We start from the raw sequence: 121,896 nt of genomic DNA, 5'->3' as shown, positions 1-121,896 counted from the left end.
ACGCTAAATATTAGTGCGTGAAATGCTAATGTGCCCATTATATTACATTACATTACATTAGAGACTTCTATTCCGCCTATACCTTGCAGTTCAAGGCGGATTCCAAAAGAGCTAACTGGACATTTCCAGTGAAGTTACAACAGTTTTGGTTTTTTGGGGTTTTTTTTTTTTTGGTTACAAGGGAGGAGAGGTACCTGGATTAATTCCGGAAGAACTTGCAAATTGGATATTAAATTGACTGTACATTACTGTGTGATATAACAAATAGATTACAGTTAGAGTACAAATAAGATTACATAACATTTCAGGGATCTGAATACTTGGTTGGTGTTTTGGGGAGGAAGAGATTATTTAAGTGGAGGTTTTGGGGGAGAATTTATCTAGGAGGAGGGGGAAGAGTTGGGTTAAGATATCTGGATACATTTTTTGAAAAGTAGGGTTTTGATTTCTTTTCGAAAAGTTTTGAAGTCGCCCGTTGCCGTCAACAGGTTGGAGATGGAGTGGTTAAGTTTTGCTGCTTGCGTCGCCAGAAGGTTATCAAACATCTTTTTGCGCTGAGTGCCCTTGAGTGGAGGGAAGGCAAAAGGGTTCGGAGTTCTTCTTTGTCTTGAGGTGAGGATCTGGTTTAGGCGGTTGTTTAGATAGGGGGGGCGGAGCCATTTAATGCTTTGAATAATAGACAGTAGAATTTGAATATTCTATGGATGCATTAGCATTTAGCGCGCGCCTTAGTAAAAGACCCCCACAGATTTCCTCGCGATAAATTTCATGAACAGCTGGGACCACCAGGGCATTACTGTCCAAGGAATGTGTTGATCGATAAGTACAAAGGGCGTCTAAGAAAACTGGAGATTTTCTACCAGCCAAAGTTTGAAAAACAAGTAGCAACAATTTACAATGAATAAGATATTCAATTGGCAACCAATTCTTTAAGAACAGGAGTGATGTGTTCAGATCTAGAAGTTCCAGTTATTAACCTTGCCACGGTGTTCTGAACAGCCTGTAAAGATCCCAAATATTTCTTTGGAATACCCATTAGCAAGGAATTCCAATAGTGGAAAAATCAAACTTTGAATAACTAAACAAAAATTAGAACTGATTAACACTGACTTCAAAGGGCATAAAAGCCTCAGTTTAAAAAAGATTATTTTTTATGGAAGAAAATACAAACTGAAAAAATTTCAAAAGCAAAAATATCACACATAACCATCGACTGTACATAAACAGTAATAGAGTGAGACAGGTCTAACATCCAAAACTACATGTCGTATATGTGCAATAACATTATAGAAAGATATAAAACAAAAACCAAATAAATCTTATTGAACTTAAAAAAAAAAAAAGATTATTTTTTAACAATGTAAGAAACATGGTCTTTCGTTTTCAAAAAAACATCCAAATATGTTCCTAAAGTTTTAAGTGTTCTTACAAATGAAATAGTCGCTTCCTTAAATAATAATAATAATAACTTTATTTTTCTATACCGCTATAGTCGAAAGACTTCTAAGTGGTTCACATTGAGAGAAGGCTGGACAATCAGCGAATTACAGAATGCAAGTGGAAAAATGTAACATAAGAAATAGGAGTTACATAAGAAATTATATCAAGGTTGGCAAAGGGGAAATATCATAGTGAGTGAAGGGCATCTGTTTAGGAGATGAATTTGTCAAATAGAACGGTTTTAATTGATTTTCGGAATGCGCTGTAGGTCTGCCTGGCTCTATTTATGTAGTTTCCCTGCCAGGATTGCTGTTTGCTTGCTTGGAACATGAAGGTTCTGTCCAGGAAGGATTTGTATTTGCAGCCTGTGATCTTTGGGTATGTAAAGATGTTTCGGTTTCTGGTTGTTCGTGTGGGGTTGTGTAGCGTGAAGTGTGGTAGCAGGTAGGAAGGTGCTAGTCCCCAGACCTGTTTGAAACAGATACATGCAAACTTGAACAATATTTGCGCCTCCATTGGCAACCAGTGCAATTTTTTGTAACCAGTGTTGGAAAATCATGAATAACATGACTTGAAGGCAAAATGATTTTGGTCTTCTCCACATTCAATCGGAGACTGTTATCATACAGCCAATTACTGATCTTATCTAAAGAGAAATTCAAGGAATCTAGGGTTTCAGCATGATTTGTGCATATCTTCCTCGCAGGCTAAGGCCATTTTTCACCAGTCAATAAAAATGGCTTTTTTTTTTTCTAAAAAGAGGACATGTCTGGTTAAATCCGGATGTCTAGTAACCCTAGTAGATGAACTAACCGGTTAGAACAGGAGCACCAACTCTGCCCCCGACATGCTCCCTTAAAAAATACAACTTATTTTGAGGAATTGGAAGAACTGGGATAGGTTAAATTACACTTTCTGGTGGGAATCTCTTTGTCATACTTTTAAAATGGAACGTCTGATGGCTATACAGCAGGGAAGGTACAGGAAATTTATAGATGTTTGGGAGCCATTTACTAAGGGCTCCTTTAATCAAGCCACGCTAGCGGTTTAATGAGCGTAATAGCGCACGTTAAACCGCCGGCCGTGCTAGCCGCTAACGCCTCTCTTGAGCAGGCGGTAATTTTTAGGCCAGCGCGGGGGTTAACGCGTGATGAAACGTCACGCGCGTTAACCCCGCTAGCGCAGCTTGATAAAAGGAGCCCTAAATTCTGTAAGGAATGATAACTGACTTTATTTTACTGACCTTTAAACAGGGTGGGAGGGAGGGGGGAGGGGTTTGTATTGGAATTTTTAGTTTCTTGTAGGTATTTATTTTCTTGATTACTAGGTGGGAGGTTGGGGGAAAATAATTGCTCATTAATGTCTGTAAGTTTAATGTGCTTTTCTTGCAATATTATATGTACATGAATTATTTGTTTGCACAATTGTAGTTTGGAAGTTTAATAAAGATTCTCAGATTACCTGGTGGTGCTGTAGCACAGTGTTTCTCAACTCAGTCCTGGAGTACCCCCTTGCCAGTCAGGTTTTCAGGATATCCACATTGAATTTGCATAAACTTGATTTGCATGCACTGCCTCCATTATATGCAAATGTCTTTCATGCACAGTCATTGTGGATATCCTGAAAACCTGACTGGCAAAATGTGTCCACATTTGTACATATATTGAGAACAATCACTTATCCATATAGGACTAGATTCAGTAAATGACACTGAAAAAAAAATCCACATGAAACGCTATTCTATAGTCAGTGTTCCAAGTTGTTTGCCATTTATAGAATGGCACTTGGAGCCAATTTCCACACCAAACTTTGGGCGTGAGGATTTACACCCAACTGGTAAGTTCCCTTCTATCTGTGCCCTTCTCTTCCTCTGCCAACTCCAGACTCCATCCCTTCTGCCTTGCTGCGCCTTATGCTTGGAACAAGCTGCCCGAATCCCCAAGGCGGGCTCCGTCTCTGGCAGTGTTCAAGGCCCAGTTAAAAGCCCACCTCTTTGAGAGTGCTTTCAACTCCTAACTCCTCTCACCTTGGGTTCTGCATCCCCAACCCTGTCCAAGTTAGATTGTAAGCTCTTGCAAGCAGGGACTGTCTAGAAATGTCAAAATGTATAGTGCCGTGTATGTCTGTCAGCGCTATATAAGTGATAAGTAGTAAGTGAAACCTGGCGTAAATCCTAGTTTTTAACTTAGGCATGAATCCTGGGTATTCAATATTCCTGCACATATCTGAAATGGAAGCCCCTGACAACCCCCCCCCCCCTCCTAACATGCCCCTCGGATGGACATGCCCCATTTTGAGTTGTATGCTATTTGCGCCAGATAAAATTTAGGCGTTGTTTAGACGTCCAGCAGTAGAATGCTGAGCGCGATTTTTAAATGCATAGACGCACCATAGAGCGTCGCGCTCAGCGGTGCTGGGTGAATCTAAGCATGTCTATATTGTTAGACGTCCTTTAAAGAATCACCTTTTAGGTGTTGCATAGACATCCTCAAAGCGTCTATAACGTTATCTTGTGTTAGCGTTAGGCCATCATTAGAATGGCGATTTTATGCTGGGGGTTTTTTTTTACATTAAAATTGTATGCAGAAAAAGGCTGTCACCACTATTATATTTAATTTATTTATCTTTTAATTATTTATATACCACTTATATCCTATGTGGTATTTAAAATTGGCTCCTTTATCATATTTCTCGTCTGTTCTGGTTGCCCAGGGTCACAAGAAGCAGTGGGGGATTTGAACCAACAACGTCTCAACAACAACTCAGTAAACCTCCTGTCGGTTCCAAAACTAAGCTTATATCCTCTTGATTTACAAGCAGTCATTTCTTTAGGATAAATATCAAACACGTACCTTGAACACTTGTCCAATTCCTCTTTTGGCCTCTAGGTTTCTCAAAGTACATGAAGTTGCGGCCACTGAGGAGGCTGCGTGATTACATATCAGATGACAACTTTCGTACAGTTGTTACGTTATTGACAACACCGTTGTTGGATTACTGCAACTCTATTTATGTAGGGTTGCCTAAATGTGTTTTGCGTGCCTTACGGATGGCACAGAATGCCGCCGCTGCTCGCCTTATTGATCATGTGTCCAAATTTGACCATATCACCCCAATATTACGAGCGCTTCATTGGCTGCCCATTGAGATACGGGTATAACTTAAGATCTTTTGCTTGATGTTCAAAGTGCTTCAAAGCAATTGTCCTCTAGCTGTTCGCTCACTCTTTCGATGGTACTCTCCTGCCCGTGAGTTGCGGTCTGCTTACAGTTTGAGATTGAGAATTCCATCCTTAGCAACTGTGAAACTTGCTGGCAATCGGAATTCCATGTTATCGGTTTGGGGCCTGGTTCTGTGGAATGCCCTGTTGGTTTCTATGCGTCAATTGACCATGCTTTGTCAGTTTAGAAAAGAGGTAAAAACTGTATTATTTGCATGTTCCTTTGGCACCAGCTGAGTCGGTGTATGAGATTCTATCTTTCAGTGTTAGGCTGTAGTTGGTACCAGCTTTGAACTGTCTTTTTGAAGATATATTTTATGATTGTGTAAAGGTGTTCTGATGTTTTATGATTTTTTTTTTGTGTGTGTATTGCTATTGCATTTTGTTGTTTGTCATTTGCTGATTTTTGTATATTTACATTGTTCCCCACCTAGATTTGTAGATAGGCGGGCTACAAATAATTTTAAATAAATAAATCATGCCACAGAAAGGCTCAGAGGATTGGAGACCTATTCTGGATCTAAAGTTGGTCCACCGCTTCTTGCAGTTACCTCTTTTCTGCATGGCAACAGAGCACAGTGATAGCTACTGTCTCTGAAAGCGAGTTTCTGGCATCCTTGGATCTCACAGAGGCTTTCCTCCATCTTTCGATCTACCTGGAGCATCGCCAGTTTCTGCATTTTCCATGTTCTGCATCAGCATTTTCAGTTCGCAGTTCTGCCTTTAGCAACAGCGCCCCGCACGTTCGCCAAGGTGATGGTAGCTGTGGTGGCTTTCTCCGCCGGCAGGGGATCCAAGTCCATCCTTTCTTGGACAACTGGTTGAGCCAGGCTTCATCTCATCAGGAGTGCGAAAGTACAGTGGAGACGGTAGTGTTTCTGCTGCAGGCATTGGCAAGTTCAGGAAGAACAGCTTGATGCCCTCCCAGTCCCTGGAGTATCTGGTCCTTCTCTTCAACTCCAGATAGGGTCATGTCTTTCTTCCTGAGGCATGCAGTCAGAAACTTCAACAACAGATCAGAGATCTCCTGGACTGTCCAGCTCCCACAGCCTGGCATTGTCTGCAGATTCTGGGGTCTATGGCAGCCTTCTTGGAGGTGGTCTCCAGGGCCAGAGTGCCATTTACAGAAGTCCCTCCACTCTCAGTGGTCTCCGTGGTGTCATCCCCTTCAGATGCCACTCCCCTGGACGGTTTGCAGCAGTTTGAGGGGGCGGCCCTCTGCCAGGGCTGGCTTCTTCGGATTTCCAAGTGAATGAATCTTATGATGTTGGGTTGGGGTGCTCACTGCAGGGGGGCAGTGGTTTCCTCGTCAGAAATGTTGGTCGATCAATAGTCTGGAGTTTCAGACAATTTGGCTTGCATTACTCACTTTCCAGCCCTTCTGGAAGGAAAAGCAGTGCGAGTATTCTCTGACAATGCCACAGTGGTAGCGTACATACATCGGCAAGGGGACATAGGAAGCCCTTGGACCAGGAGGCTCACATACTGTTCCGCTGGGTGGAAGCGCATCTTCTTTCTCTCTCGGCGGCCCATGTGGCCTGAGTCGATAATGTTCAGGCAGCCTTCCTCGGCCCACGGATCCTGGACCCAGGAGCAGGGTCTCTCTTGCAGAAGGCATTCCGTCTGCTCGCTCAGTTCTGGGCTCAGCTCCAGATGTACTTATTAGCTTCAGCAGAGAACTTAAAGGTCAGCACTTTTTCAGTCAATTCACAGCGAGGAAGCTAGTCTCTGGTTGATTGTATCCTCAAATGGATAGCTTCAGACTGGCCTCATCACCCATGGTATAAGGGTCTCATCCGTCTTCACTGGGACGAGATACTCCAACTTCCTCTTCATCGATATCTTCTCAGTCAGGGACCGGTGCCCATGGATAACCCACAGTGCTTTGGTCTTAAGGAATGGCTCTTGAGTGCTCAGCTTTGATGAAGCATGGTTTTTCAGATGTAGTTCTCTCGACTCTCTTGCGCTTGACGAAACCTTCTACTATGACTTTTGATGCGAAAGCCTGGAAGGCTTTCCAACAGTGGTGTGCTAAGGATCATGTGGAGCCTGAGAGGGCTCCCATTTCGGCGGTCCTGGTTTTTCTTTAGGCAGGTCTAGAACAAGGTTTAGCAGTAGCCTCTATTAAAGTTCAGGTTGCAGGCCTTTCCTGTTTTAGAGTGCACAGAGCCACTAGTTTGCTTACTGCTCATCCAGCTGTGTCCAGGTTTATGGGAGGGGCACTTTGTGTTGACCTCCCTTACGTCTTCCTTTCCCTTTGTGGAATATTAACATCGTTCGGCAGGGCCTTGGAGATGCCCCATTCAATCCACTGAAGGATGCTTCTCTTCTGGATCTCCAATCAAGACTGTCTTTCTGGGTGCCATGGTCTCCGCATAGCGTATTTTGGAGCTTCAGGCTCTTTTGTGCAGGGAGTCCTTTATTCGGATTCCAGATGCGTCAGTTATTCTCCATACTGAAGCATCCTTCCTTTCTACCAAAGGTGGTTTTTGCCTTCCATGTCAACCAGGAAGTTTGTCTGCATTTCCTTCCACAGGCTTAGAGCAGAAGAAGTGGATCTTACACAAGTTGGATGTCAGGAGAGGCTTGCTCCACTGTTTGGAGCAGACTAATGATTTCCGGCTGTTTGGTCACCTATTGTCCTGACTGCTTCATTTGCCCAATGACTTCGAATGGCCATTTCTGGGATTTACTTTGCCCATGGCAAGCAGCCATCAGTTTTTCTTAAGGCCCACTCAACTGTTGCTGCATCATGGGCAGAGTCTCGCGTGATTCATCCAGATGAAATTTGCAGGGGAGCTATTTTGTCCTCTCTTCATACTTTTACCTGTTTTTTTCTGTGTGGCTGTGGTAGCTCACTTTGATGCTGTTTTTGGGACCTCAGTGTTGAGGGCAGGCTCTTCTGTCCCTCCCTAGCTTCTACCTTTGCTTTGGTACATCACCTAGTGTATGGAATCTGAAAGAGACGTAACAGAATGGAAGATTAGATGTATACCTTCGATAATCTTCTTTTTGTTAATCCCTGTAGGATTCCATACAACTGCCTTCTTTGTGTACACTCAGTAGTTTGGAATAGCCTACCTCTTTCTACCTTGATTATTCTCCTTACAGGCTTGCACACTTTCCAGCCACTTGACAGATATTATGGGGAGTTTTCTGTGAATATGCACATTGCCGAAGGCTTTTCTAGGGGTGCTCCTTGCACAAAGCAGGTTAGTTCTACATTGTTCTTCAATGTTTTTCTGAGTTACTTTTGTGCCTATTTTTTACTTTTTCATGTTTTGCAGAGCACACCAGTTCAGACTTTGTTTGTGTTGCTGGGGATCTTCCCCCTTACTCCATTGTCATGGATTTGTTCAGGTATGTTGCTTGGCTTTGGGACTTAACTGGATATGTTTGCCAGCTCTCAGGCTAAGGGGGTGGAGCATTTGCTCAGAAAAGTGTTTGGATTTCTGCAACTTCCGGACTGCGGGTTGGGATTGAACACCTAGCATATGGAAGCCTACAGGGACTAACAGAAGATTATCAAAGGTATAAACTTAATCGTCCAATAGTAGCAGCATTCCATGTTGCCGATCCAAGGCAAGCATGGTTTACCCCATGTCTGTCTCAACAGCAGACTATGGACTTTTCCTCCAGGAACTTGTCCAGATTTTTTTTTTTTTTAACCAGCTACATTAACCGCTCTTACCACATCCTCTGGCAACGCGTTCCAGAGCTTAACTATTCTCTGTGCAAATGTCAATGTTATGGTAGCAAAGTGATGCGCTTTTAGCCTGCATTTCAGTACAAAGCCTATTAAAAAAAAAACTATGGTATGATGAATTCCCTGACCCTTACTTAGGCTCTTATTAGCTGCCTTCAAAAGAATGAAAGACTGCGTTGACCATACATTGACTTCAGCTTAGAAAGCCTGGGTTTACACAGCTGTTACAGGCTGATGTCTTAAGCAGCAGAACTGACCCTCTGGCTAAACTGTGGTACATAACTCATGTTACAGTACCTACAGCCCCTGTCATGCCATCGCACTTAATAGTAATTGCATTTCTTATTTATAAAGGGCTGTCAGCACTCACATTGCTGCCCTAGATAAATCAAATGGAACACAGGCTGGTTCTGCCTTTCAAGGAGTCTACTGTATAGCCTAGACAGGATTAACAGTACACAACTGTTCCTGGATGACTGTACAATGTTTATTTGTTTAGATTTCTATCCCGTTCTCCCGGGAGCGTAGAACGGGTTACAATTGACATTCACAATAAAGTTACAGGACAATAAAGTTATAGGCAATCGAAGAAGAGACAGGTGAGAAGACGTAGAGAGAGAAGGGGAATGTGGGAAGGGAGGAGGGAAGAGGAGGGGAGAGAAGGAGGAGCGGAAGGGGAGCAAAGAGTTAAAGAAAGGGGAGCAGTCAGGGAATGATGCTGAAAGGTTCATGGTCCAGGCCCACGTAAATGTCTAAGCGTATGGCTTCTACTATAAGTGTAGTCCCATGCCATTCTGAATGCTTATATATTCATCAATGAGATCGTGTGATGTTTATTTAGGACCATTTTCTGATGCAGTTTATGAAACATGGCCCATGTTGGTCTGTGGTTCGGATAATCTTACTATCAGATAAGTCTGTATCAAGCGTCCCTCCCCTTGGTACGCCATTGCCGGGTTTTAAAAAGCTGTCTGGACTCCCGGACATGGCCTCAAAAAGGGGGACATGTCCGGGGAAACCCTAATGGCTTATAAACACCTGAATGGTCCATCCAGTCTGCCCTGTAATTATAATTTCATGATTCAATTAAAATGTCTTTTTTCTTTGTTATTTCTGGGCCATAGACCTTAGAAGTCTACTGAACTTAGGGCTAGATTCACTAAGCCCACCGATCGTGTCCCGATCAATTTGCGACCTCTTTGCAACCCCGACCCGATTCACTAACCTTCCTCCCGATCCGATCCGCACCCTATCCGATCTGCCCTTGCAAATGAGGGGAAACAGCATGCAAAGTAGGAGGGGCCTCGATTCACTAAAGAGAAGCAGGAACACCAATTGGGCTGGCTGATCCATACTTCAGCGACTGCTGAGGACCAGTCGCTCACGTCCATGCCGACTGTCCCGCTCTCTGCGAGCCAGTGTTTTTAACCTGCGGTTTTAACCTGCGGGTTAAAAGCGGGGCTGCACTATGGCATTGTTCCAGGCTGGGGAATGGGACGGGAATGCAGCCCAGCTCCAGCTGCATTTTTTTCCAGCCCCAGGACCAAGGTCAAACAGCTGCCAAAAAGAGAAATTGGGGTGAAATTGATTTCAGCCACCCCCTCCCCTTTTGTTTTGACTTCAAGCTTTGCGGAGAGAAAGCGCATGCGCGGATCGCCTCTCCAGGCAGAGAGGATGGTCTGCGCATGCGTCTGGATCGCTCTGCAGCGATCCGTGTGATCGCTTGTGGGCGTGTGTCCGATCAGGTCATTTACATGGGGACTGTTTCGTGAGTCGATCGCACGGCAAGACTCGGCCACGGATAGCCCACGGATCGGATGGAAAGGTGAGTATTAGTGACTCTAGGCCTTAGTTTCCAACTGCTGGAGTTGCCGTTGAAGCTCACTCCAGCCTATCCAACACCATCTCATTTGCGGGATTCCGAGTGTGAAAGGGAGGCCCATTCGTATTCTAATTAGTGATCTTCCGTGTTCACCCGCACGCTTTTATGAATTCCATCACCGTGTTCCTCTCCACCGCCTCCTTCGGGACAGCGTTCCAGGCATCCACCTTCTAATTCTTCTATATTTTTTTGAGGTGCACTGACCAGAATTGCGCACAATTTTCAAGGTGCTCTCGTACCATTGAGTGAAACAACGGCATTATACAGTAATATTTTTTTTTCTTTTTCTAATGATTCCTAACTTCTTATCTGATTTCTTAGCTGCCACTGTACACTGGATTCTTCGATGCTGTGTTGCTCATTTCCTTGGTTCCTGTTCCGTTTGTTTATTTTAAAAAAATGTATATCCCGCAATATTAAAATTTCTATACATAATTTATAACAGACAAATACATCAAAACAGCAACATCACCAGGTCCTCACAATTGCTCGGGTACATTTCCCCCTCGGCATTCGCAATGGCTGGGAGGGTGTAGACCAGTGGTCTCAAACATGCGGCCCGCCAGGTACTATTTTGAGGCCCTCGGTATGTTTATCATAATCACAAAAGTAAAATAAAACAGAGTCTTGATCGTGTGTCTCTTTAGCTATAAATTACAATATTATTATTAAGACTTAGCCAAAAGGAAAGATTTATAAACTATAAAGAGTTCTACCGCATGCAAAATTGTCATTTCTTTAATAAGACATTAACTATTTTTTCTGCAGCCCTTCAAGTACCTACAAATCCAAAATGTGGCCCTGCAAAGGGTATGAGTTTGAGACCACTGGTGTAGACGGACTGGAGTGAGCTTTGACCGAGACTTCATAGTTGGAATCTAAAAACAGTACCGGGGAGAGCTTTGGATTCTTGCCCAGAAATAGCTAAGAAGAACAAAAAAAAACAACAACAACAACAAATTTACAGATTGAATCAGGTTCGGCTGACTAGATGAACTATTCGGGTCTTTATCTACCGTCATCTACTGTGTTACTATGGGCTCCTTTTACAAAGGTGCGCCAGCACAAGATTGGCGCGCGCTGTAGTGTGCGCTAGCTGAAAAATTACCGCCTGCTTAAAAGGAGGCGGTAGCGGCTAGCGTGTGCGGCATTTTACCATGCGCTAAAATCGCTAGCACGCTTTTTGTAAAAGGAGCCCTATGTTTCTATGATAGGGGAACGGCAAGGCAGCGAATAGAGAAAAACCGCAAATAACTTTTCATGTTATTCATGGTTTTTCTGTAAAAAAAAAAACAAAAAAGACACAAAAACGCAAATAACCTGAACTGTTCCAGTGAAAAATGCAGCTGGGAGCAGAAATTTTCTCTGTGCAACGCCGGGCCTTCGATCAAAAAACCGCAAATAACCGAAACCCTGGACCGAAAACCATAAATGCGGAGGGGGAAGTGTAATTGGTTCCATAATTGTGGTCCTTACACGTAGAATATAGATTTCCTCACAGCTGATATGTGTATTCCATTTAGACACTGCTAAACTGTTCTAAAATGATCTTCTTAGTATTTCTCATAAACTTCATAGAACTCCAAATTTTAATATACAGTAGACTTTCTGTTAACTGGAACTCAAGCAACCAGTAAAAAAAAATAAATATCAAAGAAATAATGTAATACTTACATAGAAATGAAAATAAAATCCATGACATGATAGAAACCTTCAAAATCATGAAGGGTATAGAGAAGGTAGATAGGGACAAATTCTTCAGGCTGTGTGGAGCCACAAGTACAAGGGGGCACTCGGAGAAATTGAAAAAGGACAGGTTTAGAACAAATGCTAGGAAGTTCTTTTTCACTCAGAGGGTGGTGGACACATGGAACGCGCTCCCGGAGGCTGTGATAGGCCAGAGCACGCTACAGGGGTCCAAGGAGGGTCTAGATAGGTTCCTAAAAGAAAAGGGGATTGAGGGGTACAGATAGAAGCAGAGGTAGATTATAGGATTAGTCAGAAACCACTTCACAGGTCATGGGCGGGAGCGGACCGCTGGGCGCGATGGATCTCTGGTCTGACCGAGTGGAGGCAACTTCTTATGTTCTTATGTTCTGATGGAAATTTAAGTGTAAACTTGGCATATCACAACCTAAGTATGCCCACGCTTTGCCTACTGGTAGTTTAGCTGGAACAGTTTAAGGCAGGGGTGTCCAACCTGCGGCCCCGGTCGAGGGCGATGCAGTGTTTTCCTCTGCTGCCCCCGTTTGTTTACTGTTTTGCCAGCTCCCTCCTGTGTCTTGCTGCAGCGTTTGCCTGTTTGTGCGGCCCCAGAAACATATTTTTCGCCCAATGCAGCCCAGTGAAGCCAGAAGGTTGGACACCCCTGGTTTAAGGTATGGCCTGTTTTTAACAGAAACTCTCAAGCAACCAGAAACTACATTTATCTGGCATCTATCAAGCCCCATGGGTGACGGTTAACTGAGAGTCTACTGTATAAAGGAAAAGCTTTCCTTGTGTCACAGAAAGCTTGAAGGAGTAGCCTAATGGTTACAGCAGTGAGCTGAGGACCAGTGGAGCCTGGTTCAAAATCCCACTGCAGCCCCTTGTGATCTTAGGCAAGTCAATTAGCTCTCCATTGACTCAGGTACACACTCAGGTTGTAATCCCTCCGGGGGCAGAAAAATTTCAATTGTAACTAAATATACACAGGTACAGAACTTACCCTCTCTTTTACTAAGGTGGGCCAACTGATTAGCGCGCGCTAATCGAATTAGCACGCGCTAAACGCTAACACATCCGCAGACTAACATGCACGCGTTAGCATTTAGCGCCCGCTAATCGGTTAGTGCACCTTCGTAAAAGAGGGCCTTAGATTGTGAACCCACTTGGGACAGAAAAAAGTACCTGCATACGGTATGTAAATTAACTGTATTTTACATACCCCCCTGTTTTACTAAGGTGCGCTAACGTGTTTTAGCGTGTGTTTAGCGTGCGCTAAATCTACGTGCGTGCTAAACACTAATGCGTCCATAGACTAACATGCACGCGTTAGTATTTAGCGCCTGTTTAGCACGCACTGTAAAGCATAACGCACCTTAGTAAAAGGAGCCCTTCGTATTAATGTAATTTTAACTGTACCTTTTCCTTGAATTGAGGACTTTTGCTTTGTAATTCACATTGAATCAGAAACGTCATAAAAATGACGTCATAGAATCTATGAAGAAATTTCTGGAATACCAGAAATAATATACCCCTCTCTTTTATTAAACTGTGGTAGAGGTTTCTACTGTGGCCCGGAGCACTAAATTGTCCGATGCTGCTCCGACGTGTGTAGAAATTCTAGGAGCGTCGGAGCAGCGTCAGAGCATTCAGCGCTCCAGGCCGTGGTAGAAACCTGTACCGTGGCTTAGTAAAAGTGGGGGAGGATAGTAGAGTAGAGAGATAGATGTGGAGGCAGAATGGAAGGTGAGACTGGGAAGGACAGGAAGGATTCCAAGCTGTGGGGGAGGGTCTAAGCGCCTACTCAGGTTAACTCTAGGCCCATTCAAAATAGCAGGTGTGGCTATGCCACCGGAGCATAAGAAAATAAATAAAAATTAAAAAGATAAACATTAATGGCCTCTTTTACAAAGCCGTACCAGCGGATGCCGTGTGGCAACAGCCCCGAAACCCTTTAAATCTCTATGGGCTTCGGGGCCGTTAGCACAGCGCAGCCACTAGTGTTGCTTTGTAAGAGGCCGCCACTGGTGACCAAATCTTAGGGCTTCTTCTATGAAACTGCTCTAGCAGTTTTTAGCGCAGAGAGCCGCGCTGAATGGCCTGCGCTGCTCCCGACGCTCATAGCAACTCTGTGAGCGTCGGGAGCAGCGCGGGCCATTCAGCGCGGCTCTCTGCGCTAAAAACTGCTAGCGCAGTTTCATAGATGAGGGGGTTAGAAAGTTTTATTTTGTCTGAATATTTTGGAGGTTATAAAAATCAGTTTTTGTGTTCTGATGTACAGGTCAAGGAAAGAAGCCAAGGCAGCTTTGCTGGATGGCTAGAAATTTTTTTAAAATACTGTCAAAGCTTCTAATAACACAAATTTACAGTTTTAACAGAGAAGGTCTAGCAGAGGGAGGGGGGGTTAAGATAAAATTTATTGATTTTATAAGATAAATTAACAATCTGTACAAATCATGGAAATATATACATATGAATATATAATAACATATATGAAGTAGTACATAGCAGAATCAGTACATACATTATCAGCGGGAGAAATACATGTGAACATGGAGAAGAACACTCAGCGAGCATCACCTACTAACATTAAACCAACAGAAAGTGATCAATATATGTTCTGAGCGATATATTCCAAATTACTATTTGTCAGTGGTCTAAAACACAGCAATTTTGAACAGGGCTCCAGACTTTAAGAAATGCGCCAGTGGAATGATGTTTTTCTGCAATTACCCTTTCGAATTTGGTAGTGATGCACCAGACCATAAATTCTACATTGGATAAGTTCTTCCAGTAATGCAGTATATTTTTGATAGCCAAAGCAATAATAATATATTGAGGAGGCGAGCATTTGATTCTGAGAGAGGTTGCGTGAGGCCCTGTTGACCAAGGACAATAATTTTGAGATGTAGCGGTTCGTGAATCTTTAATATGGATGAGATAGTGTTCCAAACCTTATCCCGGTATACCGTGAGGTGAGAGCATTGAAATATCATGTGAGGCAACGTTCCAACTGACAGCCCACTGACAACAGTATTTTTTTAATACAAATATTTATCTAAATGAAGGCCAAGAATGAGTCTTTGCGCACGGATCCATGTTTCATACAGGTGACCCCCGTCTAGAGTAGATGATGGTAGATAAGGGCCAATTGGACTATGCATTCTGTTCTGCTAGGAGCCTGTGACCTGGATTGGCCACCTGTATAGTAATGCTTATGTTCTTTTATTCAGTTGTTTCCGCCTACACAGTTCTGGTTAAAGATAAATTCCAGTTGCCTTAAGCTTTTTTTGGCCAGCAATCAAGTGGGGGTAGGGTGATGGACTTGTATTGAAAAGCACAAGAAAACCACAAATGTGATCTCAACTCTGTAACTGAAAACTCTGTGTTTTGGGTCTATACAAAAAGACATAAAAATAAATGAATAAAAAAGTGAAAGCGTAAAACATACAAAAAAGTGTGCCATTAGATTTAAAAAAAAAATATTTAAAAAAATGAAAAAAAGTAAAACCGTATATCTTGAAACTGAAAAATAGGCATACAAATATTTGAAGATAACAAATACAATTCCATATTAACATTAATGTATTAGACAATCTATAAGATATATCAACATAAAATGTATGCATTATTATAGAACATGCATAGAGAAGATACCTCTAAAAACAATGTGTAACCCATTGCAATCTGCAAATTATTTGTTAACTTTGAGAAAACGGAATAAAATCAGCATCACAAAAAAAAAAAAGTTTAATATATTCTAATGTAACCAACCTGTAAAACAAATATGCCCTTAGCTTTTTATCAAGTAGAATATTTGATTTGTCAGTGCAGATAACTCTAAATGAAGAACAAAGGAAGGTCTTCAACGAAAAAAGAAAGACATAGGGCTCCTTTTACAAAGGTGCACTAGGGCATTAACGCATGCAATAGCGCGCATTAAATTCCCGAGCGCGCTAGCCACTACTGCCTCCTTTTTAGGAGGCGGTAGATTTTCGGCTCTTTGTGCGTGCGCTATGAACCCTAGCTCACCTTCGTAAAAGGAGCCTATCATTTTTTTTTTCCCCCCGGAAAGGTTTACAATTCAATAGTACCTTGTGTAAGCTCATGGCCCTCTAGTTCTTTGATCGACTGAACTGCTCTTCCTACATATTTAAAACTGAGTTAATTGCATTTGTCTCATGCTATATTTATTGACTACAAGATGAGGTGGGGGGGAATGTTACCTTTAGATAATACACAGGTGCTGTTTGGTCCTCTGTTTTCTCCTGTACAGTTGGTGACGCACATTAGAACACATTTCCTCCCGTTCATTGGCTCGTTTTATTTAAGACCTTCCTTTGTTCTTCATTTATAGCGATCTGCACCGAAGAATCGAATATTCTACTTGGTAAACAGCTAAGGGCATATTTGTCTTACAGGTTGGTTACATTAGCATATATTATACTTTTTTAGTGGTACTGATTTGATTCTATTTTAGGACAGCTTTTTGTAGCTATGATATTTAACTGATGTGTATTTTTTTGCCGACTGTTGCTGTTTTTATTATGACTGTTGTGTGGAATGAATACAATCTATTGTAAACCATTTTGGAACCGTGGCTTTAAGTGGCATGTCAAATGTATTAAACCAAAACAACGGAGTTGAAATTGCATTCGCGGTTTTCCTCTTGTCTTCAATTCAAGTCCATCGCCCTACCCCGCTTGATTGTTGTTCTACTCATCTTTGTGTTCTCTGGTTCATCATCTTGCCTTTTCTGGTCCATAACTAATCCAACACCTCGGTTCACTATGGGCTCCTTTGACTCAGGTGCGCTAGCGGTTTTTAGCAAGTGCTAAAGATTAGCGCGCGCTAACCCCCGCGCTATGCGTAAAAACGAATGCCAGCTCAATTGGTGGCCTTAGCGTCTAGCGCGTTTGGCAATTTAGCGCGCGCTTAGCGTGCGCTAAAACCACTAGCGCAGCTTAGTAAAAGGAGCCCTATATCCCCAATAACCTTTACCCAAATCTGCTTTTACCAGTCCTAAACATGCTTAAATTCAGTATCAGTCCTGGTTTCCATAATCTCCGCAGGCATTTGCCACCCTCAGTAAATAAGAATTTCCTCATATTTCCTCTGAATCTTGCTTCCTCCAGCTTCATCTCATGATCTTTTATCCTTCTCATCTTTTCTATGGAAAATTACAACTTCTTGTAATGTATTAACGCCTGTTAAAAATGATCAAAAATATTAACATGTTTATCATAAATGTCCTTCTTTTCTCAAGTGAATACACTTTCAGGGCCAGATTCTGTAAATAGCGCCATAAATTAGGCAGTGGTAGGCATCCTATTACCGCCTAGCTTAATTCTTTTAATTGGCTTTAATCGGCGTAGTGATGGACTGTGCTGTTAAAAAAACAATTTAAAAGTTGCTTTAAAAAGTAGGGCCCATAAGTGCATCCATAGCAAGCAGTCTAATGTCAAAGTTGGCATGGTTAGGGGTCGAGTTGACCTTAGGTGCTGGTAGACAAAGTAGGCAATGTAGGCCACTATAACCCTGGCCTATAGTACATTGCAGATGCCCAACCCCCTCTTTTACAAAGGTGCGCTATGCTTTATAGCGCATGCTCAATATTAGCACGCGCTAAACATGCTCTAAACGCGAATGCATGCATGTTATCCTATGGGCGTGTAGCGTTTAGAGCACGCGCTGCTTTAGCCCCTTAGGCCCTCTTTTACAAAGGTGCACTAAGCGTTTTATTTAGCACGATTAGCGCGTGCTAAATCAACACGCACGCTATACGCTAATGCGTCCATAGGATAACATGCATGCATTAGCATTTAGCGCGTGTTTAGCTCACCTTTGTAAAACAGTGGGGAAAGTTTTGTGACGGGGCATCTTTAGCCAAGATTCTTCAATTGGCTCCTAAGCACGACTGACACACTTCTGATACCACTTTGGTGGACGGCTGCTGATTTAGACGCCATTTACGGAATCTGGCCCTCACTATCTTAAATAAAGAATGGACATTAAGATAAGTGCACCAATAAGCTGATCGTCGTAATAATGATTCACGTATATAATTCACTAGATTTTAAATATCTTTTCGATCAGCTACAAGAGGTTTTTGACCGATGATAGAAATCCTATTGACAACTTTTTGAATTCATATTCTATGTGGCGCAGGCATCTGAGGTCTTTTCCTCTTGATTATAAAGCATACGATCGCAGTTGTGTGCAGAAACCTGTTTTTCTATTTATTATGCTCCTCACTATCTTAAGCCTATCTGTGTAAGAATTGTGCTGCAAGCTACATAACATTTAAGTAACTCATTCTTGACCTGCATCCATCCTTTCAATGTCCTCACAAAAGTACAACTTCTAGGCATGTAGACAGGACTAAAAGTTTTTTTAGAGAGGAAAATTTTGGTCTTTTTTTCTGTTTCAGATATTCACATGAATAAAATTTTTGAAATGTGCATGAAAATGTTTACTACCTGCGAACTGACTTTCTATAGGTTCATTTTTATGTTATACACACTCAGTATATTAATTACAGGTGAATATCACAATCTCTATGGAACTTCACCTTCCTCAAACAAACTTACCCCCTCTTTGACAAAGGTGCGCTAAGCTTTTTAGCGCACGCTAAACGCTAACGCGTGCATGTCATCCTATGGACGTGTTAGCGGTTAGCGCACGTGTTAATTCAGCGTTTGCTAAATCTGCGCTAAAACGCTTAGCACGCCTTTGTAAAAGAGGGCCGTAGTCATAGAAAGCAATCTGAATGGATTCATTTAAAGACCTCAGCGGCTGCCTCTCAAAATCCAAAATAATTTCATTTTGAGATTATTGTAACTGGCCTCCTCATTGGTCTTTATAATAACTTGCCCTCCTCCTTTACAAGGCCGCACTAGTGTTTTTAGTGCCGGCCGCAACGGTAACAGCGCCGAAGCTCATAGAATTCCTATGATTGCTGTCACCGCCACAGCCGGCGCTAAAAAACGTGCTATGGTTATGCAAAAGAGGGGGTTATATTTAGGTTAGGACCGTTCTTCTCTATGCCATTTATAGTTACATCTTTTTTTAAAAAAACCTTTATTTATTTTTAAAACTACAGTTGCGCACAATAATTAATACATTTACATAGAATAATTGATATTAAAGCACAATAACTTACAGGATTTGATGACAGAAAATGATTTCCCCCACCCCTCACTCAAATAATCAAAGAATAAATAAATATCTATAAACAACCTAACATACCCCCAAATCATTCTAAAACATACCCCCCTCCCCATCTAAAAGGTCAATCCTTACAATACTCAGTTAATAGTTCCCCAAACATCCATGAATTTTTTTGGAATTTCCTTTCTGAATTCGTCTTAAAAAGTATAAACGATATCGCTGAAGGGCTGTTGGGTAAGAGTTGCCTCTTTACGGATGATACCAAAATCTGCAATAGAGTAGACACCCGGGATGGTGGGACCCGGAAGTGACGTCAGAGAATGCCAACACCGCCACGGGCAGCACGTTCATGATGCTGCTTGCACCAGGAAAAGCAAAAAACGTAAGAGGGAAAGGAAGGGGCGCATGCGCACAGCAGGGGGAGTCAGGAAGGACCGGGGGCAGAGAGGAGAATGGGTGCCGGCGCCCCCCACCATGACGGCACCTGGTGCGTAACCGCCCCACACCCCCCCTTGCTACACCACTGGCTGTACAAAAGAGATTGTATTAGATGCTTATCTCTTTAACAAGGGAGAAAATACAGGAAATGACAGCGGAACGGTGAACCGACCAAAATAAAAGGCCTTGGAAGATAGTAACATAGAAACATAGCAGATGACGGCAGATAAAGACTCGAATGGCCCATCTAGTCTGCCCAACCTGATTCAATTTAAAAAAAAAAAATTTTTTTTTCTTCTTAGCTATTTCTGGGCAAGAATCCAAAGCTCTGCCCGGTCCTGTGCATAGGTCCCAACTGCTGAAGTCTCCGTCAAAGCTCAATCCAGCCCATCTACACCCACCCAGCCATCGAAGCCCTCCCCAGCCCATCCTCAACCAAAAGGCCATATACAGACACAGACCGTACAAGTCTGCCCAGTACGCTCAAGGCCTAAAATGGAGTCAAAGTACAGTAAACAATGGGAGCTGGCAAGGCAAGGCGGTGAGCAAGTGGCATTAGGAAGTAGAAGTGAGGGGGATGGGATGAGTGAGCAAGAGAGGATAGCAGCTGTCCTCGTTGCCATCCAATTTTCCTTTGTGGGGGGTGGGGTGAAGATGTAGTGGTTAGAGCTACATCCTTGGCACCCTGAGGCTGTAGGTTCAAACCCCACGCTACTCCCTCTGACCCTGGGCAAGTCACTTAATCCTCCACTGCCCCAGGTACATTAGATTGTGAGACCACCAGGACAGATAGGGAAAATGCTTGAAGTACCTGTATGTAAACCGCTTTCAGTATGGTTGTAAAACTACAGAAACGCAGTAGACAATTCCCAATCCCTTTCCCTGATGTCATAATGCCTCATTCCACCAATGCCCAAGAGCCAACTTCATCAGTGATGTCACAATGGCTTCATTGTTCTATACTTGGCTCACTTCTGATACCGCATTGGAGGAGAGTGTGGCATAGTGGTTAGAGCTACAGCCTCAGCACCCTGGTCTTGTGGGCTCAAACCCCACACTGCTCCATGAGACCCTGGGCAAGTCACTTAATCCTCCACTACCCCAGGTACATTAGATAGATTGTGAGACCACCCGGACAGATAGGGGACATTCTTGAAGTACCCGCATGTAAGCCGCTTTCAGTGTGGTTGTCAAAGTACAAAAGGCGGTATACCTTCCCCTTTCCCGTCATGTAGATTGCCATTCTCCCTAAAGCAAGTTCACTTTGCAGGATTGCAAAAATGATATATCCCTTAGGTTGCTCAAAGCGTATTATTACACATGTCCCAGATATCAGCTGTGAGAAAAATGAGCCCGTGAAATCCGGCGAGGAGCTTTGGGCTTTGTTCTTTAAGTACACCGGTGCATTTCTCAAAAAGGCCTCTGTTATTTGCTGGTTTAAAAGGATAAATATTAACCATAGATTATCCAAGACATATCACTGTATCTAAACTCTCGAGAGCATCAAATCAAACCAAAACGGGGGAAATCCTTCCATCAAAAAAGAATGACCTTCAGCTGTGTTACTACAAGAGCTAGGAGGGTTACCATCCTCTGGATCTTAAACTAAATATAAGTCTTGGCACAGGACCCGCAAAGGCTGGGGTTCTTTGACTGTCAAGCCCTGCATGTCAAAGCTGGTATTTGCTTAATGGTGAGCAGCCACTAAACCATTGATGACGATTTGGCAGCTTGCCTCGGTAGCTTTTTCTCTCTCTCCCGAAGGAAGTCATTACTGTTACTGTAATAAGCATCGCGTTAGTGTTTTATTAGAATGTAAACACATTCGTAGGCACCTGTTAAGTTTTAACTTGTGATAGTCTATCAAATCACAGTTCTTCTGTTTTTGATTGCTTCATGTAACTGCCACACAACCCATAAATGTTCCTCAGTCGCAACAGTAAACAAATTTGTGGTGTAGTTTAATATGTCTTTATAATGACTAATGTACACATGGAGCCTGTCCTGTATTTGCTCACCAAGATTCCTATTTAGATTGAACTCTGTTAGAGATAGGACATTTTATAGTAAGAACATAAGAATAGCCTTACTGGGTCAGACCAATGGTCCATCAAGCCCAGTAGCCCGTTCTCACGGTGGCCAACCCAGGTCACTAGTACCTGGCCAAAACCCAAAGAGTAGCAACATTCCATGCTACCGATCCAGGGCAAGCAGTGGCTTCCCCCGTGTCTTTCTCAATAACAGACTATGGACTTTTCCTCCAGGAACTTCTCCAAACCTTTCTTAAAACCAGCTACGCTATCTGCTCTCTACCAATAATAAGGTCCAGTGATTTTGTTTTAATATGAACCATGTCAAATGTGAAAACATGAAGTAACTGTTGAGGAAGCCTGACAATAAGGTAAAACGGGCCTGTATCTTTTATGTTACGCAAGCAGCATTATTTAAAAAAAAAAAAAAAGATTTGTGTGGGTTTTTTTAAGGATTAATGAATGACAAGAGACCCATTAACAAGCAGATCAAATCGCTAATATCTGCATTGGCATGGTTACTGAGGTCCTTTTTCATCTATAGATAAAAATTTGTTGAAGTAATTTACACTGGATCTTACTAAGCAGCATAAGAGCATTTTACAGTTAGCTAATAGGAATCTAATGAGCGACGGAGCATTTACCTCACTGGCCCACGGTCACATGCTCTTATGGTGCTTATTTTTATTGGTGGACTCCTTGTGGTCTAAGTTCATCTTGGAATTTTGCTGCACATTGTATAGTCTGCCACTTTCCAAACCATTGTCAAATTTCCCTACCAGTTGACATTAGGCTCTTTAGTTGGAGAAAATTACCAGGATATGGTGGATAGGGAAGCAGTCTGTGGTGTGCCTCCAAGGTAGAGCTGCCCGATTTCCAATTCAAATCGATTCACCGACTCACTGTGGGCAAATCGCTTTGAACTGATTCATTTTCAGGAAAAAACAAACTCACCAATTCATCATCAGTGGCACAAGTCTCCTCGCCGACGATCTATTCTGCGCAGGCCCGCTCGGACCTGTCTTTCTGCCAAAGCCCTTCCTTCTACTGTAACTTGACACTTCCTGTTTCACAAAGCATGGGGTTGCATTGGTGGGAGGACTTTGGCAGGGGGGAACGACTGAGCGGGTGTGTGTTCGGCGTACACAGTACCAGCGTAGGGCACAAAAGTTAAAGCTTTCCCTCCCTCCTATCCCCCTGTGAGTCACCTTCCAATCAACCCCCCCCCCCCCCCCCACCATGAGATCTGACATAGACCTCCCAAAGCAGCAGCAGCAGTGGTGGGCAGGAAGAGGTAGACGCTCGGAATAGGCTACTCCTGACCAGCCCCTTTCCTTTGCCGCATCACTGATGATGGCAGACTGGATGGACCATTCGGGTCTTTATCTGCCGTCATCTACTATGTTAATATGTTATGTTATGAAACCATGATGGCAGATAAAGGCCAAATGGCCCATCCCTTTTGCCCATCCTCAGCATCTATGATCTCCTCTCCCTGAAAGATCTCACGTGTTTGTCCCACACGTTCTTGAATTCAGACCACAGGGCCAGATCCACAAAACTTACCGTGCCTTTAACGACGGTCGCCAAACAGGTTCCAGCCGGTTTAGCATGCCAGTATTGTACTGGCCGATTGTCAGAATGGCTCACCATGGTCTTTTCCAAGCTTCCTAGCAGACTCCTACTCTGCCATGCAAATGTAGTGCAATTATATTTTCATGTCACTGACCTCTCGCTAAAGGGGTAAAGGAAATCTCGTAGGAGCTGTACACAGTGGCATAGTGGCACCCAGGGAGGTGGTGCCCCTTCCCTGCCCTCTTTTCCACCCCACCCCCATCACTCCTTCCCACTCTTCCTGCCATGCATGCACCCCCCCTTCCCCCATAACTTTTTAATTTTCCCGGCGCAAGCAGCATCGCAAACTTGCTGCCTGAATCGTGTCGGCTCTCCCTTTGACGTCACTTCCTAGATGTGGGGCCCGGAAGTGACAGCGGAGAGAGCCGACACCGGAGCGGGCGACAAGTTCTTGATGCTGCGTGCACCGGGAAAATTAAAGAGGTATGAGGGAAGGGGGTGCATGCATGGGGAGTCAGGAAGGACCGGGAAGGGGGGGAGACGAGAACGGGTGCCGGCACCCTCACCAGGAGGGTGCCTGGTGCGGACCGCCACCCCCATTACTATACCACTGGCTGTACAAAAGAGTTTGTATTAAATGCTTATCTCTTTAACAAGGGAGGGAACGGTAAAGTTTAGCAGGTGAAGAACTTATGTGCACAATAGAAGAGCGGGACTTGGGTGTAATTGTATGTGATGATCTTAAGGTGGTGTCAAGTCAAAAGCGCGCTGGGACAAAGGCGTGCCCAGACAATTGAGCGCAGCGCGCGCCACTCTAAATTACTGTTTTTAGCGCTCTGACGGGGTTGTGTGGGGGGGAACACCCCCACTTTACTTCATGGACATCGCGCCGCGTTGTGGGGGCGTTGTGGAGGGTGTGGGGGGTTGTAACCCCCCACATTTTACTGAAAACTTCACTTTTTCCCTGTTTTTAGGGAAAAAGTTCAGTTTACAGTAAAATGTGGAGGGTTACAGTCCCCCAAACCCCCCATAACGCCGGCGCGATGTCTATTAAGTAAACTGGGGGGGTTCCCCAACAAAACCCCCCGTCGGAGCCCCTAAAAACTGTAATTTAGAGCGGCATGGCGGCACGCACTGCGCTCAATTGTCGGCGCGTGCTTTTGTCTTTCGCGCCGTTGTCTATGAACCTCTTAAGGTGGCCAAACAAATTTTCCAATTGGAAAATCCAGACCCCCCCTAGATCCGCCCACCCAGGCCCGCTCAGTTATGCCCATTCCTGCCCTAGCCCCGCCCCACTGCCTGCCTGCCTGTTGGGCAGGGAGGAAGTCCACGCCTGTGCGGATGCCATGCAATGAAGTCACATGCATGCGCGCGTGTGATGTCATCATGTGGCATCCGCCCATGTGCGGACTTCCTCCCTGCCCGATGCGATTTCAGGAGGCTTTCCAAAACTCGGACACAGTGCCGGGTTTTGAAAAGCTGTCCGGACCCCCTGGACATGTCCTCATAAGGCGGACATGTCCGGAGAAATCCGGATGTCTGGTAACCCTAGCCCTGGTGTCCAAGTGGTCAGTCCACCCCTGCCTCTGGCTAGTGTATGCGCTCGTGCCTAAAGACATACACGCGTAGGAAAGTAAATGCCCATTTAATAGAAATTCCCTCCATGTGTGCAAAAATTCAAGAGAGCAGTACTTGATGGAGAAGGCAGAGAGATAGAGGGGCATAATCAAAAAAATACGTCTAAGTCCGTTGTACGCCTAAGTCGCTAGTCGCCCAAAGTCAGACATGTCCAAATTGCATTCTCGGAAAATACGTCCCCAATTTTTTTTTTTTCCCCGAGAATCGTCTACAGGTACGTCCAGTCGTTTGATTGTCCATCTATCTTTATACCCCCATTCTTGTTCAAAAATTCATCCAAGTCAAAAATGCCTAGAACAAGGGGTCAGCAAAATGATGGACTGGGCATCCAGACATGGCAACAGAGTAGTGGGGCACCTCACAGGTCAAAAAGGGTGCCACGTAAACATCTCACCACAACTCCCTTATAGGTCATGGTGAGCCCCCCAAACCTACTAGACCCACCTGTCTACCACCCCATTAGCCCTTATGGCTGCAGGTGCCACCTATATGGCAGTACAATAGGGTTTTGGAGGGTGCACATATTTCACCATGAATACAGTGGTTAGAGTGGCTTATGGGCCTGGGTCCTCCTCTCTATGGTTCGCTAGCCCAACCCCCCAGACCACTTAAGCCACATCTGTGCAGCTCTACTAGGCTTTCCTATGCCAGGTGCTGATGTTCTGGAGGCAGGTATCTGCGGTTATTTTCCGATTTTTATGGCAGTGCGGGGGGGGGGCAGTGATCACTGGGGGAGTGTGTTGAGGTCTGTACTTTGTGTCTGCAGTGGTTATCTGATCACTTCGGATACCTTCTGGGCACCTAGGGCTCCTTTTACAAAGGCGCACTATAATGCCGCGCATGTTAGTCGCTACTGCCTCCTCTTGAGCAGGCGATAGTTTTTTGGGTAGCGCCCTTAGACCTGTTTTTAGATCGCTTAAGTCACTATGTATAAGTTCCATCTAGGCAGTCTCGTTAAACTTTCGCTTATACTTGCAGTGCAACTAACCTCCTCTTTTACTAAGGTGCACAATTCGATTAGCGTGCACTAATCGAATTAGCGTGCGCGAAATGCTAACGCGTCCATAGACTAACATGCACGCGTTAGTGTTTAGCGTGTGCTAAATCGATTAGCGGGCGCTAATTGGTTAGCGCACCTTAGTAAAAGAGGGCCTAAGTCTAGGTCAGCCCAAATGCCGCTCTCACCACTCCTCCTAAAACGCCGCTTTCAGCTCTGGGCGTACAGCGGCCCTGAAACGGCCTAAGCTGTTTTTATATATGTCTACAACCCGTTTCGATTATCAGCACTTGGACAACCTGTCTTTAAGGTCGTCCAAGTGCCGATTTGGGCGGGATTTTAGACGTATTTCTGTTTCGATTATGAGCCCCATAAGGTATAGTTGTCCTTCTGAAGAAAATTAAATAGACAAGCAAACAGGGGGAAAAAAACGAAACAGTACAACAAATGCAGATTCTGCAGCACAGAACTGGAAATAATTATTCCTCTCATGCTGGATTTAATGTTCTAATATCAGAGAAATGTTTTCAGCAAAACAATGTGGAACCAGTCCCTGGACTCCCAGAGGTTAAAACGATGATGTTTATTAATACAAAATTAAAATGCAATACACAACATGATAAAAATGCAATACACAATATGATAAAAATTATTATATGAGTCATATGTTATGAGTATTATTATTCTTGTATGTCCATTTGCTTGTATTCCAAGTATCCCTGAAGAAGGCATATATTGCCGAAACACCGCCAGTGTAGGGTCTGTTTACAGCAAGTGACTTCATTAACTGAAGCTTTGTTGGCTTTTATCATATTGTGTATTGCATTTTAATTTTGTATTAATAAACATCATCGTTTTAACCTCTGGGAGTCCAGGGATTGGTTCCACATTGTTTTGCTGAAAACATTTGTCCTGTTTTGGTACCAAGGTCAATTGCTGTGGAAGACTGGACCGCCATTTTTGACGTTGACTACCCCACAGTGTTGTTTGTTTCTAATATCAGAGAAAGGCATCTAATTTAACATGACAGAACTATATTATAATAGGTATTGTTTATTAAGCAACATGAGATGCAATCAAAGACCGAGGACGCGTGGCAGAAATAGTTTGTCATATTAGATGCTACCAACTTTATTAAGAAGAACTTTTAAATGCACCTTAATAAGTCACCTGTACATCTTTAGACTCCAGAAGAAAAAAAATTTGGGGACAATGAACACAGTGGCGTAGTGAGGGTAGGAGGCGCCTGGGGCAGTGGTGCCCCCTGCACCCTCCTTTCCACTCCCCCCTCCCGGCTCCTTCTACACCACTTTTGCACCCTCCTTTCCCATGCCCTGTACCTCTTAAAATCTTCACCAGTGCAAGCAGCTTCTCCAGCTTGCTTCTCGGGCTGGCTTTCCCTCTGATGTCACTTCCTGGCCCCGCGACCCAGAAGTGGCTTCAGAGAGATCCAGGCCAGCTCGAGCAGTGGAGTAGAGTAGTTGCTCATGCTGGCAGAGATTTTTAAAAGCTTCGGGGGACAGGGGAAGAGGTCTGCCCCGCACCCTTACTACGCCACTGAATTAATGTATTAAGATAGGCACTAGAGAATGACATGGGGACAAATTTTTTTGCCGTCCCTACAGGAACTCGTTTTCCTGTTCCTGCCCCATTCCTGCAAGTTCCATCCTCATCTGCACAAGCCTTAAACATTTTAAAATCATAAGTAGCAACATTCTAGAGCTCAGATTGTGATGTCATAATGCCTCATTCCACCAATGCCTCAGCTCTGTCCTCATCTGCACAAGCCTCAAACACTTTAAAATCCTAAGTAGCAACATTCTAGAGCTCAGATTGTGATGTCATTATGCCTCATTCCACCAATGCCTCAGCTCCGTCCTCATCTGCACGAGCCTCAAACACTTTAAAATCATAAGTAGCAACATTCTAGAGCTCAAATTGTGATGTCATAATGCCTCATTCCACCAATGCCTAAGCTCCGTCCTCATCTGCACAAGCCTCAAACACTTTAAAATCCTAAGTAGCAACATTCTAGAGCTCAGATTGTGATGTCATTATGCCTCATTCCACCAATGCCTCAGCTCCGTCCTCATCTGCACGAGCCTCAAACACTTTAAAATCCTAAGTAGCAACATTCTAGAGCTCAGATTGTGATGTCATAATGCCTCATTCCACCAATGCCTCAGCTCTGTCCTCATCTGCACGAGCCTCAAACACTTTAAAATCCTAAGTAGCAACATTCTAGAGCTCAGATTGTGATGTCATTATGCCTCATTCCACCAATGCCTCAGCTCCGTCCTCATCTGCACGAGCCTCAAACACTTTAAAATCCTAAGTAGCAACATTCTAGAGCTCAGATTGTGATGTCATAATGCCTCATTCCACCAGTGCCTAAGCTCTTTCCTCATCTGCACAAGCTTCAAACACTGTAAAATCATAAGTGTTCGAGGCTTGTGCTGTTAAGGCAGAACTTACAGGAATGGTGCAGGGACAGCAACAGCGACAAAACTCACGGTGACGGGATGGGGAAATTGAGTTCCTGCAGGGACAGGGAAGCCTTTGTCCCTGTGTCATTCTCTAATGGGTACTAGAGGCATAATGAAGGGACTGAGATCATACCCATCACATACCCTGGCTAAAAGAGTGAGGTTCCCTGCTGTCATCGTGTGGGTACTTTTATAACAGGCTGCCGGGGATAAAGAGTAGGAAGGCTTTCAGATGATATTTTATTTAAAAAAAGGCACCTAGGGCCAGATTCTATAGGAGGCACATAAAGTTAGGCATCTATCTTAAATGCTCAAACCACCTTAACAGCTTCAATTATGAGCTTTAACCATAATGGGCATAAAAATTTTAATTGGTCAATAGGCGCCTACCTGAATGGCCTAGCAGCGCCAAATGACTAATGCCTGTGGGCACGTTTGGGGGTGGAGACATGCATAGGCGCCGCTAAGCGCAATCCTGTAGTCAGCATTCTAGAAGGGATCATTGCCATATCCGAGAAGGTTGCATAAGTAATCCAGATAGTCCAAAGTGATGCATACTTTACTGTTTAAAGTACCCACCCACTTATAGAATTACAGTGGTACCTCGGAATCCGAACGCCCCAGAACTCGAACGAGTCGGTTCAGCGAACGGCCACCAGGATGGTCTTGGGGCTCAAGGATCTCACGTATGAAGAAAGATTTAAAAAATTGCGGCTGTACTCACTTGAGGAAAGAAGAGAACGGGGAGATATGATTGAAACATATAAGTACATTACGGGACGCGTCGAGTCGGAAGATGATATCTTCTGGCTCATGGGACCCTCGACCACCAGAGGGCATCCGCTGAAAATCAGGGGAGGGAAGTTTCATGGCGACTCCAGGAAGTACTTCTTCACCGAAAGAGTGGTGGATCATTGGAACAGACTCCCACTCCAGGTGATAAAGGCCAGCAGCGTGACGGATTTTAAGAGAAAATGGGATACTCACGTGGGATCTTTAAGGGAGTGAATTCAGGGGGGGGGATACTTGGAATGGGCAGACTTGGTGGGCTATAGCCCTTTTCTGCTGCTTTTTTCTATGTTTCTATGATTTGGAATCCGAACTTTTTTTTTCTTCATTTTTGCCCCGGAATCCGAACGCTGGTTTGCAATCCGAACGAACTACAAGCGTTGCTCAGCCTAAAGCTTCCCCTCTGACGCAGCTTCCTGTTTCCGCCTGGGAGGGAAGCTTTGGGCTGAACACCACTTGCAGTTGTCGTTGCCGATCTTGCTGTCTTGCCGCTGGGGATCTCGATCTTGCTGTTTCAGCCAGGTAGGCCCGATCTTGCAGAGTTTGTGGAACCAAGGAACGAATTAATCCAGTTTCTATTCTTTTCTTTTTTTTAAATATTCTTTATTCATTTTGAAAACTTACAGCAAGCGTACAGGAATATATCATTAGTAACAACAATAACACTTGTAATTCTCATATAATTCTAAAAACATAAAAATTATATCCCGTCCCACCCACCTTCTTTCAAATATTATAATCAATTATATCATAAATATAATATAAACACATAATATAGTGAAATTTCCAGAACAACTATTTGTTTCCTCTTTAAATTGTTATATTTCCTTTCAAGTATTGTCTATTCAACTTGCAAAAGAACATAAATAAAGCAAAGAGCACAATATAAAATTTTATCAATAGTGCATCAGGTTTTATACCATGTAGCTCCAAAAATGTTCCAGGAGATGCAGGAAGTTTACCATCCAAGAACTCTGAGCTCAGAAACAAGTATGAAATTAAATCTGAACAGAGGTAGGGCAATCATGAATTCCAGGATATCAGTAGGAGGTGTAAAGCTCTGGAATGCTTTACCAGGTTCTTTGCGATTATGTGTGTCCAGATTTGGATTTAAAAAAATGACTGAAGACACAATTGTTTGTGAATGGCTTTATGTAATGCATCACTTGCATAAGAGATTAGAGGTGTTGTGAGATGGGAACGGAGATTTTGTGAAGGTATGCGAGAAATCCTGTTATTGCATACCGGTTTTTAAAATCTGAGGGCGCGATTTGATTGTTTTTCAGGTCAAACTGTTTATTGGCATTTCAGTAGTACAATAAACAAGGAACACAACCAACAAGGTAAGTTCAAGCAGAACAATAGTAATGCAATAACAAATTATTATCTATCAGGATAGCCAAGTACAGCCAGCGGATTACTGAAACTCAAAAAAAAAAAAAAATACAAAGAGAAAAAAAAAAAAAAAAAGATGAGAAATCATAAGGTAAGCAAAAATAATAATACATAATAAATGACCGTTCAGCTACAAAAACCAGAGACATCAATCAGAATTCTTATCACAGTGGTTCAGAAATAGGGCAATATCATAGATACATCATAGATTTGATTGTTGATTTCTATCAAAGGAGGTGTAGGGCAAGATGTTTTTGATGATTCTGTAAGTATTGTTTTTTTTTATTTTTTATGTATGTTTTCTATGTAAACTGCATAGGTTTTATAAGGTATAAAATTTTTTATAAATAAAATAAATTGCACCTAGCGGATGACTGACAATTATGCCCCTCAGCACCTAGAAGTTAGGCACCATTTATAGAATCAGGGCCACTGAGCAGGATATAATAATAGGTTGTCACAGTTGGGAAGCCAAGTAGATGCCTATTTCAAGCTTACTTACCTATGGGCATCTACTTAGGTGCCATTGTCTCGTACTCGAGTCCTAGTGACTTGATGAATTACTTTTTTATAAAGAAATCAGTTTTGTGATAGTCCAGTAAGGTCCTCCAGCGTCATCCCCATGGTTGTTTTCAACATGTCTAGCCATCTGATTGCAGGTCGTCCTCTTCACCTGGTTCCTTCAATCTGCCCAAATATTATGTCCTTCTCCAATGATCTTTCTCTTTTGCCAGTGTGACCAAAGAAAGACAGTCATAACTTCAGCATTTGGGCTTCAGGTGACATAGCTGGTTTGATCTCTTCCAGAATTGATTTGTTAGTTCTTCTGGCGGTCCACAGCTCACCTATATTCCTACTCCATCACCAAAACTCAAATGAGCCAGAAAACAATGCATCCAAGATGGCCGCGATTGTCTGAGTGCCGGTTAGATGGTGCAGAACGTTTTTCTGTGCTCATACCTTTTGAGTGGGTATTTTTTTCTTCCTGATGCTGAAGAGAAGGGGAAAAAGCGCTACTGAAGCCTCGCACCACTTGGAAACCCCCTCCCTTGGAATGATCAACAAGATTCTGAGGCGCCTACAGAGAGAGTCTACTTTGTTGAGGAATAGCCCACTAGAGTCACAGGCACAGAGTGATGCCATAGTGGACGTCTCTGGGCTAGATGCGACGCTGAGCCCTGACGCTTGAGCCCCACTTCCACCACCGCAAGGAGCCAGCTCGCCACGGATGGGGAATGCTTCCAAGGAGGTTGTTTCCCCTTCCCGGGAGGCTAGTACACTAGTGTGCCAGGCATTGGATTCCTTAATGGGCTTGATAAACCCTAGCATGGACCTTGCATTGGCGTCAATGATGAAGCAAGATAAGCAAGGCCAGCATGAGAAAAATTTGCTGGTTGAGCAATCTAAAACTATGCCTAAAGGTTTTTTCCCAGTCACTAAACCCACTGAAGTTACTCTAGATTCTATATGGGACTTGGTAATTAATTTGGAAAATTCACTAAGTCTTCAAATTAAGGATTTGGAGAAGAAAAATCAAGACCAGAAATAAGAATTAAAAGATATTAAACAGGACTTAATTTCTACAAAAAGTAATATTGAAAAATAGAGTGTGCAGATGTATAGCAAATTCAGGAAATATTGATAAAAGATAATGTTGAGGAAATTTGGAAATGATGGAAAATAATTACCGCTCCAATAATTTACATTTGTTGAATTTTCCTAAGGTTACATCTATAACACCAAGAGAAATGATTAGGAGGTATTTTATTGAGATTTTGAATTTCACTGAGGAATCGATACCTCCTCTTACACAAGTATATTATTTGCCAATAAAAGAGCAGGCTCAACAAGAAATTCAATTGGATATAACAACTATCTTAGAAATAACAGGTAAGGATATGGCTAAACCTAAAACCCTCTTAATAACGGTGTCAGACAAGAATTTGATTATTAAATCCTTTTTCAAAAGTAGACAGAGAGAATTTCTCGGATATAAAATACAAATTTTTCCAGACGTATCCAGAGAAACCCAGAAACGGAGACGCCAATTTTTGATTCTTAAACCTGGCGTAACTTCTCTAGGGGGTGTTTTCTTTCTTCGATATCCTTGTAAGTCTCAGAAATATGAATTTTTTTGATCCGATTCAACTAACTAATTTTCTATCTTTAAGATTCCTTGAAAGAGAGGGAACAACAACTTAAATGAATATATTTTGACTCCCAGTTAAGCTATCAAATATATCGCTTTCTTTATTTAGAGTTGCGTCTAATTCTTATAATCACTCATGTGTAAACCTTGGATCTTAAAGTTGAGGACTTGAGATTGTTTAAGCTGTTATTTATAAATGTATTTGTTCATTTTCCTTTAACTATGTGAAGTTTACACAATCTTTTCTGTACAAGATGTTTCACTGCTTGATAATTTGGTTTAAATTGGATTTTTTAAAAATCTCAAATGAGTCAATCTTCTTTAAGTTTTGTTTGCTTAGTGTCCAGCTTTTGCAACCATAATTGAGCACTGAGAAAATGAGTGCGTGGACAAGTCTGATCTTCGGTTGGAGTGTTATTTCTTTGTCTTTGAATACGTACTTTGTCAAGAGCCTTTATTGAAGAGTGACCCAGTGCTATTCTGTGATTTCTTCCCTGCTAGTTGCTTTTTTGTTTACAAAAGAGCCCAGGAGATTGAAATCCTTTACAACCTCTATTCTATCACCTTCAAGCTCAAAATCTTCATCTTCCTCTATTTTCATGATCTTTATCTTGCTCTAATCCCATGTTATGACTTTCGGCTTTGACTTTTCTCAGTAGATACAGCATGTCTTCTTTGCTGCTGGTGATGACCATTGTATCATCTGCATAATGCAGGCTGTTTATATTTCCGCCACCTATTAGGTCCATTTTCAAAACACTAAGATGTCTAAAAAAAAGCATAAATCGGCACTTAGATGTCTTAATTGCCAGGAAGTCCAATTTTCGAAACTGTCTTTCTGGATGTCTTGTGAGTCGTTCTACCCACTGTGTGTCCAGAACTATAGAGAGGCATGTTATGGACGGGCTTAGCACTTGGACGTCTTGCGCTAATGATTGAACCTTTTCTAAGATGTCCTGGACACAACTTAAATGTTGTGAGCTAGACCTGTTATAAAAACCATCCAAGTGCAGAAAAGGTACCCAAACTGACCAGATGATCACTGGAGGGATTATGCTATGACCCCCCCAGCCCCCCCTTCACCCCACACACACAATCCCCCACTGGTCACTGATCCCCCTCCCACCCCTCAAAAATCTGAATGAAACAGAACGGGCTACTGGGCTTGATGGACCATTGGTCTGACCCAGTAAGGCTATTCTTATGTTCTACTAGAACAGCACACAGGTGTCTTAAGTAGCCTTGTGGGTGAGCTAGTGAACCATAGAGAGGAGGACTCTCAAACAATTCCCAAAGCCACAAAAAGGTGAGTAAATAATCTATAAACCAGATACTTCAAAAATGATGTACTCAATAGCATGCATTTCTAGAGAGAGGAAAACCCATGTCAATCTAACCACTACATTTATGGTGGAAATCCTACTATACTTCCACATAGGTGTCACCTGCAGCCATAAGGGCTATTGGGGTGGTAGACAGGTGGGTATAGTAGGTTTTGGAGGAGTTTTGGAGGGCTCACCGAAGAAGCCCGGCAGGAGGGATGCCCACTCCCTCCTGCCAATACCCCCAAACCTCAACACCCCCCTGACACCTCCCAAACATCAACACACACCGACACCCCACAAACCTTAACCCTCCCCATGTACTTCTGGCACCCTTTATGTGACATTCACAGCAGTGCCCTCTAAGGTGCCCCACTGCTTTATTGGTCTGTCTATATGGCCAGTCCATTACATGCTGGCTCCTCCCATGTCCAGATGGTCTGGATTAGGACATTTTGAACTTGTATGGTTTTGTGGTTGAAAATGGCGAAGAAAGTTAGATATCCTAAGGTTGGACATCCTGGTGGCCAAGACATCTAAATCAGTGATTTACAAAAAAATAAATAAATAAAATTGGATGTCTTGCAGTACTGACAAAAGATCTTTTTTGGTGATTAATAGTCCAAGTAAGACACCCAGGAAAAACTTAGGGTCTCTTTAACAAAGCAGCGGCAGTGATTCCCACGCGGCAAACGCAATGCAGCCCATTCAATGCCCATGTACATTAAGAGATTCTTAGCTCAACCTTTGCTGACCTTCCAATAACCACCCAATCTGAAGCAAAAATGGGAAAGCAAGCCCCCAACACAAGCTCAAAACTACGGGAATGGCTCAAGACCCACCCCTACCATATCAAGCTGCAAACTGATCAAGCATGTATCAGGATTTCACAGCTACCCATGCGAAGCTGAGATTCTGCTCCGCATACCATGGCATAGGAGTGAGGTTCATTGCATTTAGAAACACTGCCCCGGAGAAACGCATTCCACAGAAGGGGATCCAACTCAAGCTGTTCTCCTAATATTGTATACTGCATATTATTCAGTGGAGAAAATTTGAAGAAGAAGAATGGTATGTTAAGGACTCAGGCCAGATGTTAATGACAAGAAACAATTCACATAGGCATCACATCGGAGGCTGCAAACAAACCAAGGTGACAACTCCATGGGGGAGCACTTCTCAAGATTAGGACAATGCATCGCTGATTTTATGATCAGGATGCTAGGAGGGAACTTTAAAACAATCCAGGGATGTAAAGCTTTTGAAGTTAAAATGATAAGATACTTTGGCACTAACAAGGAAAGACTTGGGTATCCTAAATCCTTATCGTGTTATAAACTATTAAATTTTACTGCTTTGTCCCCTTCTGATCATACACTTAGCTCTCCCTCCTCAGCTTTAGATTGCCATCGGAATGCTTATCGTGATTCATTTCTATATTCTTGCGTTTCCATCTTTTGTATATTCCATCCTATCCTGAAGAAGGATGTTTTAGCTCCCAAAAGCTAAGCAAAAAATGTATTAGATTAGGCCAATAAAAAACATATAGTAACATAGTAGATGACGGCAGATAAAGACCCGAATGGTCCATCCAGTCTGCCCAACCTGATTCAATTTAAATTTTTTAATTTTTTCTTCTTAGCTTTTTCTGGGCAAGAATCCAAAGCTCTACCCAGTACTGTGCTTGGGTTCCAACGGCCGAAATCTCTGTTAAGACATACTCCAGCCTATCTACACCCTCCCAGCCATTGAAGCCCTCCCCAGCCCATCCTCCACCAAACGGCAGAGCATCTTATATTCTATTTAAGAACATTTTGCTAAAACGGTAGCACCTTTTAGGGAGGCTGCATCAATAGTGTGTCGGTCTGTTATTCATTCATCTGTGTGTACCTATCTATTTATTTATGCATGCGCCAACAACTAGAAACATAGGGCTCAGTAGATCAGGAAAGTGAAGAACTGTCAGTAGTCTCCAGCTGCCACCAGGCCCAGAGGAAAGCAGCAACAAACAACTGTAGTTGCATCCACAGCTGCGATGGTCACGTAGGCCAAGTCCAACTTGGAATCTTGCAAATTTGGATTTTGGACTCAGGTGACTGCTAGAGACTAAGGGACTCATTTTCAAAAGAGAAAGGGGCTGATTCTGTCAGCGGGCATTCCAATTCTAGACCTACTGCCACCTACAATAAAAAAATAAAAGCTCTCTGAGGCAGGCCTGTAGGCATTTGTTGCAGGTCTAGGAACACCTAAGCTTGCCCAAGACTGGGCATGGGCATGGTTTCGCCCGGAAGTGACACTGGGCGAATTTAAGCAACTGTACACGTCTCCCTAGAGCCATGACAAACACCGGAAATGTACGTTTCAAAACCTAAAAGTAGATGCAGATGGCTCAGCTGATTGTGGCAAGGGAACCACCGATCAGCTGAGCCGGCAGGCCTCTCAAAAGCTATGGGGGGGAAAATACCTCTGCTGCGATCAGCTGAGCCAGCTGCGGCAGGGAACCCCCAGCAACCACCCCTGAAATCGGCAGGAGGGATACCTATTCCCTCCTGCCACCAGCTTGCGATCTCCCGACACCCCCATGAAGAACCATCAGCAGGAGGGAAGCCCACTCCCTCCTGCTTCCAGCCCATGATCTTCCGACACTCCCCCTGAAGTAACCCGGCAGGAGGGATATCCACTTCCTCTTGCTTCCAGCCCATGATCCCTGGCACTCTCCCTAAAGTAGCACGGCAGGAGGGATGCCCACTCCCTTCTGACGAGACCTCCCCCAAACCTCTACACCCCTAACACCTCCCAAACTTCAACCTCCCTGATACCCCTCAAATCTCAACCCTCCCCAATGTACTTTTGGCACCCTTTATGTGAAGTTCACAGCAGTGCCTTCTAAGGTGCCCCGCTGCTCTATTGTCTATATGGCCAGTCTATTACAATGATGGCCTCTTCCACATTCAAATGATGTGGATTACGGCGTTTTGAACTTGGATGGTTTTTTGTTTGAAAATGGCGAAAAAAGCTGGACGTCCTAAGGCTAGACGTCCTGGCGGCCAAGACGTCTAAGCTGGCAATTTCCAAAAATGTTTGGATCTCTTGCAGTACTAACAATGGTTCTTTAATGATTTTATGGTTTTTTTTTAAATTTCCCAGGTTCTGGATTGAATGCCATGTAAATTGTTGATTAATCCAAGTAAGATATGCAGGGAAAGATGTGAATGAATCAGTGCGTACCCACCTGTATGACAGCATGAGATGTTATGGTCAGTCCTATGAGAGCAGCAAGCAGGTCTCTGGAATAGCCTGGTGGGCAGTGCAGTGGACTCTAGAGAAGGGGACCCAGGCCCATGTTCTGCTCTAACTACTACACTTGTGGTGAAAAATGTGAGCCCATCAAAACCCTCCTAAAACCTACTCTACCTAAAACTTCCTGCAATTCAGGAAGTTGCTTAAAACCTACTTATTTGTTCAAACTTTTTTTAAAGTGAATACTTAACATTGGTTTGAATTAGGTTTGAATAGGTAAATGGTTTATTAAAGTGAAGAACGATGGTAGTCAAGAACAGTTTGAATGCTTTCATATTGTGATTATGCAGATAGACTATTGTAACTTTGTATTTTCCTCTACTTAATGTAGGTCTTTTTATTTTGTGATTTTATTCTGTATGGAAACTTTTAATTTTGCAATTTTATTATGTATGGAAATTTGTTTGCCGCCTTGGATAAAGGCGGATTAAAAATGTTTTAAATAAATAAAAATAAAATAAATATAGGTGATACCTGCAGGCAAAAGGGCTATTGGGATGGTGTATAGTTGGGTACAGTAGGATTTGGAGGGCTCACCATACACTATAAGGGGGTTATGGTGAGATAAGTACCGTATTGCCCCATGTATAGGCTGCGGCCTTTACATAGATTTTACTAACATGAGTACTGGGTGTGGCTTCCTTATATGGGGCGGCCGATCTAACGACATTCCCCCTGTAAATCATCCCCCCCCCCATACCTTTTAAAATAGCTCCTTCTCACTGGATGGCTGCTGGCTGCCTCCTCCAATGTCGCGGGCAGCGGTGTAGGGCAGGAGTCATCTTTTTGGCATCCAACCTTGCCCCATGCTGCTTCTTGAATGGTTGCTGTCAGTTCTCACGAGTCCCGCGAAAACTGACCCTACTGGTGCTGGCCACGACATTGAAGGAGCCAGCCAGCAGCTGTCCAGCGAGGGAGCTATTTTAAAAGATATGTGGGGGATGATTTACAGGGGGGATGCCGTTAGATAGGCCGCATAAACACCAAAAAGTCCAACAGGACAGAGAACCCATGGGTATAAAACAGTACAAAAGGAAGTGGGAACGGACAATGAACACTCCACTGAAAAACACTGATGTAAAACCAACCTGTTTATTTCATAAAAGGACACAAGCAGAAGTGATTTTGGTTACTCTGGCATGTTAGTTGGACCGAGCTTTGTTTTATCCCAGACCTGTCATCTGTGAACATATACGCCATAGGTTTGGTTCCATTTATAGTGACCCCTGATGCAGGCGTTCCTCAGATGCCGAAACACAGTGCTTCTGCTTGTGTCCTTTTATGAAATAAACAAGTTGGTTTTACATCAATGTTCTTCAGTGGAGTTTTCATTGTCCGTTCCCACTTCCTTTTGTACTGTTAGATAGGCCGCCCCCATATAAAGAAGCCACACCCAGTTCTCATGTTAGTAAATTCTATGTATAGGCCGCGGCCTATACATGGGGAAATACGGTACATATCTCACCATAACCCCCTTATAGTGTATTTAAAAAGGTAAGGGGGGACTCCAGCTTATCTAAGGGGGCGGCCTATCTAACAGCTTTAAATCCTATATCGGCGTTTCCTACGTCCTATACAATGGGGTGGCCTGTACATGGGGAAATATGGTACTAAGGACATTTGCTGTGAGGTTCACTACAGTGCTCCTTCAGGTGCCCCATTGCTCCGCTGGGATGTGGGTGTGGCCAATCTACTAGAAATGTTGGCCGCTCCTATATCCTAATAGCTTGTTTCATGCATTTTTCCTTTGGATGTTTTCATTTTTGAAAATGGTCAAAACATACAGGGCTCCTTTTACTAAGGTGTGCTAGCGGTTTTAGCGCCCACGCTAGACACTAATGCCTCCATAAAGCTTGCGTTAGTATTTTTCGTTTAGCGTGTGATTTTCACACGCTATATCTTCAGCCCGCACTAAAAACGCTAACATACCTTAGTAAAAGGAGCCCATAGACGCACTAAGAGCAAACACGTCTAGAAAGGTCATGGGGGGGGGGGGAGGGAGGGTGGAAGATAGATGTTTTGCAGTTTTGAAAATAACAATTTCTTTACTATATTTATGGATTCAACAGAACGTCCAAACTTGGACTTAGATGTCATATCCAAAATGCCCCTCTGCTCTGATAACTCTGAGGACTAGGCCAGAAATAAGTAAAATGTGCAGCCATTGTGGGAGGCAGTAATTCAACAGGAAAGGGGGAAGAATGACCACAAAAAAAGAGACCAAATATTAAAACGATGCACTTTCTTGAAAAGGCTAGATACAGCCATGTTTTGGCAATGATACCTGCATCAGCATCTAAAATCTTCACGAAACCATACAAATAAACCATGTAAATACATTATTCCTGTACAAACCAACAAGCAATGATTGTATAACAAAATTTAAAAAGCAATCAATGATAATATAACTAAATTATTTTATCTACAAGATTTTTCTTTTATTTACTCCGTCCTTTAAAAAGCTGCACTTTGTCCGGGTTTTGAAAAGCTTTCTCTAAGCATTGCGTCGGGAGGGGGGCAATGCGGTGATGTCACATACGTGCGTGCACGTGATGTTATCGTGTCACGTTCACGCATGCGTGGATTACATCTGGCGCTGGGGGAGGGGCTTGGGGCAAAAATGGGGGCGTGACAGGCAGAACAGGGCGGAGCGGGGCGGGCCTGTGGGCGTGGTCATGGATACGGCTTTTCCTTCGGGAAAATCTGGTAACCCTAGTTCTTCACCATAGGTGAAATGCATTCATAATTAGCACAGGTGTATCCATGCTAACTGCACCAAGCAGCAGAATGCAGTACAGCTCCCATAACCAGCCATTTTCTATCCTATCCCATGTCTTGCAGTTGACACAGCTATTAGTGAACACTGTTATGCTAGCATAGTAACAGTTACTGCAAGTCACTAATTCATGGGCTAACTCTTTAGCGGTAAACAGGCCGCGGGGTGAATAGAGTGCTACGCACTGCAGGCGATTCATTCAGGAAGCAGAAACAGGCTGCCAAAGCAGAAGTCAAACACTAGAGTTTCCAGGATGTAAATTAAAAACAGACATTTAAAAAAACTATATTATAGGTCCAGGACTGGAGTTCTTTTACTTAAATGTGTTAAAATTTGCAGTTATCAAAGCTTAACACAGAAAATAAATAGTGAGCAGTAGCTAAAAATGGAATAAAGAACTATTGGAGGCATGCCCAGCATATTGTTATGAAGTATAGGGGTTATCAGACCTCTGGATTTACCCGGACATGTCCTCTTTTTAGAGGACATGTCCGGGCGTCTGGACAGCTTTTCCAAAACTCGGCATTTTGTCCGGGTTTTGAAAAGCTTCCAGCTCAGGACCACGTCAGGAGGGCTTCTGTGCATGAGCGGATGCCACGCAGTGACGTTATATGCATGCATGTGACCTCAGAAATACAGGATGTCCGGGGCGGTACTTGGAGAGACCTCCCAGGAAAGAGACTTGGGAGTTCTGATCGACAAGTCAATGAAGCCGTCTGCACAATGTGCGGCGGCGGCAAAAAGGGCGAACAGAATGCTAGGAATGATTAAGAAGGGGATCACGAACAGATCGGAGAGGGTCATCATGCCGCTGTACGCCCTCACCTGGAATACTGTGTCCAGCACTGGTCGCCGTACATGAAGAAGGACAAGGTACTACTCGAAAGGGTCCAGAGAAGAGCGACTAAGATGGTTAAGGGGCTGGAGGAGTTGCCGTACAGTGAGAGATTAGAGAAACTGGGCCTCATCTCCCTTGAAAAGAGGAGACTGAGAGGGGACTTGATCGAAACGTTCAAGATAATGAAGGGAATAGACTTAGCAGATAAAGACAGGTTGTTCACCCTCTCCAAGGTAGATAGAACGAGAGAGCACTCTCTAAAGTTAAAAGGGGATAGATTCCGTACAAACGTAAGGAAGTTCTTCACCCAGAGAGTGGTAGAAAACTGGAACACTCTTCCGGAGGCTGTTATAGGGGAAAGCACCCTCCAGGGTTTCAAGACAAAGTTGGACAAGTTCCTGCTAAACTGGGACATACGCAGGTGAGGCTGGACTCATTTAGATCACTGGTCTTTGACCTGAGGGCCGCCGCGTGAGTGGACTGCTGGGCAGGATGGACCACTGGTCTGACCCAGCAGCGGCATTTCTTATGTTCTTATGTTCTCATCGCATCACACCTGTGCATGCACAGATGCCCTCCTGACAGGGCTCTGAGCAGAAGAACAGGTTGAGGGGGCGGAGCTGGGGGGCGGAATGGGGCATGACTTAGGCAGAATGGGGCAGGGCTCGGTGGAACTGGATGGTCCTGGGGGCGGGGTCCTGGGTCCAGATTTTACACTAGTAAAATCTGATAACCCTATTATGAAGATCCTACTGTTATGAAGGTTGATTAGCTTGTAGTACTCTGGATGCAGTTTGTATGGGAGCACTAAGGCCGCCAAAAGGCACCAGCAGGCATCTAAATCGCACATGCTGGAGCCTAACTTAAGTGTTTTCATTGGTTTTAAGTGGCATGATAATTGATAGCACCATTAAAAATCAATTTAAATCACCTTAAAAAAAAGTTTGACACCCTCCAGGACCAGCGCCTGGATCCATGGCGCATAATGGTGCTTAGTGACGCCAAAATCCGGAAATGGGCTTGTTTAGGGGCAACACCGGGCTTTGGTGTCACTGGGTGCCACTGGCTGTGATTCTACAAGGACCCTAGGTGCCGCAAATGTAGACCTGTAAAACCCTGGCCTACATTTCTGGCACCTAAGGTCCTTGCTAAGCGCCAGTATCTCCAATTCTGTAAGTGGCACCTGTCTGTGATTGACACATGGTGGATGCCAGTTTTCTAGGTGCCTTCCACATCAGGTGCCGCTTACAGAATTGGGTCCTTAGTACCTCCAAATTAGAAATTTGTAAGTGATCCCACCCTAACTGCGCATTAAGTTGGATAGTTCCTATGGGCTCTATATGCTCCACCTCCATTCTCCACTCATGCCCCTCATAGGTGCTGCTGCGATCTTCAAGGGGTGGTGTTCTGGCAGGAGGGATTGGGTATCCCTCCTGCTGTGATCTTCAAGGGGGGTGGGGGATGTCCCGGCAGGAGGGATTGGGCCCTCTTGCCGGCAATCTTCAGGTGCAGGTGGGGGGGGTGTTTCAGGCAGGAGGGATTGGGCATCCCTCTTGCCACGTTCGTTTGGGGGGATGACTGGCAGCCGCTAAACATCGCAGCAGGAAGACCCCTTTCTGTGATAAGATTAGCGGCTGCATCTACCTACAATGTAGGCCAGCATTTTGCTGGTTTACATTGTAAACGTCTCCAGCTGGACTAGGGAGATGCGTATGGCCACCTACGTTCGCCTAAGATGCCTTCCATTGCAAACCACGCCCAAGGCTAGCCTAAGACAAGCTTAGTTGGGCATGCGGGCCTCCTGAGGCTCCTGGGGGCGCCTCCAATGTAGGCGGCCTGCCTCAGGAGCTTTTTTTCTAAAAACATGCATCCCAAATGGCTGGTTAGATAGCAGTAGGACACCTACCGCTGCCTACAATCAGGACGCAGTTTATAGAATCAGGGCCAAACAACCAAATCTAAAAAACCTCAATGACTTGATCAGAGATCTTGGTTTTGCCAAGTCCAATGCTGAGCTTTTGACGTCTAGGCTCAAGCAGTGGAATTTGTTGGATGAAAGTATGCAAGTCATAGATCAGAGGAAAATGATTAGCCCTGGGTGTCAAATACCCTAGGCCTTCAAGACATCTTCCCTAATCTGTCAAAGATCAAAGCTGATGTTTGCATTGGACCACAAATAAAGAAGATCCTGGAGTGCATGGAATTTCCCAAGAAGGTAACTAGGAAAGCGAAAACGACTTGGAAGAGCTTTGTTGTAGTGGTTTGGGGCTTCCTGGGCAATCAGAAGGCTAAAACCTACATGGAGCTGGTTTAGAATCTGGTGAAGAATTACATTAAAATGGACTGTAGGATGCCTCTCAAAGTCCATGTCCTTGATGCTCTTCCTCTCTTCCCTCTCTCAGTGGTAAAAAAGAACCTTTAAGAGATTTAGCTCTTCTTTTGCTTTTAAATTAACCGAATTCTGGAATGCTTTACCGCTTACATTAAGAAGTTTAGGTTCTTTTGCTTTATTCCGGAAAGTTCTGAAAACTTTTTTGTTTGCTAAACATTTTGGAAATTAATTATTTCAGCCTACTTTTTCTTGTTAAATTTGCGTATTATGTTTTATCTTTATTGTAAACCGAGTCGAGCTCCTCTTGGTTGATGACTCAGTCTATAAAACTAAGGGGTCCTTTTATCAAGCTGCGCTAGAGGGGTTAGTGCGTTGGACGCGCTAACCCCCACGGCAAGCAAAAAAAACTAATGCCTGGTCAATGGAGGCGTTAGCGACTAGCACGGAAGGCAGTTTAACGCGCGGTATTCTTCGCGTTAAACCCCCTACCTTGATAAAAGGACCCCTAAGTTTTAGTTTAGCTTAGAACATGTAGGCATACTCAGAGGAGCAAGGTGATCACTTCCAGCAGGATATAGTCGACTTCAAATACCGCTACCAAGGACAATATAATGAGAACACGATGGGAGACTAGTACATCTGGGGGTTGATTCGTGAAAGCAACTTAGAATATAATTGCAAATCTCGAAAAACTACTTTCTTCTAAATCTTCTGTGGTCATCTTTGTATAACTTCAATATAAATACATATTAATTGTGATCCATACGTAGCTTTTTATGACTATAAGAATGAAAAGATGAAAATTCAGTGATTTCATATTTAACATAGTTAAATTGCAAAATTTGACTATCATGGTCACAAAACAGAGTCTTGTGGAAATAACAGATATTTTCTATACTTTTTAAGAATGAGCAATTAGGACATTACATTTAGGGCTCCTTTTACAAAGGCGCGTGAGGGCCTTACCATGCGGAATAGCGCACGCTAAAATGCCGCATGCGCTAGCCGCTCCCGCCTCCTCTTGAGCAGGTGGTTGTTTTTCGGCTAGCGCGTGCAAATCCGTTGCTTGCGCTAAAAACGTTAGCGCACTTTCGTAAAAGGAGCCCTTACTGCCCAGGAACAAAAATTGTGTTACGCAGTATAATGATATAAGCACTCTGCACACACTCCAGGGAATTATGCTTGAAAATAAGAACATAAGCAGTGCCTCCGCTGGGTCAGACCAGAGGTCCATCGTGCCCAGCAGTCCGCACACGCGGTGGCCCAACAGGTCCAGGACCTGACACTGTAATCCTCTATCTATACCTCTCTATCCCCTTTTCCAGCAGGAAATTGTGCAATCCTTTCTTGAACCCCAGTACCGTACTCTGCCCTATTACGTCCTCTGGAAGCGCATTCCAGGTGTGCACCACCCATTGGGTGAAGAAGAACTTCCTAGCATTCGTTTTGAATCTGTCCCCTTTCAACTTTTCCGAATGCCCTCTTGTTCTTTTATTTTTCAAAAGTTTGAAGAATCTGTCCCTCTCCACTCTCTCTATGCCCTTCATGATCTTGTAAGTCTCTATCATATCCCCTCTAAGTCTCATCTTCTCCAGGGAAAAGAGTCCCAGTTTTTCCAATCTCTCAGCGTTTTTCCAATAATACATCATAGTAGACAAAGCAATATTCTGGAACTAAATGCACCTACCTGGATGCATAAAATGAATAGATATCTAGTACTTTTACATTACATTACATTACATTACATTAGGGATTTCTATTCCGCCATTACCTTGCGGTTCAAGGCGGATTACAAAAGGTTAGTTTAAAAAAAAACAGAGTTACAATGATTAGCTAGAGAGGTAAGTTGTAGATCTTATAAACATTTAGCAGGTTGTTGAGGGTGAGGTGGTTTGTAAAAGAGTTAATAGGTGGTCATAGTGGGAGTTCTTTTGTTATTATTAGTGCAGTAGTGGGTAGATCAAGTGTCAGTTTTAGAGTTACTAAGCGGTCGTGATGTTATTGCTGCTTCAGGAATTTCTTGAAAAGTGTGGTTTTTATTTCTTTTCTGAACGTCCTATAGTCTGGGGTGGTCATCAAGAGGTTGGAGATCTGGTTGTCCAGCCTTGCGGCTTGGGTGGCTAGGAGGCCGTCGTGTAGTTTTGTTCTTTTTACTTCCTTGATTGGGGGGGGTATGAATGGGGCGTGCGTTTTTCTTTGTCTTGTAGTGGGTGCTTGTATGAAGCGATTGTTCAAGTATGATGGACTGTCTCCGTGTAGTGTTTTGAATAGTATGCAGTAGAATTTGAATTGGATTCTTTCTGGGATTGGAAGCCAATGTGAGTTGATGAAGGCTTCAGTGATGTGGTCATGTTTTTTTCAATGAGTAGATGAGTCTCAAAGCTGTATTTTGGATTGTTTGGAGTTGTCTAATCGTAGTTGCAGGGCAAGGAAGGAAGAGGATGTTGCAGTAGTCCAATATCCCTAGTATTAGGGATTGTACTATAAGTTGGAATTGTGTTCTTTCAAAGAATTTTCGGACTTGTCTCAGATTTCTCATGATTGCGGATGATTTCTGAATTGTTTTATTTATTTGCGGTTGCATAGTGCAGCATCTGTCTATGGTCATGCCAAGTAGTTTTATGGTGGTTTGGATGGGATATTTGATTGTGTTTATGTCTAAGTTGGTTGTGGTTTGGATCTTGTCATTTTCGAGAAGGATGAATTTGGTTTTGTCTTGGTTGAGTTTAAGTTTGTGATTTTTCATCCAGGTTGTGACTGTTTCAAGTATTTGGTGAAGTTTGTCTGTCATGGTAGGTTTAGAGTGATCGTATGGGATGAGGATGGTGATGTCATCAGCATAACTATAGGTGGTTATGCCCATATTGTCCAGATGCGTTCATAGAGAAGCAGTGTAGAGATTGAAGAGGGTGGGGGATAGTGGAGATCCTTGTGGTACGCCGCAGGGGTTTGACCAGGATTCTGACTTTTCTTTGTTTGATTTTACGCTGTAGGTTCTGAGTTTTAGGAATCCTTCAAACCAAGAGTATACTTTATCTGAGATGCCTATTGCGTCTAAGATCTGTAGAAGGATGTTGTGATCCACTAAGTCGAATGCCGCAGTTAAGTCCAGTTGTATGAGAAGCATTTTTTTCCCTGTGCTAAGGTGTTGTCTGACGGTATCCATTTTATTGTGTTACATTATGTAAAAATCATTTATTTATTTATTCAGTTTTCTATACCGTTCTCCCAGGGGAGCTCAGAATGGTTTACATGAATTTATTCAGGTACTCAAGCATTTTTCCCTAACTGTCCCAGCGGGCTCACAATCTATCTAATGTACCTGGGGCAGTAGAGGATTAAGTGACTTGCCCAGGGTCACAAGGGGCAGCGTGGGTTTGAACCCACAACCTCAGGGTGCTGAGGCTGTAGCTTTAACCACTGCACCACTCTAGAAATCAAAATGTAGTAGAAGTGAGCCAAGTATAGGACAATCAAGCCATTGTGACATCACTGATGAGGTTGGCTCTTAGGCATTGGTGGAATGAGGCATTGTGATGTCACAATACCAGCTCTGGTTATCAGAGGCTGAAGCTTTTCACTCTATTTATTTATTCAGTTTTCTATACCGTTCTCCCAGGGGAGCTCAGAATGGTTTACATTAATTTATTCAGGTACTCAAGCATTTTTCCCTGGCTGTCCTAGTGGGCTCACAATCTATCTAATGCAGTGTTTCTCAACTCGGTCCTGGAGTAACCCGTTGCCAGTCAGGTTTTCAGGATATCCACATTGAATTTGCATATACTTGAATTTGCATACACTGCTTCCATTATATGCAAATGTCTTTCATGCATACTCATTGTGGATATCTTGAAAACCTGACCGGCAAGGGGGGTACTCCTGGACTGAATTGAGAAACACTGATCTAATGTACCTGGGGCAGTGGGGGGATTAAGGTACTTTCCCAGGGTCACAAGGAGCAGTTTTGAACCCACAATCTCAGGGTGCTGAGGCTGTAGCTTAAACCACTGCGCCACTCTCGCCATCTATTGTAAAAGAAAACAGATCTAGATTAAAGGTCCGGAACGTCTTTAAGAACATAAGAATAGCCTTACTGCAGGGGTGTCCAATGTCGGTCCTCGAGGGCCGCAATCCAGTCGGGTTTTCAGGATTTCCCCAATGAATATGCATGAGATCTATTTGCATGCACTGCTTTCAATGCATATTCATTGGGGAAATCCTGAAAACCCGACTGGATTGCGGCCCTCGAGGACCGACATTGGACACCCCTGCCTTACTGGGTCAGACCAGTGGTTCATCTATCCCAGTAACCCTTCTTCACAGTGGCCAATCAGGTCACTAGCACCTGTCAAAATCCCAGATTGTAAGCTCTTTTGAGCAGGGACGGTCTCTTCTTTGTTTTGATGTACAGCACAGCAAATGTCTAGTGCAGGCATGAGCAACTCCGGTCCTGGAGGGCTGGAATTCAATCGGGTTTTCAGGATTTCCCCAATGCATGAGATCTATTTGCATGCACTGCTTTCAATGCATATTTATTGGGGAAATCCTGAAAACCCAATTGGATTCCGGCCCTCGAGGACCGGAGTTGCCAATGTCTGGTCTAGTGGCACTATACGAAGTTTGGAATCTTTCATCTGGATCTGTTTTATTTTGCATCAATTTGATACAGATCTGTATAGTATATTGTAAGCAGCAATTATGGAATAAAACAATTGTAGAAACTCTGGTGGTGTTTAGATTGTGAGCCCACCAGGGCAGATAGGGGAAATGCTTGAAGTACCTGTATGTAAACCACTTTGAGTGTGGTTGTATAAACTACAGAACGGCTATATACAAGTCCCAATCCCTTTCTTTACTTCTCCCTTCCATATTCCCCTACCATAGTTTCTTATATGGCGCATGTACTAGAGAATGACACAGTGACAAAATTTGTCACCGTCCTCTCAGATAACTGCGGGAAACAATCCCGTCTCATTCTTTAGTATCTATGTCAACCTCAGTCCTTCTATACCAGCATTCTTCAATGCAAGGCTTGAGGGTCAGTGGCTGAGCCCATTCATACTCTGATTCTTATGTGAGCTAAGTATTGGATAATGAAGCCATTGTGACATCACTGATGAGGTTGGCTTATAGGCATTGGTGGAATGAGGCATTATGACATCACAATATCAGCCCTGGAATGTTGCTATTCTTTGGGTTTCTGCCAGGTACCAGTGGGTTGGCCACTGCTAGAAACAGGATATTGGGCTTGATGAACCTTCGGTCTGTCCCAGTATAGCAACGCTTATGGTTTTATGTTCTAACCATCCAGTGTCATTCTTTAGTGTCTATCTCAACCTCAGTCCTTCTACACCAGCGTTCTTCAATGAAAGGCTTGAGGGTTAGTGGCTATGCCCATTCATACTGATTCTTATGTGAGCTAAGTATGGGATAATGAAGCCATTATGACATCACTGATGAGGTTGGCTTATAGGCATTGGTGGAATGAGGCATTATGACATCACAATCTCAGCTCTGGAATGTTGCTACTCTTTGGGTTTCTGCCAGGATACTGGGCTTGATGGACCTTCGGTCTGTCCCAGTATGGCAACGTTTATTGTCTTATGTTCTAACCATCCGGTGTCATTCTTTAGTGTCTACCTCAACCTCAGTCCTTCTACATCAGCATTCTTCAATGCAAGGCTTGAGGGTCAGTGGCTGTGTCCATTCATACTCTGATTTTTCCCTCTCTCCTTAAAGAATGACATGGAGATGGTTTCCAGCGGTTATCCGGGGAGGGGGGGGGGGGATGGCAATGTGATGAATGTTGTCATCGTGTCATTCTCTATCTTGTACCTCTGCTAATTAGACTGTGCCATTGGTGGCTCTGCCCCTGAGAAACAAAAGGTCTATGTAAGAAGGGGACTGACTGACAGAGACATTAGCTGTGTAGCCTAAAAATAAGCTCTGTACTCTTGTGCTGTTTTTTCTTTTTTTGCTGTAAGCTGCTGGGCTGTGGGGGGGGGGGGGGGATTGTTAAGGAAGCTGCTGGACTAGAGATGCCAAAGGTGGCCCATCCCAAATAATGAGATTGAATGCTAATGAGTAAGATTTTTCTCACAGCACAAAGTATAATTTTGGCATGATGGTGAAGGGACTGAGGCCTGAGGAAGGGCTGCTAGGTACCATACTTATATTGATAGTGATGCCTTCATGTTCACCTAAAAAATGCAGTGCTGTATTATGAATGACATGTTTACATATTTTAAATAATTATTTCAAGTACTTATTAACACTAAAACATATACTCATGATTCGACTATATTTACGGAAAGATCCTCCAAGAGGCAGTGCCTCAGTCTGAACTTGATCGGACGCAGATATGCTAAAAGGAACTACTTCAACACACAGATCCTGGAAAATGTTTTACAAACCCTGTCCGAATATGTGACAAATGAAAATAATAAAAAAAAATTTGATGTCACCTCAGTAAGGCCTACATACTGTAAAACACTACGTACAAACATGTGCAATAATAATAATAAATTTTATTCTTGTATACTGCCATACTATTTAGTTCTAGGCGGTTCACATTCAAGAGAGACTGAACAGTTCAGTGACAATACATTCTTAGAGAATACAGAGTATAATTGACGTTTAATTTACACATTTTTCAAAAAGATATGTTTTCATACCATACAATAACAGTACTAACTCCCAGGACTCAAAGAGCAATAGCCTTATTTGTGAAAAGATTGCATGGTAAATATAGGGTTACCAGATTTCACGACATAAAATCCCAGGCATGCGACCCCGCTCCATTCCCGCCCCAGCCCTGCCTTCACACAAACCTCCTCTTAAACTCGCGGCTGTGTCTGGGAGGGCCTCTGAGCATGAGCAGATGCAACGCAATGATGTCACATGCATGTGTGCATGCATGTGATGTCATCGCTCCTAGACACAGCCCTGAGCCTTACAGGTTAGAAAGAAGCCGGACACCAGGACAGTTCTCTAAAAAGAGGACATTTCCGGGTAAATCCGATGTCTGGTAACCCTAGGTAAATATTACACCGCCTAAGTAGGAAACAGAATAAATAGGTTTGCAACATGGTCTCTCCTCTGCAACTACTGCATTTGTTGGCTGAATACCACACCTCACGTGTGCAAAACACAGACAGACTTTACACTTGGGTGGGTTTGGGCAACTGTTAAGGACCAAATATATGAGTGGAACACGGACATGTCATGGGCGTGTCACCATAATGCACACAACTTATACAATACTATCACTTGTGCATATTACACGGTGCACTTTGGTGCCCTGCTCACACTAAGCCATTGATCTATGGCAGGGATCTCAAAGTCCCTCCTCAAGGGCCACAATCCAGTCGGGTTTTCAGGATTTCCCTAATGAATATGCATTGAAAGCAGTGCATGCGCATAGATCTCATGCATATTCATTGGGGAAATCCTGAAAACCCGACTGGATTGTGACCCACAAGCCCTGTCATAGAGGGAAATGGTTGAAGATTGGTAACATAGCAGATAAAGACCCGATCAGTCTATTCAATCTGCCCACCCTCCCCAGCTCCCACCCATCCCAAGGCTGATCTTTTGATTTATGGGCTCTTCAGCCAATTAGGAACAGGGCGTTGCTTTAGTAGGATTTTTCTGTTCTTTCTTTATCCTTCCAGGTGTAAGGTGTATGACTGGGAAACATCGTGTCCCCAAAGCTTGTTTATTTGATTGCTTCTGTGGGGATTTCCTGCTACTTCTAGTGGTGCAGTTTCAGAAAGGTCCAAAATAATGAAATGATCGAAAACACAAGAAAAGCAGATGATCCAACACATCTTATTAGTAACTTGAAAGGCCAATAGGATAACCTATGGACAATATACCTTTATTGTTATTTACATCAACTTGTGAAGCATTTTTTTAAACAGTTTATATATTTTCTAAATTAAGTAAGACCTTGCAGATACAAAAACCAAGGCAAACTGTTTTAAATTAAATAAAGAAACAGTGATCTTTCAAGTTTCTGATGCAATGATAAAACTGTAATGATCCATCTTACATACCCTACCCAGGTCACACTCCTGCCCTTCCTCCCCCCCCCCCCCCCGTACCTCATCTGCTCGCTCCGGCATTGGCTTTCCATCTGACGTCACTTCCTGGCCATGCGACCTGGAAGTGATTTCAGAGGGGAACCTGGCCGGCGCGAGCAGCAGGCCTGAGAAGGCGCTCGTGCTGGCAAAGATTTAAAGAGGTACAGGGATGGGGGAAGGGAGGGCGCGAGCATAGTGTGGGGGTGGAGAGGTGCTAGTACCCCCCACCAAGACGGAGCCCAGGTTGATTTGCCCCCCTCCCTTACCATGCCACTGGGTGTAAGCCCTTTTAATGAACGCTTAGGGTTACCAAGTGGCTCCAAATCATAAGGGGCATTTTTGATCCTTCCAGACCTGAATAAGTCCCATGCAATGCATAGATTTGAGTTGAAATAATCATTCAGTTAGCCAAGTTCCTGCTGAGCCAGAAAGTACGCAGGTAAGGGTAGTATCAGTTAGGGCACTTGTCTTTGACCTAAGGGCCGCCGCATGAACGGACTGCTGGGCATGATGGACCAGTTCTTTGACCTAAGGGCCTAGCAGCGGCAATTCTTATGTTCTTAAGTTACCCAAGAGGGCCAGTTCTGGATTTTAGGCAACCCTATCCTGATGCTTTATGGCACCAATAACACTGACTAAGGACTACAAATCCCACAATGCTTTGGGATGTGAGCTATAAACCAGGACTGGCCCAAAAAGTCTCACTCCTGGAACCGGGTAAGTTGGCAGCTCAGCTGATATAGTGACGTGATCAAATACTTTAAAACAAAGAGAACAGGTTTTAATAAGGCTATCAACTATTTCACCTATTATATCATACATAGAATTCTTGAAACACTAGCATTGCAACATATTGGTCACCTCTGTCAAACTCCCCCTCTGCCACCTTTGTACTGAGTTGTAATGGCATGCACAGGCAACTTCAGGTCTAGCTGACAAGTTAAATCTTCTGTAAATGTGCTGTGTCTTTACTGATCTAATGAAAGGAGGTTAGCTTTTGAAGGGATGTTGCAATGGTTCTTCCCTTTTCTGCCTCTCTTGGGTATAAATGATTGCTATATAGCTGGGGTCTACAAAGTATGGCCCATGGGCCACATCCTGCCTGTGATATGATTTTATCCGGCCCGTGGAAGAATTGTGCGGAAATGCGCCAATTGGACTAATTTTCCAATGAGAATCTGCAAACAAAAAAACAAACCACACGGGGTGTTGATAGATTTCAAATGCATTAATTAAAATTCTATAATGGAACCTCTGTGCCTTGATTCTGTTATTGAATTCTCCTCTACGGCCAACTCCAAACTACGTTCCTTCTACTTTGATGCACCGTATGCTTAGATAAAATTGCCTGATTTGGTAAGTCAAGCTCCGTCTCTGGCAGTATTTAGAGAAAACCAAAAAAAACTCTGTGGAGTGACGATGTTCCCAAATGGACTTTATTTGAAAGTATCAAAGTACCAAAGGTACACTAAAATCATCCACATAAAAGTAAATCATCCAAATAAGAGCCTTAAAGGACCTAGTCCACTAGGGATACAGGACCCAACACGGTCCACGTTTCAACACAAAGTCTTCTTCAGGGGTCCCTGGGGGTCCTATAAAGGTGTTTTGGGAAACAATTGTGTGGTGAACCGGAAGTGAGACACTGCTTGCATTTGGGAACATCGTCACTCCACAGAGTTTTTTTGGTTTTCTCTGGATTTTCTTCTTTGTGGATATTTTGGGGTCAATTCCTTTTGTTTTCTGGCAGTATTTAGACACAGACTCAAAGCTTTGAAGATGCTTTCAGTTCCAAACTTCAACCCACCTTCTATCACCCATATCTGTCTTATCGTTCCCTCTGTAATCCCCCCTCCCCCAAGCACTGTGTATAGAAGCATCTTCTTGTCCAGTTTGTCTGTCTTGACTAGACTGTAAGCTTTTTTGAGCAGGGACTGTCTCTTCTATTTTTTATTTTTATTTTATTTTAAGTATTTATATACCACCTATCAGAGTTATCTAAATGGTTTACAATCAGGTACTCAAGAGTTTTCCCTATCTGTCCCAGCGGGCTCATACTCTATCTAATGTATCCCCGGCAATGGAGGATTGAGTGACTTGCCCAGGGTCACAAGGAGCAGCATGGGATTTGAACCCACAACCTCAGAGTGTTGAGGTTGTTGCTTTAACCACTATATCACTCCGGTAGACAGCAAACTTGGCTAGGCTACTTCACTGATGTCACTAGACAGACCTACAGTGTCTTTCGGAAAGAATTAAAAACCACCTTGTTCAAGAAATTCATACCCTAGCCAGACTTTTCCACCCACAATTAGAGCCATCTCACCTCACCTAAATTCCTTCTTCACCATAATAGGAACCCGTTATTCTTTGTCTGCCATAACGTCCTCCCCACAATCATTACCCAACTTCCCGCTGGTGCCCGATCATGTTAATGTAATATGGAAACACGTACATTCTTCAACAACCTATGTATATTTTCTTCTAATCCATCTTGCACCTTGTAATTCTCTGACCGCACATTGTTCTCTTATCTACATCCGCTCTGCAGTTCGCTGATTGTATAGTGTTACTTATTGTGAACCTTGTAATTCACTGACCCTGTAACTCACCTTGTACTTTCACTGACCGTTCAATGTTCTCTTATCTACTTATACCCTGTAATTCGCTGTTTGTACAGCTTTTCTTCATTGTGAACCGCCTTGAAGTCGCAAGATTATGGCGGTATAGAAAAATAAAGTTATTATGATTATTATTTTGTTTTGATATATGTCTAGCAGTGCTATAGAAATTAGTAGTAGCATTAGTAGTACAATAGGGTAAGTTATAGGATTATCCCCATTATGCCTGGGAAAATAATTTTATTTTATTTTTTTAAATAAATCTTTATTGATTTTCTAAATATTAACAGTGCAATACACAGGTATATAAACCTAAAATAATTTTTTTAAAATGATGTGGGTGTATGTGGAGGGAGTGTCTGCAAAGGTGCCTTGGGGCCCTTCTCTTGAACAGTACTGAATATTCTAGCAGTAATGAGGTCTAGTTATGCATCCCAAGGGCTCCTTTTACTAAGCTGCGCTAGTGGTTTTGGCGCACGTGCTAGACGCCAACGCCACCACTGAGCTGGCGTTAGTTCTAGCCGCGTAGCGCGGAGTTAGCACGCGCTAATATTCTGCACGCACTAAAGAATGCTATCGCAGCTTATTAAAAGGAGCCCCAAGTGTTTCATCCATTTCAGTTTTGGCCTTTTTCTCTCTCTTTGCTCTTAGGTCGTTAGCTATTGGTCACCAGTACTCCTCCCTTGGAACACAGCCTATTCTTTGTGGTAGCATCCCTGGCTTGGTGCCCAAGCAGCTGCGGTTCTGTCGGAATTTTGTGGAGATCATGCCCAGTGTAGCAGAAGGAGTCAAAATCGGTATCCAAGAGTGCCAACACCAGTTCCGTGGCAGGAGGTGGAACTGCACGACCGTTAACGACAACCTGGCCATCTTCGGGCCTGTACTGGACAAAGGTAGACTTTCGCTCTTCTTTTCCAGTTATCATTTACACTTGTAAATATTCCGCTTAATTCCAAGAACTGTGTGACTGGACGGAATATAGGGTGACAACTTTCCTATACGTCCTTTAAGGGAAAACTAAATGAAGGCTCTATTATAGCCACAATGGACTTTTTAGTTAGGTTCCATAGAGTTTTGCCACCGTTTCACCTTTAAAAATTGCATCCAGTGGGTTTGGTTCCTTACTAAACTAGTTTGCAAGCCTAACCCCCTCTTTTACCAAGGTGCGCTATGCTTTTTAGCATTAGCGGTTAGTGCACGCATTGATTTAGCGTGCTAAAATGCTTAACGCACCTTAGTAAAAGAGGGCCTAAGTCTAAATAAGAGGCACTTTTGTTAAAATGCGCTAAAATGCCTATGAAGTCGCACCCTGTCTAAATTTGCGCGCATACACTAGTGTGCATAGCCGATGTGCACGCACAACTTAATAGATCAAACTGGCCTAACTGGCACCAATAATTGGTGATTAACACCTTGTAATTGACGCTAGTTGGGACTCATGAAAAGTTACACCCGCAACTCAAAGTGTGAGTCTATGGAAAGTGCGGGTCAGCTGCAATACGTGAATTTGAAAAGGGGTGTGGCTGGGTTGGATTGGGGACTTGCACCTAAGTTGTGCATTGCACACAGGCACTAAGCGCAATTCTATAAATTCTTTAGACGCCATATATAGAATATGTTCATTACTGTGCAGTAGAGGCCTATATTACTATATAGTATGTGCAACGCCTATGCAGTAACTGTTGGGGGTGTTCCCAGCCAGTGGCGTAATAAAGGTGAGCGGCGCCTGGGGCAGTGGCGCCCCTCCCCTGCCCTCTTCCCCATCCCCCCTGCTGCACCTACTTCCCTTTCCCTGTACCTTTTAAACTTCTTTGGCGCGAGAAGCATGCAGCTCACATTGGTATCAGCTCGTCCTCTGATGTCACTTCCTAGACGCGGGGCCCGGAAGTGACGTCGGAAAGAGAATCCAAAAGGGACGGGAGAAGGCAAGGGGCGCGCGGCAAGGAGAGGAGCAGAGAGCGGGCAAGCGAGAAGAGCGGAGAGGAGGAGGGGTGCCACCGCCCCCGTAGAAAGACCGTGCCCGGGGCGGACCGCACTCCCCCTTACCACATCACTGTTCCCAGCATCTTCCCACACAGCCGCCGTAGAGAGAAAGCATTCGCTACACGGTAAGTGCAGTGACGGCCTGAATCCCCTTCCCGCCTCCTAAGCGAAAACAACAGCCAAGGAAACCTTGAGTGCTCGATGCTCTTTTTTTAGTACAGAGACGCGACACGATCGTGTTTCGGCCAAACTGCCCTGCTTCAGGAGTCTAAAATGACAATCAAAATAACACAAAAATGTAACAGAAAAGGCATAATAAATGAACCATATTGGTGGTGTAAAACATAAAGCTGTAATTGCATAGAAATACTGAAAAATATAAAAATGATTATAAAAATGTAGAATGTGTTATAGACTTCACAGATCGAAAATGTTGACATAAATGCATCTTAAAACAACACATAAATCTCTGAAAACAGATCAAATATGCGCTAATTTCCCATCCCATAATAGGGTATGCAGTTAGCACGTGAATTAGTGCGCACCACCGTGACATCATGGTAATAATAATAATAATAATAATTTATTTTCTTGTATACCTCCCCACCAGCAGGTGGTTCACAATAGAAGAACTGAAATATTTTGGTTAAAAAATACAATTTCAAAAAACACAACTATTATAACTACCACATCCATTAAATACAGCATCAGATAAAAAGTACATTTCAAGTACAGAGCCTAATAAAAATACACCTTCTTGACTATCAACATTCTTGTTTCTCAAATAGGTGAGTTTTCAATAATTTTCTAAATGTAAGATAAGAATAGGCTTGAACAATAATAATAATAATAGTTTATTTTTATATACCGCCAAACCATCAGTTCTTGGCGATATACACAATAGTAATTACAAGTAATTAAAATACAGATCCAAATAACAATATCTTATAAAAGAAAGTAGCACAATTCAATAAAAGATACTGACTAACAAAATGCGACCCTAACTTATTCAAAGCAAAATATGTACAATACAAATTATTTATACTAAAATGGGTAAGAAAACTGTAAACATGTGCCATAAAAATAATAAGAAATCTGCTTATCATGATAATTTTGAAATCAATTAAATATTATATTGTTTAAATAGATAAGTTGTAAGATCTTTCCAGAATTGATGATAAGTGAGGGCTGGAGAGATAAGAGCATTCAAACATGAATTCATTATTCCTGCTTGAAACGCCAGAGTCCTATCTAAGAATTTCTTAAAACGGCATGTTTTCAATGAAGGAAAATAAAACCAACCGGATCTACGTATATTTTTTTTACATGTAAAAAAAAATCTAAAATGAGCAACAAGATAAGATGGAGCTAACCCAAATAAAACTCATCCAGGAGTTCAACTTCCCCCGCCTGATAGTCCAATGTCCTGTCCAAAAAAGTCTTATAGCTACAGGCCCTTGGGGTAGAATATACCTGAATTTCTGGTACATTTAATGAATTAAATAGTTTCAGGTAAGATACCAAATAGGAAGGTAATAAACCAAAAAGAGCCTTATAACAGATACACCCAAACTTAAAAAATACTCTGGCCTCAAAAGGCAACCAATGCAGTCTAGCATAAAAAGGGCTAACATGATCATGCTTCTTAAGACCAAAGATTAAATGAACTGCTGCATTCTGACCTAATCGAAGCCGTAATAGAATCTTTTTTGGGAGCCCCAAATAAACCATATTACAATAATCCAGAGTTGACAGAACAGTAGACTGGACCAGCCATGGTAACAGCCATGCAGTAACATTATTGTGCACTAATTCATGCAATACCTGCTTAGTGCATATTAATGAAAGGGCTCTTCAAAGCGCTAAACAGACTTGCCCCTAAATACATAATTGACCTTTTCTCCTTCTCTGCCAACAGACACAAGAGAAGCTCTCATTCCTACTTCATTTCCCCCCCAGTTAGAGGTTGTAAACTGAAAAAACACCATGAACACCTTCTTTCACATCAAGCAGCATTGTGGGGTAAAGACCTAGATCAACTGCTTTCGCCCACTACTTATGAGGAATTCAGAAAACGTCTAAAAACTCAACTGTTCCTAAAGTATCTAGACAACTGGCCCACTCATCTTCTTTCTCCTCCATAGTGATTCCTCTGTCCTATTAATCTCTTTCTCCTCAACAACACATTTCTGGTCCTATTTACACTATTTACAATAGTGATTTACAATAGTGATACAATAGTGATTTACAATAGTGACACCATGAACACCTTCTTTCACATCAAGCAGCATTGTGGGGTAAAGACCTAGATCAACTGCTTTCGCCCACTACTTATGAGGAATTCAGAAAACATCTAAAAACTCAACTGTTCCTAAAGTATTTAGACAACTGACCCACTCATCTTCTTTCTCCTCCATAGTGATTCCTCTGTCCTATTAATCTCTTTCTCCTCAACAACGCATTTCCGGTCCTATTAACTCTCCTTTTCCCCCCTCTTAAATTCAATAAATTTGTACCTCGCTTAATCTATTGTAAACCGCATAGAACTTAACGGTATTGCGGTATATAAACTATTATTATTATTCAATGGCTTATTGATTATATGACCAGCCACCAGATACACCATCCAACTGCATGCAGAAGGTCCATTTATGAGGTGCAAATCATTTGCATGCAAACTCGACAGATCAATTGCTCAGTGAGTGATTGACACATGCGCAGAGCCCTAACAGCAGTGACAGGGGAAGCAGCCTCCTGTCACTGCTGTTAGGGCTTCTTTTTTTTTTTTTTTTAATGGCACAGATGTGCATATGTTACACACGCCCCATTAAAAAAAAAAAAAAAAGCTCCCTATGCTGATGGCCCTCCCCAACGACCCCCCCCCCCCCCATGAACTGGCACTGAATACACACACCCCTCACGGCAGCAAAAATGGTAGGAGGTATGCCTACTTCCTCCTGCCTGGCCAAATACCCTGCACCATGCCCCCACCTGGTCCCGTACCCCCCGCACCGCCAACCTCCCCAACCATCCTCTCCCCTCCCCCCTTCCTCCCCCACAAAAAGGCAGGAGGGATGCACACTCACTCCTGCCACCGGATGCTCCCCCGAAATACCCCCCCTTGTACCTTTGTTAAACATTGGGTGCTGGAGTGAAGTACGGTCCCTTCAGCTCCAAGTCCCGCACGTCGAAAATGAAGGACCTTCCCCTCTCCAGTGCACCATCTGATGACTGGCCTGTGACCCAGAAGTGATTCAGAGGGGAGCCAGACTGCCGCCAGCAACAGGCAGAAGTTGCTTGCACTAGCGAAGATAATACAGAGGTACGGGGTGGGGGGAGGGATGGCGTGAGGGTGGCATGTTGTAGTAGGATGGGGCGGAGAGGTGCCAGCGCCCCCACTGACCTAGCGCCCGGGGCAGTCCACACCCCCTGCACCCCTCTTACTATGCCACTGGATTTGATATACTGCTTAGACAAGGTCTATTAAGCAGTTTACAATCACAAGCATTTTCCCTCTCTGTCCCAGTGGTCTCACAGTCTATCTAATGTCCCTGGGGCAGTGGAAGATTACGTGACTTGCCCAAGGTCACAAGGAATAGCGAAGGGTTTGAACCCACAACCTCAGGGTGCTGAGGCTATAGCTCTAACCACCGCGCCACTCTCTCACATACTAATGGGAAAACTGGCGCAATGGCCATTAGTGCACAAATAGAAAATGCAGACATTGTACAGTCATTCTAAAAGTGGCCTCAGCGCGTGGAAAACCCACACACTAATCATAGCACAGGACACATTTTAGCGTGGCTTTTGTAAAAAGACCCCTTAGTTTAAACCTGAGGCAAGATCACAAGGAGCCGCAGTAGGATGCGAAATGAGTTCCCCTGGTTATCTAGCCTTCCCCTCTCTACGCGGCATCCACTATGCAGGCAAACTGGGAAAATCCCTTCTCTTCAAAATCACAGGTCTTTGGAACGACCTCACCATCCCGTTGCGGAACTTGGGCTCCCTTCAACTATTCCGCAAACAACTGAAAACTTGGCTTTTCACCAAATTGTAACTCTATCCTTCCCCCCCCCTCTTTCTCCTCCCTTCTACACATAAATTCATGTAAACCTTTTTCTTCTTCTCTACCTATTATTTAAGTTCTTGTAAACCGTGTCGAGCCCCATACTCATGGAGATGATGCGGTATATAAACTTAAGGTTTAGATTAGATTAGATCATCCTGCTGCTTTAACCTTTTAAAGATACATCAAGAACAAACTATGACACACACACAGAAAAAAAAAAAATCACACTACAGAATAAACATGAAATAATCACGGAAATATATTTTATATAGATCGCACCCATAGTGAACAGGTTTTTAGTTTATAGTTGCGGTATAGAAAAATTGAAATAAAATTATGCATCCGGAGAGAGAGATTTTCTTAATTTCCTTTACAATGTATTTTAGCAAAAAAAAAAAAAAAAAAATGAAAAATCTAATAGCAAATCTAATGCAAAATCTAATGCAAAACTCTAAAACTGAAGAAAATCATAGTCTTTTTCTCAGCACTTTAATTATCATGAACCATCTGAGTCACTACTGGTTGCCCATCGAACATTGCCCTCCCCTCCCCTCTTCGCTTAAGACTGGAAGGGCCCTAAACCTGCCAGCCAGACTGAGAAATGGCTAATAGTTATTGTGGAGGAGTAGCTTTTAATGAACTGCTGAAGAATAATACATTGAAGGAGTAATGGGAGTTTAAGTTCTCCCGTAATGAAACAGGTTCTCAGTGCGGGCCCATTGTGGTGTAAATATGGCACATCTCTCCTACTGTTCCGTCAGGGCTAAATAGACAGACAGAGGGGGGTCAGCTTATGGGCTCTCTGCTCTAGTTAATCAATCTGATTGGATTAGGGTCAGCGCGACCCCTAATAATGTCAAAGGTCAAGCTAGCTGGATTAAGTGCTTTGTCAAGGGTCTCGGATTCTTTCAGCTTTCGCGAGCAGAGCTTGTTTATTAGAGTTTAACATTCGTGCAACCTTTGAAGATGGCAGTGTCCTTTCTTCAGAGACTCCGAATGAGTCTGCACCGAGAGGATGTGCGGCCAGAATATAATCTTTCAAGCCAGACACAGGGGGAGGGGAACTTGGACATAGGCAGATAAATTCCTTTCAAATATTTTTTTCTGTCTCACAAGCTTGGATGGATTTTGGAGAGCCTGACCTTTCCCCCACAGTTCACCTGTCTAAGGGGGATTACTTTTCTTTCACTTCTCTCTTCTGTGATAATGGGCCACACCATTTTATTGTAAGGCTTGGATGGCACATGTTCTTTGGATTTGAATTATAACCAGCTGCTGGCATAACTAGGTTTACAAGACGTCTAAATTTACCTCTTTTTATAGGACTGTCCAGGCGTCGAGATGGCTTTTCAAAACCCGGCACTTTGTCCAGGTTTTGAAAAGCTTCCAGCTCGGGAGAGCATCTGTGCACGTGTGGATGCCACGTGGTTATGTCACATGCATGTGTGCATATATATGATGTCATCGTGTCATACCTTGTCATGTGCAGATGCCCTCCCAATGCAGCTCCCAGCACGAGAAGAAGTTGGGGGCGGGGCTGGGGCAGAATGGGGCGTGACGGATGGAACAGGGTGGGGTTAGGTGGAACTGAGCAGGCCGGGGGGGGGGGGGTAGGGCATAACTAGCTTCTATTATAACCACTTAAAGGGCAATTTTCTAACCTAGATGCTAAGATTTATGTGCCCATTATGGGGTAAATTCAAAAAATGACACTGAAATTTAGGCCTCAAAACTAAACTTGAAATAACCACTATCATTAGAAATAAAGCTATGAAACTTACTTTTATACTGTGGTGGTGTGACTCAGAATGTGGAGCAATTAAACCCAGTTTAGAGTTTTATCGTGTAATACTTTTACACGCTCCTGGTTACTTCATGGGCTACCAACCACCATCCTACTCTTACTTATTTAACGGTAGGGTCCGGTTGGATTTTTACCACTCTATTTTTTTATCATTGTACTTTTTTCATTGAATTTTCATGTTTTTATATGTCAGTATATAATAAATTATCTCCGGAACATCTGTATCCATAGTTTTTTGTTTTTGTTTTCCTCGGAGGATTGTTTTCACTGTGGATCATTGGGTCTCCCCATTTTTCTTTGTTGTATTGACCTGAATATGATCACGCATGCATAAAGGCCACAACTCTGCCTATGTGCTAGCCTCAATATGCTCCAGCTTATGTAGTGTGCATTCATAAAGCACTATGGGTGCAGCTTAAGCAAAGCGTGGGCGGGGCTTAAACTTACACACAAATCTATGACATTTAGGCATAGCTGGCTGGCTGGCATAAGTGTTCCTGCCTTACATACACTAGCATTCTGCAAAGGAGTCGAGGAGTGGCCTAGTGGTTAGAGCTGTTGCCTCAGCAGCCTGAGGTTGTGGGTTTGATCCCAGCACTGCTCCTTGTGACCATGGGCAAGTCACCCAATCCTCCATTGCCCCAGGTACCATAGTTAGTTTGTGAACCCACCAGAGCAGATAGGGAAAATGCTTAGAGTACCTGATTATTAGTCAGTGTATTGTAAACTGCTTTGATATTTGCGGAGGAAAAGTGGTATATTGAATAACCCTACATTCCTTTATAAAAATAGGCTCTGACCAGGTGCCCAGTTATAGAATTAGCCCCTTTGTGTATTTTGGCAACGGGTCAATATTTAGCCGCTGTTTCGAGCCTTTTTTAAATGCTGATCATGAGAGTTTAAAATTTATCTTGCATATTCAATGTTAGTACCCAGATATCAAGTAGCGCTGGCAAGCACCACCACTCGTCGGATAGTGCCAATATTCAAACTCTAGCCAGATAGCTAACCAGATAAAGTTAGGGCAGCAATTTTTCTGGCCTCACTGTATCTGGAGAGCAGTTTTGAATATCGCTGCTTTCTGTAGAGCTGCCAGTTTTTCTGATGTACTGATCCGGCACTACAGTATCTGGATATGCTGAGGCGGCCTGTAAAGATATTCAGCAGCCCTAAATAGATAGAGCCACTCAAATGATAAGTAGTAATACCCATGGCTAGGGCCAGCTAAGTGATTTTTCTGGATGCTGGCAACTGTGATCTAGATAAATGGCTTTGTATAGGGTTACCAGATTTTCCATTCAGAAATCCGGACCCCTTAGACCCGCCCCCCAGGCCCGCCCAGTTCTACCCAGTCCCAACCCCAATCCTGTCCTAGCTCCACCCCAGCCCTGCCCCCTGCTGCCTGCATGTGTAGACATTCTCTTCAGTTAACCACTTGGATTTATCCCCATATTCAACAAGTTTCTGCTTTGAGACATCAAACTAATTATGAATCTCAATGGGTCATCTATGTTATTACATGCCCGTGTCATCTGCTGTATGTGGGCTCCCCCGACCCGTACTGTGAGAGTGAGATTGGTTGAACATAAAAGCAGGTTACATGCAGCCAATCTCACTGCTCCTTTGGTGGCGCATTGTCTGGGATTTGGACACACTTTTTGTGATTTGACCTGGTTTGTTTTGGAGCAGATTCCTGCTGTTTACAGGGGAGACAGACTGGCTCCCATCCAACTTCGCGAACAGTATTGTATATTCCAGCGCAATACTGTACAACCATATGGCCTGGATGAAATGCTGGAATGGAATACCATCACTTAAATTCCCTTTTGTTGTTTTCCTAATCAGCTGTTTTTCTCAATCATCTGATATTCTTGACGTCACCTGCTCTGCTTTTTTTTAGCCGGGAGCCCTTCGCTCTGGTAGCTCCTCCCTCCAGCCTCTTTTTCACGCCTGTGCTTGTCAGCCATCTTGCTTTTCGGCGTTATTTAGCGCCGGTTTCTGATGAAGCGGCATCTGAAGTTCCCGAAACCTCGCTTGGTTGAACCATTCATGAAGTCCACCGTTGATTGAAGTAACTTCTTCCATCGCAGCGCTAAATGAACTACTTGCTGGAACAAGCTAACGTGTCTTGTTTTTTTGCCTTGAAAATTTCTGAGGAGGCTGTGACTGTTCCCTCACACCACACTGTGTTATTAGCAATTTTGCCATTAATTGTTCCACTACTTTTTAAAAAAAATAAGTGATTTTGGCACTTTAAGTTGCATTTTATTTAAACACACAATCATGCCTTATGATGGTGTGTGGCAGTAGTGAGCCTTGTGGTTTGATCATACTATCTTGATTTAAGCCTCTGCGGGGCATTTGTTTGCCTGCTCTGTTAGCTTACTTCCCCACACTGAGGGCGCGCATCACCCAAAATTTATCATTGTCTTCACTGTTTATTTAAATTTGTGGGACTATTTTTGGCTGCCGTGTGTGCGCTTAGGGGGGGGTGTCTATTGGCACAGCTGCTCTGTGTCTTTTAAGTATCTTTTTGCATCGTTTTGAGATATAACGTTGATTGCCTGCTCTGGTCGGGCAGGAAGGCATGCGCGCATGCGACGCGATGATCCGTTGCACCCATGTACGTGACATCATCGCGTTGCTCTCATGCCGAACGGCGATTTTGAGGGAGGCTTTTCAAATCCCAGACAAAGTGCCGGGTGTTGAAAAGCCGTCCGGACCCCCAGACATGTCCTCAAAAGGAAATCCAGACGTCTGATAACCCTAGCCTTGTATACTGGCCTAAAATATTCCCAAATTAGACTAAATTGCTGTGGCCCTTAACTGAATATGCAGCACCAGCTCTCATTGCAAACTAAACAGAGTATAAGTTTTGCTATAGAAAAGTGTCTCTGCTTACACACGTACTCCCATCAAGAACTGAGTAGAGAAGGTCTGTGTGTGTGTATTTTCTAATCAATGTATAGGGAAGGACTGTTGTTTACTTCCGGTATGACATGGGAAATGCTCCATATCATTGCATGCTGATAAATGAAAACAAGCAAAAAAAAAAACAACAAAAAACATTACATTTTGCAGCAGTGCCCATTCTTTGCAAAGAGTGTGTGTTCTTTTTTTGGACTGTGTGTGCATGTGCAAACCATTCCCATGCAGTCTTTGTAAATAGTGCGTAGCTCAATTTACTTCCTATTCATCTTAGACTTTGTTCAGTCCTCTCTTATCTTTTTTTTTTTTTTTTTTTTAATCTTAAAACTTTTTTGTTTTCAGATGCTTATTCCTAAGTTCTTCGGAGTTATTTTTGCAAGATTGCGAGTTGAAGACGGCTAGTCGGGCTGAGCTTTAGGTCTTCCTTTTCCTTATGTGTTTCCTGGTGTATATTTGTTTGTTTGGGGTTTTTTTTCTTTTAGGCCCTCTTTTACTAAGGTGCGTTAAGAGTTTAGCCCGCGTTTAGCGTGCGCGAAATCAATGCTTGCGCTAACCTCTAACGTGTCCATAGGATAACATGCACGCGTTAGTGTTTAGCACATGCTAATATTTACGGCACACTAAAAAGTATAGCGCACCTTAGTAAAAGAGGGGGGTTAGTTTTCTTTGGGCTTTATTACCGTATTTTCGCGGATATAACGCGCACCATTGTAAAACGCGCACAGGGGTATAGCGCGCAGAAATCACGATGATATGTACAAAAACTTTTCTATACCGCGCTCAGGCATATAACGCGCATGCTGCCCGACTCTCCTCTGGCCACCCCGACTCTCCTTTCGCTCTCCCCGACTCTCCTCTGGCCACCCCGACTCTCCTTTCGCCCTCCCCGACTCTCATCTGGTTGCCCCGACTCACCCTGACTTTCGGTGCACTGCCCCGACTCTCCTCTGGTTGCCCCGACTCACCCTGACTTTCGGTGCACTGCCCCGACTCTCCTCTGGTTGCCCCGACTCACCGTTCACCCGCCCTGACTTTCGGTGCACTGCCCCGCCTCTCCGTGCCTGTCCCCCTTGAAGTCCTGTCCCCCCTTGAAGGTCTGCCTGTCCCCCCTTGAAGTCCTGTCCCCCTTGAAGGTCTGCCTGTCCCCCTTGAAGATCTGCCTGTCCCCCCTTGAAGTCCTGTCCCCATCCTGAAAGCCTGATGCCCCCCCTCGACGTCCGATTCTTCTCCCCCCTCGGCAGGACCACTCGCACCCCCACCCCGAAGGACCGCCGACTCCCCGACAATATTGGGCCAGGAGGGAGCCCAAATCCTCCTGGCCACGGCGACCCCCTAACCCCACCCCGCACTACATTACGGGCAGGAGGGATCCCAAGCCCTCCTGCCCTCGACGCAAACCCCCCTCCCCCCCAGCCGACCCGCGACCCCCCTGGCCGACCCCCACGACCCCCCACCCCCCTTCCCCGTACCTTTGGAAGTTGGCCGGACAGACGGGAGCCAAACCCGCCTGTCCGGCAGGCAGCCAACGAAGGAATGAGGCCGGATTGGCCCATCCGTCCTAAAGCTCCGCCTACTGGTGGGGCCTAAGGCGCGTGGGCCAATCAGAATAGGCCCTGGAGCCTTAGGTCCCACCTGGGGGCGCGGCCTGAGACACATGGTCGGGTTTGGCCCATGTGCCTCAGGCCGCGCCCCCAGGTGGGACCTAAGGCTCCAGGGCCTATTCTGATTGGCCCACGCGCCTTAGGCCCCACCAGTAGGCGGAGCTTTAGGACGGATGGGCCAATCCGGCCTCATTCCTTCGTTGGCTGCCTGCCGGACAGGCGGGTTTGGCTCCCGTCTGTCCGGCCAACTTCCAAAGGTACGGGGAAGGGGGGTGGGGGGGTCGTGGGGGTCGGCCAGGGGGGTCGCGGGTCGGCTGGGGGGGAGGGGGGTTTGCGTCGAGGGCAGGAGGGCCTGGGATCCCTCCTGCCCGTAATGTAGTGCGGGGTGGGGTTAGGGGGTCGCCGTGGCCAGGAGGGTTTGGGCTCCCTTCTGGCCCAACTACACAAAGTACGGGGAAGGCGGGTGGGGGTGTCGTGGGGGTCGGCCAGGGGGGTCGCGGGTCGGCTGGGGGACGGGCGGAGGTTCTTGGGGGGGGGGGCGGTCGTTGGGGGGAGGGGGTTTGCGTCGAGGGCAGGAGGGCCTGGGATCCCTCCTGCCCGTAATGTAGTGCGGGGTGGGGTTAGGGGGTCGCCGTGGCTAGGAGGGTTTGGGCTCCCTCCTGGCCCGATATTGTTGGGGAGTCGGCTGTCCTTCGGGTTGAGGGTGCGAGTGGTCCTGCCGGGGGGGGGATGTATCGGACGTCGGGGAGTCGGCCGGGCAAGAGGGCTTGGGCTCCCTCTTGCTCCGATCGTGGATGCGGGTGCGGGTGGGAGCGCGTGCGAGCGGTCGTTCGGGGTGGGGGTGCGAGCGGTCCTGCTGGGGGGGTGAATCGGGCGGGGTGGGAACTATGTTTAAAAATTTTTGTATACCGCGCTCAGGCATATAACGCGCGAGGGGTATGCGCGGTACGTAAAATCACGTATAGCGCGCGCGTTATATCCGCGAAAATACGGTATCTATTAATGTACTTCTTCCCTTTTTTCCGCACATTCACATTGTGTTTGTTATACACTCCCCATTTTAAAAAATAATTTTTTTGAATTATATTGTAAGCCATTTAGATATTTCATGATTGGCAGGATATCAATTTTTAATAAAGCTTGGAAATTTGGTATATACTCTTGGTGACATAGCTCCCATAATGGACAAATGCCCGGCAAAAAGATCTCAAAACAAATATTCCTGAAAACAACATAGCTTCTATACATATGCTGATGATATTACGTTATTGGTCCCATTTAATTCTCCTTAATCTCAAAGAACTTTGATTCAGGAATTTTTTTCTAGTCGGAGAGTGGGCACATATGGCAAAATTAAACCTCAGCACATCAAAAACTTAGATGATGTGGTTTGGATCCCCCCTCAATCCTGTCTCCTCCTTCAGAAATCACTGTCTGTGGTGAACTCTTTAAACTAGAATCCCTTCGCATTTTGGGAATTATAGACTCACATCTATTAATGAAGGCTCAGCAATTCTCCCACCGCAAATGCGCTGAACGCCATAGGAACTGAATGGGCTTCAATGCATTTGCCGAGGGGAAATCGCTACCATAGCTTTGTAAAAGGGGCCCTAAAAAATTAAATTGAATCAAACACTGTTTCGGGGGTTGAACGTCAAAAATGTTTGGTTCAAGCAGTAGCAATATCTTCTATTGATTACTTTAATTTATTGTATGTCAGCAGTACCGGAACATTCTTGGACTGCCTACAGATGCTGCACAATGCAGCAGCTAGAATAATTTTGGGCTTAAATCGCCAAGAAAGAATTACCCCTTGCTTATGTAAATGTCATTGATTTCCTGTTTAGACCCTTGTAATCTTAAAATTCAATAAAGATTTTTGAACTTAAAAAAAAAAAAAAAGAATAGTCCATGGTATGGCCCCAATTAAGGTTGCTAAAGAGTCAACAATCTCAAAAAAAAATTCTTCGACTTCCTTTCCGTCAATATATAAGATACGTGTTATAATGGCATTATTTCCATATCAGGCCATAAAACATTAGAATTCTTTACCACTTTTGATTCTTGAAGTCCCAATTCCATTATCATATGGAATTATAGGGCTCTTTTTACAAAGCCGCACTAGGGCCTTAACGCACGGAATAGCGCGTGCTAAATTGCCGCATGCGCTAGCTGCTACCGCCTCCTTTTGAGCCGGCGGTAGATTTCCATCTAGCGCCCACTATAACATGCGCAAATCCGGTGCGTGCGATAAAACCGCTAGCGCGGCTTTGTAAATGGAGCCCATAATGGTTGGTACCTCAAGTATGAAAAATAGCCCGCTAAATAGTTCCAAAGATAAACTTCTTCTCATCATGACAGGTGTGGCTTTGCAAAGGATTACTAAGAACTGGAAACAACGGGATAGGTTGAATAAGCCGTTTTGGTGGGAGACCCCACGTCTGTATTATCTGATATTCAAAAAGATAAGAAGGGCATAAAAATGATTAAAAGTAATCAAGATCTAGTGGTAAAAGATAATTTGATTATGAGGAGAAAATTGGAAGTCCTGGAAAATAATACTCGGATTAATAATCTACGTTTAATCAATTTCCAAAGGTCTCATCATTTTCCCCAAGAGAGATGATAAAACGTTACTTTCTGGAAATTCTTAAAATTCCTGAGAACTCATTACCACCATTGACAAGAGTGAATTATTTACCTAAAAGGAGTCGGGATTTTCAGAAGAAAGAAGATGTTGGAAAACCTCAGTTCTCTGGATGTTTCCGCTTTATTAGAACAATCAAACAGAGAAGTGGCTATTTCAGCCACTCTCTTACTGACTGTGGCTTTGGCTCCAGATAAAGACTGGATCCTTAAACTTTTCTTTAAAAATAGAACCAGAGACTTCCTTGGCTTCCGTATCCAAAGTTTTCCAGATGTCTCTAAAGAGACTCAAAAGAGAAGAAGGGAATTTCTAATGTTGAAACCAGTTGTGTGACCCAGATTGAGGGTTTATTTTTCCTTAGATATCCCTGTAAATGTGTAGTAAGGTATCAGGACCGTAGAGCCCATAGGATCGATGGCATAAGCTGGTCCCATAACATTCCCCTAGTGCCCATCCAGGTGACCACTACTTCGGTCATCGGGAACCCCAGATTCTCACCCCCTGGTCTCGCCAGGGTTCTTCTCTGGGCCCAATGCACAAAGGAGTGGCCGCATATCCAAAAGTGCTTCTGAAAACCTGTAACGCACAGATGGAAGAGATTAGTAGGTGATAGCGTATTGGTTCAGTTGTCCGAGAATGGCCGTATGTACTTCCGAAAAGCGTTGGACTTCCATCTCCCTAAGATGGTCGGATAAGCCATTCTCGGCGGCAGTAGAGGCCGCTCCAATGCGGAAGGAATGGGAGCGAAAATGTTTGTCCTGCATGCCTAACTTGGTGAAGGATAGGTGTAAAATTCTCGCGAATTGAAAACGTGTAAGAGGTGAACCGTTTGAATGCAGTAGGAGAAGACCGGGTTTCACCGGCCTCTTAGCCATGTAACACAATAGATTGTGTAGAGGGCAAACTAGGGGTGTGGAAGAGGAGGCTAGCGATAGCCAGGCCCCTCTGGCGAACTGGTCGGTTTTAGATTGAGGTATCCGTATGTCTAAGGTGGAGTCAGTGAAGCGGACATTGGATAGTAACATTCCGCCGGCCGCTCCCGGTCGTTTGGAAGCCGGGATGAGTTCACTGACTCGTAGTGCGCCATGGAAAGCTAGTGAATAGGCACAGCGGAAGAGATTAACTTCGTAGGCATCGTGGCAGATTGTCGGTAATATTTTGAGGAGCATGGCTAGGTTGTCGAGTGATATAGGGAGGCGGCGGTCCGGGAGGGATGCTTGCTCACGCTCCCAACCCTTCATCATGCGTCTCACCACGCAGGCCTTAGTCGGGTTTGGGGTGCCTGTCGCGTCGGTGAAGAAACTAATGCTGGATAGCGTGGCCGCCACCCTAGTCCTCTTTGCACCAGCTAGCTTGGATTGACAGATGAAGTGTACTAGGGAGTGGACCGTGTAATCTGTCCCTGTCGCCGTGTAGGCTTCAAACAGCTGAATATATTTTCGCCGTGTGGATTTCGATAATGACTGAAGCATCAGGTTCCAAATGTCGGGGGTCCAAACCGCCATAATTCCATGGGAATCGGAGTCGGATGAAGATCTGCTGCTGGGGCCAGCGCCCGGAAGGTGGACATCTTAGAACGAGATAATGAATCTGCGATAACATTTTGGGCTCCGGGTATGTGCTGAGACTTGATCGTAATGTTATACTGTAAGCATAAGAGAACTATGTGTCTCAATAGGTTGATAATGGATATGGATTTGGCGGTCAACCGATTAATGGCTTCGACCACCGCTGCATTGTCTGACCTAAAGATAATGGATTTATGTGCCAATTGAACTCCCCATATGGTTAAGGCTACCATGATGGGGAAGAGCTCGAGGAAAGTAATGTTTTTGAGGATGTCTGAGTTAAGCCATTGAGTCGGCCACCGGGCTGAGGACCATGACCCTTGAAAGTAAATCCCTAATCCCTCGCTGCCTGCTGCGTCAGTGTATAACTGTAATGCGTCAGCTGTTTCGATAGATGATTGCCAAAAGGTGAGCCCATTAAATTGCATGAGGAATGTGTCCCATACTTTGAGATCGTCCCTAATAGCTCCTGTGATTCTAATGTGATGGTGAGGTTTTGTCGCGCCTGATGTCGCTCTGGCTAGGCGCCTGGCAAATACTCTACCTATGGGGATCACCCTGGTGGCGAACCCTAACAAACCCAGGAGTTCTTGGAATTGGCGTAATGTGGCCTTCTTCCGAGCACTCATGCCGTGTATTGCCGCGCGTAGTTTTTCGATTTTTCCGGGAGGGAGGCGGGAAACCTGGTTGATCACGTCTAACTCTATTCCTAAGAATGTGAGTACATTCGCAGGGCCTACTGTTTTATCTTTTGCTAAAGGAATGCCAAAGTGGATAGCGAGTCGATGGAAGGAAGCCAGCAAATGGTCGCAGTCTTGTCGACTCTGGGCGATGAATAAGAAATCATCTAAATAATGAACAGCTAGCCCTTGAGCTGTTAACTGGCTGAACACCCAATTGATGAACATGCTGAATTGCTCGAAATAAGCGCAGGACACCGAACTGATCCTGCCAACGAAAGCCCAATAGGGGGAATGAATCTGGGTGTACTGGCAGAAGCCTAAAAGCTGATTCAATATCCACTTTTGCTAACATGGTACTGGGCCGGAGTGTTTGATGAATGCTATGGCTTGGTCTAGAGAGGTGTACTGGACGGAGCATAAAGCCGGGTCTATGAAATCGTTAACTGCCGCCCCGGCCGGGTAGGAGAGGTTATGGATGAGACGAAACTTGCCCGGCTCTTTTTTTGGTATCACGCCGATGGGTGAAATAATGAAGTTTGAGAACGGAGGGCGGTCGAAGGGGCCAGCTATCCGACCGAGTTGTGACTCTTTTGTGAGCTTATCTTGAACTATTTGAGGGTGTGAAAAACAGGAGGTAGCGTTGTTAGGGGGCTTATGAACTTGTGTGAGCGGCCCTGTGTGGGGTATAGAAAAACCCTTGGTGAAGCCTGTCTCTATGGCTCGTGCATCCTCCCTCAGTGGGTATAACCGGAGCCACGGGAGCAGGGCGTTAGGCTTAATGGGGGAGGAGGCCAGCTCCATCCATGTGGGGAGGGGCGGGTGGAGTAGAATTTTTGCAGTCTCTACCGGTTTTGCAGTGTACGGCAGGGTGTGTTCCTCCACAGGTGTTGCAGACATGCCTGAATTTACAATTGGGCCACGTGCAATGGCCGTTATTGTATTGTCTGCAGACATGCTTCCCGGTGTAAGGACCGGCTTGTCGATGAACATATGGAGGCTGTGTTGGTGGTCTTTCAACTGGCCCTGGGGGCCAGCTGGGGAATCTATCGGGAAATCTGTCTGGCTGAAATGGGCGTAATGCGGACATTTTGTCCATCCATAGATCAAAAACTCTATGCTTCCATGTTATGGACTTATTCTCGGCCATACTTTTACGGAATTTAATATCGTAATTTAGCCACGCCCATCCCCCATACTTTTTATGTGACCTAATGATTGTGTCCGAGTATCTGATTAAGTAGGGACTCATATCTGGCTCCCTTTCGACCACCACACTCATAAATACGTGAAATGCTGATATCCAGTTCGTTAAGGATCTATAGATCTTGGGGGGTTTTTCCCGCTCTAACTGGATGTGAATCCTATCCGTTTGAACGAAATAGTCTTCATCTGCCTCTCTTTGTATTAGGGAGAACATGTCGATATAATCTCTCCTCCATATTTTCTCTTTGAGTGCCCTAGGGACCGATGATGCAAGAGTGGTAACCCCACATGTAATATCACCAGGGGCCACTGGGGAAGATGTGCCCGCCATTTCTAATTGTGGGGTTGTGTTAGAGCTCTCAAAGGTGGCTATTGCCTCCCGTATGACTTGAGCTAATGCTAACTGGTCCCTTACTGCCCCATTAGTGGAGGGGATAGCCTCCCCCGTAAAAGGGGGGCAACTTGTGTTGTGAGAGCTACCAGAGTCCTTACCCTGTGAGCTGGAATTCAGTGGTGCTAAGTGTTCAACCGATGAAGTTGAAGGAATCGGTGCTCCGGCAGGAGTCGGGTGTATCGGTACTAATGTAGCTTGCTGTGTGGTGTCAGGTGGTGCTTGTCGTGGTTGGTCTGTTGGTGCTTGCAGTGGCTCACCTGGGACGGCCGCTAGCCCCGCTAATAGACGTTGGCGCACTGCGTTAACTCCATGTAGAGCTATCTGCTGTTGGACTTCAGCCATTAAGTCGGCGAGCTCCTGCTGAGGCTGTACAGCCGTCGAAGTCGCCGCCGCCGTAGTAGCGCGTGTGGTCCTCTTCCTTTGTGTGTTGGCCGCGGGCTTCTTCTGCGCTGGTATCTTGGATCTTGGCTTACGCTGAGATGGCATGGCTACAACAAATGCTAAGAGAATAAGACTGTAAGTACAGGAATAAGTGCAGTGGAAACCCGATCTAGTACAAGGATGTCCTGTATAACTTTGTTGAGGAATGATAGCTGCCTCAGAAACTTAATAAAGAAATACATTGATATTGGATTTAAAGGTCACCCGCAGTGAAATCACCAGTATAATAATTAGCCGCCCTAAATTAGATATATGAATGTGCTAGACTAATCCAGCCAAGCATAATAATAATAAAATCACGAGGGTAATAAATCTAGTCTCAATACAATTGTTAATTGGGCACATGGCTGTGCTAGACTAACCTGACCCAGCATAATATTCCAGACAGGAAATATCCGTGCGGGTTTTTTTTTGTTGTTGTTTTTTTTAACGGTTAGAAAGACTGCAGTATCACAGGAAAGAAACACAGGAAAATACAGGTTGCTAAGCTCACCAGACGAATCTGTTAGCTTTTCAGGGAAGACGTGCATGCGGTGGAGGGGGAGCGTCCCGGCCACATGGCCACCCTACTTAAGATCTGGGGCGGCGCATGACCCAGCAGCCGGCAGCCCTTAGACCTGCACAGCTTTTTTGGCCTCTTGGCCGTGCGGGCGGCATGCCCAAAGCCCCTAGGGGGCCGCCGTGGCACACGGAGGTCAGGGCATGGGGAGTAGTGTCCGGCGCCGGGCCACGTGGCGTCGCACTCGCTCTTCAAGGCCGCCTCTACCACCCGGAGTGAGGGATCGAAACTCCGGTCGGCGATTTTTTTTTTTTTTTTTTTTGTCCATGCGGGCGGCGCTCCGGACGCCCCGTAGGGGGCCGCCGTAGCAACGAAGATCAAGACATGGGACATAAAGGCCGGCGCCGGGACACGTGGTGCCGCACTCGCTCCTAGCGGCCGCCCCCCCCTCCCCTCCCGGTGTGAGGGATAGAAATTACAGGCGGTGAAAACAAGGGTTTTGGTGGCCGCGAGTGCAGCGGTTTCCCCATCCGCCTGCTCCTCGCACACTTACCGGCTCTTGAGTGCAGAGCAAGGCGGATGGGCTGGCGTCTCAATGGGCCTGCTTCAGATGAGAGGTGAAGTCACTGGAGGTGGGCTGTTGCCTAGAACTGCAGGATAAATCTTTGGAAGTAAGAAGTCGCGTCGGTCTCCCTGGGTCTCCGTCTGGAAAAGGGGAGACTTCCCTTCCGCTTCCCCTTCTTCTCCTAAACCCCCCCCCCCCCGGGCTTCCATCGCTGATTGGTTCCTTCTCCTCCTCCCTCCCCCTCCCCCTCCCATCTTCTCGCTCCGGCTTCGGCCGATTTGGCCTCGCTCCTCCCTATCTGGGAGCTTGTTCTGAAATATGTTTTCTTTGAACCGGCTCATTTGACGGTTTTCCTTGCTACGAAGCGCCTTGAAAATGGAGAAACACCTGTGTCCAAGAAATAATTAGCTCCTTTTCAGTATCAGATAATGTGATTTTGTTTGGTTGCCTTTCTGTACTTTAATTACTCCGATTCTTAAGTCTTGCATCCTAATTCTGAGGACTAGTGTGCGATTAAGTTGAGAATTATTTCCTATTACTGTTAGGTTTATTTTCTGGATTGAAAGTAACTTTAATATTATGTTTTCTTAATTGCACTTTCTGTACAAGATGATATGCTTGTTAAATAATGTGAAAATCTTTAAATAAATAAATAAATAAATAAAAACAGATATGAGAAAATGCTTGCAGAAAAAAAATAAATAAATCACAAAGAATTTGGGGTTCATTCAATTCTTACATTAAACAACTTTAATAGTAATGTACACCTACCATATTAAAAATTTCATATTCTATATACAAATCCAGAAAGGAAGGGAGGGAAGGGGAGGGGATTGTTTTATTTGGTAGTCATGTATAGTACATAAGTGTTTTTCAAGAATGTTATTGATTAGTAATCTGTTACACTTTTTGTAAGATGTTTTTATAAAATCAATAAAAAATTTAAACAGAAACAAAAAAAAAAAGAAAAGAATTCTTTACCACTTAACTTGAGAACAGAATTCTCGTATTTTAAATTCAGAAGATTACTGAAATTTTTTCTCATTAGAAAATACCTTAAGAGCTCAGAATGAGAAGGTTGTACCTGATAGTAGTAGGCTAATTTTCCTCCTGTAATTTGTCGTAATTAATATGTAGTTCAATTGTAATCAGAGATATTATGTTTTCCCTTTTCCATCTTCTGTAATCTACACTAAACCCATCGGGCAATGTAGCAGAATAGAAATCCTCTTTTATATTGTATTTTATTGTAAATGACACAAAACAAAGTTTTCTGACAGTCCATCCCTAATATTATACTGTAAGTAGTTTAGGGACAAGCTGTGGGCTGTCAAAAGTGTGTGCCTTTACTGTGCATTAAGAATAAGCCAAAGCAAGAAAAGCTGGGGAAGCCAGAGGGAGCACAGGCCTTTAAAATCTCAAGAAATTTGCCCTTGCTGAAGCAAAACCAGTTACAAGATACAGTAAAACCTTGGTTTATGAGCATAATTTGTTCCGAAAACTTGCTTGTAATCCAAAACGCTCGTATTTCAAAGTGAATTTCTCCATAAGAAATAATGGAAACTCTGATGATTTGTTCCACAACCCAAAAACTTTAATACAAAATACTGTATGTACTTGTATTGCAAGACCTCGCTCTTTTAAAACAGTCACTACACTCCTGCGGCGTCAGAGAGAGAAGAACCATCGGCTCAGTGGTGATGTGACACGTGTGTACTGTATGTACTTGTATTGCAAGACCTTGCTTGTATATCGCGCTAAAATTTAATAAAATGCTTTGCTTGTCTTGCAAAACACTTGCATACCAAGTTACTTGCAATCCAAGGTCTTACTGTACTCATAATGAGCCTGTCGCCTTCTGCCATAAAATTGCTCTTGGGGGGTCTCGATCCCTTCTGAGAGACCCCCCCCCCTTGACACTCACCAGAGTTCCAGCAACCGCATCCTATAGGTCATGGCACAACAGCGATACGGTGCTTTCTTGTAATGCTTTGGCATGCTAGAAGATGACGTATTGGCTGTTTTCTCTGCTCTGCCTTAAAACCTGCACATTCTTTTTGCTCTGTTGTCATGCCTGACGGTTATAACGTAGCTCTGCGTTTCATGAGCTCTTCAGCATGCCAATTACAACTAATCTTGGATAGCTTAACAGGGCGCTCAGCTGGACTGTTTAATGCTTGACGTATTTAGAAACCTCCCATGAAAAGGACTTCGTGTTGTCTTACTGTCCCTTCCCACATTGGCCAACGGTCTCCTCTTCTCCCTACACTGCACCTCATTGTGCGGGTCTGGTATGCAACATCTGTAGTTAGTACAACAGGGGATGCATTCAGTCCAACACAACAGGAGGAGCTGCTTTAGTTGGGCACATTGTGCTTTTCTCTGTGGGGAGTGTTGTCACGTCCATTTAAATCTGAACAGGGTAATTGCTTTCTCTCTCTGACTCCCTTTCTCTAGGACAGTGGTTCCCAACCCTGTCCTGGAGGACCACCAGCCAGTCAGGTTTTCGGGATAGCCTTAATGAATATGCGTGAGAGAGATTTGCATGTAATGGAGTGACAGGTATGCAAATCAGTTCCATGCATATTCATTAAGGCTATCCTTCGTTCGTTTGCAAAAGTTGGACAGTTCTAAATCTAATAGATGCTGGCACTGTCATGTTAACATAGGGACTTTGGATCATTTATTATTCTATTGTCCATTGATACTTCATTTTTGGAAGTCGATATGGGACAAATTAATGTTGTACTTGGGTCATCGATACCACTAACTTATGAAGCTATAATTTCTGGTACTTTATTACATGTTAAACCTTCCTTGGATCGACATAAAAGCCAGCTTTTCTTGATAATGATGGGAATAGCCATCCAGATGGTTACACGTAACTGGAATAGTATGAAAGAATGAACGCGGAATGTTTGGGATATAGTAATGCATTCAAAATGGTGTGGAGCCCATTGACTGCGTTTATTGAATCACAATAACTGTCATGTTCCTTTCCTTTTATTTGACTTCCTTACACATCCAGGGTGGGTGGGTGGCGGGAGGGGAATTGTTTGCTATACTTAATTATTCTTATTATTGAAATTAAATATGTACTTCTTTTATTAAGTATGGGGAGGAGGGGGTGTGTGAAAATGATTGTTTTTTGAATTATTTGTGTATTTAAAGTGCGTTCTGTGTAGTGTTTATGTTTAAATTTATTGTATCAATTAGTGGAACTAAATTACTAAATAGCATTCAGTTCCTATACAATCACAAAGTTAGATCCAAGTCTCAGAATCCAGCTTACTAGAATGCTATATTGATGCACCACTCCACTTTCAAACTTTATCACAACGTTAAGCTTGATGTGCAAAATCTTCCCTGGATCACTCTCATCTAAGTATACATCAATATATTTTTTAATTTTTGATTTTATAGCATTTTTATGTCAAAAATATTAAATAATTTAGAAAATCATTGTAAAATTAACTTAGCTTTTAATTTGTGGTCATTGTAGGGACTTCTTTTGCCGACATGTTTCGCGATGAAACACTTTCTCAAGGCTGGGTCCCTAAATCTATCCATGCCATCCATATTGACCACTAGTTTTTATCCATCTTTACCAGCTACGTGTAGCTCACGGGGAGGGGGGGGGATTATAGGGGGGAGAGAAGTGAACAGAGATAGTGAGGGACAGCTGAGTAGGTCAGTAAGAGGAGTTTGAATTGTATTCAGAAACGGGTGGGAAGCCAATGAAGTGATTTTAGGAGAAGGGTAACGTGAATATAGCGAATCTCCCGGAATATAAGTGCAGCAGTTTTCCATCCCTCCCATCCCCCTGTACAGCACTTCCCGACTGACCCACCACCACCACCGTGAAATCTGACATATTGTCGGGTCTCCTAAAGCAGCAGCGGCTGTGGATGGCCAGCAAAAGCAGGCTCTGAATAGGCTGTTTGTGGCCTACCCACCAGGGCTTTTCTCTGCTGCATTATCAGTAGCATAGCGAGGGTGAAAGATATCCGGAGTGGTAGCGTCCCTCCCCCACCCTCTTCTCCTCCCTCCTGCTCCTTCCCCACCACCTCTTCTGTGCGCGCATACCCCTTCCCTACTCCACACCTCTTTTATCGTCCCTGGCGTGAGCAATATCAACAACTTGCCTGCGTTAGAATTGGTTCTCCCTCTGCCATCACTTCCTAGGTGCGGGACCCGGAAGTGTCATCAAAGGGAGAGCCAACACTGATGCATGCAGCAGTGTGATAGAACAGGGAGAAGTGCCTTAATAGAAAACAAGCAAAGGAGTGGCCAGATCATTGGAGAAGTGGGCTATGAACCAGGAAAGCCAGGGTTCAAATCCTACTTCTCCCGATGATGCTTCTTGTAACTCTGAAGGACAGATTTATTAATGCCAGTTTATGCTTTGGTGGTCATGTAGTGGGAGTGAAGGGCCACTACTCGGACTGGAGGAAGGTCACGAATGGGGTCCCGCAGGGCTCAGTACTAGGGCCGCTGCTATTTAATGTATTCATAATTGATCTGGAAACAGGGACGAAGTGTGAGATAATAAAATTTGCAGATGACACTAAACTATTTAGTAGAGCTCGGACTAAAGAAGACTGTGAAAAACTGCAAAGGGACTTGAACAAACTAGGGGAATGGGCAACGAGATGGCAGATGAAGTTCAATGTTGAGAAATGTAAAGTATTACATGTGGGAAACAGAAACCCGAGGTACAACTATACGATGGGAGGGATGTTTTTAAATGAGAGTACCCAAGAAAGGGACCTGGGGGTGATGGTGGACTTGACAATGAAGCCGTCGGCACAGTGTGCAGCGGCTGCTAAGAAGGCAAATAGAATGCTAGGCATCATCAAAAAGGGTATTACAACCAGAACGAAAGAAGTTATCTTGCCATTGTATTGAGCAATGGTGCGTCCGCATCTGGAGTACTGCGTCCAATATTGGTCGCCGTACCTTAAGAAGGATATGGCGATACTCGAGAGGGTTCAGAGGAGAGCGACACGTCTGATAAAAGGGATGGAAAACCTTTCATACGCTGAGAGATTGGAAAAACTGGGACTTTTTTCCCTGGAGAAGAGAAGACTTAGAGGGGATATGATAGAGACTTACAAGATCATGAAGGGCATAGAGAGAGTAGAGAGGGACAGATTCTTCACACTTTCAAAAAATAAAAGAACAAGAGGGCATTCAGAAAAGTTGAAAGGGGACAGATTCAGAACGAATGCTAGGAAGTTCTTCTTTACCCAGCGTGTGGTGGACACCTGGAATGCGCTTCCAGAGGGCGTGATAGGGCAGAGTACGGTACTGGGGTTCAAGAGGGAATTGGACAACTTTCTGCTGGAAAAGGGAATAGAGGGGTATAGATAGAGGATTACTGCACAGGTCCTGGACCTGTTGGGCCGCCGCGTGAGCGGACTGCTGGGCACGATGGACCTCAGGTCTGACCCAGTAGAGGCATTTCTTATGTTCTTATGTACTATTTACTGCAATAGGTCCAGTGCTAAATAAGGGTCTCATTTTCAAAACAGTTAAGGCACAGAAAGTACCATAGAAACCTATGGTACTTTGTGTATCTAAGTGACACATAGAAACATAGAACTATGATGACAGATGGCTCATCCAGTCCTGCCCATCCACTATCTTCTCCTCTCCCTATGAGAATCCATGTTCCTGTCCCACGCTTTCTTAAATTCAGACACAGTCTTTGTCTCCACCACCTCTACTGGGAGGCTATTCCATGCATCAACAACCCTTTCTGTAAAAAAGTATTTCCTTAGATTACTCCTGAGCCTATCATCTCTTACCTTCATCCTATCCCCTCTCATTCCAGAGCCACCTTTTAACTTCATCTTATGCCCTCTCATTCCGGAGCTTCCTTTCAAATGAAAGAGACTCACTTCATGTGCATTTATACCGTGTAGGGTATAAACATCTCTATCATATCTCCCTTCTCCTGCCTTTCCTCCAAAGTCTATATATTGAGATCTTTAAGTCTGTCCCCATACATCATATGATGAAGACCACTGTCCATTTTAGTAGCCTTCCTCTGGATCATCTCCATCCTTTTTGTGTCTTTTTGAAGGTTCGATCTCCAGAATTGTACCCAATATTCTAAATGAGGTCTCACAAGAGTCTTATACAGGGGCATCAATACCTCCTTTTTCCTAATGACCATACCTCTCCCTATGTACCCTAGCATATTTCTAGCTTTCGCTGTCACCTTTTCGACCTGTTTGACCACCTTAAGATCATCACATACTATCACTCCCAAGTCCCGCTCCTCTTTCGTGCTCAAAATTTCTTTACCCCCTAAACTGTACCATTGTATTACTAAACTTCAGTCCTGGGTGACGATGGTCCAGAAAATATTAAATGCTGCCATGACTAAGATTTTATGGCTTGTTCCAAAGTTAGATTCTCTCCCTTCTGCTGTGATTTTAGACTCAGTAGAATCTTTGAAAATTGAGTTTTCCTCGTTAATACTGGGTATTGTTATTGATTCTTCACTTACATTTAAGGACCAACTAAACTCACTTATTAAAAAGTGTTTTATCAGCCTCCATGCTCTGAGAAGAGTGAGAGCACTCTTTCACCAACAACACTTCTCTGTATTGGTTCAATCAATCATTTTGTCAAGGTTGGATTACTGCAACTCAGTATATTTGGGTCTTTCAAAGGTCAATCTGCAGAGACTTCAATTAATACAGAACACTGCAGCTAAACTTATTTTCAGCAAAAGTAAATTTGACCATGTAACCCCTCTTCTTAAAGAATTACATTGGCTTCCAGTGTATCTCAGAATTCAATTTAACTGCATTTGTATTGCATTTAAGATCCTATTTGGCATTTTTGCTACTTTGATTCCTTTAGACTGGAACGTTCATAGATCTCATCTTGCCAGAAGTTCTCAAAAATTAAAACTTACATTTCCCTCTCTCAGTGGTAAAAACAGAACCTTTAAGAGATTTACCCCCTCTTTTACTAAGGTGCGCTAACCGATTAGCGCACGCTAAACGCTAACACATCCATAGACTAACATGCACGCGTTAGCGTTTAGCATGCGCTAATTTAATTAGCGCGCACTAATCAGTTAGCGCACCTTAGTAAAAGAGGGCCTTAGTCATTCTTTTGCTTTTAAATTAACCAAATTCTGGAATGCTTTACCACTTACATTAAGAAGTTTAGGTTCTTTTGCTTTTTTTCCGGAAAGTTCTGAAAACTTTTTTGCTTGCACATTTTGGAAATTAACTATTTCAGTCTACTTTTCCTTGTCAAGTTTATGGATTATGGATTACATTATTGTTAACCGAGTCGAGCTCCTCTTGGTTAATGACTCGGTCTATAAAACTAAGTTTTAGTTTAGTTTTTGCAGCCCAAATGCATGACCTTACATTTCTTAGCTTGTCAGACAGCCCTTCAGCAAAATCACTTACAAAAATGTTAAAAAGAACAGGCCCAAGAACAGAAATTTGAAGTACACTACTGGTAATATCCCTTTCCTCAGAGAGATCTCCATTGACCACTACCCTCTGTCACCTTCCACTCAACCAGTTCCTGACCCATTCTGTCATTTTGGGGTCCATCCTGAGGGCACACAGTTTATTTATTAGATGCTTGTGTGGAATGTTGTCAAAGGATTAGCCAAAATCTAAATACACATCTAGTGTACTCCCTCTACCCAATTCTCTGGTCACCCAGTCAAAGAAATTGATCAGATTTGTCTGAAAAGACCTGCCTCTAGTGAATTCATGTTGCCTCGGGTCCTGTAATCCACTGGATTACAGAAACTTCACTATTCCCTGTTTTAAATGTGTTTCCTTTAATTTACTTACCACAGAATACAGACTTAATGGCCTGTAGTTCCCTGCTTCTTCCTTCCACTTTTCTGAAGAGGGACCACATCCAACCTCCTCTAGTCCTCCGGTACCACTCCCAATTCTAGAGAAGCATTGAAAAGGTCAGCCAGCAGAGCCGTCAGAACTTCACTAAGTTCCTTCATTACCCTCGGATGTATACCATTGCTTTATCCACCTTCAGTTTAGCTAGCTCCTCAAAAACGCAATCCTCTGAAATCGATCAGGGTTTACCACACCTCTATCACTATTTGCGTTTGTCTTTTGTGGTCCTGCTCCCGATGTTTCAGCTGTGAACACAGAACAGAAATATTTGTTAAGCAATTCAGCCTTATTTTTTTATCAGCTTCTACACATTTCAGACCATTCTTCAAGTGAGAGAATGAGCCTCCAAGGTCCATTATCAGCATTAGCTTGCATTAACTGTTGAATTGTTTTAAAAGAAGCACATTAAATCAAGTTACTATAGAGTAAATTCAATTAATGGCCTCAAAAATTTAGATGGCCAGATGATACATGCTGAAAGTGAATTCTATAATGGCAGTGGAACTGCAGTGACTGAATACTGACATAAGACTATATCTAGTATAACACTCTGATATGGCTAAATAATATTCTATGTGAGAATCAATAATTATATATAAACAATTCTATTTCTCACATACGTCACCACTTATGACTTGATGGACTTTAGTGGGCTATTTTCACATTAAGCATTTGATTCTGAAAACACTTAACCACAATTCTTCATCAGTCCAACATCTTCGTATTGAAAATAAAATTGTTTATATAAGTCTAAATCTATGCAAGTACCATTAGGCATGAGCTCTTACGTCAACTCAAAGGCTGGTATAAGTGGTCACGCTTAACAGTAGGCGATTAGGCGTGTCAATGATAATATTCTATAACCTGCTGTGCACTTAACTGCCCCCCCCCCAGCCTGTCCATTCCCCTTCCTTGTCCACATTCTGGAATTTGAGCGCACAACTTATACAGTAGAACAGCATCTTAGGGCAGTTACGCATCTAACTGTTAATTAGTGCCAATTAAGGCCACTTGTAGTCAATAACTCCAATTAACAGTCAATTATTGAATTAAATTACATGCGTAACTGACAGTCTACAAATGTCATGTGCAACTTTGCACGGTAAGCGTGAAATTGGGGGCCCCGACCTTATAGACTTAACAGGTATGTGAGTAAATCCAGCCATTCGATCGTGAGTGCTCTAGAGCAGTGTTTTTCAGCCTTTTTACACCTATGGACCGGCAGGAATAAAAGAATTATTCTGTGGACCGGCATCGGTCCATGGACCGGCGGTTGAAGAATATTGGGCAGACCCCACCCATTTCTACCCAATCTCCACCCCAGACCCCACCCCCATAATAGTACTAATTGCACCTTGCATGTCCCGTGCCTCATCTGGAAGCCTTCGCTCTGATGTTGCTCATGGGGCTCAAGGATCTCACGTATGAAGAAAGACTAAAGAAGTTGCAGCTGTACTCACTTGAGGAAAGAAGAGAACGGGGAGATATGATTGAAACGTATAAGTACATCACGGGACGCATCGAGTCAGAAGATGATATCTTCTGGCTCATGGGACCCTCAACCACCAGAGGGCATCCGCTGAAAATCAGGGGAGGGAAGTTTCATGGCGATCCCAGGAAGTACTTCTTCACCGAAAGAGTGGTGGATCATTGGAACAGACTCCCACCCCAGGTGATAAAGGCCAGTAGCGTAACAGATTTTAAGAAAAAATGGGATACTCACGTGGGATCTTTAAGGGAGTAAATTCAGGGGGGGGATACTTGGAATGGGCAGACTTGGTGGGCTATAGCCCTTTTCTGCCGCTTTTTCTATGTTTCTATGTTTCTATGTTTCTATGTTTCTAAGGCTTCTGGTTCAGGCGCAGGATGCCCGTAGGAGCCACTGCCCGTGGCTTTGTGCACTGAATCAGGAAGAGGGAGCTGGCTCGAAGATAATGCCACATCGATCGCACCGTGGACCGGCGGTTGAAGAACACAGTTTTGGGCCTAATGCACGTGCTGGCCCTGTGGACTGGCAGAAAATTTCTGTGGACCGGCATGGACCGATGGTTGAAGAACACTGCTCTAGAGCAGGGACCTAAGAGCCGGACTTGATTATAGCAAGCCTTGAGCTACCATTGAGATGCAAGTAACTAAATAATAATTCAGATGCTGTTTATTTATTTGGTTAGTTTTATATCCCGTTCTCCCCAATGAACTCAGAACGGGTAACAAGGCTGACATACATAGACATAGACAAACCGATTATGAATGCGCCATGATGCTTTTGTCGATTACTATCATATGTCAGTATTGGCATGTACAAAGACACTAAAAAAACAGCCCACAAGAAAGGATGCCAATAGATTTTCTTCAGAAATAAACATCTAATAATGCACCCAGCACAATAGGCGATGAAGCTGAATAATTAGCGCTCATTTCCCAGACGAAGCTTTAGTGAAACAGGGGGCCCTGTTGGAAATCGTGGAGAACAGTGTGCAAGTGGTGGAGATCGAGTGGCCGATTTGCACTCAGCTTATGCTCCACTTTGCGGGTTTTTTCTGCTTCCACAGCCCAGCACCATGAAGACAACTTTTTTTAGTTAAGTGTGACGATCTTTTGCCACTGATATTTATGTAACTGCTATATAATTAGAGAAGTATTTTCACTTATCTTTGGAGTTTTTCAGACCGAGGACCAATGATTGCATATTGAGGCAGGTTTGTCTATGTGTGTACTGAACTTTGATTTTACCCCCTATTAGACACTAAACGGTCTTTTCTCCAATTTTTGGGCATAACCTGTGCTTTATTATATTGATGTGTGCACTGCTGGGTGCATTATTGGATGTTTATTTCTGAAGAGCATTGGCATGTATACAGGTGCACCCAGAGAGTGGTAGAAAACTGGAACGCTCTTCCAGAGACTGTTATAGGGGGAAACACCCTCCAGGGATTCAAGATGAAGTTAGACAAGTTCCTGCTGAACCGGAACTTACACAGGTAGGTCTGGTCTCAGGGCTTTGGTCTTTGACCTGGGGGCCGCCACGGGAGCGGACTGCTGGGCACGATGGACCACTGGTCTGACCCAGCAGCGGCAACTTCTTATGTTCTTATGTGTACCAGATCAATAGTAGGCATGAATGTACAAGTGTTTCATTCCATGCGTGTAACTAATAGTATGCTATCCCCCTGTTTTACACGCTAATCAAATTAGCGCAAGCTAAACGCTAACACGTCTATAGACTAACATGCACGCATTAGTGTTTAGCGCGTGCTAAATCAATTAGTGCATGCCAATCGGTTAATGCACCTTAGTAAAACAGGGCCTATAAGTTATGGAGTTCTTCTGCAGGAGGGAGGCCAGGAGTTCTACTCAAAGTATTTCTTAATACTAAAAAAAAGTCAGAGGCCTTCAACCGCTATGTCAAGAGCGTTTCAGCCTAAGCAAGCCTTCCTCAGGGGATAATGAGATGTTTCAGAACTCTATAATTTCAACTTGCTCCTGCTGTGATCGAATGATAGAATGATCGCAGCAGGAGCGCGTTGAAATTATAGAGTTCAGCAACATAGGAAATCCTCCCAGCTCTTTATAGCTTTTGACCCTTATAGGCTAGGAATTCCTGTTTCCAAGAGAACCATCTCCACGTAGCTCAGGCTGGACTGATGCTCCAAGGCTGCATAACAGCACACAATGTATGAACTATGGCTGCTTCAATAGCTCATTTCTCATTGCATCTATTGAGGCCATCTGCAAAGGGGCTATTTGGTCCTCAGTCCATACCTTTACCTCTCATTAGGGTTAATTGTTTTTATTTAAAGCCTGCTTTCTACAAAGAGGGTTCCAAAGACGCATACATAATAAAATACACAGAGACATACACTAAAAATATATAACCATACAAATACAGTACCATCTTAATAAACACAAGCACTCATAAAATAAACATGAGACATTAAATCATCACATCATCTTATAAACTGATAACTCCATTGTACTTTTTCCCACCACAACCTCTTTATGCCACACTGTACAAACAAGGGTAAGCCTCTATCATTTTATACGCAATTCCAAAAGGGACAGTCGGTTTAGATAAGTAGTTCTGCAAAATATTTTCTCTACCTGAGCGCCAAATTTCCCTCCAGCCCAGTTGGATTTCATTACATTCTTCCAGAGATATGATCCTGGCAGCTTGGGAGTCCCATATGTAAGAACATTATGCCTGCTTGTCCTTGGAGAAAGCAAAGATACTTACCTGTAGCAGGTATTCTCCAAGAACAGCAGGCATAAATTCTCACAACCCATCTACCTCCCCTAGTCGGCTAGAAGGCACCTGTGCGTGTGCGTTGCAGGCAGTATCTAATGATTTGAAGTGTCCATACCGGGTTCCATGAACGACGTCACCCACATGTGAGAATTTATGCCTGCTCTCTTTGGAGAACACCTACTACAGGTAAGTATCTTTGCTTTATCTGCCACAGAAACCACTGTATAAAATAGGGCTTTGCAAAAGATCACTGGTATTATTTGCTATGCATGAGTAATAAGGACACATGACTCGTACATAAAATGAAAATAAAAAAATGATAGCACCCCAAAGCAAAAAGAGTCTCAGTCCAAGAAGGCTAAGATGTGACAGATAAACCTTGTTTTGTTTTTGTTGTTTTTTAAACAAATATATAGTAATATAGTAAATGACGGCAGGTAAAGACCTGAACGGTCCATCCAGTCTGCTCATAAGTTATACCCATTAAAAAATACATGATTAGATTAACTTGTCTCTTCTTTGATATTTCTGGGCAGTAGACTGTAAAATTTGGAATTGTCCTAGGTTCCAAATGTTGAATTTGCCCTCAAAGCTCACTTTAGCCTATCCAACCATACCGTTGTTTGCAGGATATCTACTGTAAAATCTGGCCAGTAACATCCTCATGTTCCATATCAGTGGAGTTCTCATTGATGCCCTCCCCAGCCCATCCTACACTGAATCATCATATATGGGACACAGACCGGCCAGGTCTGTCCAATACCAGCCTTAGTTCTTTCATTTACATCCTTCGTTTTTTAATTAGAGATCTTCTAATTTTATCCCACGCTTTTTTTAATTCCATCACTGTTTTCCTCTCCACCACTTCCCTTGGGAGGGCATTCCAGGCAACCAAGATTAGATGCAGACATCAAGCAATATGCAGAACAAAAACAAAAAAATATCCTTAGCTCTCAACTGACTAATTAAGAAATTGGGAAAGGGGAATGTTGATAGGAGTTTGTTTCTTCTTTTTCTATAAAAATTGCTATGGGCAAAGTTATACTATGTCTGATGTGGAGATCCCATAGCTTATCATATGTGAATTTCTTTCCTCAGTATATTATTTTCATCAGGCTATACTTTATTGTTTTTAAGCGAGAGGTGTTTGTCTTCCTATGCTTCAACTGACATCATGGTTTAGTAAGGAAGGAGGGGGAGGGGGGTGGAGGGGGGGAGACGCCAGTAAGGAGAGCAGATGTAGATGGCAGAAATCGTTCCATTTAAACACTTCAGTATAACAAAATGATCATGGGGCTCATTTTCAAAGCACTTAGACACACAAAGTACCAAAGTAGCAAGAAGATTGAATGCATAGGTGAGCATGGGGGGGATGGGCAGTTCCCCTCCTCCCAAATGTTGCAGAGCTAATGCTGAATTGCTTCTCCTGCCAATATGATGTTCTTACCCATTGCCCCCTCCCTCAGAGCAAGCAGGCAAACAACATCAATACTGCATAGGAGAAAGCTTGAATGCAAATCTTTAGAAGTTCCAAGTTAAACGTGGGCCATTGCTCAAAACCTAATGCCAAAAAATACTCAAGGGCCAATAACTTCAACAATTATTATCTGTTGAATGACTACAGATGAATAATACCAATTTATGAGAAGTCGCTCTGCAAAGTCCAATAGAATGACCAAGATATAATTCATATCCTCTCCTAATCGAACTCTGCTCAGAGACATGAAGGCAGTGTATCACCGCCTCACCACCCAATCATTGCAGTGTTCAATACGGGTCAGGATTACTACTGATAATTATTATTTGTGCTTGTGCTTATTCTCTCAAAAGCTTTAAGAATGTATTTCAAGTTTCAGAGACTTAGCTTGTAAATATCTCTGGTTCCGACGTGCCACGTTTCGATTACTGCTTCAGGGAACCGGCATTGAAATTCAACTCTTTTTCAAAGGGTGTAGTCTCAAAAACTTTGCATAAGGACACTTATTCACAGACGGATTTCTTCCTCTCCGTTGGAGTATGGAGAAAAACAGGGCTTGGGATTTAGCTCCTGCCTTTTTTCAAGAGTAGCTCATGGTAAGTTATACTCAGGTACAACAGATAATTTCCTCTCCAAAACGCTTACTATTTAACTTTATATCTGAGGCAAGATGACAAGGAGAGAAAGGATATGAACTTGGCTTCCCTGGTTCTCAGCCCACTGCTCTAGCCATTAGGGTCCTCTTCCTCAACATTTTTTATTATTATTAATAATAATAACAGATTTATTTATATCCCGTCATACCTTTCAGTTCAAGATGGTTTACAACAAGACAGGCTGCAGGAATGCAGCGAAGTTACATCATGAGCTTGAAATAGGAGTAAACAAACACGCGTGTAACATATTAATATATATATCAGAAGGCAGGAGCATGCAAGTAGACGTAATTGCTCGAGGAAGTTTAAACAAATTTGTCAAATAAATAGGTTTTCAGTGATCTTCTGAATGATTAGTATGATGATGTGTTAAGGAGTAAGTCACTTAGAGCAGGGATGTCCAACAAGGAGTTTTGTGCAGCCCAGATTCTCCCTCCCTCCCTCCCTTCAAGTTTCAAGTTTAATAAAATTTTTGATTAATCGCTTAATCATATTTCTAAGCGATGAACATTTTAAAAATATTACAGTATTTGGGGGACAATACAATACTTAACAATATTTTACATCCGAGCGGACTAAAAGACAAACTTAACAAACCATGAACACAAGGAAAAAGGAGAATGAAATACAAAATCATTAAAGGAAAGTTAGACAATCAGGGTAAAAAAATGAAAGGCAGGGAAAACAAAAGTCATAATATTAAACAATAGAAATAAAAATTTAACCAGCGGACTGCTAACTAATTATCAAAAGCATCCTTAAAAAGAAAAGTTTTTAAATCACTCCTAAATTTTTCCAGATTGCATTCTTCCCTTAAGTAAATAGGGAGAGAATTCCAAATTGAGGTGCAGTAACAGAAAAAATAAATTGCCGTCTTGTATTAATAACCCTAAGAGAAGGGATCGTCAATAGATTTTGTTCATTGGATCTCAGTGTTCTATTTGGAATATAAGGGATTAATAATTTATAAATGAATGCTGGAGTTTTATAAAACAGGGATTTAAAAGTAAGTATGCATAATTTATATGTTATCCGGTGAGATATAGGAAGCCAATGCGCTTTCCTAAGAAGAGGAGTTACATGATCGAATTTCCTAGTTTTATGGAAGCATAAGTTTTATGGAAGCATAAGTTTAATGGAAGCATTTTGAATAATTTGTAAGCGTTTTATTTCATTCAGAGAAATGCCCTTAAAAAGGGCATTACAATAATCAAGTTTAGAGATCACCAAAGAATGAATGAGAATATTAAGAGATTTGGAACATAAAAATTGTGAGAGTGAGCGAATGTGCCTCCCTCCGGCGGGTAGTTTTCTGGCCAGCTCCCTTGCTGCAGTTGTCCGTGGGCGATGTCGGCCCTTCGTGCGCGATCTGCGGCTGTGTCAGAAGCGTTCCCTCTGAAGTCACAACGTCAGAGCGAAGGCTTCCGAATCAGCCGTGAATTGCGCGCAAGGAGCCGACGACACTCACGGTCAACTGCAGTAAGGGAGCCGGCCAGAAAACTACCCGCCGGAGAGTTACAAAAACGACCGCCACAGGCAGACGCGCCGCTTCCAGTTCTGTAGTTGCACTATTATGCATGCTCTGTGTTGGCGTCTTCCAGAAAAAAAAAAGCACAGGGTTTGTGGGTTTTTTTCTGTTCAGAGAAGGATTATAGTAGGGTAGAATGATGGTTAGAGGTTAACTTCTGTAAAAAGTGGTTGTTGTTTTTTTTGCCTCCATCTTTCTTGTGCTGCAGATTGTCTGTTCATGGATATACTGTGTGGGCACTACAGGTGGTGGGTTTAGGAAGTAAACTGGAGAGCCAGGTAGGTTAGTGATTAGTTTCCACACAGCACTTGGGGAATCTGTCTTTTTTCCAGACCCCTATTCAGATCGCCAACGGCCATAAAATAAATACTTCCAGCACAGTCACGGATCGCATGAGAAGCCAGCCACCATCGCCCGCAGCTTCCACCAGAAAAACAATTGCAGCATGGGAGCCGGCCAGAAGAGAGGGAGAAGATCATGTTGGGATGCCGGAGGGAGAGAGCACAAACTTTGGACAAATGATGAAGGCGCGAGGGTGCATGAGCCATATGATTGAAGGGAGTGAGGGGGAGGGAACAGTAAGAGAGAATTGGGTGTCTGAGAGAGGGAAAGAGATGGTGCACATGGAGAGATGAAGAAAGAGGAGAACTGTTGGGCAGAGAGAGGAGGGAGGGGGAGAGAGAGAATTATTGGACATGGTGGTGGGAGAGGAGTGAGGTAGAGATGCATGGATGCGGAGAGGAGGGGGAGAACATGCTGGGCCAAGGAAGCCTCCTGGACTGTTTTGGGGTTTTTTTAAGTACAGAGAGGGAGGGTATTAAAAGAAATGCTAGATTGGGCATGGAGGGAAAGCTTATGGGGCCAGAAACAGAGGACAGAGAGAGATGGTGGGCAATGGTCTGAAGGGAGAGAAGTTGGACCTGGAGTAATGTGGAGGAAGAGGGAAAGAGAGACTTGAAGGGAGAACTGTTGGGAAGACAAAGGGAGAAATGTTAGACCTGGGGGAGGGAGGCAGGCAGGCAGGGGGAGAGATGGAGGTGGGGGCAGTTGGGAAGAGAAAGGGAGAGAAGTTGGATCTGGGGATGGAAGAGAGGTAGGGGGAAATTATAGGCCTGTGGATAGAAGGCAGAGAGATCTCTCTTTTTTTCCCCTCCATTTCATTGTTCAACATCAAGGGGGGGGAGGGAAGAAGAAAAACAGAAAAGAGAGGGAGCAAAATGTTGGAGCATGGGGATAGAGGAAGAGAGATGGACCCATGGGAAGGCAGGAGGGAAGAGAGCTGGGATAAGAAAGGAAATGGAAAGAAAGGGACAGGGACTTATAGCCTGACCAGTGGAGAGAGGGAGGCTGGGAAAGGAGTGAGGTGGGAAATGGGAGAGCTAGGGACTGAGAGAAGATGAAGAATTGAAAGGTAGCTGAACATTTTAAAAGAAGAAGGGTGAAAAAGAAGGCAAGATTTGACTGGACAGAGGCAAAAAAAGAAAAAAAAAAAGTTAAGAAAGCTGAAAGGGAAAAATCAATTTGTTGGAGAAAAGCGTAAGGAGGAAATGGAACAAGAGAGGAGAAAAAAATGAACAGCAGACACTGGAAAGAGATTAAGTTGAATATGGACAAAAAGCAGAAAGAGAAACTGGGACCAAGATGATGGAAAAACAAAATATCCAGACAACAAGGTAGAAAAAATTGTTTTATTTTGAATTTATTAACTGGACTATGTTAGCTTTGGGATATGTGCATCACAATTATTTTTGTATTCAGTGGCATAGTCATATACAGCTGATTTAGGGGAGGGACTGGAGCCCAAAATTAGTGGATGGGCACCAAAGTTTCTCCCCGCCTGAGTGCAATTTACAAACACTTGAGCTATTGGAGATTCCCAAGCCCTGCCACCTGAAGACATCTTCCCCCAGTCTGACAACCCAAAATCTCCAAGCTTTGCAGCCAATGGCAATATTCTCAAGCTGCCCCTGCTTTCATGCATGCATGAAAGCCAAGGTGGTGGGTGGGGGGGGGGGCAGGGAGGAGGGAAGGCAGCAACTCTGCAATATTGCTGCCAGCTGCAGAACCTGGGAAGTTGGAGGGGAGGAGGTGGCCATCAGTTGGTGAGGCTTGGGGATTCCTACTAGCTACAGCAGGGGAGATGTTCATTTTGAGGGAGACTAAGCTCAAAGTGGGAGGCCCAAAAAAGCAGTAATATTTACCCAGATTAAATGATCCTCCACGTGCGCTGCTGACAGCTGATTTAGCATCCTTGCTCTGATGAGGCTCACCTCTAAAGAAGTTCACCGTAGTTGTAATAGAAGTGAATGGGAGAACCAGGAGCACGCATCCCTGCTCATCAGAATGAGGATGCAGAAGTCTGTGGCTGCTTCCACTGCCAGCGGTGCACGTGGAGGATCATTCAGTCAGGGTAAGCATTACTGCTTTTATGGGTTCCTCTCTACAGTGTCCCTTTAATGAAGGTTTATTATTAGATACGTACATCTTCTGTAATAGTGATTGCAAATTTGGGACCTGCTCAGCCTTTTTTTGGGGGGCTCATCAGCTAGTGTTAGTGCTTGTGCAGCCCCAGAAAATTTTTTTTCGTCCAATGCGGCCCAGGGAAGCCGAAAGGTTGAACACCCCTGGCTTAGAGCATTGTTCCAGATTCCTGCTTAGAAGGAAAGTATCTTGTCAAGGAATCTTTTGAATTGGCATCTATTGGGAGTCGGAAAGGCGAATAATAGTGTTCTGCGTGAGAGGCGTAGTTTGTCTTGGAGAGCAAAAGTGTTTCAGAAGGTAGGTGGGTGCAGTACCGAATAGTGATTTGAAGCATAGGCAACTGAATTTGAAAATTATTCTGGTCTCGACTGGCAGCCAGTGCAGTTTTTTGAAATATGGAGTGATGTGGTCGGATTTTTTTCAGGTCAAAAATCAGTCGTATGGCTGTGTTTTGGATTGTTCTCAATCTTTTTAGTCTGTGCTTAGAAGTGAGGCAATGTAAACCATATATGGTTTTATCTTAAACTCTTTCAATAGGTGATCAGATATGCTATCCATATATGATTAATTTTAATCAACGGAAATGTGTGCACAGCTTAGGCAATGATTTCATAAACTTTAGTCGTGACCTAGCGCTCCTCACTGACCCATTTTTCTATGCTTTATTTCTACATTTTCTTTCTACGTTTCTTTTCCGCGTTTTATATATACGCCTTCATACCACATTTTATTATTAATTGTTATCAAAAAGCTCATTTCATAAATGTACTAAAAAAAAAAAAAAAAACAAGCACTTATCTTGCACCTCAGGTTTACTATGTCGGCTGGGGACTGCTTTCCTCTGACATGTTTCGCCCAGTGGCATTATCAAGGTTGTCCCCTGCAAAGCACATAAGATATTATTGAAAACTTTTGTCACCCAAAACCTGTTATCATTTTTTCATAAGGAGGGGCAGGATACCCAGAACAGCATTTGTGAGGTGGAAAGCATGTGCTCACTGATGCACCCAATTGCACAAACAGATTGATTTTGTGTAATGTAATGTAATTTATTTCTTATATACCGCTACATCCGTTAGGTTCTAAGCGGTTTACAGAAAATATACATTAAGATTAGAAATAAGAAAGGTACTTGAAAAATTCCCTTACTGTCCCGAAGGCTCACAATCTAACTAAAGTACCTGGAGGGTAATAGAGAAGTGAAAAGTAGAGTTAGAGGAAAAATAAAAATAAAATAAACATTTTAACAAGACAGCATTGATCTAAATACTTTGGAAGGTAGAAGAGAGGAGAGAAAGGAATAGAAGCAGAAGGGGGAGCCGTTGAACAGTAGAATTCTGGAGAAATTTAAATGATAGAAATAGAACAAAACAAAGACAAAAGGCAAAACAATAGATAAGATTAAAGATAAATCACATGTGTGTATACATTAGCTGTCATATACAGTACATATGTTGAGGGCTCCAGATCCCATTATCAATACATGTTCATGTCTCCCTCTACCAGGTCTAACAGGTCCTCTTTGATGAGCTTTTTTTTTTTTTTTTTTTTAATAATTTATATTCTGCATATCCTACAATTCTATGCGGATTACATATTATTTAGGTACTCAAGCATTTTTTTCTTAACTGTCCTGGCGGGCTCCCACTCTATCTAATGTACCTTGGGCAGTAGGGAATAAGTGACTTGCCCAGGGTCACAAGAAGCAGTGTGGGATTTGAACCCACAACCTCAGGGTGCCGAGGCTGTAGCTCGGGTCTAACCACTGCACCACACACTCCCACTCAGCCCACTCCACTCCACTTCTAGTGCATCCTCCCCTCCTTTACCTCTGCTGCGAGCCCTGGCCTGAGCTGGTAATGTTTCGTCATGCTACATCCAAATAGCATATGGATGTGCAAACATAAAGAAAAAAAAATGCGAATAAAATTCTGGCGACAACTTTATTATAATACTTGTATGACTTGATACATCTTTCAAATAAAGTTAAAAAAAAAAATTATATATATATATATGTGTGTGTGTGTGTATGTATGTATATATATATATGTATATATATATACATACATATATGTATATACATGTATATACATATATGTATACATATACATACATGTATACATGTATATATATATATGTATATATATATATATTTATATATATATACATATATATATATATAAAGAGCCTTTAAGGTAACTTTTCTGATATAACTTTGCTGTATGCAGCTTAACCAGGCTGTTGCGAAGGGGAGGGTGGTGTCACAGAATCCAGGTTATGACCTGTGACCTTTGGATGAGAAATTGTTGCCACTTAGGATGTGTTAGGAGGTCCATCCTTTTCACAAAATGCGTGTTTCTCCTTGCTGCAGGAGGCAATCACACCAGTATATCATTAACTCACAGAACAGGGGGCTGTAAAAAGAGTTGATGGGGGACCTTAGCCCGCACCCCGCTGGGGCCTACTCAGAACACAATATCCCAGCGACCATGAGATTAAGCTAAAGAGAAAAGTGAAAATGCTTTTCACGATTCACACGCCCTTTAGATTGTTTTATTAAACCATTTGAATAGGGATTTCCCTTTCGGCCGACAACGGGGCCCGGCCACTGCATAGTTCTAGGTTGCTATGACTTAGTTGCTCCTTGCTAATCACTGGCGAGGGCGAATTTCATATAAAATATCTTCAGCCATTGTTGATCTAATGCAGTGTGACAGTGCCAGCACAAAGGGAGATTCATTCACCCCAGCAGGTAATAAGGACGTTTTGCCATACCAACCAGGCAGTGTCAAGGGGGGGTTGTCACAAAAGATCAGGTCACTTCGACAGAGCTTCGCATTCCATTCTCAGGTGGGCCAGAGCAATCCTTTTGTTGGGGAAGGCTCTCCTGATCAGAGTGTGCTTTTTTTTTTTTTTGGGGGGGGGGGGAGAGAGAAGGGGGAAGGCCTGTAAAAGAAGCAATGCGAGCCAGAGGCCTACAATTTTTTAAAACCTCTTTTTCCCCTTTAAGGTTGTTATGAAATCATTTTCTGTCACAGGAGAATGTAATTTCATGTACAGTAGTGAACCCTTCATCCCGTAACCTCGTATTTTCTATAAGACTGAATTTCAGCAATTCTTTAAGGAAAGGACATTTCCTCTACTCTAACCTGAGTAAACATAGAAACATAGAAGATGATGGCAGAAAAGGGCTACAGCCCATCAAGTCTGCCCACTCTGCTTACCCACCCCCTGTCTATGCCCTAATGACCCAATTTCCTTATCTTGACCCTCGTAGGGATCCCACATGGGTATCCCATTTATTCTTAAAGTCTGGCACGCTGTCTGCCTCGATCACCTGCACTGGAAGCTTGTTCCAATGATCAACCACTCTCTCTGTGAAGAAATACTTTCTGGTGTCGCCATGAAATTTTCCGCCCCTGAGTTTGAGCGGGTGCCCTCTTGTGGCCGAGGGTCCCTTGAGAAAGAAAATATCACCTTCCACTTCGACACGTGAGGTACTTAAATGTTTCGATCATGTCTCCCCTCTCCCTACATTCCTCAAGAGTGTAGAGCTGCAATTTGTTCAGTCTCTCTTCGTACGAGAGACTCTTGAGCTCCGAGATCATCCTGGTGGCCGTCCGTTGAACACTGGGATAATGATCACACATGTGCTTTTGTATCTCATGCAAATGTTTGCTGTCATATAATTATCTTTCTTACATAGAAACATGATGACAGATAAAGGCCCATCCAGTCTGCCCATCCCGCAGTATCCATTATCTCCTCCTGTCCCTAAGCAATCCTACGTGCCTGTCCCATGCTTTCTTGAATTTAGACACAGCCTTTGTCTCCACCACTTCTACCATGAGACTATTCCACGTAACTATCACCATTTCTGTAAAAAAGTATTTCCTTAGATTAATCCTGGGCCTGTTACACAGATGGGAAATCTTCCTGCACATAGGTGACAAAAGGTCTTTCTATCACTGAATGAAACTAAGCCGTTCATGAAATTGACTTTGCTGGAAAGGCTGAGGGGGGTGCTTTAGTTCATAGCTTGTGCCTTTTTCTATGGTAGCTCATGGTGAGTTATATTCATGTACGATGGATATTTTCCTGTCCCTAGAGGACTTTCAGTCTAAGCTCGATTCAAAGAGCAAGTCTACCATCAAGGCCAGGGGTTCTCAACCCAATCTGATTTTCAAGATATCTATAATGAAGCTCAGAAGATAAATTTGCATGCACTGCTTCCACTGTATGCAAATCTATCTCATCCATATTCATTGTGGCTGGGTGTATCCTGAGGAACAGGTTTGAGAACCCCCTGATCTAGTCGCCTGCATTTACATGCCCTTTCAGTGTGTAAATGTCAATATTAACAACCCCTTTCGTGCAGAAGTGTATACTTAGCCACACAAGGATCAGCAGGATGCCTAAGCGCTAAGGGTTTTAACAATGCATGTAAACTTACATAGTATATAAATGCAAGAGAGGCAAACACAGGGATAAAGCATGGGTGGAGCTCCCACTGTCATACCTGCATCCCTGACATCCTTGCTACTGTGGGCATCCTGATAACAGAACAAACCAGCAAAGGAAGAGGCAAGAGAGATGTCTATGCCAGCGACCAGATATAGCCAATCTACTCTTTTAACCTTATGCCATAATCTTATGATTACACAAACACAAGCCAAGTTATCTGTGTCATGAACCCTAATGAAGTAATGTAATCCTTTGGTATGACCAGGCTCTTCTAAATTGTAAATCACATTTAACTCCAGGAGCATATTAGCGACCATAAACACTAATGTAATGCAATGTAAATATGTTCCAAAACTTTCATTATTTTTCCATTCTTACATTCGTAATTCACACTCTGCTGAACCATTCATTTTAGTAAGCCAGTTCTGCGGGGTTGGATCCTCTGGACGATGGGCTAGATTCACTAACCCCCGATTCTGTGTCCGATCCGTTCCCAATTGCATGCAGACCAACAAATTCACAAAAGGCCTGCATGCAAATGGGGACGATCGTTAACACGCCCCCTACCCATGGCCAGGATCACTAGAGAGCGATCCTGGAGCATGCGCAGACCCTGACATTAGTGACAGGAGAGCAGCTTCCTGTCACTGCTGTCAGGGCTTCTGCGGCTTTTTATATTTTCTCTTTTAATTGGGCAGATAGTTTGTGTGTATTATACATGCAAAATGGGCCGGGGTGACTCGCATGCCTATCGGGGGGGAAGAGGTGACTCAGTTGGTGGCAGGGCAGGAGAGAGTTTGCATCCCTCCTGCCATATTTGCGCGGGCTGGGAAGGCAGCATCGGGTGGTAGCAGGAGTGAGTGGGCATCCCTTCTGCTATTTGGGGGGGGGGGGATCGCGTTTATCGGGGGGGGGGGCCTGCGGTCATTTTTTGACAGGCCTGCCTATCTTTTCTTTTCTTTTTTTTTTTTTTTTATGGGGCAGATATTTTGCATGTGTAAGCAGGGTTGCCAGATGTCCTGGACTGACTGGGCTCCTGGACAGACTTTCCAAAACCTGGCCTTTGCCCGTGTTTTGGAAAGCCCAGACAAGCTTTGGCCGTGTCTGGAGGGCCTCTGAGCACGTGTGGATGATGTCACACATATCTGCGCCCTTCAATGTGGCTGGAGCTTGTCCGGAAGAAGAGAGGTGGATTTGTGGGGGCGGGGCTGAAGCGGAACGAGACAGGACTGGAGACGGGACCGGGCAGGGCTGGAGGTGGAATTGGGCGAGGTGGGGGGCAGAATGGGGCGGGGTCATGAAAATATGGTAACCCTAGGTGTCGGAGACTTTGTGTGTTAACGGGGAGCACTGAATGAGCCTATTGTATAAAGTGAAACTGGTTCTTATGTTGCCTTTATACAACACCTGCAGTGAGAGCTAAAGTAAAGGGTGTAACTCTCACACACAAGCAGTTCCAACAACCCAGAGCCACTGAGAACCAGAAAGCAACAAACCCAGTAATACATTGCTCTCCCCAGCTACAAAATTAACCCCAAATTCGATATATGGTGCTGAAACGTAGGCACAGTTCCAAGATGTGCATTCAACTAAGTTGACTCCTGATGCAGGCCGGGTGGCCGAAACATGATCATGTCGAGTCATTGAGTTACTTTGGATTTATGAGTTATTTTGGATGAATAAAGACATTTGGATTTATCAGATGAGTTGAAAGACACTTATTTGTGCACCATTCTGATTGGACATTTCCACTTTGCTCTTGCCAGCCTTTATACAACACCACATGAGCAAGCAGCCTTGCAGGAACAGAAAATGCAACTCTAAGAAACTCTGTTTCTAAGCTGTGTTAAGCAGCTAATGAGGGGTTTTCAGTAGTTGACAGTATTGTAGGTCTGAGCTACTGTCTAGTGCACTAAAAATGGAGCCCATGTGTTAAAAGAAAGTCCTTTGATAGCTGCCTAATACTAGGGTTACCAGATTTTACTTTAGTAAAATCTGGACCCCCTAGGCACGCCCAGTTCCATCCATCCCTGCCCCGTTCCGCCCCCCAGTTCTGCCCCCAAACCAAACCTAGCACCCTCCCCTCCCCCCCCCCCCCCCCCCGCTGGCTCTTGTTGGGGCAGGAGGACAACTGTGCATGAGTGGATGCGATGCAGTGATGTCATGCGCACATCATGCGGCATCTGCGTATGTGCGGATACCCTCCTCCCCGATGCAATTTTGAGGAAGCTTCTCAAAATCCAGACAAGTGCCGCAACTTGAAAGGCCATCCAGACATGTCCAGGGAGATCCGGACTCCTGGTAACCCTACCTAATACAAGAGTGGGTAGGATCTGGACATGACCTGGGCCAGCAGAGGTACGACTGGCTGTGACCGCTGGCCTGCGGCTTGGCACCACGCATGAGGCATCACAACTGCCGACAGGGCAGCTGAACGTATTGCCAACTCAAGGGAGACAGCAAAGGCAGATGTGCTACTGGTAGTCCAGTGATGCAATGCATTGTCAATGTAGAGGCAGCAACGCTCGCTCCCCCCCCCCCTTCCACTTTCCTCCACCTATTCCTCCCCCAAGGTTACACTCCCACATCTCCTGACAGCCATCCAATCCCAACCCCGCATCCTCGACACATCTCCGTAAAGCCCTCCTCACCTCCAACGCAATTCAGTGATAACCTTGTCAACATTCCCTCTAAGCCAGTGGTCTCAAACTCAAACCCTTTGCAGGGCCACATTTTGGATTTGTAGGTACCTGGAGGTCCTCAGAAAAAAAATAGTTAATGTTTTATTAAAGAAATGACAATTTTGCATGAGGTAAAACTCTTTGTAGTTTATAAATCTTTCCTTTTGGCTAAGTTTTAATAATAACGTCATTGATAGCTAAAGAGACATATCATCAAGAAACTGTTTTTATTTTACTTTTGTGATTATGATAAACATACCGAGGGCTTCAAAATAGTACCTGGCAGGCCGCATGTGGCCCCCGGGGCACGGGTTTGAGACCACTGCTCTAAGCTGTACATAAGTCCTCTACCTATTGTAAATTCCTGCCAGTGGTAGTGTTTTTTCAGCATAGCATTTTCAATATCAAGAGATAGGCAAGTTCTGCTGGACTCCATTGGACCTGACTCGTAGTTGAAGCCAGCAACGTGCTCAACTTCAAGAAACGATGGGATAAACATGTGGGTTCACTTTTGGGAATTGCGTAGGGGAAGTGTTCTTTTAAGGGGAGGGTTCTTTTGAGTGGGCAGACATGTTGGGCTGACGGCCCTTTTCTGCCATCATACTCTATGTTTCTATGTTTCTCTATGACTCTCGCTAGCGACTGAAACACATCGTTGAAGCACCACCCTCCACTGGCAGCAATGCAGCTGGAGAACTCCCACACAACTTAGAGGGAACATCATTAGTGAAGCGAGGATAAGAGGTGCCCGGGATGGTGGGGCGTCTCCCCAGCCCTCTTCTCCGCTCCCCCTTCCCTTCCGCATGCGCCTTCCTCGCCCCCCTCCTGCCTTGCACCAACGCCACTTCCCTTCCCCTGTACCTCTGTAACATTCCTTCATGAGCAGCAACCTCCACTGGCTAAGGGAAAATTAACAAGAGGCTTGGAACACTTGAGTTGACATCATTTGCTCCCAGCTCACTCTTGAGCTTACCTACATTGCCTTCCCGGGCCCTGCTAGGGATTCTCCTCCTCTTGTGTGGCTTCTCTGGCTGGAGCGGGCCTCCGGGGAACTTTTTGGAGCTTCATGGTTTTTCTATAATTAAGTCAGACGTTTGACCCACAGCGCATGCACGGAGGGAGTCTGGGAAGTGGAGTCGCACGCCGGGCCAGGAGTTAATGTGGGTTCGGAAATTTTGTTCTTTTCCGCTGTGGGCCGGGGCTTCCAGGATCGGCAGCGGAGGCCTGCTGTGTTCCCATCCCCGGTTTGACATCATCCTGCAGTCCTTCTTTTCCCCTGCACCGCATTATGGGTCGTATGCATGCTCCAGGAAAGGGCCTATCCCAGTCGGCTTTGCCTTATAGATGTAGTGTGTGGGGCCAGGATGGTCGAGGACAGTCGGCCAGGCATGAGAGAGCTGGAAGAGGGGTGGCGAGAGTCAGACGTCAAGATTGGGAACAAGGGTGGTGGTGGTGGGGGAAACAGTCAATTTTCTGCTGGTGTTTGCAAACATCCTTTAACCCCGTTGTCAGCATGAGTGACAGGAATTAAACATTTACACTTGGGCCCTCCTGTTGCCATGGTGTTGCAGTACATGCTGGAGATTTTGAGCCACTTCCGTGGGATCAGTAAAAACCGTTTGTTCCCGGTGCACAGACTGGCCTTGGACTCCTTTGACAAGACAGTCAGCGTGTTTGTGCTTGATAAGAACCGGCTGGTAAAGGAAAATGCCACTGTCTGTGGAAAGTACTTTGTCATGGGCAGTGTGGATGCCTTCTGAATGTTAACAGCTGTGGTGAACTTATTTCCAGAATTTCTGAGAATTTCACTGTACATAAACTCATGGCATGGGACGTTGTTTGATTCAATGTGAATGGAAACAGGAATGTGTGGGTAATGGATGAATGATTTGTTTTCTTCTGTCCAAGCTCAAAAATTTATACTGACAGATATAAGTTGATCTATGAATTTAAATATATGATTGCATGGATCTGTCAATATATTTGATTTATACTGAGGTTAACCATAATCGAAGCAGAATATTTATTGCTATACTAAAAGTATGGTTGGTAAATAAGTTAATAAGTTTCTGGGTTTAGTGGATTGATCTGTATGCAAGTTAAATGAATTAAAGGGGCAAAATGATAATATGTTAATATCAAGACAGGAAATTGTTTCATGAATTAATTATTTATTTTATTACTAAAGGGGTTATAGATTTGTATAGTAAATTGTTCATAATTAGGGGGATTCCGTTTGGGGAATTATAGAGCCTCTGGGGGAGGAGGGTAGTCGCTAGCCCTCATGAGCGCACCCAAGTTTAAGAGATACTTTATGGCAGGGGGAAGGGGTGGGAGGTGGAAGGGGAAGGGGTTTACATGGAGACCCTAGCAGGGCAGGATTAATTCATTGAGGGCCCCTAGGCATACAAGTACACTGGGCCCCCATCCCACCCTACCATGCGCCCAGGCGGAAACAGGAAGCTGCATCAGAGGGAAGCTTTGGGCAAGCAGCACTGCTTGCATAATTATGGTTCTTGTTGCCTTTCTTACCCACATTGCTTGCTTGACTTACTTTCCATCGATGGGGGGCCACGTTGCCGATTGGGGTGGGGCCCACATTGCCGATCAGGGGGGCCCACGTTGCCAATCGATGCTGGAGGGGCCCATTGCTGTTTGGATAAAACAATGTTGATGCCCTCCTTCATCAGATCCCCCTGACCATTTTGGGCCCTAGGCACTTGGCCTATTGGTTAATCCTGCCCTGGACTCTGGATGTGGGGAAAACTTTACCTTATTATATGTGTATAGGGAAATTATTTAGGAGCATGGTATAATCATTTACAATGGCTTTAAAAATATTTTCTTTAAATGTCAATGGACTCAACTATCCTATTAAAAGGGGAAAAAAACTCTTAACTTTTTAAAACAGCAGGAAGCGGACCATTAATTTATTCAGGATATGCATTTATCTGCTAGTGAATCGACCAAGTTGGAAGGTGGGTGGGTCAAGCATAGTTTTTTCACTCCTGCAGTGGGAAAGAAGGCTGGGGTGGCTATCCTAGTATATAGAAAATGCTCAGCTACATTTAGAGTAATATCAGCAGATCCCATGGGAATCTGGATTCAGGTGCACATGAGCTCAGGAAAAGATATTCTAACGCTTTTTAATATTTACGCCTCTAATTCAAATCAGGCTGAATTTTTCAAAACTCTTCAACAGTTGATTCTACCACTGGCTTCTTCTAACTTAATAGTAGCTGGGGACTTTAATGATGTTATGGACCCATTGTTGGACAAACAACCCAGTAAGCTGATAAAATCAGTGGGCTTAGATAATTTAGTACAGTCCTGTGGCATGAAAGATATATGGCGGATCCTTTATTTTAATGCTCAGGAATTTTCTTTCTGCTCCCATGTACATAAATCATTTTCAAGAATAGATTACATTTTTGTTTCAAATCAATTAACACAACAGGTTACAAAAGCCAGCATAGACCCAATCATTTTATCAGATCATGCTCGAGTTTGGATTGAATTTCAACTTGCTGAACAAGATGGTAGTAGACCTGTTTGGAGATTCAATAATACATTGCTTGCATATTCAAACTTTCTTGAGGAATTTCAATTAAAAATGAATGAATATTTTCAACTAAATGTCTCAGACGAAATCTCTTTAGAAACATTATGGGATGCTTTCAAAGCTACAATGAGCGGGCAAATCATTTCATATTCGGCACACATTAGGAAACAACTTAAAATGGAATTTTCTACTTTAGAACAAAATATTAAAGATTTGGGGTCACAATTGGCCTTGAAATGGGAACAAATTACTTTACAGGCACTCCTGAAAACTAAATATAAATACGAGATTTCCTCACAACTGGCTAAAAAAGATTTGTTTTTTCAACAGGCTCTGTATTATGGAAACTCGAATAAAGCGGGAAGATTATTGGCTAATTATCTCAAAGCAAAAAAAAGTAAAGTAAAGATTGTGGCGATTAAAGATGAGAAGGATGAAACTCATTCTCAAATTGGAAATATTTTTAAACAATTTTTAAACTATTACAAAGCTTTATATTCTTCTGAGCTTTATTCAAATAAGGAAATTGAGGGTTTAGAATTTTTAAAGTTAATTAAAGGGCCAAAAATTCCAGAACATATAAGGGGAGACCTTGAGGCACCTATATCACTGACAAAACTTCAGACAGCATTGAAGTCCCTTAGAGTTGGATCCGCTCCAGGTGGTGATGGATTTAATGTGGAGTTTTACAAATCATTCCAAATTACATTATTACCTCATCTTTTAAATTGTATCAGGCACAACTAACTAAAGGTTGCATGTCAGGTACTATGACAGAATCTTTAACTATTGTCTTGCCAAAGCCAAATAAAGATCCCATGTTGGTTTCAAATTATAGGCCTATTTATTTGATTAATGTAGATGGAAAACTTCTGGCTAAGTTATTGGCTTTACGCTTGGCCAAGGCTCTCCCTTATATTATTGGTATGCACCAAACGGGTTTCGTTGCTCAAAGACATTTGTCAAATAACACCAGACTGGCTTTTCATATGTTAAATTTAATGAAAGCCATGTAAGATCCAGCCTTCTCTGTTTCTGCAGAGAAGTCCTTTGATCGTGTAGAATGGACCTTCATGTATCAAGCAATGAATTGGTTTGGTATAGGATCTGGATTTATTCAAATGATTCAAACCTTGTATAATTCCCCTTCTGCCAGATTATATATTAATAATACTTTTTCAGAGCGTTTTCATCTGGAGAGGGGAGTTAGACAAGGGTGTCCACTATCCCCTTTGCTTTTTTATATTGTTCTGGAACCCTTGTTATTGGCTATTCAATAGACAAAGGAGATATAAGGTAATAATAATAATAATAATTGTATTCTTATATACCACCATACCGAAAATGTTCTAGGCGGTTCACCTCAAGGTGAGCTAATACATGGGATACAGATAAAATACTAATTAGAATAATGGACTTAAAAACAGATAAAGACAGAAAGCATTTACAATATAATGCTGAAAATTCCTTATGCAGGTCGGGAATATGAGGCCTCTGCTTATGCAGATGATATTTTGCTTCATTTGAAGAATCCTGAATCTACCATTCTGCATTTATTAGATTTGATTGACCGATTTGGAAAATTTTCTGGATATAAAATAAATTGGAGTAAATCGGAGGTTCTTCCGCTAAACATACAGAGGGGCATAATCAAAAAAACTGTCTAAGTCACTTTTTGGCCTAAGGCCTTAAGCGTTGAAAGTAGAAACAGGGAAAATGTCCATAATAAAAAAAAACGTCCTTTTTTTGATAATGGCCTGCCTCTACATTCAGCTGTTTAAACGCCCAGACCACCACTACGTCTACACTTATCCCCCCACGACGTCTACACTTATACCCCATAATGAACCAAAAAACCGCCTAAGCCCCAAACTTCCAACACAAGGGCTTTTAGGCGAAGGAGGAGCCAGTCCTTTGCCTAAAAGCTGGATTCTGTAACTGGTGTCTGTCAAAAACAACACCGATTACAGAATCCCCCCGCCTTAAAATGATCCGGGCAGGAGGGAGCCCAAGCTCTCCTGGCCCGCGGCATCCCAAACCCCCGACTATGTTCAGGGCAAGAGGGAGCCCAAGTCCTCTTGCCCTGCCGACTCCCCGACAGCATCGTGGCAAGAGGGAGCCCTAGCCCTCTTGCCCCGCGGCACCCCGACTGCCTGACTACATTCGGGGCAAGAGGGAGCCTAAACCCTCTTGCCCCGGCGATCATCAGCACCCCCCCAGTATGTTTGGGCCAGGAGAAAGCCCAAGCCCTCCTGGCCTCTCGCTCCCCACCCCCTATAATATCGGGCAGGAGGGAGCCCAACCCCTCCTGCCCAGGCAGACTCCCTACCCCCAACCCCCTACTACAATACGGGCAGGAGGGATCCCAGGCCCTCCTGCCCTCGACACAAGCCCCCCAACAACCGCCTCCCCCGAACCCCCGATTGCCCCCCCCGCCAACCCGTGACCCCATGACCCCCCACCCCCAATCCCACCCCCCATACCTGGTAAATGTTGGCTGGACGGACGGGTGCCAAGCCTGCCCGTCCGGCAGGCCAGATGGCTGCAGAATGGGGCGGGGCCATAGGCACATGGGCCCAACCTCAGGGTGGTGAGGCTGTAGCTCTGACCACTGTGCCACACACTCCTCTTATTTTTCAGTATGGGGGGGCAAGTTTAGTGTTATAAAGTAGGTGTGCCCTGTGCTACTTGGTTAGTACGGTACATGGACATTGGTTCACGCTGACCAATTAGCGCTGAATTAGCATGGGAGCCCCTATCACCTACAAAATAGGTGACAATAATAGGCTCATGCTAATGGCACCCCACTAATTTCAAAATTTCAAAATACTAGGAGTGACATTTGAGTTATATTAGGAGTGGCCATTATGTTAGGCATCTTATTTGAGTTATACTAGGAAAGGTATTTGAGTTACAGTGGGAAGCACTATAAGTTATACTACGAGTGGCATTTGAGTTATATTAGGAGTGGCCATTATGTTAGGTATCTTATTTGAGTTATACTAGGAGTGGCATTTGAGTTCCATCAGTCAGGTAGTGGAGGTACTGAGCCATTGAGACGCTGGGTTAGGAAAGAGGAAGGTTTTCACTGATAGATGTCATCTTCTTTTTCTTTTTTTTTTTATTCCAGCTACGAGGGAGTCAGCATTTGTTCATGCCATTGCATCAGCGGGAGTAGCTTTTGCTGTGACCAGGTCCTGCGCTGAAGGGTCTGCCACCCTCTGCAGTTGTGACACTCGACACAAAGGCCCACCCGGAGAAGGATGGAAGTGGGGAGGATGCAGTGAGGATGTGGAGTTCGGAAGTATGGTGTCTCGGGAGTTTGCGGATGCCCGGGAGAACCGACCGGATGCGAGGTCGGCCATGAACAGGCACAATAATGAAGCTGGGAGGACTGTAAGATGATCTTGGTCTTATTTTGTCGAAATGGTTCGTCTTTATAACAGCCTGCGGGGGCCAATGCAGAAAGCCACGGAGAGACCATGAGAAGATGCCAGCTTCTACTATGAGTGTAAATACTGTGGCACGCAGAAAGCTAGGCCTATGCAAATTGTACGCATACAGAACTCACATGCAAATTAGGGGGGGGGGGCAGCCTGCCAGATGCATGCACCCAAACGTTTCACAGTTTCTTGTGCATATGGAACAAAAAACATAAGTGCACTTATTGGTGTCTGTTTTTCGGCATATGAATATCAGCCTTGCAAGAATTATTTTATGTCATCAATTTTTATATCATTCATACAAAAGGCTATTCGTTGACTGGACTCCGATAATAGCTTCAATACTCTAGACATGATACTCTATGGAGAGGAGCGGTTTCTTAGAAGCACGGTAATTAACCACGGGAGCCTCAGCCCTGATGAAAAGTTATCTTGAAACATGTGCATGTTGGTAGAGGCACTCCCTAAATACTGGCTCCTAATATTAAGCTAAGTATATTGATAGGAAAAAGTTGCTTAACTAAAAAACAGTTAAAAAAAGCTAAAAAGAAAAAACGTATAAAACTTATTAAAATAAACAAATTGTTGATCCTATGACGATCGGGTTCTGTGATCTGATTCACATGAACCAATGGGGATCTTTAGCCCTCTGAGGATCATGAAAAGTTGAAAATAATAATTTGGTCTTTTTAGACTATTATTGATTATAATGACTGGGTGTTGTGTATATTGAATCAATTTTTATATGGCACAATTCCCGAATTTGTTAAGAGTATGATGTCTGGTTACCAACCATCAAGATCATTGCGTTCTGAAACTTCATCGCTGTTGAAAACAGAGGCCAATCCCAAGTATGTGGAAACGAATGCCATGACCTTTTCATGTGCAGGAGTAAAACTGCAGAATGGTCTTGTTGGTCAAATTCGGATAGGAGTTCATTCAGGAAATTGCCGAAAATGCAATTATTTATTGATGCATTTCTTTGAGCCTTTGACCTATTGAATCTTTCTGCTTTTGCTTTTATCTGTTCTGACCTGTTTCAATATTTTATGTATGTAACTTTATTTTAAACCGTTTTGGAATAAAACGGTATAGAAATTTAAAAAGTAAATAATAAATACATTTCTAGCAGAAAAAAATTTGGCAAGGCTGATATTTAAGTGCAGAAGGATAGGTGCTGATGTGTGTTGATACTCTCATAGAAACATGAAGGCAGATAAAGGCCAAATGGCCCATCTGCAGTAACCATTATCTCTTCCTCTTTCTAAGAGATCCCACGTGCCTATCCCAGGCTTATCTATCAACATGCGCAATACTGTCTTACCTCCCATCAGTTTTTTAAAAGTTCCAGGCACTTCTTCTAGCTGCAGAAGATAAAATTGGCAGTTAAATCTTAAAACCTGGCACTGAATCCTCTCCGTTTACCCTTCTACACTTCCCCGAACCTGGCAAAATTGTTCTCATGTCGTCGTCCCTGTGTCAAAAGCCACTGCTCCCTTCTCTGCCTGCTGCAGAATACTTAGGCCCTCTTTTACTAAGGTGCGCTAACCGATTATCGCGCGCTCATTAATGTAGCGTGCGCTAAACGCTAACGCGTGCATATTAGTCTATGGACGCGGTTGCATTTAGCATGCGCTAATCGGTTAGTGCACCTTAGTAAAAGAGGGGGGTTAATGGCCTCTTTACCATACAGTGTGATACAATCTGCGGGCCATGTCTTCTGCCCAAGTTAACACCCATGCTTAAGCCCTCTGGTTATTGTTCGGTCACTAATGCACATGACATCCCTGTCACAGCTTTCTGCATCGGACCCTCTGGTTTTAGTCAGAATGAGAAAAACCACAGTCTACCAGAGCAAATTCTATTTATAACAAAAAATATCTAGAGCTTTCCTTCCTAATACAATGGATCTTCACACTTCAGATCCGTGGTGTAGCAAGGATAGGAGGCGCCCGGAGCAGTGGCGCCAACCTCCCCTCCCCCCTCCCCCCGCCCTCCTATCTGTACCCTGCACCACCTCCGCTCTTTCCATGCCCCCAATACCACACTTGCGCCCTCCCTTCCCGCCCCTGTACCTATTTAAATCTTTGCAAGCGCAATCAGCTTCTCTGGCCTGCTGCTCGCTCCAGCATTGGCTTTCCCTCTGATGTCACTTCCTGGCCCCACAACCCAGAAGTGTTTTCAGAGGAAGCCAGGCTGGCATGAACAGCAGGCCAGAGTAGTTGCTCACATTGCAAAAGATTTAGAGGTACAGGGATGGGTGGGGAGGCAGGGCGCCCCACCAAGATGGTGCACGGGGTGATTAGCCCCACCCCCCTTGCTCCTCCCTTACTATGCCACTGCTTCATGTGCATTACATTCTATATTTATTGTTTGTTTTTGAGCAAGATATATTTTATGATATGATTTTGCACTTTTTTTGGGGGGGGGGAGGAGAGATGAGCCCAGCAGTTTTATATTTCAGCTCCATAAAACCAAAGAAGGAATCTAACACAATCAGCCTTCATTTTCAACTACTCAGGGATATTTTCCCTTTTTTATATATAACCTTCATCCCTTCATGCATCTAGAGCAGGGGTGTCAAAGTCCCTCCTCGTGGGCCGCAATCCGGTTGGGTTTTCAGGATTTCCCCAATGAATATGCATGAGATAATAGTAATAATAATAATAATAACAGTTTTATATACCGCAGTACCGTTAAGTTCTATGCGTTTTACAAAAGATTAATGAAGTACAAGTTGAGAGAACTTAGGGGGTGGGAAAACAAGAGGAGGGATAGTGTAATAGAACCGTTATAGAGGGGAAAGAGAGGAACGGGTCAGCTGTCTAGAAACTTCAGAAACAGGTGAGTTTTGAGGCGTTTCCTGAATACCTCATAAGTGATGGGCGAGAGCAGTTGTTCTAGATCTGTACCTCATAAAGCATACAATGAAAGCAGCACATGCAAATAGATCTCGTGCATATTCATTGGCCCTCACGGCGGGACTTTGACACCCCTGGTCTAGTGCCTCATGCACTGGCCTGTGAAATTGTTTTCTGGGTTAGTATCCATTTTAGCTAAAGGATGAAAATGAATTCATTGCTCATTTGTAACCTATAATTACTTTGTGCAAGACATTTGTCAGATATTGCCACAGCCAGAAAATTGGCAACATCTGACAACATCTGAAAATTACAAAAGATGTACTCTACCTGCCATCAGCTGCAAGTTAAAGGACCCTTTTGATCCACAAGGACTCCTTTTTAGCGATTGTCACATTTGCCTTACGGGAATTGTTTGTGCAGCTTTGTAAAAGAGCCCCAAGTATGTCTTTTTTTCCCCCCAGTACATCTGTTAAAATATCTATAATTCCAAAGGATAACTATCCTCCCTTTTACGAAACGGCAATAATAGTTATTAGCGCAGGGAGCCGTGCTGAATGCTCCGCGCTGCTCCTGACGCTCATAGGAACTCTATGAGTGTCAGGAGCAGTGCGGCTCCCTGTGCTAATAACCTTTATTGTGAAAACAGGTCAATAAAGGGTTTGCTTGTTTTTTGTTTGGTTATTTTTTTTTTTTGGGGGGGGGGGTTTTGCACATTCATGATTGTCATTTTTGACATTAATGAACTGCATTGCAGCAGCCCATTAATGCCAAACTTAAAAAAAAAAAAAATGTTCAAATAATGCAGACCTCACACAAAAGTATAAACTTCACATGAAAATAATGCTATTTTTCACATAATGTGAATTTTTACAAAGTCACTTCCTACTTTAAGAGATAAGACCCCCCTACTTTGGTCAATACAGTGATGGTACTGGGTCACGGCCCAAGCTCCTGGGCTCATTCCATAACCCTGCAGTCAAGGATCCTAAATCCAAGTATCTTTAAGTAAAAACTCTTTCCTGGAGACTGTGAAGGTTGCCTCTTCAGCTGCAATAAAATCCTCTTCTTCCAAGAGTCCCATTTGGTTTGAAGACTTACAGTTAGACTTTCCTTCTTTTGCCATAAGAGTTCCCTTTTAGGCACAATACATGTCATTTACTCTTTAGAAATAACTAGGACCTAGGAGCTAAATAAGTGGATCTTTTAAAAAGGCGCATTAGCCAAATTAGCGTGTGCTAAATGATAACACGTCCATAGAATATAATGGGCGTTAGCATTTAGCGTGCGTCAAATTGACTAGCGTGCCTTAGTAAAACACCCCCAGTATTTGTTATAAAGAAGATGTATAATAAAGATGGAGCACTGAATGTAAACAGATTGATGGATGGATAGCTAGAAAAAGATATATGAATATTATTACCACTACTTGAAAGGTTTTATTCCTATTTATATATATATATATTTTATAATACAAATATTTTAGATATATATATATACTGTATATTAGATGTATTTTTCTCAATTACCTCAGGAACAACATGCATTTGCACTTAAATCTGCTGTTTATGGTGCATGAGTTTTGTGGATCAATGCATAATTGCTTATTGGTATTAATATTAGTTTCTGTAGCCGAATAAATAGCTTTATATTGATAATAGCGTGCTTTGGGAGTATTCTATCAAAACCAAAGTTTCAAGACTAATTAATGTCATTGTTGTTTTTTCTTTCATTTAGTCTATCATAGATCACATGCATCTGAAGTGCAAATGCCATGGGTTATCTGGAAGCTGTGAAGTGAAGACATGTTGGTGGTCCCAACCAGATTTTAGGGTCATCGGTGACTACCTCAAGGATAAATACGACAGTGCTTCTGAGATGGTGGTAGAAAAGCACCGAGAATCTCGTGGCTGGGTTGAGACCCTCAGGCCCAAATACACCTTCTTCAAGCCTCCAACTGAGAGGGATCTGGTTTACTATGAGAGTTCGCCTAACTTTTGTGAGCCTAATCCAGAGACGGGGTCCTTTGGCACCCGTGACAGGATATGTAATGTGTCCTCTCACGGAATAGATGGATGTGACCTTTTATGCTGTGGCCGTGGACACAACACAAGGACTGAAAAAAGGAAAGAAAAATGTCATTGTATATTTCACTGGTGCTGTTACGTGAGTTGCCAGGAATGTGTACGAGTATACGATGTTCATACGTGCAAATAAGCAAGCTTTGATGTAGGCTTGATTCAAAAAGAATGGGTTATAGCCTACTTCTTCTGTGATGCTTATACGTCAACAGACTTTCTGGTGTGTTACAAAGAGGCTAAAAAAAACTGTTTGAAGAGTGTAGATTAACGACTTCTTAAATGTCAAAGGACGCATTTGAAGGCTAACCCTACAAAAAGTGTACTTTCTGTAAAAGAGGAACCCCCTCATGCAACATTCTGTAGGACACTGGCTTCTGACTAAAGATGATCGCCAAGGATCAGTATGTGAGGGGTCTGCACTCCTCTCCTTACTTGTCTGGAGAGATATATCATGAAATGACTTCTAAAGATGTGTCACAGACCAAAATCGATCCTGACTACATTCCAGAAATAAAGAGGGAGCAAAAGGGCGACACAGCGTTAATAAGAGACAACACCGGCTGCAATGAGTGAAGTCAATGTTCTCAAAACTTTGAACAGCAGACCACGGTAATAACAGGAAGAAAAAATATCATAAATCCTCTTTCTAGGTCTTCCGGGAAAGCAACTTCTGTAAACATATCTTATTGTAGTGCTGTAGAATGCACAAGCTCTTAAACATAAATCTTCAGGTAGCAGCTTTCAGACTTGACATCGAGGATGGCTTCAGTGAACATATCAACAGAGGAAGAAAACTGATGGGTTTTGACAGATGGTCTATTTTTACCAGGTTGTTGTTTTTTTTCTTTTGTAATCTTTGAAATTTCAGTGCGTGCTAATAAACTGGCTAAAATATGAAAGTGCATTTATATCAATTTACATTTACTGTGGCCATCACCATTGGAGACATTTCACCAGCTGCCTTTTAGATAGGACAGAGACTCAGCAGATCAAATCGGAGATGGATGAAAGCAGGGTGCAGTCGAACACTGAGAATTCCAGGCAAGATGCGTCATGTTCCAGGACTCCCCTTGTCCATAATCTTCAGAGCAACTAATTTTGTCTAGTCTGCCTTGTCTAATATTGAGAACTGCACTTACTAAATCCAACCCGTTTTTCAGAAGTTCTGACATTGCCAAAAGAAAGGTCTAATATACTCTTTGGAAAACTGTCTGTGAACACCATTCCTTTGGACTGCATTATCTGTTTACCTGGCATGGTACTTCACCTTCCTCCCTTCACATTTGGTTTTGGACTGCTTAGATCAGCCTCAACAGTTTATACTAACAAGGAAAATTGCTGCATCTGTAACAAATGCATTTATTTCACAGCTTGCAAAATGTTGGTTAACCAGAAAAAGGAAAAAAAAGAGAAAGAGGCAAGGTTTTTCTGAGACTAAGAATGTTTGCCCTATCTTCTCTCATATTTTCTCTGCCATCTATCTACGAATTGGTACCTTTCCCTACACATACAGTACAAGCACACTGCCATTCTCTCTGCCTAACTGCCATCATTAGAAGACATCAAGTATATCTATTTAACTTACATCTGAGCAACTTATAAGGAAAAGGAACAGGATTAATAAATACACTTCTCTCTCCGTATTCGCCGTGATAGGGGATTAACAGAACCGCAAATACAGAAAAACCGCAAATAACTTTTTTATATGTTATTTGCTGTTTTCTATTAAAAACCATCATGAATATGGTGAAACCGCGAATAACATGGTGGGAGACCTGGCCTGTTCCTGAAGGAGAGGCAAAACATGATGAAGAAAGTGCTGGGAATTAGCGATTTCTCTATGCAAGCTGATGTCATTTAGGGGGAGGAGCCAGCAAGCTAAAAACCGTGAATAATCGAAACCGCAAATGCGGAGGGAAAAGTGTAGTCTGATGATCACATGACTGTGTGATAAAATTCCACTACTAACAGATTAATCATCTGGGATATTTGTAGCTAGTCATACATTTAATGGATAGTTACATGGGCTCACCCCGTCCCCAACTCTCCACATACACACACACACAACAGCAACAACCTTGACTGGTTGATATTCAGTGGAAAATGTCTGTTTACAGTTCCAGATAAGTCACATGGATAATCTTTAACCAAACTGAGTGGACTTACATAGTGTAATTTTAAGCACCTGGTTTACATAAGTGCCTATTTAGGCATTGTTTTATAAGGACACATGAGCGCTTGATTGTCTTTATAAATTGCTAGCATAAGCAGCAGAAATTGAACCTAACTTGAAGGCACAGACACTTGCACCTGCACTCGAGCAGGTGAAAATATCTGATTTCTAGATTATTCAGGTATGGTATAAATTATGTTTAATCTATGTGCGCATTTGTGGACTCCTCCCCTATATATACCTACCAGCAAAGTATGCACCATCATGGATACATAGACATGAAAACAACTTTATAAAATTATCACCAAAATGGGTAGATCCTACCCCTGAATATAACTGGTTAGTTACTTGGTTAAACTTATGTGGATAAGTTTGGGACAGCTATTTCAGCAGCCTGGCTTAGCTGGTTATGTTTAACTAGATAGGAATGATAAGCAGCTCTATCAAGCTAACTCTGACCCTAACCCTACTGCACCTTTAATTCCATTTCAACAATACTGGATACAAGTTTGTTCAGTCAAAGAGTTGTGATTTGGGGGGGAGGGATTTTAATAAGCCAAGACCTGTCCAGATAACCCTCAAAGCCATTCCTGGGTGTACGGAAAAGAAGGCGAAAGGTTCAGTTCTCATATCCATTCTGATGTGCCTTATTGATCATCTTCTGGGGAGAAAAGATTTTAGAAGAAAGTCCTGGTTCCAAAGGACCATCAACGCACACTTTACTTGCAGGAAGAGTGGGCAATTTTCAAATAGTCCATTTAACTATATCAAGGACTTTTGAAAATTGCCCTCAATGTGAATGATGTGCTCCCTTCCTCACTCCCTTTCCCCAAGGTATTCTCCATACACTCTTCCTCTCTCCTGAGGATGTTCTCCTTTTCTCACTGCCTCTGTCCCTCCTGAGGATATTCTCACGTCCTCCCTCACTCCAAAAGTTGGTCTCCTTTCCTCTCGTCCTCAATTCTGTTAGATGTTCTCCCTCCTTCCCTTTTTCTCTCCTCCCTCCTCCCTTCTAAGGATATTCTCCTCCCTTCTGAGGATGTTTTCCTTTTCTGTCTTCCTTCATCCCATTTCTCTCTTCTCCCTCTTCTAAGGATGTCCTCCCCCTCTCCTTCCTGAGGATGTTCTCCTTTTCTTTCTGTCTCCTTCCTGAAGATGTTTTCCTTCCTCCTTTTCTCCCTCCTCCCTTCCCACTCCTGAGAATGTTCTCCATCCTTTTCTCCTTTCCCTTTCTATATCTTTGCAGGTTAAGTCCTGAAGGTTAATTAAAGGGTGGGGGGGGGGTAAAGCTGGGAGTTTGCCTAGAGTGCCCAAAACTCTTGTATTAGCCCTAGATTGGGGTAAATAAATCATTAAACAAATGTTGTTAGGGTGATTATGGTACAATGACAAACTTTAACCAAACATGGTTGTAGTGAAGCTATAAAAACATAATGAAGGTGGATTAATATGAGTTTCCACTTGTGTAGCAATATTACAAAACTGAATTTTTATTTTAAAATACCCATTCGTAACCCTTCCCCTTTTACAAAAACGAGCTAGCAGCTATCACTGTGGTAACTTCCCTAAAGCCCATAGGGATTTAAAGGGCTTCAGGGCTTTGGCCGTACGGCAGCCACTAGTGTGACTTTGTAAAAGGGGGGAGGGGAGTATATTTTGTATGACTACATAGGGTACAAATTATATTTACCATCTGGATCTATACAATGTAATGGAGGGGGAAAGCAAAACACAGAAGCAATGCTTGTCAATAAGTGGATTCTTTTTTTTGAATGCTGCTATCTGACTTATAGCTGTAAAGACATATTCATTTTCTTTCTATGAAAGAAATGGTTTAGACATTAGTTGTTATGTTAAAGATATGAAGTTTTGTACTAATTCATCTTCTAAAATACATGTTCACAATATAGACTGGTCTTAAAGGTGTTGGTACATAGGGACACTGCTTTGAGTGACAACATTTTATGATCTATGGTAGGTTTATCTCGAATGACAAAATTGGAAATCAAATCTTTGCACACAAATCTACATAGTCTTACTAAAACGTGCCTGGATCAGGAAGCAGACATCATAAGGATTCTTTGCTGGTTAACTTTGTAGTGCTTCAGTTCATTATATGCAAAGTTTTCCTGTCTCTCGACAATATGTATTCTTTCCAACTTCAGAGCTAGCCTCGCTATTAAGCAACATGTTAAAAAAGAAAAGTCTGGCCCTCATGCATTATGGAACATTTTCAAAATAAATATCTGAAGCACATACTCTTGCTCATAATATTACGAATTGTACTCCAAGTTGTCACTTCCCAAATTCTCTAGGCAACTTGTCTAAAATTCTTTGGAGCCCTCCAAAAGACGCCATGTTGTTCATAGCATCAAACCCTATACCATTCATTGGATTTAATTGGTCTGTCATGTCGATGATGTCACAGTCAGCAAGATTCACTGTGTAGGTTCATCACAGCCTAGTGTGCAATGGTCATTTTTTAGACACTAGTCAACATGGTTTCTCTAGTGGGGCTGAAGGTTTAAAAGAGCTCCTTTTACAAAGCTGCGGTAGCGGCTACTGATGCTGCGGTAATCACTTCAACGCCCATAGGGAATTAATGGTTGTCAGAGCATTTGCCACTCGGCAGCCACTACCACAGCTTTGTAAAAGTGGGGGGTGTAAAGATAACTTAAAAATGGAATCTGTATTTCATGATGGGAAGTTAATTCTACTCTTCATTAACTTCTCAAGCAAATTTTTTAAAAAAATTTACAGTGCATTGCTTCCAAATTGTCTACATTTTTCCCCTCAATGTTCCCTGCCCTGTTCCTCCTTACAAAATGCACATATTGTAAAATCTTAAATTCCAAAGCTATGTACAAAGTAGGATTTTTCACCTTTTTTGCATTTCTTAAGTCTGATGATTTTTTTATGACTATTTATTTTATGAATAAATGTATATATTAGTAAGAGTATATATTTGCAGAAATAACTTTGTTGGGACAGTGTTCTTGTTGCTCTGCTGTTGTGCTCGGAGTCTTAGCCTGTTTTCTACTGACAGCACATTTGTAATGTTTAAATGTTTGTAACTGTTTTTTGTTACCACATAAGTTGATAGACGTGTTAACTCTATTATGATAATTAAAATATGCATTAATTTACTCTCTGGTATTGATGACAGTCTGTGTTATTGCTACAAATAGTTGCTCATGGAGCTATGGATGGAATTTTAAGGGCCTGTTTTACAAAGCCGCTGCCACGCGGCAACGGCCCCGAAGCCCTTTAAATCTCTAGGGGCTTCGGGGCCATTACCGCGCTGCAGCCGCTAGCGCGGCTTTGTAAAGCAGGCCCTAAATTCATATAAAACCAGAATTTTCAGGAATAAAACTCAGGCATGACTTGGGTCTGGCCACTCTGACTTTATAAACTTTAGTAGTTGGTGTAGCACTTGGTGGTGGCAGGGGTTCTGATTGCAATAATAGAATTAAGCAGAATATAAGGAGGGCCCATAACCCAGTATGTATGAGACACCCCTTGCCAGGGAAACCTGAAAAGACACCAGATGAAGCTGAAGGATATAGAAATGCATCAGAGTTACAGTAAAAGAATTCCACTTGGTTAGCATTACTGGCAAATGTTAAAGTTTTTAAATAGATATTTGCTCCAAAATAGAGGAAGTATCTATATGAATAAGGTCAGCGTGCCCTAAATGAACATGTGATACAAGATATGCAAACCACCTAGCATGTGATAACTAAGGGCTCCTTTTACAAAGGTGCGCTAGCGTTTTTAGCGCACGCACAAGATTAGCGCGGCTATAGTGCTCGCTAGCTGAAAAATTACCACCTGCTTAAAAGGAGGCGGTAGTGGCTAGCGCGCACGGCATTTTAGCACGTGCTAAGCGCGCGCCAGAACCGCTAGCGCCCCTTTGTAAAAGGAGCCCTAAGTCATTATTGTTGCTAGGGAAAATTACTAATAAAATAGGTTAACAATAAACCGCGTGACTTGAAATCAACCAAAAGAACATTGCTGGAGTATGCAATTCATCATTGGACCCTAATGACACAATTGTAATTTAATTAGAAAATGTACCAACTAGGTATGGTTAATTATTTCTTTAAGTGATATCATAAACCCAATAAAATGGCCAGTCACTTCTAAATTGGAGAGATTCTTGGTTGATACCCTACCAGTTAGTAGGACAACAAGAACTCCCAATGAATGTTTAAACTATAATTTTTATGTCTGAGAATTTTTTCCTTGGACTCCTCCAGAGATGGAAGTAAGGGCTGAGGGGTGTGTTTTAATTGCAATGCAACCTATGATAATACAATAAGCTTGTGTGGCTGTTAGAACATAAGAACATATGAATAGTCTTACTGGGTTAGACTAATGGTCCATCTAGCCCAGTAGCCCATCCTCACGGTGGCCAATCCAGGTCACTAGCACCTGGCAAAACCCCAAAATGTAGCAACATTCCATGCTACCGATCCAGGGCACATCTTATTTCATAGACAAAGAATGTAAGAAATTCCATGGCAAAAATACATTGACTCATTGTTTTATTGGTGCTATAAGAGCCGCAACAAATGCTCTCTATTTTCATTTCACTGAATTTTGTCTTAGTAAATTTTCATGTTCTTTCAAAAACCGAAGAAAGAGATTGTTAAACTTCACGAGCTTACAAAGATTCCTAGTTCAGATATGTTAAGGACTTATGTGGCCTTGGAAAGTCATGACCAACGTCAATTATCATGTTCAAGGATCCTTTAAAGTATCTCAAAATCATCAAACTTAATTTTACACCAGAATCAGTGCAGCTACTAACATTGCACAACTTTTTAACATAAAAAGAAATCATGCTTATTGAAGCTTCCCAAGTTGGCATCACTGTATCCTGAGTCCTTCAAATATCTACAACATGATCAATAATAGAACAAAGTTACTTATACTGTCCTACAGTCATTTCTCATCCTCGTTCTAAAAGGTCATTTAGGATTCAAGAAGAAAGCGGAGTTCCTGTATCCATTAAATCCTAGGTCAATTTGAGAGACTACACATACCCTGGCTTGAGTGAGCTTCATTACTGTCACATTATATACAAAACTAACCCATTTGGAAAAATTGTCCCTGAAGATAACTATTTTGAAAGGTGGGAATTATTTGCTGATTCAAAATTACCAATATATTTATTGTTTATTGGTATTACAATACATGAGCTTCTGTAAAGGTGTTACAATACAGAGTTAGTGTTTTCTGAGATGGTTTTCAGTACAAACATATTTCTACCATAATCAGTCATCCTACATATATGTACACATTTATACCACAGTCAATCATCCTACATTTGTATACATATAACACTAGAATCATGTACTAGAGTAACATAGTAAATGACGGCAGATAAAGGCCCGAGTGGCCCATCCAGTCTGCCCAACCATACATGTTCCATAAATTAATTTAGCTTAAATGGTCCTTTTTCTCAGATATTTCAGGGCCAGAAACCCAGAGCCCTGACCAGTAATGTGCTTAGGTTCCATCTACTGGAGTCTCCATCAAAGCTTACTCCAGCCCTACTTAACCATCCCTGCCATTGAAACTCTCCCCAGCCCATTCTCAACTGAATGTCCATATACAGGACACAGGCCGTGCAAGCCTGACCAGTACTGGCCTTAGTTCCTTCAATGTATACCCATTATTTTCAGATTAGAGATCCTCTGTGTTCATCCCACGCGAAAAGGGCGAACAGAATGCTAGGAATGATTAAGAAGAAGATCACGAACAGTTCAGGAGAAGGTTATCATGCCGCTGTACCAGGCCTTGGTACGCCCTCACCTGGATACTGTGTCCAGCACTGGTCGCCGTACATGAAGAAGTACACAGTACTACTCGAAAGGGTCCAGAGAAGAGTGACTAAAATGGGCTAGAGTGAGAGCTTAGAGAAACTGGGCCTCTTCTTCCTTGAAAAGAGGAGACTGAGAGAGGACATGATCGAAACATTCAAGATAATGAAGGGAATAGACTTAGTAATAAAGACAGGTTGTTCACCCTCTCCAAGGTAGAGAGAACGACAGGGCACTCTCTAAAGTTAAAAGGGGATAGAGTCTGTACAGACATAAGAAGTTCTTCACCCAGAGAGTGGTAGAAAACTGGAACGCTCTTCTGGAGGCTGTTATAGGGGTAAATACTCTCCAGGGATTCAAGACAAAGACAAGTTCCTGCTGAACTAGAACGTACGCAGGTAAGGCTAGTCACAGTTAGGGCACTGGTCTTTGACCTAAGGGCCGCCGCATGAGCGGACTGCTGGGCATGATGGACCACTGGTCTGACCCAGCAGCGACTATTCTTATGTTCTTAAATACTTTTTTTTTATCCTCTGTCTGGACATCCAGGCCATTGGGATGCCCAGACCAAAAGGATATCTGTCTTTATACCACATTTTCGACAAAAAATTTGTCCACGTGACCATCCCAAATGCCCAGAACAAGACCATTTAGATATGGGAGGGGCCAGTCCTGTAATGGACTGGCCACCCAGACATGGCAACAGAGCAGGGCACCTTAGAGGGCAGTGCTGTGAACGTCACATAAAGGGTGCCAGATTAACATCTCACTAGAACTCCTGTATAGGTTATGGTGAGCCCCCCCCCCAAAAAAAACTACTATACCCACCTGTCTACAACCTGAATAGCCCTTATGGTTGCAAGTAGAACCTATATGCCAGTAGAGTAGGATGTGCTTTTTGGGGGGAGGTGGGCTCTAATTTTCCACCATGAATGTAGTGGTTAGAGTGGCTTATGGGTCTGGGTCATCCTCTCTATGGTTCACTAGCCCACCCACTAGGCTACTCAAGACACCTGTGTGCAGCTCTACTAGGCTTTCCTATACCAGGTGCTGATGTTCTGGAGACAGGTATGTATGTGTCAAGTTAGGCTAAAAACTTGCATCGTAAACTTGTACTAAAATTATGTATGTTTAACCTGTAACCCGTTCTGAGTTCTTTGGGGACAATGGGATAGAAAATGAATTAAATAAATAAATAAATATTGTCGTCTCAAAGTTAGTCCTTGGGAAATCAGCTAATACGTCTATTATTAGCAAGCAGTAGTCACAGCAGACCTTTCTACCTAGACCAGGGGTGTCGTATGTCGGTCCACGAGGGCCGCAATCCAGTCGGGTTTTCAGGATTTCCCCCAATGAATATGCATGAGATGTATTAGCATACAATGAAAGCAGTGCATGCAAATAGATCTCATGCAAATTCATTGGGGAAATTCTGAAAACTCGACTGGATTGCGGTCCTCGAGGACCGACATACGACACCCCTGGCCTAGACGGAGACAAGATTTATTGAATGCGGATATGGTTGATCACTTACTGAGCCACTGAAGAATTCACATCCAGGTGAGTGTAATTGACAACCTGATCACAATGGTGAAGTGATCTATGTCAGTGGTTCCCAACCCTGTCCTGGAGGACCACCAGGCCAATCGGGTTTTCAGGCTAGCCCTAATGAATATGCATGGAGCAGATTTGCATGCCTGTCACTTCCATTATATGCAGATCTCTCTCATGCATATTCATTAGGGCTAGCCTGAAAACCCGATTGGCCTGGTGGTCTTCCAGGACAGGGTTGGGAATCACTGATCTATGTAATAATGCAGCTTCTCAGATCGGACCTAGAGTATGCCCAGCCAGCCTGGGTTTTGGATATCCATGGCATGAGATTGATTTGTCTGCAATCGGAGGAAGTATGTGCAAACCTATCTGCTTAAAAAACCAGGAATGGGAGGGGAAAGGGGATCATCCAGGCATTTATATTACAAATATACCCCACATAATTTTTATGATCCTATATATCTCCCCCTCCCCCCCCCCCCCCCAAACACACACACATGCAATAGAATGCATTGCCAGAGGATGTGGTAACAGCGGTTAATGTAGATGGGTTTAGTCCGCTATTGAGTTAGACATGGGGAGAGCCAATGCTTGCTCTGGGCTGGTAGCATAGAATGTTGCTATTATTTGGGTAACCTGGATTGGCCACTGTGGAAACAGGATATTAAGCTAGACCACTA

The 121,896-nt window shown here is 43.4% G+C and overlaps 1 protein-coding gene across 1 annotated transcript; it reads left to right on the top strand.

Annotated features, from left to right (window-relative positions):
* The first annotated feature begins 3,167 nt into the window (after nucleotides 1–3,167).
* Nucleotides 3,168–113,394, top strand: WNT3A (Wnt family member 3A). Its single transcript, XM_033932899.1, has 8 exons — nucleotides 3,168–3,276; nucleotides 4,329–4,594; nucleotides 5,233–5,529; nucleotides 7,948–8,020; nucleotides 16,310–16,373; nucleotides 54,544–54,785; nucleotides 106,407–106,672; nucleotides 111,318–113,394. The coding sequence occupies exons 1-8, from the start codon at nucleotides 3,168–3,170 to the stop codon at nucleotides 111,795–111,797; spliced, it is 1,797 nt and encodes a 598-aa protein (XP_033788790.1). The 3' UTR covers nucleotides 111,798–113,394.
* The last annotated feature ends 8,502 nt before the right edge of the window (nucleotides 113,395–121,896 follow it).

This window comes from Geotrypetes seraphini, chromosome 2, assembly GCF_902459505.1.
Source record: "Geotrypetes seraphini chromosome 2, aGeoSer1.1, whole genome shotgun sequence".
Classification (NCBI taxonomy): Eukaryota; Metazoa; Chordata; class Amphibia; order Gymnophiona; family Dermophiidae; genus Geotrypetes; species Geotrypetes seraphini.
This window is presented reverse-complemented; position numbering and strand designations above follow the sequence as displayed.

Coding starts and splice junctions, on each gene's coding strand:
- WNT3A (XM_033932899.1), top strand. CDS start 3,168: ATGAAACGCTATTCTATAGTCAGTGTTCCAAGTTGTTTGCCATTTATA. Junction 8,021..16,309: donor ATTGTCATGGATTTGTTCAG/GTATGTTGCTTG, acceptor CTTCATTTATAG/CGATCTGCACCGAAGAATCG. Junction 54,786..106,406: donor CGGGCCTGTACTGGACAAAG/GTAGACTTTCGC, acceptor TTTTTATTCCAG/CTACGAGGGAGTCAGCATTT.